The sequence below is a fragment of the Micromys minutus genome, assembly GCF_963924665.1.
Source record: "Micromys minutus genome assembly, chromosome: 13".
NCBI classification, from domain to species: domain Eukaryota; kingdom Metazoa; phylum Chordata; class Mammalia; order Rodentia; family Muridae; genus Micromys; species Micromys minutus.
Window position 1 is genome coordinate 43952827 of NC_137982.1, and position 144179 is coordinate 44097005.

Below are 144179 nucleotides of genomic sequence, written 5' to 3' on the forward strand. Positions count from 1 at the left end.
CAGAATCCAGTCTGGGTTCCAAGTCTATCAGAAAGCCGCTCTGTGCTGCAGCCACAGACACCACACACACATCGTATGTCAACAATTAGACATTCCCCCAGGGTACGGCCCTCTCTTCTGTTACCTTTTAAGAAAGGGTGGGTCTTTCTGAGCATCAGCAGACCTTTCAACTCTGTCTGCCCATTAGTCACCTAAAGAACCTTCTCGATACCATCTTATGAAGATGTTTGGGTTGTTTTTTTTCCACTTGTTTCACATCTGCAGGGGAGGAGGGGAGAGCTGCAACTCCCACTGGGCATTGCTTCCTGTTAGGAGGTGAGTCAGACGATCTGTGCACGGGGGAGGTGACAAAGGCCACAGGACGGGCAGTGTCCGCCAAGGCGCTGCTTAGATCAGTGTGAACACTGCTGATAGTCTAACTTGCTAAGAGTTCCTTTACAGGCCTCGAATATATCAAACCAAACAGAGGTGGCATTGTAGTGAGTTGTCCCATCTCCGGAGTGACAGGCCAGAGAAAGGCAGAGAGGACAGTCTCCCAGGTGCCAGGGAAAAGCGGTTGGAGAGAAAACACCTCTCTCAAGGGCTGATGGTTTAGTCAATACAGTGCCTGCCTTGGGGTAGGGAGGGTTTAGGGTTAGGGTTAGATGCCCCCGAAACCTGAGTACAAAAGAAGTGAATCATAGCCAAGCATGGCGGCACACACTTTTAATTCCAGAGTTCTGGAGGCAGAGGAAAGTGGGTCTCTGCGAGTACGAGAACAGTTTGGTCTACATAGCAAGTTCTAGGGCAACCAGGGCCATGTAGTCAGACTCAGTCTCAAACCATACCCAACCTCCCAAAAGCCATGGTAGCAGGCACTTGTAATCTCAGCACCAGAAAGGCAAAGATGGGTGACAGGTGAGTCCTTGGTGGGCAGCCAGGCTAGCCTACATGGTGATCAATAGAGCACAAAGAAGAGCCAAGGCTATCCCATGGGTTCCATGTGCATGCACGTGGTCACATGAGAACACTTGCACACACAAAAACAAAGGCTCAGGGAAAGCGTCTCCCAAAAGCTCCTAACTTAGGATAACTGGGGTAGGTTATGGGAACGTTTCATTTCTACAACCTGCATGATCAGAATAATTGTTATGGTTGAGACAGTCTCAGGAAACACAGGCTGTGTCAGCATTCTGTCTAAGCTCTGCCCCACGGTTACCTGGCACTATAGAAGGGGCTGCTTACCCCCTCCTCACTCTTGCCTTCTTGATTTTTTTATAGAAGATAAAATATTCTATATATTTTATAGAATAGAGTTTATTCAGTTCATGGGGGGAGTTAAGAGGGTAATAGAGGCAGAGAGAAAAGAGGAGTAGAGAAGTAGAGGCAGGCCATGAGCACGTGGAGGCAGGGGTTGGGGGGGTGGGGAGAGAAGAGGCAAGCACCTTCTTGCTCTCTTACCCTCTTCCCTCTTTGTCCCTTCTCTCTCCACTCCCTTTCCCCTCTCTCCACATGCTCATGGCCAGCCTCTTCCCCTCCATCCCTCCCTCCCTCCTTCCCTCCTACCCTCTCTCTCCTTCCCCCCCTCCTCTACTCTCTCTCTCTCTGCTCCTACTATTCTCTTAACTCCCATCCCCATGCCCTGAAGAAACTCTATTCTATACTATACCGTCATGTGGCTGGGGGAAGGGATGCCAACATGGGCTGGCCAGAGGCACCCCGTTCCCACACACCTCCATGGAACATATCCTCCCCTCTCTTTATCCTTTTATAAACACAACAGGCTGCCATTGAATTTGAGGTGCAGCCAAGGATAATGGTGAATTCTTGATCCTCCTGCCTCCAAATCTGTGGTGCCAACCTTGTTGAGTCAGAGCAGCGGTAGCAGTGTGTGTGTGTGTGTGTGTGTGTGTGTGTGTGTTTAGAGGGCGGATCTTTCACGTGATTGGCAAGTGCTCTATCTACTACTGAGCTATACCTCGTCCTGCCAGAGCTTTTCAACACACACTGGGATTGTTTTCTAGTGTGCACAAGAAGGTTCCAAGCAGGGAAATGGGTTCCTTAAAGTGTGGGAGAGTCGTATTCCATCTTAGCTCCCCAAAGCCTGGGTTTTCTGGAGAGACTGTGGGTGATCACTCTCTGACATCTCAAAGTCTTGTTCTGTGGCTGGTCAGACACAGAGGCAGCTGCGTTTTGAACAAGTCTATACTACTGAGTCTGCATCACTGTGAGGTTTGGGGATCAGCTTGGGTAGGAAGATCCCTGTCTGGTGCTGAGAGTCATGCTGGAGACAGGCCCAGAGAGGAGCACTCGTGGTATACAGTCACGTCTGGGTCTTGTTCTCACAAGGAATACCACTCCGTGTCAGGTATGGTAAGCACGTGTAACATGGCTTTATTTAAATTTGGTAGCTAGTTTCGAGTGCTTCTGTGGCAGGAGAGACTGAACATTCCAGTGAACACTGTCTGCTTGTTAGAGTGCTAAGCTAAAGCAAGAGACCAGCTCCCCTGACCACGCTTGGAGCTTGGTGTGAGTCTAACAGCAGGCGCATCACCTCTGGGCTCTGATGAAGCCGTTTCTCTTTTTTGGAGGGGGTGCCCAAATATTAAAAGGTGTAAAACATGAAATAAGAAGGTTCGTGTTTTCAAATGCATGTCTTTACTAGGTATGTAAAATGGAAGGTAGACGGTGGAGAGGGGAAGAGGGAGAGATAGAGACACATACATAGACAGAGACATAGATACATGAGACCAGCAGACAGAAAGGAAAAGAGGGAGGAAGGGGTGGAGGGAGGGAGAAAGGGAGGGAGAGAGAGTGTGTGTGTGCTTATCAGGTTCTGGCTTTGGACAGGGCTATGGATGCATTACCAACTGTTGTGAATTAAGAAAACTATTTTTTCTAATTTAATACACTATCTTAAATAAATATTGAAAAACAATGATTTTGACTATTTTAGTGAGAAAAAGGATCAATCACATTTTGAGCGATGAGATGAATTTGAGGGCAGTCCACCAAATGCTTTCCTCGGAAATAACAGGCCTTCCTCAGGATCCTCAAACCGAGGCTAGGAAGGCTCCAGTTCATAGTGTAGGGGAACTCTGGGTAGGAGGTTCGAATCCAGATAGATCTGTCCTACCTACCTCAAGCCTCAGGACTCCACGGCGACCCTCAGTGAGCGCTGCGAGCCACCAGGTGGCGCTGCGAACTTGGAAAAGTCGCGACCTGTCGGAGGCCGCGGGGTCTACAGGCCGGCCCTGCAGGGCCCAGGGAGTGGCCAGCGGAGGTGGAAGGCGTGCTCTGGCTTCCAGCACTGTGGTTTGGCTGGCTGGTTGGTGGGTGCAGTGGAGCTCCTGGATACCAGCCCAAAAGGGCCCAGGCTTTGAAGATCGTGGCTGGGACGCAGACTGGTGCAGGATCCCGCCTCACGGCCAGAGCCTGCCTCGGGTGTCCTACCTAGTCGTCGCTGGGACGCCAGGGTATGGCAGGCATCCCGAGCCACGCCAATTAGCATGTGTGCCCAGGTGATGGGTAAGAGACAGATGGTGCAGGCAGTCCCTCCATCTGAGGCATTCTCTAGGGTGCAGATCGTCCTTCAAGACCGGCAGGGAAGTAGCACATGCGGTTTGGGTGACACATGCAGTTTGAGGCAACACAAGAGGGAGGAGCATGGCTGGGTAGCGCTGGGGGTGGAAAGGGGCGGACTACTGTCCTGCAAGACCTTGGGCGTGGGGGTTAAGCTGCTTAGATCATTCAGGTCCTGAGGACCTTGCCCTTTGCAGAGATCAAGGGCTGTTTGGAAAACCTCATTGGCAAGAAAAAGTAGAAGTCTTTTCTGAGCTGAGCTGCCGTGAGTCTGGCAGGAGTCACATCTGGCTTTGTTGGTATCTGTTAGTAAACTGCTGTGAGTGCCACTCTAAGGGGTGAGGGGGCAGAGAGGGTCGGGACCACTCAGGTGTCCTGCAGCACCTCCGCCATGACAGGGGCCATGCAAATTCAGGTGGACCGGCTCTAGACCAATCAGGGGCATGAAAGGGCAAGGGAGGGTGAGGTGCTGCGGTGTCTGTCCTCCCCGTGAGAGTGGCTGCCCAGGTAACTGAGGGGCTGATAGACTAGGGGTACGTCCCAGGCCCAGCTCAGCCCAGCTCCTGCTGCCACACTATGAGCAGACTAGACCTACATCCCTCTCCACCTAAGCCTACAGGATGGGTATGACACTAGATTTCTGTGGTTGAGTCCAGAGCCTCAGATACAGTTAAGAGTTCCGTGTCTTGTGTCCATGAATCTTTTAAGGTCATAGCATAGACTTGGGTGGCAGTTTCAGCTTGTCCCCCCCCCCCCCCCCTTAGGCTCAGGTCTCCAGAAGTTTCCGTCTGGAGTTGGGGGATCTGTTGGGGCCCTGATAGATGGGATGTTATGGAACGTGCTGGACACAATCATGTTCTTTTGTGTGGAAACTGAAAGACAAAGCCCGCCTGAACTGGCTGTCACTGAGGGGTAAGTGGAGAGAGGCAGAAGCCGTACCTCAGAACACAGAAGAGCAATTTTATGTTCACAGCAGGGAGCGGTCCGAGCTCCTAACAGCCCGCTATGCGTTTACAAAGTACTAGAAGTTCTAAGGCCCCAAACAGAAATGGCAAAGGGAAGGAAATGCACCCCAGTTGGACCGTCCTGTCGAGCTACCCCAGTCTACCCTCCTAGTATGTGCGATTACTGTCAGTGGTGACACCAGGGTCCTCTAGGTCAGACGTTTACAGCCGAGCTCTTAGACACCTGCTGTATGTGCCTACCAAATGTGATCCTATCCTATGTGCATGGGAACATGCATGCATTTAAGGCTGCCCTTTCAGAAAGTACAGATTACACACAGAAACAGGTCATTTGTCCAGTTGCTAATGTTGACACACAGTACTATGAAGTTGTTTGAGGCCTCACGACTCTGCTGTAGCTGAGAATATTGACGGTTTGAGGCATGAGACCCCAGACGCCCTCCCTTGCTTCTCCTCTGCAAAAACAGAACCACCCGTGATCAAGTGTGCTCAAGTGTGATAAACCCTCCATCAGTCAAGACCCCATACCAAGGACAGTTGGCTTGGAGAGTTGCCAAGGAGACCTACCAAGCTTGAGTAGACTTTTGCATGAAACGAGAACCAAGCTTTCCTTTCTGGCAGGGTAAGGGGACTTGTAACTCTAGCTTGCCCTATCCAGTAAAGCCATTTTGATTCAATGGGAAGAATAACCACATTATAAAAACGTAAAACTTGATGGGGGAGTGGAATGTACCCCAACACTTGGTGCTACAAGAGAAGTGACAGGCTGATGCCCCAGTTGCTACTGTTTTGATTGAAGTGTACCCTGCGTGTTGCCAAGGAGTCATTCACACAAAGACCAAACCCTGCTTGGCTTTAACTCTTAGTCCTGTGGTGACATACAGCATGTGGAAAAGGGGACCAAACGAACGCCACAATGTTTCCATCGTGGTTCTGCCCAAACTCTCCGAACCAGAAGGAAAAGTTGTAGCGCCAACGTGGCTGGCCTGAGAAACGGCAAGGAAGTCCTGCGGGTTTCATGTTACCCGTTCAAAATGAGATGCTCACAATTCTGTGCCAGGCCGCTAAGCAAATGCAGGCCCGCTTAGCCCCTCTAACCAAGTGTAGAACCAAGAACTTTATATTTTCCAGATTTCATCTCCAAGTATGGCTTCTAGAAATGTGGGAATTAAATGTAGACAATGAACTCCATGGAACAAGAAACTGACAAGCCATTTTGTGGTCACTTAGCATTAGCACGACCAGAAAGCCAGCTATTTTCTCTAAACGATTCTTACAAATCGGCCCATTTAATACTAAAGGTATTAAATTAATTCTCTTAGAATTAAAAAGAAAAGCTAACAAAATAAAGAATGAATTATACTTTAACATAGTTTTCTCCCAAAAGACAAAACCCCTCCAAGAAACAAAAAACATGTACATCGCTGGCAGTAGGCTAGGATTATTTAAAGGTAAATATTCTATTAATCCTATACATACACGAGGTAACCCTGCCCATGCTGTTTAGATTCCTTAACTAATATGGCCACTACTGGGGAATTCTGAATCTTGATGCGTATGATCTGATAATGCTGGGGGGGGGGGGGTCCTTTAAAGACTTGAAACTATGTTTCAGAGCTGAGACTGTGCTGGGTAACCTATGCTTCTGAAAAAGCTTTACAAACTGAAGGGAAAAACCCATTCCTACTGGAGAGTTAAAACTGTCACTGAGAAAAAAAGTTAACAAGCCCTGGGATACATTAGTCCAGAAGCCACCAATGTTAGCGTCCATAGTGGCTTCAGATCCAGAGCACAAAGTGGGGGGAGCAGCAGTGACCCGGGAAAGTCCAACCTACCCAGCTGTACCCCCAGGGAAGGTGAGGGCTCGTGAGAGCCACAGATACGGGTTCTTGGTTCTACCGTTGGTTAGAGGGGCTAAGTGCGCCTGCATTTGCTTAGCCACATCAGAGCCAGGGGCAGACTGCTGCCCAGTCTCTTCCTAGGGCCTCCCAATGGCTTCCAAGGGTGTGGGGGGGGGCGCATCCCTAACCCTCTCTTACACACTCAGGTGTGGTTCCTGTGCTACTTCTGCTAGGTTCCTACCAGGCAGGGGCAGTCAGTGAACAGTTGGCAGATGCAGAAGCCTCCCATAGAAGTTAGTGACTATGTTCACATTAATAAATTAACATGGAAGGCAAAGCCAGAGCTTACTTCCAAACCAGAGACACTAGGTACCTCCACATTATCCTTCTCCTGAATATTTAAAATTTGAAACACCTAAACATACTGCCAAACACATTCTTTTTAAGTAAAATTAGTAAGTTTGATGACTATCCTGTCTTACAGAAGACCTTGGTATCTCCCATTAAGTGAATGAATTAACACACATACAGCAATTAACTCAGATGGGACGGTGAGCTCATGGTGCTTGGCCCAGGGCTTTCCCAACAGTGTAAGCCATGCTGCTTACGTGAATATGAAATGGAGTCGCTCAGTGTTCAGGATTCTGAGTGGAAGGCTGTGTTGAACATGGTGGCCTGTGGGAGGGGCTATGATTATCAGTCCCAAGATTTGGAGGGATGCGTTGACGCTTTCCCAAACATGCAGAACTTTCTTTCGGGTCAGTTCCAAAGCTCTCATTGGGAGCAGTGAGGAGGCACCAACACCCTAGAAGCCTCTCTGAGGAGGGCACAGAGGTCCTACTCATGGGGGGTCTCATCTGACTGCAGAAGGCAAGGGCACACAGCAGGGTCAGGACTGGTTTGCACCCACTCTCACCGTACCAGAAATGAGTTAGACACCAGGGTGCTCTCCGGTCGCTCACCACCACTGTGTGCAGACAGCATCCCAACACTTTTCTTTGGGTTTGCTCTTTTATGATAAAAAGTCACACTTTGCTCTTTGATTTTTGCCACCACTGAAAAGTGACATTTCAGGCTTCCAAAGATAGATAGGTTGGTCTGTCTGTCTACCTAACTACCCTTTATAGGCCTCGGCCAGACTGGCCCAGGTTTCCACTAATGCTCCCACCTCGACACATCCCGAGGTTGCAGGTGTCTAAGCCCAGATTCTCTCCTTCCTTTCTGATGCATCCAGAACATGTGATTCTCTTACATCAGCTTACTCTGTTGAGCACACCCTCCATCCAGCCATCTCCTTTTTTAAAAAACATGAGCACACTGTCGCTGTCTTCAGACACACCAGGAGAGGGCATCAGATCCCATTACAGATGCTTGTGAGCCACCATGTGGTGGCTGGGAATTGAACTCAGGACCTCTGGAAGAGCAGTCAGTGCTCTTAACCACTGAGCCATCTCTCCAGCCCCCCATATTACTTCAGAAGGCCGTTATACCAGCAAACAGCATAACTGGCCTGAGCAGGATCCTTCCAGAGCAGCTCCTTCCTCACCACTTACTCACTCACCTTCCCTCTTCTGGGAACCCAATCATCTCTTCCTTCAAACTGGACTCACACAACTACTTTTTTCTTGAAGGAATTTAAATTCTCACAAGAACCAACATGGACTTCTTTTTGTGCACAACAGCAATGGCCTTGGGGGTTTTGAAAAACAGCCAATGTTGGTGCTCACTAGGTCCTGGGCAGAGGGCGGCGACCTGTGCTCGACGCAGCGATGTTGAAACAGAGACCTAGACAACAGCTGTCAACTGCTTCCTGACTGTGATGACATTTCTGTACCCTGAAGTGTGCTGCCTGTGCAAGTTATCCGCACCCGAGCTGAAGGCAGAGGACTCAGTTGAGAGCCGTACACCCTATTCACTTGGAACCTACCATTTTGTTTCGTTTTTATGAAAACAAATCTTGAATTCAGTTTATACACTCAAATTTTACCTATTGAAAAAGAAATTACAAGGTGTCTTAGCGAGGGAAAGCTCTGCTTAAAAAGGCCAAAGTCCACCATGACCAGAGAGCCTCTGGGCTGAGCACAATATGAGACTCCTTTCTTCGGCAGGGCTTCTTTTCTGGCCTTGTCCAGGGTATTCTATATTTGCCTCTACCTGAGGAATGTCATATCGCCTTAATTAGTTCATAGGATCAAATTCCTTTCTCCTGACAAAACTTATTCAGTCAGCATCTGAGATTACAAAAATGATTCCCCCATGCTAATGAGGCATCCCCAGATACCTTAAAGCCCCCAGCCAATGACCTTTGCTCATTTTGGATGTCCCTGCCCTCAGTCCCCGAAGCCTTCAGTCGCCCTAAGCAAAGCTGATCTGCTATGGACAAGCGGTGCCGGTGTACTCATTCAGTGCTTGTTCACAGGGCTTCCGAACCCCAGCCCCTCAACATCTCTGCTATCTTTGCCCCTCTGGACCAAATTGGCCAAATATCCACAAGGGCAGGGAGACCCACATATTAGAATCATATTGCTGTGAAGAGACACCATGAACAAGGTGACTCTTATAAAGATTTAGCCGGGGCTGGCTTACAGGTTCAGAAAAAGTCCATTATTATCACAGCAGCATGCAGGCATGATGCTGGAGAAAGAGCTGAGAGTTCTACGCCTTGATCTGAAAGCACCCAAATGGAGACTGTTCCGCACTGGGTGGAGCTTAAGCATAAGTATGACCTCAAAGCACACCTTCACAGTGACACACTCCCTTCAACAAGGCCACAGCTACTCCAAGGTCACACCTGCCTCTTAATAAGTGCCACTTCCTACGGGCCAATCACTCAAACACATTAATCTATGGGGACCAAACCTGTTCAAACCACTATACAGAGTGAAGTAGCCCACATATATATATAATTCCAGCATTCAGGAAGCTGAGGCAGGAGGATTACATCAACTTTGAGGCTAGCTTGGACTACATAACCAAACTCTATAAATTAAATAATGGGGGGAAGGAGATAAGGTAACTGGGGATGTACTGTGGGTGGAAAAGCCAATTCAGATACAAATTATCAAGCTAGACATACTCAAAAACCACTACAGAATGAGCCAAAAATCCAAAAATTCAATTTAAAAACTAGCTGCCAAAGCAGTTTTCGAATTAAGCTAAATATTCAAAAGACTGGAATTTAGTATATCCAGAGGAAAAATTATTTAAAAAACATAGAAAAATTTACAGTGAAACTAAAGGACCTGATATGTTTGTTAACATTTAAACTCAAGTTCTTTCGTAGGAAAAGTAGGTAGCCATAAGGAAAACCAACCACACGTCTCCCACCCTCAACACATACATCGTCACGGCAGCTTCTGCTCTTCTTTTTACATTCATGTTTATTAAAGTGCGTCTACTTTCTTGGGGGGCAGTATTCTGGGGATTGAGCCCACACGAGCTAAGAACAGAACTCTCCCGATGAACTACACCCCAACCCGTACAGCCACTTTGAAGGATGAGAACGGTGCACTTTACCTGCAGTCAGTGCTGACTCCAGAAGACAAGCAAACAAATGGGGGAAACTGCCAGAGTAACACGCAAGTTATTTAGCAAAAAGCCTCCGTTCCGCACAAAGGTGACACTGGTTCACTGAGCCCAAGTACCAGTAGGTTATTAAGATCCATGTTTGGAAACCTTTAGAAGACATGGGTAAGTTGATTCATCTCTAAACATTGTTTTTAACTTTAATAGCCGGAAACACTTCATTCTTGTCCTGAGTATGCTTAAGAAACTTATTCATCTGCCTTCTAAGTAAACGGGGCTAGGTCAGTGCCCTAAATCTGAGGGGGGTCTCTGAATGTAATTTTCCACAGGCTTTACATTTTTACTGTCATTGTTTATTACTGTTTGGCTACATTCTCTATAATTCCAGCAGCATCTTAAACAGACAATGTGTCTATGTACAATGAAGACAAACAAACAAAATGGCTTGCAACACCAGGTAAGAGCCACAGTTTAACTGTACATGTTAAGGGGTGTCTGGCAGGGATAGTCTGTTTTCTGCACCATGGACAACTTACATGTAAGTCTCAGTACTATGAATGTGACAATAAAAAAATCCTTACAAGAATGAAATATAGCATCCCCCGAAAATATTGGTTTCTACCACACAAGGCAGTTAGAAAATGTTCACATTTTAACAAATCTGTACAAACCACAAGAAACATTCTATGGGACTATCATCCCACCTTGATGCTAAGAACTTTCTAGAAATGTAGAATAACCATGAACAATGTATAAATCTAGTTTCTATGTGTTCCACAGCTCTAGAACCTAAAAAAAAAAAAAAAAAAAAAAAACGATTTAAAGAACTCAATATGCCCAACATGGATCGTTTTACATGCCTTGATTGTTAATGAATGCCTGCTTTAATATCGATGATGTACAGTCAACTTGTGCCTTCAAGGTCATTCCATTTTTTATAGCAAAAAAGCAATATCATTTAGCAGCAATTAAAGCGCCTTCAAGAAGACTTAAAAAAAATACAATATCCAATTAGAAAAGCCATATTTTTAAACATTTGTACAAGAATAAGCTGCTGAAACTCAGTAATTGTAATCCAACATCTGTACAGTAGTTTACAATAGAGCCAGAAGGGAATTCATCATTATCCTGCATACAACTGGCCTGCTTTTGGTTACACACTGTCTCCTGTTTTAATGAACAAGCCTGGAAACAAAAGAAAAATGTTAATTCTAAAACACTGAAAGCCCTGGAAATACGATAATTTAGTAACTTCAACTGATTTGAAATAGGCAGCTCTTTGTGTTAAAGGTGCAAAGTGTCCGAAATGACAGCTTGCCTTTAACACACCCAGTCAAGAGGGGTTGGGGATAGGGCGGCGGACATGTGGTTTCGAGGTACAACTTGGTAAGAGCCAGAATAGGCAAATGACAAAACACAACTGTCCAAAGACCCTAACTCTCACATTCTGTCAGAAAACACAACGGCCGCTGTCACTCAGTTCTTGCTTTGGTTTCTGTAGACCAGCTGCCGAGTGCTGACGCTGTACCAGGCACTGTAGCTCCCGGGTTACAAATGTCGCATCATTCTTCTGTGTGTTCTTAAATAATGAAAAACTACCCTTCATATTAGAACTCTCTGGTAACAATCAAATATATTTAAGTATTATAAACGTTATTTACAGAGTCCTCCTTGTTCTATTGTAACGTGGTGTTTCTGTTTTATGCTGCTCCAGGGCAGTGAGGAGTGTGTACTTAGTCACTGTCCATGATCCACTCTCACACACAGGACTCCATGGAGAGCTTTAGTTCACAAACACTGCTTAACCATGTCCCATATTAAAAACAAAAATCACAAACACTCAAATGCACTCAAATTCAAGTATGCATCTGGAAGCCAATCAAAGAGAAGAGATCATGCCAATCTTGGAGGAGTCAGTAAGTAATTATGCTTGAAGAAGGAGGAGTGGGAGCTGCTGTCAGCCCAGACATATGTAGGTTGCCTGAAGAATTTGATCTTCTCATATGTGGCAGAAGGTATGGGTCATTTGCCAGCTGGTGCACATCAAATCGATCTTCTTTTCGGTAAGCCAAACAGCGTCTTATAAAGGCCTTTGAAAGAGAGAGAGAGAGCAACACAAATTATCTTCTACCTTCTAAATACCAACCCAGCACTCCTACAGAAGCAAGGACAAAGTTAAGACTATAAACAGACCAGCTTTTATAGGGTGGGGTAGCAGTGACAAGCCCTCCAGGGACACCCCCTTAGCATATCATAGCCACAATCAGTACTGCTGTCCTTGGCCGCAAAGTTTTATTTCTACTTACAAAACTTTTAATTTATTTTTATTTCATGTGCATTGATATTTTGTCTGCAAATCTGTGTGAGATGTCGGGTTCCCTGGAAGTGGAATTATAGTTATCAGCTACCATGTGGTGCTAGAAATTGGACCCAGATCCTTGGAAGAACAGCCAGGGTGCTTAACCACGGAGCCATCTTTCCAGCCCCTACAAACTTCTTAAGGTATCTTTTGTTTATATTTTTTTCTGATTCTAATTACATTTTGTTATCAATTTTGTTTGGCTAAATTGTAAGAAGCCATTCTCAGCCTTACTCTCCTCCCCCTACTCAGCATGGCTGCCTTTAGATGAAGATCATGTTGGCACAGAAGTCCCATTACAGTTTCTGTTTCCTAGGTCAACTCTGCATCTTTATTTAGATTTTGTTTTTGGTTCATTTTTGGTTTGTCTAAAGCTAGTCTACATAGTGAGTTCTACTAGGCCAGCCAGAACTACATAGTAAGTAATTTCAAAACAAACAACAAAACCCTTAAAACTAACCCTGACCCTAAACCAAAACCATGTTAAAAAATATATATTGTTAATTCATTGCTAAATTATTATAGCCACCAAGCACTGTGCCTCATGAATTACTAGCCCTGTAGAGCCGGGAACAGGAGGGTCACTGTGAGGGAGACAGCTATGTTAAATATTTAAGGCTAGCTTGGACTAGAATGAGACCCAATCTCAAAAAAGGAAAACAAAACCAGTCATGGTGACACATACCCTTACTCCTAGCACTTGGGAAGACAGAGGTAGTCAGTTTGAAGTCAAGTCTGTCTACACAGAGAAACCTTGCCTTGATAAACCAAATAAAACCAAAATAAAAGAAAAAATAAAAAGAAACAAAACAACAAAAAACCAATCCAAAGAAGATAATTTCCAGTAACCAAGTTCAGAAAAGCAGCGTTCTGTAAGCATAAAGGCAGCTCTGACTGCAAACAACTTGCAGCTGTGCTTGTTACTATCTGAGAGAACCTCACTATGGAGGCAGGACTGAAACTGCAATGTTCTTAGGAACATGCGGGTCTTCAGTTCACAGAGATCCATTTGTCTTTGATATTAACAGACAGAAAAGTAATCTCCATGGGTGTGCACACATCCATGGGCACTGGAGGCACAGGCACGTCAGGAAAGGCTCTGTGGGGCTCTAGTTCTCACTCACACACACAGACAGGAACAGGTTCCGGAATGGACTCGACTGTATCGACCTCTGACCCACCGCACCACAGCACAGAGAACAAGGTGTCACGTCAGCAGGACACTGCTGAGTCTGGCACAAGACTTTAAGCAAGGTGGTTTTGTACATTGTGGTTGTTTTCTCGATTTATAAGAACAACATTCAGTGTATATAAAAGCACCATAGAAATGATAGCAATTATTACACCTACTCTTCCTAATACTTATTTTTAAAATTAGTGTTTTATTATATCTTATCTGTATGAGTGTTTTGCCTGCATGAATGTTGGTGTGTGTGTCCTGGTGGAGACGAGGGTGTCAGATCCACTGGAACTGGAGTTACAGGAGGTGGTAAGGTGTGTAGTTGCTGGGAATTGATTCGGATACAGCAGCCAGTGCCCGTAACCACTGAGCCATCTCTCCAGCCCCATTTTTTGTATACTTAAGTGTCTTAGTATTACAACAAGCAGACTGAAGAAGACCTAAAAGTAATAAACGGTCCAGATGTTGTGGTTTCTTCCTAATTTTCGAAGAAATACAAGTTGTTGCGCACATAGACTAAGGAAGCATATTGAGTGCTTAAAGATGAAAAGCAGCTCATCCAAGGCCGGCGCAGCCTGTCCCCAGAGCGCAGCAGCAGCTCTGCTGTGGTGGCCATTCCTGCTGATACAGTCACTGAAGCACTGATCACACTGGAACCAAAGCCCAGACAAGTCACAGAACATTATGAGGTTAATACCTTGGCTTCACTGCTTACAACTGGTTTTACAGGGAACTGGACTTCTGTGGCTTTTAGTATTGTGTTTTCCTGTAGAATGTCTTGTTGAGATTGATTGTGACCAAATGGCTTTAAAAAAAAAAAAGAATAAAATATTGAAATAAAATATTTAAAACAAAGAATCACCAGAGCCCACCACAAAAATGATTTGTATTTTAACATCTTGTCCTCAGCTACTTGAAAGTTGGATGTGGTCTCACAGAAACAAAGATTATAGCTGAGAGCAGGCTGAAAAATCTAGTCAGTTTTCAGAAGATAAACTGTGTGTGCCAGAGAAGCAGTGAGGCTGTCACTCTTGTGATCAGAAGGAATGGGTCCAGAGCCAGGACGCCTGGGTTTGGAGTCAGTTTTTAACAACTCAACACAAGGGAGAGGGAACTGAGAACTTGAGCTGAGGCCCTGCCTCTATCAATCTGGCCTGTGGGCAGATCTATGGGAGCGTTCATTTTATTAATTGACTACTGGTGAGGGAGGGCTACTCCTGGACAGGTGGTCCTTAGGCAAACAAACCAGCAAACTGGGCAAGCTAAACAAATCAGTAAGAAGTGCTCCTGTGGTCTCTTGCTTTGCTTCCTGCCTTGGCTTCCTTCGATGGTAGACTGTAATTTGTAAACCAATCTAGAAACTCTTCTCTGCCCAAGTTGGTCATGATGTTATTCTCAGCACGAGAGCAAACAAAAACAGTCTTTCTATGCTGCACATCTAGACAGGTTTCTCTACCTCTCCTCGTAGTGATGGAGATTGGGCAGGGGCCAACTAGACATGACAACTTGCATTCCTGATTCTAATATTAACAGAGGTTTGGCATTCTTTGAGGAGTTTTGGGAGGAAATGGTGCCCAGGCCGGCTGTCTGCAGGAATTGGAGCTGAGAACTGAGGAGTGAATGCCTGCAAAGTGCTCACCTCCAGAGTTGTCAACAGAAAATGTTTGGGAAAGATGGTAAGGAGGAGAGATAACCACATCAACTGCTGAATAACTCTGACCCAAGGAAATAATCAAGAAATGTGCCTTTCCTTGAAAGAAGCTAACTTGATTCTAAGTTAATGAAAAATTACACATTTAAAAAAAATAACAATCACCTTAACTTATCTCTATACAATTGAAGCTGGTGTAACAACTTACTTTTCTACCATAGAGGCACTGGAAGAAGATGACCCCAACTGACCACACGTCAACCTTGTTGGAGATCTTCGGTGGCTCTTTTCCAACTACAAAGCACTCAGGAGGTAAATACCTTTAAGTAACAGGAGGGAAAAGAAAGAACACAATGCTTAGTTTAAATTTTTCTAATCTTAGAGTGCTTAATTTATTTACTTACACACAAACTGTTTCACCAATAAAAGCTAAGAGTCAAAGTTTTAGTTCATTTGAACCAAAAATATAACTTTGTAAGAAAACATATTCATACTAAAAACACTCTCACTGGAGATTGTGACAGTATCATCTAACCTCTAATAACAGAAGAGACACTCTCCGACCCACCTCAACCACTGTCTAATTGTGTGTAGTTCTAAAACACACGCCAGGCCACAGATTCTCTCCTTTAAGCCACCCAAAGCCTTTACTTATTCACATTAGATAGGATCTCATCTCTCTCACTGTAACATAACCTATCCTAATCCACCATATAAATGCCAAAATCTGCAAACACCTTTATCCCCTCTCTTACCCCATGCTGGTTAGTCAAGTTACTCACTCACCTCTGGGCATGAGCTTTCTCTTTACCTGCCAACGCAGAGTATGGCTTCCTTCCCCATGTCAGGGGAAGGGTGTATGGTGCATCTACAAAAGCATCAGCATTCACTGCACTAGACTGTGAGACATGCAGGGAGCTTAGGTTTATTGTGCAGTTTCCAGCACTACCAGTCAGTGTGTGAAATATACTGAGCATTCAAACATTAACTTTTAAAATTTAAAACTGCTTATCCATAAATTCTTATTTTGATATGTCAAAGTTCGTAAAAATAATTTTTATCTTAAGTTATAAGTAAAACAATCTATCAGAGATGTAAGCATCTCAAAACTCAAAAAACTTTTGACAAGTTAAAAATAGTAATCACAGGTAATGTTATTAACTGTGGCTCACTTAAGAATATTCAGTTCTATTCTATCGTGAAAGGAGCCTGGCTCTTGAGCATCTTTCCACACATAAGCAAGTGTAGGAACAATCCTGTAGGTGACAGACCTGGCTGCACTGGACATCAGTAAGAGGAAGAAATGAAGCTGACTTTTCCTAAGTGACAAGTATTTTATACACGTGTCCTCTGAAAGAATCATCCCAGTCCCCAAATGCACAGTTAGTAATGCAGCACTGTGCAGCAGTAAACTGTTAAGGCACAGAGCCCCTGGCAGGCGGTGCACTCGCTGATCTGCATCATGGCAGGGGAGAATTCTCAGCCGTGAGAGAGGCACAGGACGACCATGCTGTGAAGGAGAGGATGGAAAGTAGGTGCAAAGGGAAAGCAGCCCCACGGGAGGAGCTACCCAGAAGAAGCAGGACAGCAAAGATAAAATATATAGATTTAGAAAGTGGTAACTCAGGAATACCAGAGGGGAGTGTGTGCTAGCTAGCCAGGGGAGGTTGGAAAATGCCCAGCCACTGAGCAAGTTAAGGGTTATTAAATGTAAAGGCTGGGTGTGTGTGTCTTTTCATTCACGAGTCCAGAGAGCTCGTGAAAGCAGAGCCGCATGTGCACACACTGGGAGCTCAGTGTTGGTTTAACAATTTACGGCGGCAACACTGAACTCTTTTTTGGGGGGAGGGGGGATCAATTTCTACAGAAAATACATGCTGTTGTTTTTGAGACAGGTCTCACTATGTATCCTTGGCTAAGAACTCACTCTGTAGACCAGGCTGGCCATCAACTACGGAGATCTGCCTCTACCTCCTATGGCTGGGTACCACCACATCTGGCCTGGAAATAAGTCCTATGTCTCTACATAAGAACATCATGACTGTTGTCTTGCACAGTCCCTAAAACAAGATGTCCTGACGCAGGTCCACCTGTAAGAGGGACATTTCCTCCTGGTGTTCAACAAGAGTGAAGACGTAATGACAGGAACAAACAATGGGTGTGCTACAGAAAAGAAAAACTTTTTATGCACTACAAGGCTTTAGGACTTCTGTTGTAAAGAACAGCCTTGTCATAAAAGTGCACAAGACTTCTGACTGAGACTATTAACCTTTAGGAGATTATAAGATTGAGAGACAATCTCTTCACTGTGAAAGCAGTGTCTATTTAGGTGGCACCACAGGCAGATGATATAACTTCCATGTGGCTTACAAATATCCACAAACAGGACGAATTTCTCTTCAGGCAAAGACAACACAACTCAGGGAATGGTTCCACTTGGGCTTCCCTGGGGCCTTCAACAGTCAGTGCACTTGGAATCCTGTTCAGTGAAATTATATGACCTCTCTTCCCTGCAAGGTCTCCCTTCTTGCTAATCTCATTTATTCTGAGAACTAGGTTAGTTTTGAAAATGTTAGTCTATGTTCTCCACTCTGGCAATCTTGAGTAAGTTTGAAAATTCCCACTGTCATGGGTTTAGAAATGAGCAGGGTCCTGGTGAGTGTCATAATAACTGGACGGAAGCTCGAGTCACAGAGTTTGGGATCCTGCCCTGGCTTCTTTCCATGCTGAACAGTGCTGTGCAAGTGTAGGCCAAAATAATCCCTTTCTTCCTGGTTCGTTTGTTTTTTTGTTTTTGGCTGTAATGTTTCATCACAGCAATAGTAACCTTAAGACACCTAGGATGTCATCATTCTATCTAGATTTATAGCTACAATAAAAAAAATTTGAGTCAGGTCTGAAGACTTTGAATATGCTGAATTTATCCACAATCTACAATTAATAAACTGTATATCATATATATGTGTGTGTATACACACACACACACACATACACACACATCACAAAACCTCCACAGAAGACCTGAGGTTCAAAGGCGTTCTTACTTGAAACAGTTGGGATATTATATCAGCAAAAGTACTTATTCAGATCATAAACATCACTCAGCACCACAGAAGAAACTCAGAATTTCTGACTCACACTGGAAGTTCCTGGCTGTTACATATTAAAGTCATATGCAGATGCTAAGCCATTCTTTTTGTAATTTTCAATCTTTGCCATTACGCTTACCAGTAAGTGCCTGCCCCTTGAGAAGTCAGATCCATCCCATCAACACCATAACTATCATCATCCATAATCTTGGACAGACCAAAATCAGTGATTTTAATTTCTCCACACGCCGTTCCATCTACCAGAAGGATATTTCCTAAAAAACAAAGTACAATGTTTTTAGCAATGCACGTGTGCACACACACACACACCATATATATGAATGAAAGGATAATTTTTACAAATAAGAGTATGTTTGGTAAATAAATATATATTTGGGGACTGATTATGGTGATATATGCCTTTAATTTCAACACTCAGGAAGCAGAGAAAGGTGGGTCTCTCTGAGTTCATCTGCCTAGGCTACAGAGTGAAACCCTGTTATAATATACAAGAAAAAAAGCAAACAAAACCCCTACCTCCCACAGTAGCCCCATCCCCCCAAACACCAACCCTGTTAAGACACATTTCCTGAAATACCTGGCTTAAGGTCATAATGTATAATAGGAGGTTTGATTTCATTGAGATATCGTAAGGCATTCACAATCTGCATCACAATAGACCGAGCTTCTTTCTCAGACATCAACTTGTGCTGCTTCAGGTAGAAGTCCAAGTCATTGCCTTCACAGTACTCTAGCACTGTGCAAAACCTACACAATCAACAGAACGACCAGCAGAAAAGGTACAAAATCATTATCCAGTAACTAAGAATGCTGAGAGATGAGAGTGTGTGCACCATCACTGCAGGATCGGAAACAAAAGCAGTGCTCAAGTGCTCTGTATGCGCACAGCTGTCTACTTACGTGTCTGTGTCCAAGGAGAAGTAGTCATAGAGCTTCACTATTCTGGGGTGATCCAGTTCCTTGTGTATCCGATACTCTCTGCAAGCATGTTTGTGGTAGTTCTCCTTTTTCTCATCTCTCCAGCTTTTATTAAGCTGGTGGATCTTCACAGCAGCATATCTTTGCTCATACAAGTCAAAAGCCTACAATTTAAGGCAGAAAACAGTCACATCGCACACCAATCAAACACCTAAACAGATTTTAATTTTGATAATAATTTTTGAAATAACTAGTGATCCTTTCTACTTAAAGAAATAAGACAGAAATGTCATGGCAATGAAAACTAAAGTAAAAACTCAACACAAACTTTTACCTTCAATTTCGTTAAATGCTAATATTTTGAATCACAATAAAACAATGAAGCTAGCATTCTTTTAAATATGGACCCACTCCTTTACATGTGCAGTTTTGTAGGGAGCAACTGGCAACACAAATAGCTATGATGCTTTTCTGCATGACAGAAGACAAAGTATTTTTATCTTTTCTTAGCAACTCCCTGCTTTTAACTTTTTTGAAAATTAATAGGTTCTTTTAATTTTAAAGTTGTTTTTATTTTATGTGTATAGGTATTTTGCCTCTGTTATCTGTGCACTTGTACATGTAGTGCCTGCAGAGACCAGAAGATGGCCTTGGGTCCTCTGAAACAGAAGTTTGCAGATGGTGGTGAGCTGCCCATGTGGGTGTTGGGAATTCAACATCTTTCTCTGAAGGAACAACCACTGCTCTTAACTACAATCTCCAGCCTCAACCAACATGTTCTTAAAACTTTATTATGAAATTATTTAACATGCACTGGAGAAGTAGCATGATGAATGTTTATACACCTACCATCCAGTTAAAAAATGTCATCTATTCCTTCTATCATGTCACCGTCCTTTAAGGTAAGAGTATGTAAATTTAAACCCAGGGTGTTGTGCAGGTTAAGCAAGTGCTCTACCATTAATTAAACACTACCTCCAGTAAACTGACTTATCCCCCTTATAATGTTTAAAAAATAAAGTCTTGGTAATTCTTTAGTATTTATCTCTAAGAGATAAGGCCTTAAAAGATCATATCACCATACCTAAGTATATTAATATTTCCTAATCTAATCTATATTCAAGTTTATCAAATGTCTCCTCCCTCAAAAAACTGTTCCAATTACGCAGCCCACTTCATGAAGAACAAAAATACGGTCAGTACTTTTAAATTTCCCATACTTTATAAGTGTTTTAAACCTTTTATTTTACTTTAGGTGATCACCCTGTGATCTGAACCATGAATATATAAATATTAAATTATTTATATGTACAAAAATGCAGATGCCTGCAGAGGCCAGATGCATCAGAACACCCTGAGCTGGAGTTAATTACAGGCAGATGTGAGCCTTCCAACAAAGGTGTTTGAAACTGAACTTAGGTCCTTTGAGAGAGCAGGACATGCCCTTACTGTGACACCCTGTCCCCCATAAAAGTTTTAAACACCAAATGCTTTTAAAGAAAATAGTTTAAGTTTCATGGTGACTTATATGCAAAGATGCCCCTTTAAAAAGCACCAAATAACTTATAGATTTGTTAAAAGGTCTCCAGAGACTTACTAGCTTAAGCAGAAAACAAAACAACAAAGAAAATCACTTAGCTTATCTGTCAGGTCAACATAGCCCAACGTTATCTAAGGGGCTCTGCTTTGAGAGACTGACTTGATCAGACTGTCCAGTCATCAGTGGCACCCCTGAGCATGTGGTGCTGGACTATGTAAAAAAACACACAAACCAGAGGAACCAAGCCAGTAAACAGTGTTCCTTCACAGCCCTTGCTTCCAGCATCTGCTTTGAGCTCCTGCTATGGCTTTGCTCACTGTAGGACTGTTCCCTTCCCAACTTGTTTTGGTCAAGTGTCTGTCACAGAAAGAGAGAGGCAAACTAGAACAAAGAGTAAATGACCAACACAGAGAGGGACTGAGCAGTTGAGACAGCGAGACTTAGTGCAAGGCTGGATCCTCAGTCTTATGTACATCTCAATGGCTGAGAGAACAAATTAAGACTACGTGTAGATGCAATCAGAGTTCAGACCCTAGAGATACGAAAACAAAATCCACAATAAACTCTTCTTTGTAATGAGACTGAGGATAAAAGCCCATCTAAAACCAGAACACAAAAGCCAAATATTTCCACCTCCCCCCATATCATCATAAAGAACAGGACACACTACCTTATACACCTCACTAAAGCCACCTCTTCCAAGCAGATGAAGTAATAAATATCTTTCATTTAACGTTGGATGATCTTTGAACCTTAAAAGGGCAGGGGAAGAAAACTATTGAGGCACATTAAAAGAATACAAGGAGTTCTGAGCACATTAATGCCCGGTCTTGACTACTCCTAGCCATGTCTGTTTCAGTTTCTCTGCTATTAATTTCCAATACCAGCCAGTAGCTACTATATTCCCAGTCTTTCTACATAATACATCACTTGTGTCCTGCTGTAGCACTTACAAACTGTAACTGTAGCAGCAAGCCTCTAACAGTATTCCCAAAACTATCAATATGCTTGATAGCAAACACTTATTCCTCATAAACCACTTCTATCACAAAAATATTTTTATAATGAGTTACAAGTGATCAAGATTTTATAGTACTGACTTATATTTGAAAAAAATTTATCAACTAGTCTTTGTTCATGGTTATATCTTAGTTTCTTTGAATTTCTATTCATCAATTTTGAAAGTAAACATTAAAAAAAACTTTAATGAACACTTACATAAGCTCATTGTTTTAGTTTTCACCAATCCTATGAAACAAAACCCGCTACTATGTCTCTTTTACAGATAAGGGGTGTGTAAAAGAGAGGGTCAGACTGAGTGGACCACCAGTACAAATTTCACATGGAAGGCTTTGTTGAAAGTTTACAAAATTTACACTCTGACAGCAATGACTTTAAAATAACATTTGTAAATACACATTAGTAGAATTTTACTTTTTTGTATGTATTTTGATACAAGATCAAAATAATGATTTTGCTCAAAAAGCTTACAGGTTATGGGGAGGAAACAAAATAAACTAACTCCAGATTTACTAATTACCATCGAAAATTAAAGAAAAAAATAATGACAGGGGAAATAAGGTAAGATGGCTCTCAGGCAGCTCATCTGTCTTTTGAACATTAGGTGTGAAATAAAGAGAAAGCCACTTCATATATCCAGAAGTGGGTATTTCAGGACAGGACTGGGAGGTACAAAGGGGAAATCACAATATCTCTGCTCTCCCTTGGGCCTTCTGTCATATGTGAATGTACGACTTACTGTGAATTATCCTCATTGTTTATTCTCTTCAGCTCTCGGATGTGAAGATTTCTGACCCTTTCTAAACGCTCCAGTTCCGCCTGGATTTCAGCCTCTTCCTGCAGATGAAAAGGGGAAACCATAACAAACTCTATTTATTTATGATATAAAAGGGTATTTTATCCATGCATCCATTGTCAGTGACAAGAACAATAGTGTATTACAAAGTACCACTGAGTTAGAAGACCAGAGTACTCTCTTAGCACCTCAGAGTCAGACGTGAGCAAAGGCCTACTGTGGCACGCCATCCTCTACCTAAGAGCTGTACATGAATGCTCAAATTTTTCTGTACTCTGAGGAACCTATTTTGATAATGTCTACATTGAGTGACTGACTTCAAGGCAATAGAAAACTGACCCATCCCACAAAATAGGTTACCCAATTTTAATTTAAGAGGAACAAATTTACTAGCACAAAACAAATGAAGGTATTTTATATATATATATATATATATATATATATATATATATATAAAATCAGTAAGGGGGAGAAAGAGAGTAGCTACAACCTAATAAAATCTGGACTACAAATACACTCTTTGGATAACCCCCTATAATCTTAAAGACATAAGAAAACTTATGAACAGCAATGGCAGATCCTCAGTTAGCAGAGCAGATAAAGCCAAGTTCTAAAGATGTACTTCAAAAGTATTCAGTATATACTGATGCATGCATTTTCATATCTTGAAACACATTTTTTTAAAAAATTTAAAGATACCAAAGCATATCAAGAAAATGTATTATCTCCCTCCTCACACACATATGCCTTTGTCAGTGTTAATTTAAGAACATTTACAGATGGATATAAGAGTTTTCTAAAATATTTTGAATAAAAGTATTTGTTAAATAAACAAACATTATGGTAGCCTATTATGTATGTAGTATAATCTACTGTATAGACTAGGTGTTATTTCTCAGTATTTTAGCTCACTCTTATTATATATTTCAGATTTACCTCAAACCCACGAACACCAAGTGGTAAGAGCAATATCATTCATTCAACATCAAAGACTCACTGTACAAACAAGAAATCAATTTAAAAGCTTTAGAACAATACATTTTTTTGTACAGCTAACCTGGTTGTCTTAATAAGGTAGAAAAAAAATAGCCCTTCAGATAGGTAAAAAGTATGATAAAGTTTACATTTTTAGCTCCAGAATCCAGAAGAGGTTGACTGTTCTCTTTACATTACTGGCTTTTGGCAAGCTAGTAAAAGTTCAAAGGGTCTGATAAAATGCACAAAGCCTATAAGAATAGCAACTGGAATATCTGTTACAATTTTACTTGAAATTACCACATGGGGATGCAATTTCAACAGTGTATTTTCAGAAATTTGGCCTTTTTACTTATTTATTTTTAAATTTTACTTTATGTATATGCGTGCTTTGTCTCCATGTTTATCTGTGCCCCACATGCATGCCTGGTACCTGAGGAGGCCAGAAGAAGGCATTTGACCTTGGTACTGGAGTAGCAGACATTTTAAGCTGCCATGTGGGTGCTGGAACTTGAACCCATCAGTCAGGGCTCTCAACTGCTGAGCCATCCCTCCAGCCCCAGAATTTTAATCTTTAACTACAGAATAAAAGATTCAACTAAACTGCTGAACAGAGTAATAGTTTTTATAGTCATCAGGTATTATACAATAGAGGTAACAAACATCTTGAAGTTTCTACAGAAAAGTATGAACTATATCTACACCTCCCATATGAACCTAGTGATTCTTAAACCTTAAAATGCTAGAACATATCCAAGGGGGATACAATTCTGCAACTTTAATAAATTTTTCCCAAGTTTCACAGAGAAAAAGGTTAAAGAGTAAATATGTTTTCCCTTAATTCATATACAAGGACCTTAATTCTGGGTCTTTGGAACATGGAGTTTGTTGGAAGTTATGAAGGTGAGGCTTCGTGACAAGATGTGTTAACAGATGACATTCCTGCCTGAATACACAACCCCAGACCACTTATAAGTCATGAAGAGAGTCTTCACTAAAACCAATCTCTGCTAAAACCTGGTCTAGACTTTGAAACTAAGTAGATAAATTTTTTGTTGCTCAAGCAACCAGTCTGATACTTTACTATGGCAGCCCAATCAAGCGTATACATTCTTTTAAGTCAGTGGTTCTTAACCTTCCTAATGCTGTGACCCTAAAATATAATTCCTTGTGTTGTGGTGACCCCCCAACCACAAAGTTATTTCATTACTTCAAAACTATAACTCTGCTACTATTACAAATCAAAATGTAAGTAATATGCGGAGTATCTGGTTGGGGTTGTAGCCCACAGGTTGAGAAGCACTGTCTAAGCAAATGCTAGAGGCAATACTGTCCAATGACATCTCCTCATAAGAATGGGTATGGCCTAGTTGGAATATAGCTGCATGAGTCAAAACAGCTAAGTTACCTTGCATCAGATAATTTCCAAAGGTCTGTTCTATAGGCTATATTCTTATTGCCAGAGAATGACATTCATCTTTTAAGTGAGAATGGTCTGAGGTCACAACTAATCACAATAGAACCATAGTATGATCCGATCTAAAAAAATAAAGTTCTAATTCCACTAGTTACTTATAGTTATGTAAAGCACAGACAGTCTTAAACAAGGATATTTCTGGAAATGAACTGGTCTCTGTAGGCAGTTACAGAGTACAAGGAACATTAGTAAGAACAGATTAGTGGTAAGCAAGGTGATCAAACACAAAATAAATGGATGTATCCCTTCTCTATTCAAGCCCAAAAATGCAGCAACAGGCAATTTAACAATATGTACCATACCTGAAAACACATTTTTATATTCTGATATACAACACAAAAATCAAGTCATATAAACAGCAGATTTCAATACTGCCTGATTAAATGACCTGCAAATTACTACCTTCCAATACTTTTAAATTCATGAACAGTAAGTCCCATGTCCACTGCACATGAATAATTTATTGACATATTTTCAGCACAAGAATGTGCCTTATTCATAGTCTCTTTTGACAACACAATATGCCCTGATTCATGAGTTACAAAATATCATGTCTACTCCAGCTTCTTGCTCTCTAACTCCGTTTGCCCACCTACTCATTCTCTCTCTCTCTCTCTCTCTCTCTCTCTCTCTCTCTCTCTGTCTCTCTCTCTGTCTCTCACACACACACAGAGAGAGAGAGAGAGAGAGAGAGAGAGAGAGAGAGAGAGAGAGAGAGAGAAGAGAAATCCACCAATTTATCCTTTATCAACTTTATCCTTATTATGTAGATATGAGCCAACAGTGGAACAGTTATTTCCAATACAGAACAGATCTGAATTTATCTCAACTTGCGTGAGACTGTGTAGATGAAAAAGGAAGAGACACAAAACTCTGGAATTCATGTCTACTCTTTTCTACTTATACATATTATCTTTCTATTCTCATTTCCAGTGCAGACATCTGCCATGAGTGAGAAGAACACTTTCTTTCCTACATGAGTTTAAGCAGCTTAGACACCTCCATTCCAAGCTTGTTGCTAATGATCTCCTTCTCTTCCCTCACAGAGTGTTCCTCATTTTCTCCTAAGAGAGAAGTGTTGAGGCTATGTGGCTCGTGTGGCTGTATGTTTCATTCTCCCTTCAAATGCACAGATCTATACACTGAAATGTTTAACTGGGAATGAATGCTAAACAAGACAGGTTTGTTCCTCTACACATTTCTCCATTTTGTGTAAACAAAGCAAAACCCTGTCTAAACAGTTGCAAATAAATGTAAGAATTCCAATGACTGGCAAATTCAAAGTAGAATATTTAGTATTAGTCTGCTAAACTGCTATATTATAGGGGCAGAATCCCTTAAATACTACCTAGGTGCTGACACTGTCTAGCAGGCCATGTACAGCCCATTTCCAAGGTGGTCCTTTCTTCCAGGTTTCTACTTCCTTTGAACCTTTTCAGGATACTGATGGATCACATAGTATACCAAGATTAAACTTTCTACCTGACAATGGGAAAGGATCAGCTTTAACATACTCATTATGTGTGTGCATTTAAATAGCATAGATTTATAGTTTTAAGTAGAAATGGCCAGTAGCCAAGAAATTGGTGTCCTTTTAAATAATTTCTAGATTAAACAACTCAGCATGCTCTAAGTGAAAGAAACCTGACTTGTGCTATTAAAACAGTCACAACAACAAATAACCAAACCTTTTTTTTTAGACCATCACATAGCCTACCTTTGGCTATGTGGCTGTGTAGCTGAGGATGACCTTGGACTCCTGATCTTCCACTAGATACACTGGGGTGTATAGAATCCTAGATTCAGCATGCCAGACAAACACTTTACTAGGTGAGTACATCTCCAGCCCTACAAAAATGTTTAAATCCTACGGCTTAAACATATAAGTTAATATTAAACACTAAAGAATGAAAACTTTACCTCCAAATTTTCATTTTGGTAAGTGACTATCATCTACTGCCAAGTCTGGGTTCTGATTATAAGCCAGACTGCCCCAGACTGTCCCAGGCGTCTGGGGAAGAGGAGGGGCCTATGGCAGCTTCCATCTATAGCTAGTTCCATGCTCTCTCAGCAGTCATCCTTCACATTCCACTCATCTGTGACTAGGAAGCAACAGTAAGACAATGTGTCAACCCAAGAGTTCCAACACATGTCTCAGCACCTTTCCTGCCCACACACAGCAAGAAGTCAGTGTGGGTGTCAGTGTGACTTCTCAAGCACGGGGCACTTCCACCAGCAATACCTGAGAACTATCCCTACTCCTGCCCTCACCAGGTACAGAATGGCCTTATGTGAGGAAATTTAAGGTTTCCTTTGGTTATGGCCACAAACACAGAGGTGAATAAGTAGATCTAAAGAGTAAGCCATCTGATGTTATACTACTCATTATTTTAATTCAAAACTAAATGACAAGAAATGTCACAAACAGAACTTATTTTGTGATCATACTAAGGATTTGATAAGTTGGATGACAGTAAGTATTCTAAAAAGGCCGAGAAAGAGATACCAAAGTTGGTCAGGAATATGGGAAGTCAATTCACCTAAAACCAATGCCCTGTATTCTCCACTGTTCAAAAGGCTTTCGGGCAATCCAGTCTTGTCCGTTTCAACTGGCTGCATGTTCCACTGTGAGGGGTGAGAAAGAGCTGTGGGCTTGTTCTCAGCCTGTAAAGAGGTCACCATGGGGGTGAGCACTGAAGTTGCTGCCTGTCACTGCTTGTCTCTCTTTGCAGGCGCCAATACCGGTCAGAGAACAGGGTGTCAGTGGCAGAGGTGTTGCTACACTGTTATCTCTTCAGAACGAGGCACAAGGAGAGATGAATGCCACATCGCAAGGAGCAGAGGAGAAAGAGAGAAAGAAATGGTGTCAGGTGGCATGCTGGATGTGATTCTGTTTCAGTAGAGACTGAGATGACTGTCAATTGCTTAGCTGATTGCTTCAGGCTGATACCTTTGTGTTTGCTGGTTCTTGCCTATCCCTGTTTCAATTACAAACTGGTTATATCCAGGCCTTATAAATCTGTCTGACACACACACACACACACACACACACACACACACACACACACACACAGAGAGAGAGAGAGAGAGAGAGAGAGAGAGAGAGAGAGAGAGAGAGAGAGAGAGAGAGACAGAAAGAGAGGGGGGGGTTAGTAACACTGGCATCTCTCACAGAGGACCTGGGCTCAATCTCAGCTCCCACACACAGCAGCTCACAAACATCTATAATTCCAGTTCCTGGAGTCAAAACAACCTAAGCCTCCTAGGGCTGTACACACATGGTGTATAAAAAAAAAAATACAGGCAGAACACTCAAATGTATAAAAACAAGCAAATTAATTAAAATTAATTAAAAACAATCTTATTTAAAAGTGTTGTTTTAATGTCCTTTAAAAGTAAATTGAAAAAAATCCATGTATCAATTAATAACAAAAAACATAATTTTAGTGTGAACATAATTTCAAAGGAAGGAAATATGTGAAAGAGAAGAATGTGTGTGAAAAACAACTAAGCTGTGGAATCAAGCACACCCCAGAATGAAGAGAGGCAGACTCTGTCTCCTCTGTTAGAAGACTCGTCTTCCACTTAAGATGATGATTTGTGATGTGATGTCGTCCACATTCTGTCCATGTGCATTTCATACTCCATGGTAACTGAACAGGTAAACAATATGGAGAAGCAAACAAGCTACTTATGAATGTGTGAGCAGTGACTGCATGAATTCCTGACAATTCAATTCATTTCTTTATAAATATTAGGGAACCCAGGCCTCATATACACAGGAGAGTATTCTGTACTTTGGAATTGGGGGGGGTTGTTTTGTGTTGTTGTTTTTGAGACAGTAGTCTCACTGTGTAGAGGGTGTTTGGTGATGACCTGAATTCAGTTGCCCATGTTCTGGGGATACAAGGAGGGTGCCACCAAGCCTGGCTTTCTTAATATACCAAGAGACACCAAAGAGTGACCTTCCTAATCCTAGAAGACGAACACAATACTAAGCACTTAAGTAAGTTTACAATAAAATTTTTGGAAGAAAATTTATTTACTTTAAGTCATATCCTTTTGAAGATTCCTTCGTCATTTTAATCACACTTTAAACCTGTGTTTTCTAAGACTACACAGTAGCATACATAGACATAAACTGAACATTAGGATTCACTTAATAGTACATAAGCTTCTCCATACTGTTTACCTCTTCAGTTACCATGGAGTATGAAATGCACATGGACAGAATGTGAACTATATCACATCACAAATCATCAATTTTAGGTGGAAGATGAATCTTCTAAATTCTCATGGTGTTGTGTTCCTTAACAAGAATATGCTTATAGTTGAAGACTAATCAGCCTACTATACTAATCCTACTTTATGTTAAGAGTTTATTTCAGGGAAAGAGAAGAAAAAGAAGGAAGGGGGGGCATAGAGAGATCTTTGCTAGTCTAACATGTGGGGCTCCAATCTACACCCTTATCTGACCTGTTACTTACTCAGACGGTTCCACAAGCATCAGGTATTCACAGATCAGAAGAGACCCAGCCTATGGCAGAAACTATATACTCACAGCTGAGGTATGCTCTGACAGCTACCAAACCCTGGAGCTTAGGAATGGTAAGACAAAATTTTCTCTTGAATCAAGACTGTCCTTTTTATGCCCCCCCACCCCAGCCCTCCGGCCTTTTAACACAACAGAATGACCTACTTTCTAGCTGCGCTTTAGGAACCTATTTTTAATACAAATTAAGTCGCTGCTTATTACTTTCTAATTGAACAACTAAAACATAAATACCCAGCTGTAAGCAGGCAGTTCCTATTTAGTTGCTCTCTAAGGTGACATTACTTGCTTGGTTTTATTATCTCTGTGCACTTCTAGCAACTTCCTTTATAAACACATTCACTCTTCTCACCCAAAACCCTCCCTGAGCTGTAAGCCTTAAGACTTTTAGCACTGTAAATTGACACTTTGTCCCACAACACTTTATGGCAAAAAACAAAAAGAGTTATGTTGGGAATTGGTTGAATAGATGTTAGAAACCTAAGAAAATTTGATATGTAAACTAGGAAAAAATGCAATGCAGAGAAAACAATATGGTAGTAATGAGATATGGAGACTTGAGAAAAATTAAAAAATACATAGCTGACAACTACTATAAAATTTTGGTTTCATCTAACAAAATAAGGAAGATATAAGAATGCTATTAGAAAGAGAAATGAAAATGTGCTATCACATGCATGAATGGTGACCTCCAGACAAAGCTTAGCACACTATTAGTAGCACAGCAACCAAGGATTCACTTAACAATAGTGTAACTAGTACACAGCCTCAATAGTACTATAACTAAGGATTTCCTCACTCACAGTATAAATAAGCACTCAAACAGTATACCTCTACTATCAAGGTCTCACCTGAAAACACATGCTAAATTTTACTGTGTTCAACTAAAGCACTAAAATGCTCTAGAAATTTTATTTTTTATTTGTGTGTTCAAATGTGTATATACCACACATGCCACAGAACAAGTGTGGGCATTAAGAGACAGACGACCAGGATAATCTCGTTTCTTCCACTGTGTAGATTTTGAGTTGCCAAGTTGCACCTTTACTTGCCCTTGGTGAATTTTTATATGGGGCATCAAACAAATCTCCTTTTTGTAAAAATAGCTTAGGTGGGACACTCAATACTGTGACTCATCTGTACTAAAGGTCCTCTCTTACCTCACAGTTCATTAACAGTTGTATTATTGCTACAATTCTATCTACAGTTCTGTCTGCTAAAGAGAATTGGCTTCGTGTGTGTGTGTGTGTGTGTGTGTGTGTGTGTGTGTGTATCTCAAAGAGCTTGAGAAAACTGAACAATCACACCAGAACAGAACAGATTGTTGGGGAAACAAAAGACAGTCAAAATAAACCATTTTTTGATTTATTGTTCAGGCAATTTAGACTGATGCTTTCTGAGCAGTGATGTGATAGTTTAAATATGCTTAGCCCAGGGAGTGGCACTGTTAGGGGGCATGGCCTTGTTGGAAGAAATGTGTCACTGTGTGGGTGGGCAAAGAGAACTCCCTCCTAACCATGTGGGAGTGAGTCTTCTCCTAGCAGCCATCAGATGAGTTGTAGAACTCTCAGCTCCTCCTGCACCATGCCTTCCTGGATGCTGCCATGCTCCCTCCTTGGTGATGATAGTGGACTGAACCTCTGAACCTGTAAGCCAGCCCTAATTAAATGTCTTTCTAGGAGCTGCCTAGGTCATGGTGTCTGTCCACAGCAGTAAAACTCTAATTAAGACAAGTGGCATATGCAAATGTGGCATGGTGACAGTAGAGTTTTCTGCATACTCTATGACCAACATCTCAAACAGCGTTCATTATGTAATTCAGGAGCAACTGCATGGAGAAGATGGTGCTCTTGGTCCCAGCCCTCTCTACTCCTCAGAAGAGCCTCACAGACACTGTCTTTACTTAGTTCAATCGGATCTAGACATCATCCTATTATCAGATCAGATAACTGATAAGCAGGAAGTAGAATAAAAGACTGAGTAGAAGAAAAATTTTGGTCTGTTCAAAACTTCATTTTGAAGGGGAAAAAATCTCTACTAGTATTTGGAAATGAGTTGCATCAAAACTAGACCTATAAAAACAAAGGACTGATTACAGCTGCAAACAAGTATAGTGATACAGGAGCAGAAACTTAACTCACAGCAACTATTTTTCTCAATTGTATCACTTCCAACTGGATTAACTGTTCATAGGTTATAAAATTTTTCTGGGTATGCATTTTAATAAAAACATTTCAACACTTAGTACTGAATAAATTAAGAATTGAGCCAAAGAAATGAATGCAGTTCTTCACATTCTTGATAACAGACTAGAAACCCAGTACGGGCTGCACATACCTTTTTGAGATGTCCTAGTCTAAGTTTAAAAATTTCCTCTTGTTCATGATATTCTGCCAGAGTCAGCCTGTCAAAAGTGAAATTTTAATTCTACATTGAGATTAATGCTTAGTACCTTTTTAAAATTAAAAAACTAACAAAACATGATAAATAAAAAATGACTGCATATGCAAGTTAAAATACTGGTAAATTGAAGCCTAAAATACAGAAGCCGGAAAACATTTTTATGATACTCTTCAGAATAATTTAATATTTCTGGCTAGAGTAATTAACTATTATGCAATGGGTATCATGTATCAAGTGATGTTACAGAATTCAAAATATAAAGGCTAATGTGTGGAAAGAAAGACAGTTCTTACACTATTTTGAGATTACAATCGACAGTAAGGATACAGAGGTAGAAAAATAAGGGGAAAAAATAGAGCATGTGCTATAAAGAGAAAAACAAAAGGTGGCGTAAGAGTGACTATTTAATTCACTCTGGCTATTAGCCATGGGGAGAAGGGTAGGGTGGGCATCTCTGACACTGGCTACAGTAAGTGCTAAGATCCTTAGAACATGGCTGGTATATGACGGGGGGAGGGGGGGGGATCCTGTATTTGAGAAGGAAAAAAAAAAAACGTCACAAAGTGTTCATGCTGTAGCTTAACTCTGAAAGGATGGCTTTCATCCCTCACACCCAGGTCCTGTTTGAAGCCCATATGTGTGGTTCTGAGGGAGACATAGAGCTGCTTCTATTCCAGTGTCCTTCAGATCCTTCAGTATAAATTCTATTTTCCTTTAAGTTCATTACTTCCAAAACAATGGCATTCAAAAGAAACAAAACAAAGAATCTAGGTAGTATTCCACTAAAAAAATTTTAAGAGCAAAACAGTAAAACCTTCTGATTAAGTTTCCCTATTTTCAGAGTAACACAATTACAGGGTTATACTGAGAACAGCAACTGTTGTCAGCTACTAAAGCCTGATAGAACAAATTTGAAGATGATTTTTGTAGCTGGTGTGAAAGCACACTCCCTAAAACTGAAAAACCTCCATAATCCCATCGCTCATGAGGGTCTCAGCCACAGCAAGGAGATGGGGAGTTCTAGACCAATGTGGGCTAAAAGCTAGATCCGGTCACAAAACAAACAGTAGAATGAACTACTTCATTCTATGTAATGTATACAGCAACTACTGCAATGTACATATGGATGAGGAGAAAGAAGCAGGAAGAAAAATGAGGTAAAAAAGTCAGTTAAATCACAGCAAATAGCTTCTATACACATATGCCACCTGTTCAAGTTTTCCTACTAACATTGTTTTCTGGTCTTTAAAAGTATGACTTTGGGCCCATCAACAGATCACAGAATGGTTCAGAATTTTGACAAACTACGTAAATTTTTTTAGTTGGTCATTTATAGGATTGCATTGAATTTTAAAGCCTTAATTTTAAAAATGTAGGTAAAATCTCGTATTTAAAAAATCAAAGTTAAAGCATGATTTTTGAAGCAAGAACGTACCATGAAAAATTCCAAGTCATACAGATTGCTGGAGTTCCTTCAGTCTGTAGGCTTCTATCTTTCTTAACATCTTATGATTACAGATGTTAGAAATGACAAAAGCTGTAAATAGTCTCTCCAAGAAAGTTTGCATACGAATAGTTTGAGATGACCACATATGCCAGTTTCAAGGTTCCCAGTCCCAGGGCATGTCTTGTAACTATAATGTCAGCCTCAACATGGCCAAAAGAAGAATCCGACACATAGTAGCTTTTTAGATTTTCTGCTATCCATGTGCATTAATGAAATTTTTTTTTTTTTTTTAAAAAAAAAAAATCTATGGGGCTATAGAGACAGATCAATGATTGGGAGAATATTTATTGCTCTTCCAGAAGACCTGAGTTCAGTTCCCAACACCATGCCAGGACTGGGTGTTAAAGGACTAGGTGTTATTAGGGGTAGAGTTTAAACCTAACACTTTCAAGATAGCTACTGTGTTGCTAAATATAGAACCTTAGTGCTTTTTAAACCAACAGTTGGGTGTTCTAATTGGAATTAGAACAAAATTAGGAATGACTTGAAGAAGTAATTCGAGATAGATTTTAAAAAAGTGGCTGTGTTGGTCTGTTCATGTAGTGTTAGATTTTGGAAGGCAGGAGTGCTTGAGCCCAAAAATTAAAGATTACCCCAGCAACACAGAGAGATAAAGAGGAAAGCAAAGAACTTGATAAAAATAGAACCGAGGGGAGAGAGAATAAAAACGAAGATTAATGAATAAATATTATGCAAGGGAACAGGGTACAACCAGTGCAGACAAAAGACCTGGACAGTATATGTGTAGAGGGACCAAATGAAGCAGGTGTGTTTGTAATGAGAGCTTTGCTTGTTGCTTTAAAGTCCCTGACATGGCAGAAATGAGGGTCAAAGCACCTTTTTTCAACAGGAGACACAAATGTATCTCTACACAGAACATCCAAGAGTATCTACATCTTCACTCACATAAATTTTTGTACAGCTTCCCAAATCTTCTATAAATATAAAACTATTATTTAAGCATGTTTGTTCTTTAAATTACAAAGAGCAATTGACGTAGGAAATTTAGGAAATAAAACAGAAAAGAAACAAATGTCTGAAACTAACTGTGAACTGCATTTATACATTCAGAAAATAAACACCAAAAGGTGCATTAATTTGAACACTAGATTGATATAGCCAACTGATGCAGATACACAAGAAGGGTAAATCCTACTCCCCACTAAAAAATTCAGGCTTGGAGATTTATGTCAGAGACAACTGTAGAATGCTGTCTGTAAGCAGAAGGCAGGTATAGAGCCTGTGACTGGAAAGTAAAAAAAGGAGGTGAGCTGAGAGTTTTTGAGAGGCAAGAGAGGAAGAGACGGAAGATGGAGGAAGAGAAGGACACCCAGATCCATGTGGCTTTAAATAGCTGCGGGTAGCTATGAATATCTTATAAGAGATAAATTATTACAGGACAATTCGTCTTATCTAGGTGGGCAGCTTGTATCGATATCAACTGGCTCTGAGTTTACTGTGTGGACATTTTGTAGGATGAGAATTTACTAATATAGATCTGATTGATAAATTGCTAGCCTCTAGAGTTTTGATTTTACCGGGTAACTGGGAATTGTAACTATAACTACAGGGGTCAGATGCTGGGAATGTGAGCAGAGTTCACAGCACGAGAGCCACAAGATGGGCAGTCTCTGCATGGGGCTAGCCATGGAGGCAGCGAGACCACAGGGACCAGAAAGTAGCCAGTACTAGCATGGCATGGTGCTATTTCCTTTTTAAAATGTTTTACACAACAGATAACTTTTCAGTTAATATCTTCCCTGGCTGTAACTTTTGTTTTTGCAATATTAATTATGAACAATAACATTATTAGCATTCTTGCTCACTACTAACAATGTAAGTGAAAAATTTTAAAGAAGCTTACAGTTGTGGTAAATTTGGCCTAACAAAGGGATCATTTTCTGCTCCATTGACTGCTTTGTTTTTTCTTTGTTTTGGTTCAGAATTGGTCGCAGGTGCCTGAGAATTATTAGCGGTGGGAGGTTTTCGTTTGGCTAGAAGTTTTCTTTGTCGTTCAATATCTTCTCTTTGTTGATTCACCCATTCTTGCTGCCTGTGTAAAAATAACAAAGCTACATTAATCACCCATTATTTTCCAAAATTAAAAAAAATCACATAATATAAATCTTTATTCTGTTGGTTCTACTCTTTTAAAAATATTAAAATATATACTTAATTGTTTTGTGTATGTAAGTGGTTTATTCATTTGCTTTTTAGACAGGACCACACTGTGCAGCCTTGACTGACCTGGAACTCACAGTGATCCATCTGCTTCTGCATCTGAATGATGGGATTAAAGATATGTGCAAATACAACCAATTGTGTGTGCTGCCTGTATGTACTTATGTATTCATGTGCATCACAAGTGTGTCTGGTACCTCTAGAGGCCAGATGAGGGTAACTCCACCTAGAACTGGAGTTCAGGAATTCAAGACCAACTTGAGCAACACAGCAAGGTCCATTAAAAATAAATTCTAAGAGACAGGGACACAGGCTTTCCAGTCAATACACAAACCACTACCACCACCAAAAGTTAGGGGACTAGTTTTTATTCTTCTAGAATATTCTTTCCAAGTCAAGTATGGGAAAAAATGAGGGTTGAGTAAGATTACTTGGTGTTGAAGGGCTTGCTGATGAGAAACACTGAGTCTCACTGAGAATCTTTAACTCAAAATACAAGGCGAAGCGTAACTAAGGAAGACACCTGTAGACCTCTGGCCTATACACACAAGATGTTTAAAAAGCCCTTTCTTTAAAAAAAAGAAAGTATCTTGTACTCTTTAGATGAATGCTAAATATATAAAAATTCTGTTAAATTCTGTAGCTGTATTATCTGTTTGCTATTCTTTTCATATGTGCTATGCTTTAGTAATTCAAATAGTAAACAGATATTGAACCCGATTTCAAATTTATAATCCTTTAATGAAAATCCAAACTACTAATTTGAAAAAGTGTAACAATGAGGCTGGAGAGGTAGATCAGAGCTTAAGAACACACATTACTCTTCAAAAGGACCAGCACCCACATCTGATGGCTCAGAGTTGCCTATTACTTCAGGTCTGATGCCTCTGAGTGTGCAAGTGCGCATGCCCACACACACACACACACACACACACACACACACACAGAGAGAGAGAGAGAGAGAGAGAGAGAGAGAGAGAGAGAGAGAGAGAAATCAAATTTTAAAAAATGTGAACATTACTAACTTCACAAGATTTTGAAATGCAAAGCCATCTGTCCATTGTTCTGTAAAAGAAGCGCCATGTCTAACTGTTGTAAAGTGTCCAAGGCGCAACCGATCTTGCATACTTTTCTCTCTGCTTGACAATTTTTCTTGTGTACTCTGAAAATGAAGGAGAAAAAAATCAATTATATTCATTCAAACTTTCTATCCATCCATTCATTTATGAGACAGGGTTTCTCTGTGTAGCCCTGGCTGGCCTGGAATTTACTCTGTAGACCAGGCTGGCAAGAGATTCATCTGCCTCCCCAGTGCTGGGATTAAAGACATGAGCTACTACTGCCAGGTTATCCATCCAAATTCTAAAAGCATGCAAGGAAAAGCAAGCTACTGAGGGAAAAGAAAATTTAGTAAGGACTCACCTTTTCAATAAGCAGTTTCTTGCTCATAGATATGCACTTATTTAATCGTTCTTTATATTTTTCAAGTAATTTCTGTTGATCATCTATTTGCCGCCTGAGATCACAGTTGGCCTATAACATGAATAGAAAATGAAAGGCCTAGAATCAGTGTGTATGAAAATCTTAAGTGATTGTTTTGAATAAATTAAATAGATAAGATAAATACCAAAAGTCTATTTACTACCAAACATTAATTTAACTGCATTGTAGAAAGCACCAAAAATTTATATACATATTCTGGACATTTATGTGTATATTCCAAGGTATAAATGTTGGCTGTATAATCTGGATCTAAATTCAATTCCCTTACTTGTAAATGGAAGAAATATAATCCTCCTCAGCTAAAAAGTCAAGTGTGATATATATCATTTATGTAACACATTTAAGAGGAAACGTGAATTTCTTCTTTCATACCACCAGATCTTCTCAAGACACTTTCTCTTCTAAATTTAACAACACTGTCATTTGCTGACCCAATTAATTACTTTCACCCTTCTCCCTTGAACAGGATACTGATTCTGTTCACTCTGCAGGTAGCTATATACTCGAAGAGGAAAGTCTGACTAGCCTACCACTACAGAAGAGAATTACTTCTGTGGCCTGCTGACATACCCCAGCCCCAAATATTCTGAATTAGGTCTGAAGGAGAGCCTAGAAATTTCACTTCCTCCATCAATGCTACCACTAAGTACTAAGATCCCCAAGTATAGTCCCATCTTGCAGAAGCCAAACTGTGTCAATGCTTTTAAAATGTTGGGAGAAAGTAACTGCCAATCTAAAACTACACACTCAATAAAACTGTACATCAAAAGCAACAAAATGAGATCCTCACTTTAAAACGGTTCAAACAAAGCTTCAACCTAGTTTGAGAATCAATACAGATATTTAACTTGAACTGACTTCAAATTTTCATTAAGATTCCAGATGGCCAAAACAAGGGGTGTTTGTTGAACCACACATCAAGGGTGTGTTCCCTCTCCCCTCTCTCTGTGTAGTGCAGCTCAGGCTGGTTTTAACTTATAATCCTGCTGTCCTCCTGTCCCCAGTGTGCTGGGTTTATGGGCACATACTGTGTGTACAATGTGACAAGTTTTAATATAAAGCCATGGCAATTACAATCACTCTAATTTTCTTTTTGCATAAAATGGAAAAGATTTAATTCTAGACTAATATGTACCTAGCCAAAGAATAGTTCCCAGCTTCTCTTACAAAGAACTTTAAGTAAATTCAGGAGAATATTCAAGAAGGATACACACAGAACTGTACCTTTTGTGGTTCTTTTCCCTGGTCCCTGCTAAGAACACAGACACTGTGACTGTGACTATTTTATTTTGGACCCAGAGGTGACCACCAAGATGGGAGCCATACACTGAAGACAGGAAACAAGCTGCTGAAGGAGCAGAGGTCTTGTCAAACTTCCTGGCAATTGTACTAAGTTTCTCTTAGAACACACTGCATCTCATGTGAAGTACCGTTGCTTCACTTTTACTAACAAAGACAACTGCAAAATGCTAAACTAGTGTTCCAGGACTGGTCCAGTAATACACAAAACAACACGAACATAGGAGAGAAGCAGGTATAGTGCACAGGAAATAAGAGTTAATGGTAGCGCCGTAAGTATAAAAATGAATTTTCATTCAACTGGGTAACTGATTATATATGAAGAAATTAAAATGAACCCTTTTCCACACTATGCCACAAATCAGATCTAGTGAGATCACGAAATTGTACAAGATCAAAAAAGCTTTTTTCCTTTTTTTTTTTTTTTTTTTATTTTTGAGATTTCTAATTGCATCTCTCCCTTCCCTTCACCTACTTCCTCCACTCTCCCACATATCCCCCTCGCTCTATTTCAAATTCAGGGCCTCATTTTTTATTGAAGAACATCTTTAGGCTTTTACAGTAAGTTCTTTTGGTATCTTTGATAGTAATTTGGTATATAAAAAGTATAAAGTATAAACTTAAGATAATTAGTGTGTAAAACAAAAGACAGCATGATGTAATGAAGACATTTCACAAAGTAGAAGAAACCAACATTAAAAAAAAAAAAAAAAGCAACCTGAAAACTAAAGACCATCCAGTTTAATAAAAAGTGAAAAGGAGGCTAAGGATACAGTTCAGACGCACAGCACTTGCCTGGTCATGGGTTTGATTACCAGCACCAACATGCACATACACACACCAAAATACACACATGCATGGACACACAACTATAAGGAAACAAAATGAATGGTAAATACATATGTCACTGATGCCAAAAGAGTGGTTAGCAGTAAGGGGTGTGACGGAGCAGTGTCCCAAGGTTACAATGGCATCACAGGTGTTGGTTATTAAGCTGTGTGGTACTACTGGTTCTTAGTGCTGGTTTGAATAACAATGGTCCGTAGAGGTTTTTAAATGATCACATCTAAGCTATATCACATCAATTTAATCACAACTCCATGGGGGGAGAATTCAAAACCAGTACTTCCATTAGATGATCCTAATAACTTGCAAGGGAAAAAAAATCCTGTTTTATGTCTTATTCACATTCTAATAAGTATACCTCTGGGTGATGGTGATTTTAAATTTATTGTGTATGTGCATGATGTATGTGTGTCTGAGGGTGTGAATGAACATGCCAAGGTATTTGTGTACAAGCCGAAACTTTGTTCTCTCCTACTTTTATGTAGGTTCTGGAGATCAAACTTAGGTCTCCAGGCTTGATGGCAAACACCTTTATCTGCTAAGCCACTCGCCAAATACCTTAGATTTATTTATTTACACGAATTCAGATTTACTTTATATGTATAGGAGTGCCTTCCTGGCACTGTGCACCACATGTATGAAGTGTCCAAACAAGCCAGAAGAGCACTTCAGATCCCCTGTAATTCAAGTTACAGAGGGCTGTCAACCATCATGTTGGTCTATGCAAAAGCAGCAAGTGCACCTAACCATTGAGCAATCTTACCAATCCTGAATTTAGTTTTAAACATAAAGCTTCCACTAAAAATCTCACAGGACTATAGCAGTAATCCCATCCTTAATGGTATCTGATGTCAGGCAGAGAACAATAATTTAACAGGAAATGGATTATCTAACTGGGGTTAGAATGATCAAATAAAAAATTATAAACCTACTTCTTCAACAGTTTCTCAATTCATACTCAGAGAGCCAATCAACTATTCTGATGTTAGAGTGGGCATTTTAAACATTGGTCTTTTATTTTAATTAGAAATGTGTGCATATCTGTAGACAGGTGTGCTCGTGTTTGTAGAGGCTGACAGTTATGCCATCTCAAGCCCCTAAAGTGGATTTTCAATCATACACAAGAACTAGGAAAGGCTTACTGTTTTTAAATACAGAACACTGTCATATTTAGTAATTGCTCAATAGTTTAACGCTGCCAAATTAAGTCACATAGTTCCTTCTCCATGACATATTACTCACCCTGAGCAAATCATCTATCCGACCTTCCTTCTTTTCCAGGTCCTGATTTTTAGTACTTTCTAATGCTGCCAATTTCAGCATTGTAAGATCAGTCTAAATGAAATAAAGATATTTTTATTATCTCTACTGTATGCATTATATAGAAATGTGAAGACAGATTTTACCAATTTCAAACAGCCAAGAACAATAGTTTGTGGTATGTAAAAAGACATCCCCAGACATCATAGTGTAATTTTAATTTTAAGTCTGAAGTATAAATGCTGAAAACCTTGTATACAATTTATTAAAGCTCATACACAAATGTTAGCACTATAAATTGTAGAGTGTTATCTTTAGTTTTGTAAAACCAGTTTTTAAAATGTTTATAACTGACAAGTAAAAACTACTTCCATTTATATGACGGATATGTTTTGATCATGCTGACTCTGAACTTAGAGATCTGCCTGCCTCTGCCTCCAGAGTGCTGGAATTAAAGGCATGTGCCATTACACCCAGCTCATGCTCAACAGTTTGGACATGACTCAGGAGGACTAAAGAAAATATGCTGCTGTGGAGCTAAGGTGCTCCATCAACATATCAACTCTCCAAGTCTGAAAAAGTGCAAACTAGAAACAGACGCATATAAAATGAATGAATGAATGAATGGCGGTATAAACTAGGTATACAGTTTAGTGGCAGAGCATCTGCCTGTTACTTGCACTGATTCCAAATTCAATCCTCAGCACCAAAAAGCAAAGCAGAAACAAAAAACCTTCAAAAACATGTGATCTATGTTCAAAATTCATAAAACTGAGTATTAATAGTAATAATAATGACATTAATATATCTAAGTAACTTGAAATAAACTATTTTTCTAAGTAGTATAAACATATAGACATGACTTTAGTCATGAAATGACTTTAATATTCACTTATAACCAACACAGCAGCATCATGACAATACTGACTATATATGTGTACTTAGATGCAGGTTCAAAACCATTCAGTGAGCAAGACTGACTGTGCTGGTTGTTTTACTGCTGGAGATATTTGCTCAAATTTGTAACAAAGGGCAAGCTGGTGGTAAGATTGATGTTCCAGTTCCTCCTGTCCTACAAATGTTTTACTTTAGTAAGTCAGCTCTTATGTTTAAATTTACTTTACAATTATATCCAGACAAACAAAAAACATTTTAATTGTTAATACAATTGGTTAGAATTTTCCTAAAAGTCATAGCACAATGTAAAACTATTACTTACTTGAGTGATCTTAAAGGATAACTGCTTTGGTTGTACAACAGGGTGGTCCCCAAAAGCTAATGCAGTAGGAGAAGGGCTATTCGGTCGAACCTGAAAATGAGGGTAAAATTTCTACCTCAGGTTAAGAAAAAAAGTTGTTTTTACTCAGCAACAATGACTTAACATTTTTGAATTTTTCTTTATCTTTTTTTATCTTTTAAAACACTTTTAACCATCATTAATTCGTTCAACAGGCATTCTTGAGTACCTCCTGCATGAGACCCAGTATAAACGACCATTCACTCCTTGACCTAAAGAGGTTTATACTCAGATCCACAAAAGCTTAATGCTTTATAAATAAAATATGGCCTGGAACAAAAATATTAAATAGATTATCCTGACTAAAAGATCACCGAACATGGTAGCTCATGTTTTTAATCCCATTAATTAGGAGGAGGAAGCAGGTAGATCTTTGCAAGTCCCAGGCTAAACATACAAAGACCCTGGAACAGGGGGAGCAGGGAGAAGGGAGAAACAAACAAAAATCATAAAAGTCTAGACTTTTTAGTACTAGAATAAGGCATGGTCATAAGTACTCAAAAATTTACAACAAATTAATAAGTTTTATGGTTTAAATCTGTAAACAGGGATGGCAACACTGTATCAATGCTACATTAGCTTTCGAATTTGAGTCAAGCCTCCCTTCATAAATGGCCATGCGTGGTATCCCCAGGAACAGAATGTGTAAGACTGAACTAAGTATGTCTACAGACAACAAGTAAAAGAGAATATAATGGGAGGTGCTTGAATAAGTAAGAGAAAGTCTAGTTTTGTACCAATTTAAAATTCATATTCAAATTACATAAAGCCAACATTATTTTACTGGTTAAATAGTCAATTTCCAAGTAAATAAAAAATAAAATTTAAGATGCAAAACAACTCACATAGAAACTGTCTTAAAATGTTAGAAACAAAAATGTTACATGCTAATTCTAATAACTTTTTTCTATGCTGAACTGAACAGCCCATTGTTTTCTTAAAAATTTCTTTAAATGATTATTTCCATGTTAAAAATTTAATCAATAACAAAGTTAAAAATGATAAATTAGTAACTGAATATAGAGAAATGCTACAGTATTGATCATCACCCACAAGCTCTGCTGATTTTGTTGGGTAGCAAAATAATACCATCAATGAAGAAAAACTGCAGTTTAAAGACTCACTTAAAAAAAAAAAGTTAAGGAGCTCAGGACAGCCCTCAACTCTCTCAGTACTTGATGACTCTAAATTCCTTGGAATTTAAACTTTATTTATTTTATGTGTATGGGTGGTTTGCCTGCATGTGTGTCTGTGTACCACATGCATGTCTGGTACCTGTGGAGGCCAGAAAGTATTTCAAATGCCCTGGAACTGGAGTTAGAGATGTTTGCGAGCCATCATTTTGAGTGTGAGGAATAGAATCTGGGTCTTTTGGAAGAGCAGCCAAAGTTCTCTTAAACACTGAGGCATTTCTCCAACCTCAATCTTGGATTCCCAATTCTCTTGCTTTCATCTTTTTTAAGTGCTGGGATTACAGGCATACAACACAATGCCTGGCTAAGAAACCCATGTTCAAAAATAAAAGTTCCGGAAGAATCAGATCATTAAAGATGATTCAACTGTCACTGAAGTGATTTCCCTTTTAAAACAAACACGACTATATAAAAGTATATGCAAAACAAAGCCAACACATTATGTTATTCAATATATATCATCTCTAAGGCAAAAACAATGCATTAAAACCTTGAATAGTAACAGCTTACAGATGAGGAAGGAGTGGAATGTGAGTGTGAGTTTTGTGGAGAGCGGATCGCTGGAGGTATGCCTCTTACTGGACTCGAGCCATTTCCACCTTGGTACTGAAAAAAAGAAATGGGAAAGCAGAGCTGCTATTTCAGACTTGGCATTAAGAAATTAATTCAAGTATATCTGATTCCTAGTGCAGGGGAGTGAACCCATGGCCTCACACAGATGTTCTACATCCCAGGCCTATTTATACTTTGCTTCAGATAAAAACCAACCAGTAATTTAAATGGAAGAAAAGCAAGAACGAGATCAGCTATATATATATAAAGTCTAAGGCTAGATCACATAACAAACGATGCCTACTTTTTTCTGATTATAATTTGTTATACTGTGATTTACTCAAAGACAAATAAATCATCCCCAAAATGAACATACTTGTTTCCTACAAAGTTTAGCAATGTCCCTATAAATTTTTCTTTTTAGGAAACCAGTCTCTAATCTCAAAAAAATTTAAATATTTACATATGATTTTAGTAAATATATCTATCGTATAATCATTATTCAGAAGATCTGTTATGATATCCACATATTCAGTGCATCATATAAAATAATTATACAGGACAAACTTTTTCCCTGTAACAAAAACAATCTTTACAAATCCCATTCTCATAGAATATATGCCTTCCAACTGCATACAGAAGCCAACAACTGGCCCCACCGTGATTTCTTAGCTCATGGTTCTGTGCCAAGAACAAAAGAAAATGGTTGGCTGATGCTTGGTTCCTCTAGGAGCACAGTTTAGTGTCTACTTCACCACTTATTAATTTTTAACCTAAGCTTGGTATGAATGGCAGAGATGGAAAATGGCTAGTATATTCACCAACCAACTTCCTGCAACCGAAAAGTTTTTCTTTATTCACTTTATCTAGGCCTTAGTTTATCATGTGGCACATAGTAGGCATTCAAGACACTATGATTATTTGAATTTATCCCTACCCAGAGCACAAGTTCTTAATTATATTAACCTTGAGTGGCTTAACTCAACTAAAGGGCAGTGGATAGTTTCAGGTTAGAAACAGTTTTACAAAGAGCACTCTCACCAGAAAGAAAGAAAGGAAGAAAGGAAGAAAGGAAAGAAAGGAAAGAAAGGAAAGAAGGAAGGAAGGAAGGAAGGAAGGAAGGAAGGAAGGAAAGAAGGAAGGAAGGAAGAAAGAAAGAAAGAAAGAAAGAAAGAAAGAAAGAAAGAAAGAAAGAAAGAAAGAAAGAAAGAAAGAAAGAAAGAAAGAAAGAAAGCGAGCTTTGGAGATTTTTTCTTGTGTGTGTGTGTGTGTGTTGTCTGAACTTTAGCTCTTGTCTTAATCAGCCAATTCTGCTCTTACAAAGTGAAGACATCTTTTTCTACATTTGTTGTCTTAACAAGCAATCCATATTTTCAAACAGAAACTGCAAACCAGAAGCATGCAGAAGCAAGTAAACAGTCTAGATTAAGAAAGACTAAAAGCATATTTTTTTCAAGGTTTCTTAAGAGTCACATCTCTATCATTTATTTATCTCCATCCATAGGGCTCAATGTTGGGACAGCTTCTACCGTTACTCCAACTAAGTCTGTCTTCCGGGTAGCTACTTTACTTCCTTCATCTGCAAAAAGAACACTATTAGCTAACTTTACCTATGATATGGGTTGCTTAACCAAGAATGTGAGTAAGTACTCTGAAAGGTTTTCATGATCCTAGGAAAGAAATATCACACAATGTTAAAATTATTCTCAAAAGCTGACCTTGTGCTTCAAAGAAATGATTTTCAACGTGCAGAAGAATTACACTGAATTAGGAACTAGAAATAATTCTTAATAAACTTACTTCAAAATAGTCGCTAATCTTGTGGCCACGTCCCCCAATACTTTTTCCTAAAATATAAAAAGTAAAAATTTTATAGATTTAAGGGCCAGTCATGATTATCTACCACTAATTACATCAAAAAGAAAAGTACCAAATAAAATATAGCTTCTTTAATTAAAAGCATAGAAAACCACTTATCTAAGTGTAGCATTTTATTTAATAAGGTAATGATGAATACTCTGTAAACATTTATAAAATCTAAGCAAATCACATTCAATAGAAATGCCAATTTATGGAAGAACTAGTTGTTGGACTGTTTCTCCCCCACCCCTCTCTTTCTCTACCACTGCACTCGCCTTCCTCTTTGTGGGATCTAACGTGCTGGGCAGACAACAGCATGCTTATTGTCAATGTCATTTTGTAAAATACGTTTGATTTTTGTCTTCTTTCTTTTCTTTATGTTTTCTAAAATGTATTTGCTGCAAAGTAACAGGATGTATGTTTTAAAAGTCTACATTTTAAAAACTTTGTAAGACCAGATTGATAAGGAGGCTTATGGCAGGCCCCACCATCCTTCACATGTTCTGTCCTAAAATGCAGTCCCTATAAGTTTTAAAGAACCTTTTTTCCCCTAAAATAAGGACTTGGAGACAACTAATGCTATTTCTGAATAACAGTTTTATACCAATTTATTTAGGACAGACTAGATTACAGAGACTTATCCCAAAGAAATGTTCTTTCTGTCTCTGATAAGATCCCGAAAAATCTGAAGAGATACCACCAACTACTAAAGACAGAGAGTTGCCTACCTAGATGTTATTTCCCTAATTCTTTTCCTCTAATTGAATTTAAAATTGTATCTGCTATATCCTTTCCCATGTTTGTGACATCTAATTTCAGGATATAGCCCCACTCCCATTTCGTCTTTCCCTCATTAGAAATTGAATTGCAACCAAGAACCACTCCACCAAGGTCCATTATTGTTAAGAAGGAAGTTATTCCACGGTTGTTAGGTTCAGAGATGAACCTGATTTCCAAGAAGCAAGAATACTTCTATTACATATTACTGATTATGGAGTAAAAATAAGACTTAAAATAGTCATGAGGTGACAAGGGGTAGGGGCTTACTTCTGGGCTTGAAGCTCACTTTAAGGAAAGGCAGGATGGGAAACACAATTTATCACTCTAAAGCAAAGGTTCAGTGAGGAAGAAATGAGGAGATCCAATTTAGCAACCATTCTCATCCAGGTCAGGCATTTCTCTGGGCTGCAGACCAGACAGAAAAAAAGGCCTGGGTTCATTTTTATTAAATGTATTAGTGTCTGGGAGTCCATGGGTAGCAGGCACAGACTATATGTGAAGGTCAGAGGTCAACTTGCAGATGTTAGCTCTCTTGTTCTACCATGTAAGCCCAAGGATTGAACTCAAGTTGTCAGGCTTGGTGTCATGTGCCTTTAACTGCAAAGCCATCTCAATAGAAACTAGTTCTTAAGGACAAGTTAGCCAAACCAGTTTAGAAGATCTACTACAGTTTAGATTTCCCAAGTTTGTTGCTGAAATGAATTTGTATACTGTTACAATGAACTTACACATCCACAACCACAGGTTGCAGAGCCAAGACAGAAGGACGCAACTGTAACGTGAGATCAAACATACTACACATCTTTAAAAGGCCCTCGACAAATCTGTTCTGTTTCCGAGACAACTACTTTGATTCCAGTGCTGTATGTAAGTGGTAAGGCAGTTCGTAAGCCTAAAGACTGGCTCCAAACATTCAACCCCTAGGTGTACATGACTGAGGAACCCAAGTTAACATACATCTTTCCAGGGCCCAAAGTAAACAGTACCAGTTTGTTATAAGAAACCATGCCTTCCGTGCTGCAGAGCTGACTCAGTAGCTACAAGTGCTTAGTGTGTGATTATGTGGATTAAAATTCAGATCCCAGAACTGACGAATCCCAGCACCCACACAACAAGCTGGGCATCTTAATACACCTGTAACTCCAGCTCCAAGCAGGATGGGTGGGGATAGGAGGATTACTAGGGCTTGCTGGCTTCCAGCCAAAGCAAGAAAAAAATGAGCCCTAGGCTCAAGGACAGACCCTACCTCAAAGAAAGAGGCAGAAAGTGACAGAGGAATACTGGCACACACACTCTTTCTGGCCTGTGTACACAAGCACAGATACATTCATTTGCAAGAACATATGTACAAGCATCATACATACACACACACACACAATTTTTTTACCAACATGTATAATATAATGAAAATACCTTTTAAGTTTATGTCACAAAAAGTAGATATATATATAAAAAAAAAGAATAAAAATGAGTGTACCCAAAAACAGGTACTTTAATGAGAATCTAATTATTCCTATAATCTTTTTAAATTAAAAAAAAAAAAAAGAGAGAGAGAATGGGTTGCCAGTTTTAAAGTAGAAAACTGAAAGGAGATTTTTTAAAAAAGGCCTATCAGATTCTTTTTTTTTTTTTTAACTTTATTTTAAAAAGCAAAGATAAAAGAAAAAAATTTTAAATATTTTTGCATAAATGTATACAAATACAATTGTGTCAGTGCTTGGCTTTTTTTTTCTTTTTGTTAAGGTTTGATACTCTGCATTAAGGTCTTACTAGTTACAATGAGCAAAAAGTACATGTAAAATAGGAGGTAACCCGGAATTAGTCAACTTTTTCTTGGTGTGTAAGGATTGAGCATTTTTTTTTGTTTTGTTTTGTTTTGTTGGCCTACCAGATTCTAAACCCAAATAAACAATATGGAAATGTCAAAGTCCCCAAACAGTAATCATGAGCTAACTACCTATAGTGCAGCATAGTACAGTCCTAAGCTATAAATGCAATTATAAATGCAATTAGAATACATACTAGATATAAAATTTCCAAACCACAAATCCACAAATTTGACAGTCATCACCCTAATTAGTTAAAAATAAGAGTACAGAGTTGTTAAGTGTGCACAGTCTCTGAAGGAAGACGCGTCTGCTTACCCTGACTACTTTCATTCTGACTTTCTGCTTTTCTCTTTCTTCCCCTGGATGACTCAGATTGTTTCTTCTCTGGTGTCTAAGGAAAATAAGTTAAGAACATTTTAAATTACAGTCTTAATATATAAAATTATTACTATCAATATAAAAATCACCTTACTTTTGAGGCCATATAAAAGCATTCAATGGTGCCTACAGGATGCAAATTCAATCACTGACATGCAATTTATTTAGAAGATATAACTGAAATTTACATTTATAGAATTTGGCTTAAAGAAAAATGAGAAATCTAAGAATCAGACCTTAATATTCTTAAGTCGGAAGAAAGGAAAATTAACTTTTCCCTGTTTTCTATAAAAAGTAAATTTCAATGAAAAAATAAGGACAGACAAAAACTGACATATTTAACCCAAACTAAGAGACCATTGACCTGAATGTCTGGCAATTACTATTCAAGAACAATTATAGTAAAGTCGCAGATTACATTTGGGGGTGGAGGACAGTCTTGCTATGTAATGTAACCCAGGTAGATAGCTACTGGTTTCTCTATCTCTCGAGTGCTGAGATTAAAGACCTGCATTACCTTACAGATTAAAAGACTAACAACTGGTTCATGGTTTGTACTACTAGTGCTATACAGCAAGACCCAAAGGAAATTTAGTTTTGTACAACCCCAAACCCCCAATGTTCTTTAAATTCTCTCTATTTAACATGCTACATGCCTTGGATCAATATCTAAATGAATGTTGATTAACTACAGGTATTTCAAAACATCACTGTGTATTTAACCATCATACATTGCTTGTTAAGTTTTTCATTTTATGAACCATAGATTTTTTTTAAGGAAATCCTGTCAATCTACTTGTAAAATATTACAACAAACTAAACATTTTGTTAACATTTTTATGAAGAGTCCTAATCATGTATTAAAATAAAAAGTCCCTCAGTAATAATTCATTCATATTCCAACAAATGTATATATAACCTTAGTTAGCCTGGAACTTGCTATGTAGGTAGACCAGGCTGGCATTGAACTTACAACCCACAGCTGCCTCTGTCTTCATGAGTGTTGGGATGAAAGGTGTGTTCTACCTCACCCAGCCTAACAACAAATAAATCCACCACCCAAGAAATAACAATTTTTCAAACCCCACACTAAGTTTAAAGCACACCAAGGTCCTATTTGAATTCTATCTTTAAATTTTGACTAAACCATAGCAACAAAAATCATAAAAAGCAATAGTAGAATCAGCAGTTTTTATTTAGAAGAAACCATGTTCTAAATGCTTCACCCCAAGGAATGCCCATTTGGATAGGCTGAGAATGCTACATTTCATTGGGAGAAAACAGATATTTTAGTGCAAACCATTAAAATGCTAACATTCTGGCTATCACAAGAGGGCTGGAGTGAGACTATGGTATATTGTGTACAAATTTGCAACCATATTTGGGAAAAAATTCATTACACACTTTACTTGATAAGCATCTTAGAATACTCAATGTCTTTTTTAAAAAACATAAAGTAGTACTTAGTGAAGGTTTTTTTTCTTCCAACCAACACAATTTCTCAGTAGGGAAATGAACTACACCTTTGAGGAAAGGGTCAGCTCACCTACAGGAGGCAGAATAGGGATGTATGTCTTCATTACAGTAAGGTAGGAAAGCAAGAGGTTTATCTTAAATGAGCTGCCAGTTTGAAAAATGGCAAGGATGAAAAAACCAAGTCTAAATAATTTTAAACTATAAAGTACAAGAGACGGAAACAAGTGGAGTCCAGAAGGACTGTATAAAGTGAGTGAAAGACAGACCGTGAAGCCACAATACACATAGGTTAGCTTGTCAAGTTGAATGTTGCTACTGAAGCCAGATCTGCTCTCCTGGGATGTCCTAACATGTTTCCTTTGTGAGAACCTTTCACTTTGTGTACATACTTGGAGTCATATGAAATGTAGTATTTTAATAAGGCAGGTACCATGAATTTCTGAACAGACTAATAAACCCTTGATCCACTATGTACTGAGAGTATAATCACTGTTGTGTTATATCAGAAATCCATTTACTGTCAGCACTGTAGGAATGTGGGGACTGGATAAGGAACACACTTGGGACACAGCACCTGCAGTATACTTTGCACACAATGATATCAGTACACATCAGTCAATTGTTTTATGTCAACAACTTCACTATTAATTTATCTCATATGTCCATGCACTTTGTTTCAAATCTTTAGTTATGTGTCACAATGTAAAAGAATCAGTAGCTTCTCAATAGTAACCCTCATAAGCTTACAAGTAATTTACAGGATGTGTAAAATATTTTCTTTTTATGGACACACTTAACATATACTCTCTCCCTCCTACAGAACCCAGTTTAGGCCAACAGCAACCTAATGCAAATGTACATAGAACAACTGGGTTTAAATAATCTGAGCAACATTAATATTAAACAAAATAAAAATCCTCAATGAGGGCTACCACTGCCAATTCTGAGTCATTCATTTGTACACAGGACTGTTGGAGGATTTAGAATTTGGGAGGAAAATGAACAGAAACTCACAACATATTTAATCACTGTAGTGGCTCACCACTGCCAAAGTTCAGAATACTACCTGCAATTTTCCAACTGTTCCACAAATGCCTGAGGAAGAAGAGGACTTGGAAATGGTTGAAGGAGAAGATAGCTAAGCTAAAGTTCTAGCTACAGAGGTACATCTTATGCCACTGCTACCCACACCTGCAAACACAGCATCTTATTTTAATGTGCTGGCTCTATTAGTGCTCCTTTGAAGAAGCATATTATGATATAAAAACTACTCATCACACTCAATGGTTTCCTTGAAGCAATCCAAAGACATCAATGACACAGCCTGTATATTTATATAACATGTAAATTTTTCATAGATCAAACACTTTCTATACAACTTTTCAAGTTTATTATTGCCTTTGCTTAACAGACTGCTATTTCTCTTTCCTTCTCTGCCTTTTTCAACTAACCCACTATAGCTAATCTCAGTAAGGATTGACAGAAGGTAGAGTTAAAGTTGTTTTAGAGTGAGGTATTTACATGAGTATTAAAAGCCCAAGAATTCCAACCTACAGTAGAACAGTGGCTAGGAGAAAATGAAGGAAATACTAGTACACATGAAACAATTTAGCTTTACAAATGCCTGGTTTGAAACATGCCACTCTGACATTTAATGTTCTAAGACATTTATTTGACTTGATAGAGTACAAACTTACATAGTATTTTCTAGCACTTGAAGATTTGTTTGAAAAACAAAGGCAAATTTTAAAGCACTCTAGAGGTGATACAATTAATAAATGCTATACTTTCATTTGAGACTTAGGTTAGTGTTTACCAAACTAAGGTTTTATAAGCTAATCATGTGCTTCTTGGCTTATAATAAAGGTGAAATTGCCTTTCTTTAGTGCAAATCAGTTTAAGGTAAGAAAAAGAATGCCAGTGCTGTGGCAAAATTAAGGGCACAAATCATATGGATCTTATCTCTATAAGCCTCAGATGAGAGACCCTAAAAATTACCAACACAAATACACTAAACAAGAAATTACAGAGTATGAAGACACAGCACATCAACAGAAAGGAGGTTGACAATACAGTTCGCTCTTTTAGCGAAGCCTAACTAAACAGGCGGCACACATCAGATAAAATCTTAACAAAGTCACTATAGCTAACAAAGCAACATTAATTTCTCTCCAATTAAATTTTTTAAAGACCTTAACACTTTAAAACACACAAAAGTTATACTAATATTGATTATCTTGGTAAAATAATTCATCAAGTCAATGACTGACTTGAAAAGTACAATTCATTGCCTGTCTGAAAGTTTCATATCCACACACCAGATTCAAGAGGGTTATTATAATGTGAACTGATGTCAGGACTTTTGCCTACAACTGTTAAGAATAGTATTTCATATTTTATTTTTATATTTTAATAGTGTTTTAAATATTAGTTTTATGTATATGGGTATTTGGGTTGCATGTATGTATGTGTAGCATGTACATACCTGTTACCTTCAGAAGTCACAGAATTAAATTAGATTCCCTAGAACTTGAATTTTAGATCATTGTAAACTACTGCACATATACTAGAAACTAAACGTGGGTCCTCTATGAGAGCAAAAAGGGCTCTTAATCACTAAAGTCATCCAGCCTATCCCACTGTTCAATGACTAACCACATTTTTGGACAGAATTTGTTAAACTCCATTGAGACAGCATAATAACCAAGAAATATCTTTGTTACTTAATGGCATATATCAACACATGGATCCTAATGCTGCCTCACCCTAGAATGTCAAACATGTAAGATGGTTCTCAGTTTTCAGGATAGAAATGGCTAAGTTGTTAAGAGCTCTGGCTGCTCTCTCAGAGGACCAGGGTTCAATTCCTGGTATCTCCAAAGAGGTTCACAACTATCTGTAACTCCAGGTCCAGGACATCTTATAAGCTCTTCAAACCTTTGCAGGCATCAGGTTCACATGTCTGTGGTGTACAGACAGACATACATGCAAACAAAATATACATACATGCTAAATAATAAAATTAAAAAGCTATCCTGTTTTCTCTAAACTTTTAAGAACTAGATTAGAATATAGCAAATCCTGTTGTGAACTTTTTTCTTGCTTTCTTGTATTTTATTTATTATACATTTGTAAAAACTTATTATGAAAATATGAACATTCTAATTCAGCTACTAACGACTTGGAATTTGAATAGCCCATCCCTGAAGGAGACAAAACTTTAATATGAACTATTATCCAGAAATCTTTGCATGAAACTTTGACCCCCCTCAAAGGAAATCTGTTATACTGCTAACTCCAAAATCTACTGTAGAAGTTTATATATGGAATTATCTTGAAATCTAATCAAATAAGCTTTTCTTGCTGTTCTAAATAAACACACACACTAGCAACTTGGAGTGTGTTTTTATGATGTACTGCTCTTTTTACACGCTAGTATCATATTAAAGTGGAGAGCAGCAGGAAGAAGTGGGCAACCACTCACCTCAAATACAGATAGTTCCTTTTCGTTAAAGCCTGCCCATTTCACTGTCATCATACATGCCCAGCACCCACAGCCACTGAAACAAAGTCTAATACTGAAATGTCACATGCCATCCTCCATTCTAAATTCTAACCTAAGCTTTTTACTTGGATCACTTAATACTGAATCTCCATATGTTAAAAAGAACATACTAAGTTCTCAATTTAGTGAAGAGTAATTTGATAATTTAGTGTGCCATTTTCTTTTTGTTATGCATCATAACTGTTTATTCACGTTATCTTTTCTCGGCTTTCCTTTTAAAACTGCTAAGTAGAATGCACTATGAAATTAGAATCTTGTTGAACTTTCTCCTTACTCAAATTATCTTAACAGCTATCAAGCCACAAAAATCAAAACCAAACAGACATAAAGGGCAGTTGTGATAAATGGGTTGGGTGGGGTTTGGGAAGCAATAACTTGAGTTAATTTACCCTGCAGTCTTGGCATTATTAAAATAATTACAAAAGCAAAATTTAGAATAGTGGTTTCAATTTATATCCCATTGTGATACACAGGAAATGTTAACTGTCTTGTATACACACACTACAGTCAATACCTCAAACACAAATTCCTAGTTCTACATACACATATTATGACACATTATTTCTCTAGAAAGGTTTTTGGTTTGTTTGCTTGCTTTATATATTTACTTTCTGAATGATTTCATGCATGCATCATGCATGTGCATGTAGAGGCAAGAAGAAAGGGTTAGATCCTTGGGAACTGGAGTTACTGATGATGTGAGCTACCATATGGGTACTGGGAACTGAACCTGGAACCTCTTCTTAATCAGTGAACCATCCAACTGTCTCTAGTAATTTTAGGTGTAAACGTGGTGTCAAGGAATATGAATTGCTTCTCAGCATTTGACAGAGACCAAATGTAGAATATTTACATTCCAAAATTTAACTTTAATGGCTATCAGTCTATACTTAATATTAATATATGAAAATACCACATTTCAAGATTCAAGATCTATACACAATAATTAGCACTATTGTAGAATAAGTGTATAGCTCAGTAGTAAAGAATCCTCCCCCTTACACACACACACACACACACACACACTCTTTATAACAGTACGTTTTATTTCTCACATGTGCACAAGCATGTGTATGTGTGTGTGTGTAAAGATTAGTTTAACAGTTCTATCATATCTATTGGCAATGATTTTCAATAATTTAAAGTTTTTATTTCTAAATAGTCTACTTTTCAAATATAACTAATGCCTTAAAAACTCTAGAAGTGGTTTTGATGTATCATTGGAACAAGCCTATCTATCTAAAGTAATAATAAATTATGAATTTCCAGTGTAATACGCATTTCATAGTCTCTAAAATTAAGATTATTCCTAGGCTAAAGAAATGGTTTAACAATTAAAAGTATGAGCTGCTCTTGTAGAGAACACAACAGTCACACGGTGGCTAACAACCATCAGGAATTCCAGTTTCGTGGTATCCAATACCCTCTTTCTTCTGGCCTCTCCCAGTAGCATGCACGCCTTTAGTGCACAGAATACATCCCGGCAAAGCACCCATACACATAAAATAATACTACTACTTCTTATAATCTTCTAGTACAATTAAGACCCAAAATTGTGCCATATAGCGGAAAACTAATTGGCTATACAAGTTCACTGGGCAGTAGGTTGTCATGGTTACTTGGTTATTTTAGAACATTAGAAATAAAGGACCACTAGTAAAATATTTCCCATATTTTGTTGCCATAAAATGCATCATTTTAGTATCTTTTAAACTCTGCTAAAGAAGAAAACACTGAAAACAAAATTCTCAGCAAATATTAGCTTGAGCACAGAGACCTTACAATCTAAGCATCATGTGTGAAATTAACACCTGTGAGTGCTATTACTGCAGACCTTCCATGGGCTGGCATAACTGACAACTGCTATAAGTCATCGTCAACCTAAAGACTCTGTACTCCAAATTAATTTTCAGAAGACTAATTAGGGTGATTATCTAGTAAGCTTCATACTACCTTAATTATCAAGATAGAGCTCCCCACACTACTATAGTTGAGACATCATTTTACAATGAGACAGGCTTTTGAATTAGAATTTCTACCATTAACTTACCATGTGTGTGACTATAGTCAAGTGGCATTTTGTGAGCATGTTTGTACATTTTGTGATTTAAATTTTAGATAGTTATAATTCACCTCCATGGTTAATATACTTTAAATTTTCTCTGCTCTTTTAGTGAAAGGCATTTCCTTCATACTATCAGACAGCATTTGGCAATACTTGAAGGCAATCTGGCTACCACAGTGCAAAAGAGCTGGAGACTTTATTAAATACCCTCACTGATTATATAGGACAGTCTCCTCTGCCTCCCCCACATTATCCAGTGTAAAATTAAGCCTCACAAGCCCTGCTCTGGTCTAAGCGTGTAAGAACTATTTTATTTGCCAGCATACTAAGCTTTCACTCACTCACTGATTTTTTTACAAGGAACACTTCAGAGGCTGTGTAAAGACAGGATGATTTTTTTTTTTTACTGATGATTTATAGGTTATGTATTTAAACCTACATTTAATTTAAATGGTTCTACATTTTATTTTAAATTTCTAAAGTGGTAAATACTGGTAAACAGCATTTAAAAAGTTTGTTGGAGTTCTTAACAATACAGAAGAGCTGTAGAAGTCAATCTTGAGCTCCAAGTCTGAAAATGAACTGTTTAGATAAACTTAACACACTGCATCTGAGTGAGCAGCTGAGATGAAAGGCATGGATTTGTTGACAAAGAGGGATAAAGTTTCTTCATGGAGGAGATGGGTTGGCAGGGACGTTTACTTCAAGAAACTTCTACTGATCATCTACTAGAATATATCATTCATTATACTAAAATGAACTTTCAATTAAAACAATCTCACTTTTTTGTATTCAGTCAGCTTGGAAGATTTTTCTGCCTGAGAACAGAACAGTAAACCAATCATCCCCCCATATATATATGGTAGTATTTAACAACTTTTTGTTTAGTTGCTAAATAAATGCCTAGAACACAATTATTTCCAAGCTTTTAGAACGTGAAGAAATCAATCAGAACTTTCAAAAATTACTCCAAGGGGAATCTGGGGAGAAGGTTCAGGGGTCGGGGGAGAAGATCACCATCCTAGGAGATTACTGAGCATGCCCCTCCCACCTTTACGGAAATGAATACAGATAACCAAGGACAGCCCCACATTTGAATAATGTGTGCTGTTGACATGAGCACAGCCATGCCCTGATCCATGTGCAGATGCTGATGGTATGTGCACAAGAGATGTGATACAGCTTGAGCCTAAGACCCCTGCCAAGATTAGCTAAATTTGCCTCTTTAGGTGTATACAATAGCTCCACCTTCTCTCTGGTCATAAACAATAGACCGACCTCTTCCACTCAGATGTATAAAACAAATGCACTGAGTTTCTTGGCTGATGCTGGTACATTTTCATTGAAGCACACAGCCCACCCAATCCCAATGTTATCATTTTCTTCATCCCCCAGGACCCTGACAGGTCAAACCCTAAGATGTGGAGGTGGAGGCAAAACCCTTCTTTCTTTAAGCTCTTTTTGTCAGGTATTCTACCACAGTAATAAGACAACAGCTAATGAAACCCAAACCCATTTGGGTGAGTTACAAATATCAGTAATTATTACTTCAAGATCTTTGTCACACGACGACATACAAGTATATAAATCACCAGTGTGACAGCACCATGTGTCAAAGTCTGGAAATTCTCTAAATAGGAAAAAGAAAGGAATGTGATAGCAAAAATATAAAAACTCCCTGAAGCATGTTTCAGGAACCACAGGAGCCCTAAGACTGCACTTTAAGATGTGGTTATCTTTATTAACACCCATGCCAGAGACTTCTGGGTCTAGTCTTCTATTACCTGCAGTACCATCTCACTTGTCCACCCCTGACAAACTCAAGATTGCCCAGACAGAATTCAACTTATCACCATCTATTTGCTTCCTTCTGCCTTGCCTATCTGAAAGGTAAGATACTTTAAATCATCCCAGACTCCTTCACTTTCCTTCTTTTTCTTTTTTAAAAAGATTTATTATATTAATAAGTACATTGTAGCTGTCTTAAGACACACCAGAAGAAGGCATCAGATCTTATTTACAGATGGTTGTAAGCTACCATGTGGTTGCTGGGATTTGAACTCAGGACCTCTGGAAGAGCAGTCAGTGATCTTAATCACTGAGCCATCTCTACAGCTCCTCTTCTTTTTCTTAATAACATCAAATTCTATTAATTCTTCTTTTTGAGTCTAGTGGGATGTAGAGCTTAAAAAACAAAACCCAAATGCTACCGAACTACTGCCGGGATTCACTGCACATTGGAGTTTGAAAAGCACGCCCTGAAAAGTGACAGTCACAGTAGCTGCTAGTAACTGCTAAGGCTCTGGAAAAAGAAGGGGGTACAAGGATGTAGACAGTTCAGAAGTCATGTCAGCTGTCTTCCTTATTCTTGAAATAGTCTCTCACTGAACCTGGAAGCCACTGCTTGGTCAACAAACTCCAGTGATCATCTCTCTATTCCCTTGAGCACACTCAGTTTTTTCTGTGGGAACTAAGAATTCAAATTCCTTGTTTTTGCACAGTGCATTTTACCGATGTGACAACTTTCCAACCCTCACAAAAGGTTTTTATTCTGTAATCCTGTATCTAAAACTAACTCATATTATACAGATGAACTAAAATAAAAGTATAAATTAAATTCATTTAACTGAATACTGAATATAAGGTACTTTTCAGTTTTAATAGTAAGAATATAGAAGAAATTATGATTCTGAGTATGTGAACAGAAAACTACCGGGAAAAGAATGAGTGAAAACTCTAAGTACTAAAGAGCACATAGATAATGCTCAAGTGAACCAAAGATGGTATGCACATATTTCTACTCTAATTTGTAAGTAAATGCCAAGAAGAAAAGCTAAAATGATTGAGGTTAGGGTGTGGGTAGGTGAAGGCAGCTAATGAAAAGACATAAACAAACCTTTCAGTACTGCCTGCTTACAGAAACAAAACACCATTATTTTTAAAATGGATTAGGGTGCTAGAATTTTCAAGGCTGTTTCAATCCCAAAAATAACTCAGGAAACAGATTGCAAAAAAAAAAAAAAAAAAAAAAAAAAAAAAAAACAGAATTTAAGTCATGTCAGGAAACAATGAATACTACCTAGATTATACACCTCAGTGTATTTAGTGCCAGAGATACTTCTACCTCACAACCACTTACTCCCCAATGCCCTAAGTCATAATCTAGAAACATTCATATCCGGTATGTATAAAATTATTTTCTCAAAGAAACTCATTAATTAAGGTTTCTACTACAGAGATAAAACCTAAGATTCATTTTCCAGATAAGCAACTTCTGACACAAAATAATGAAAGTCACTTCTTTGAATATTAGGAAATATGTATAATTTGAAAAAATGTCAAAATACTGTTCCACTCGGCTTAACTAACAATTTGTAAAAATCCTACATACTGAATACAGGACAGCAAAAGCCAAATGATTTTTTTTCAGGATTTCCTAATACTGCCCCAAGTGTCAAAAATGTCTATACAAATCAATCTATGTACAAGTAATATGGCTAGTTAAAATCCATCTAAAAATATGTCATGGATGGTTGTTCATTTGTTTATTTGTTTATTTTTGTCTTCCTGAGACAGGGTTTCTCTGTGTAGCTCTGGCTATCCTGGAACTCTCTCTATAGACCACACTGGCTTCACACTCACGGAGACCCACCTGCCTATGGTCACGGGCACTAAGATTAAAGGGTGTGCATCACCACTGCCTGGCAGCCATAGAGTTCTTTAAAGGAATTTTTTATTATTAGATTGATTCCTCTAAAAGAATCCAAATATTTGATCTACAACCTACATTGTGAATATTGGTAACTAAGAAAACATACATTTTATCCCCTATGAAGATCTTATGTAGGGAACCTAACTTTTACTATACTTTGCTGTTTAAAAAAACAACATGTAACAGAAAGAAAAACATCTAACGTTACTTTATTGCTCTTCATAACACAAGATTATGAAAGAACATGTGAAATTGCTGAGTATACTCATCTATGAAAAACATCAAGAATATTCCAAAGTCCAGAAGAAATAAACTAAAAATATTCTTGATAAGTTGTTTTGTTTTTAACTCCACTTGGTTGAAAACTAAGCTGTTTTAAAGGTCTCAGTACACAGGTGCTCATCTGCAAACCTCACTGTGAGCTGATGCTACAGGGCAGCTACCGCTTACCTCAAGGGAACCTACTGCAGATAAAGTCCCGTCACTTGCACAGTCCTTTCAGCTGCCTGCCAGTTGTCTCTGCGGAAGGGAAAGCCTGATGAGTGAGAACCTAGGCCACACTCCTCTGGAGTGGAGGGAGCCTGCATCTGCACAGAGCTGCCTGCCTACAGGTCTCTAACTCTCAACACACAGCTCAAAACAAGCCGCCTTTGAGTTTCTCTCTCCATTCAACAGGAAGCCAAATGCAGTAAGAATTCCTAAATGTTAACAATCTATTGGCAGAAAAAGACTAAAGGAACCCAGTACAAACTTGTTACCTTGACAGGGAAAACACAAACATATACATGCACGCATACATACACACATAAATTGGTTAAAATTAATGGACAGAACCCGAGGAGAGAAAAGGCTAGACTGACAAAAAGTCACTTTATCAAAACAAGAATGCTGAACCCAAATACATTTGTGTCCACCGCTTTCAGAAGACGCCATCAAGTATATATCATGCACGGAATGAACCATTCTATGGACCCAAATGTCCACTTACAAATACCACCTATTTTCTTGGTGAGGTCAGTAAATGGGTGCTAGCAAGAGGAATTTATCACATTTTTTAAAAAAATATGCAAAACGAAAACCACCAGCTTGATTCCACAAGAAATTTTACAAAGAAGAAAGATTTTTATAACTAGCAAAGTACACAAATCCTTATAAAGATCAAACTAAGATGGGAAATACTAAATAATTTAAAAACTATGAAATGCAGCACACTTCAAAACCCACATTCATCTTATAAAACCATAAATGGCTGGCTGTTCTTCCATTGATAACACCTTTATATTATTATTCACATGTAAATTAAGCTATAAAATTTAAAAAAACTATATTCTAATGGCAAATATAATCCTTAATTCCAATGTTGTGCTTCATTAAGGCCACCTCCACTCCCTACCACCACCACCCCAGAGGGGGAAAAACACTACATAAAAAATACTAAAAGAAAACTTGAAAACAATAACCTTCGGTACCAAGGTTGGGAGGGGGGAGGGAAGAGACAGTCTGAGCTCTCACTTTCCCAGCATCACATGTAAACTGAAATTACTTACCTCTGATTCTTTGTCACTTAGAGATCCTAAGCTTCCAAAACTGTGATTAGAACTTTCATTATTTGTTGAAGCCTGTGAAAGATTTTTAAAGGTGAAAATTAGGAGTGGTTTTCAAGAAACGTAAAACAAGATATAAAACCAATCTTTACTTTTATGAAAATCAAGTATGATTTCTTTAATTGAGGAAGCTAAGCAAGCAAGGTAACAGGTTCTCAATCTACAAATGATTTGTCAAGCTACCAAAATCCAGAATCTTACTTGTATTGATGATTTCAAAAAAAAAAAAATCAATTTAAAAGCAAAAGAACTGAGCTATGGCTGGGCAACAGGATCACTAAAGTTCCCAGCCAATGTAAGGAGAGCATCACCATGTGCCTCAATCGTAATCACATTCTGTGTCTCTCTCACACCAGCCAATGTAGGGCATCATCCATGTGCCTCCGTCATCCTAAGAATCATATTCCGTGTCTCATTCTTTCTTTCCTTGTAAAAACAAACTGCCTTTGGGGGGAGGTATTTTGACTTAATTAAGAAACTCTTGACTACTTTGACAACCTTAACTGCTATTCTCAAAGTTTCTCCAAAGTCTGGACAATGTATTTTTGAGCAGTAACAAACAGACACAAGCTCTGCTAGGAGGCTGGTGTCTCTTCTCCTTCCAATCAGCAACACTGAGAATTTTGTGACTCGTACAGCAGTATCAGCTTCTTGGATTCATCCTTACAGGAATGAATGTTTGACCAGCTGACGATAAGTTGCTGCACAAACCCAAACCAAATAATATCTCCAGATTCCTCCATCATTTGTAAGAGTGGCTACAATTCCTACTGTCAAGTTACAAACTGGCCAATTGTTTGTAGATACATGTGTGGTAACAACTGTGAGCCACTGCATTTTATGAACACGGTAAGACTATACACCGTATGACTATCAACATGAACCAGCAGCTGACATAATTACAACTCAAGGAGTATTGAGACAAAGTTAAAATTGAGCAAATTTGTCAAACTAGAAATTCTGATTCTGGAGTAATGCAGACGGTGGAGAAGTTTTGGACCATCTATAAAGTCCCATGAAGACATGAACAAAACTAAACAAATATCTGCAGACAAATAAAATTAAGCCAGGTGACAGGAATTTCCACAAATTTTCCCCCAAAACAGCAGGAAGGGACAATATACAAACAAGCAACCACAAGGCCTGTAGAGAACACAACAGGAAAAAAATGGCCGTTTACAGAATGAAAACAGGATACCAAACCCCAAAACTCACTCATTAAACAAGCAGACTATTTAAGGACAAAGTCATAGCCCAGAGACTTTTTTTTGCCTCCCTTGAAATAATCATTAAGTACAAGAAGTGCATCCAAAATAAAGGCTAATAGGTTGGGACAGTCATCTTATAGGAAGACCTGTCCACAACAGAGAAAGTATACTACCAGGTGTGAAATTAAAAGGAGCACAATAGTAATTAGTAATAAAGAAAAAGAAATATCTAGATAAAAGGTTAGAAGAGGGCTGGAGACATGGCTTGGTTGGTAAACTACTTGCTGTGCATGGGAACCTGAGTTCAAACCCCAACACCTACATAAAATACAGACACAGTGGCACCATATATCCATAGTCTCAACACTCCCGAGACAGAAACAAGAGCAGCCCTTGCAAGGCCAACCAGTCTATCCAAACAAAGGAGCTCCAGTGAGACCCGGTCTGAAAACATAGGTGGGCTGAAGAGATGATTCAGCCATTAAGAGCACAGGCTGCTCATCCAGAAGACCCAGGTTTAATTTCCAACATCCATATAGTAACTGAAAACCATCTGTAAATCTAGAATCTGACTCATTTTCCAGTCCTTTCGGGAACTAGACATGCAAGTGGTGAGCAGACATACATGCAGGCAAAACACCCAGACATATACTCAAATAAAAATGTTCAAAGGTGTGTAGCAATGGAGGAAGACATCATTCTCTGGCCTCCACAAACATGAACACACATGTATAAACACACACAATGTTCTGAAGGCACAACTTACAAATCTCAAAAAGAAATGAAAAACACCTCAGTTTTGATGTGGATCTAAAACCAACAGCCAAGGGGAAAAACTGTGGAAAAGGCCACGCTGAACCTCCTTACTGATTCAGCCATCTGATTTCTCAAAAAACAAACAAAATGGTCCAAATTTACAAAGTTACTACAAGAACAACAAAAGTACAATAAAAGCCCAAGCTAACAAAAGTGCCAGAAATACCCTGAAAAAAGGTGACAACTGTAACCTACTATTTCAAATTGAGACACAGCATTACAAAAATGGTTTATAATAAGAAAGAACACTACAATAAGATTTCTAAACATGAAAACATGGTAGAACCCAGGGAAGCTTAAGAAATAGTGTCAGTAAGGAACAAAGAATATATACAGCCAATGGTGCTCTAAGAGAGCCCTAAGGTCACAAGGACATTTTGAAATCACAAGGAACACAATAAAAATGTATTTATTAATTTTATTTGTTTTGTTTGTGTGTCTGTGTGTGCCAGTTCATGTATGGAGGTCAGGGACAACCTGCAGGAGTCAGTTCTCTCTGTACATCACGTGGGTTCCAGGAACTGAACCCCAGTTGTTGGGCTTGGCAACAAGCACCTCTACTACCCACTGAGCTACCTCAGGAGCTGAATAAAAATGAAAGGTTTAACAAGCTGGAGATTTAACAGAGTAAAAAGAATTACTTAAAGACTACTCAAAGGAGAAAATTAAAAAATTAACGAGTATTCCCTGAAAATATTTTAATGTACAGCTGACTGGAAAAACATACCACATACCTATCTACGAATATCAACTGAGAACATGACGTTTTCCAGAGCTTTATGTGCTTTATGCCAAAAGAAAACATGTAAGGAAAGCTATGATGAACACACCATTTTACATCCAGTCAACGTGATTTTCAGACATGACTGTTGACTGAACACTCAGGAACTACTTGCCAGAAGATTTGTTTACTGATAAGGACTAAATAAACAACTGTGGGATATTCTAGCTTTACTATGTGCATTGTCCTCAAGAGCGATAAGTCTCAGTTCTCAGATTCAAATAAAAATTAATATGGTCCTGAAGTTGAATTAGACCTAAGAACTGCCCAGACCAACTACAAGTTGGATCAAAACCTGCCGTTTTACTGCATAGAAAACATAATTTCTAGATACCACAGCAGCTATAAAGAGAACTATGTTGAAAATAAAGAACCACAAAGAAACACTTCAGAATTTTGCATGTCAGTTGTACCCGTGCCTCTGTCTAGTACCTGATCTGTGTTAAGAGCCAACTCTTAGTGTCTAAGGCAAGTCTACAAGTCCAGACGGTGATGCCAGTGGCCGGGCACCAGTGATGACAGTTATGCTGTCTGATAAGTCAACTAGCTGCAATAAAACCATTTTTTAAAAAAAGTCAACACTCTTCAGAACACACCCCTTCTTCTGATGGAGATACTGTAATCAACAAGTAAGATACCAAAGTAGCTACAGTCCTGTTTTGAAATACACTTGTAAGAAATGGCCAAACTGGAATTTCAGCAGAGAAATAAAAACTAGACAAGAGAAAATTTGAACTCCAGAACTCGAAAGTTCCACTCTACAGGCATAACCAGAGGGTGCAGAGGGCTAGTAAGCATCCAACTCACATGCAATTAGTTACAAGAGAGACAAGGAGCAGGAGGTACAAAAGAAGGAATATCCCAGTCTTATAGGCTAATCTTTCTCCTCAAGCAAGGAACAAAAAAAAAAAAAAAAAAAAAAAAAATTACACCTAGGCACAAAGTAAAATATCTGAGACCAAGAAGAAAGAAGAAAATCTTGAGAGCTGGAGAGGTCTCTCAGTGAGCAAAGACACCGGCCACTAAGCCTGACAACCTGGGTTCAATCTTCTGACCTCTACAAGTGTTGTCAGTCTCTCAATCAGTAATAGTTCATCCAGGCAAGGATGGAAAGTATAAAAAGAAGGAGGAAGACTACACTGCAGCTCTCAGTGACGCAGGCAGTTTTTGATTCCTCTTTTCTGCACTTTACAGTCCTTGGTGAAATTGTCAAGTATCTTGTCAGATTTACTCTGAGTATCTTATAATTTTGTACAGAGTATCTTTTCAAAATTTTACTTTTCATTTGTTAAGTAAAAATATTACTAATTTTGGAATGACATATACAGAGGCATGACCAAGTGTATCTTCATTTGTCAATTCTTTGTGATTTCCATCTGTAACAATCATGAGTATAATCTTTATTCCAATACGAGTGGTAGAAATATGGCTGTGTTGAGTCATGTAACCAAGTAAGCTGTGTAAGCAAACATAATGGATCATTCTCTCTATGTACTGGGAGGACAACTTTTGAGCCCTGCTATTTATTTCAATGGCTCCTCACCACTATATTGATTATAATGGAGAGTTACCTGGATAACAGATATAAACCCCAGCATCTGGCTTTAGGCATTCCTATTTAAGGTCAATTATTTGAATGTCAACAGTCTTAATAGAGATTCCTTGGATAGTAAAACTAGCAGTTTCTTCATAAATATTCTTAACTTTACCTCCTGTGTCAGAATTAATACATATTTTTTCCATATGATAACAGTACCCTGTGCCATGAAATGGTTTACTTAATACTTTCGTTCTTTGGTTTTAAAAACTAAGATTGCAGCTACGTCTTAAAAAAGATTTTATTAAATAACCATACATCTGCTACTAAATAGAAGAATGTTTATTTATGTTATGTTTATATTATGTTATTCTCTATACAGAATATTTAAAATAATATGATAGTTTAAGTACATTATTGTTCCATAATTGATCTTAATAAAAATATACTTGGGTACACTGTTTAAAAAAATTACTTTTCCTAACCCCAATGAAACTTCTTTCTGTAAGAGACTTTTTAAAATTACTTGCTGTACTGGTTAGTTTTGTATCAACTTGACACAAGCTGGATTTACCAGAGAGAAAGGAGCCTCTCTTGAGGAAATCCTATCATGAGATCCAGCTGTGAGGTATTTTCTCACTTAGTGATCAAGGGGAGAGGGCCCAGCCCACTGTAGGTGGTGCCATCCCTGGGCTGGTAGACCTGGGTTCTATAAGAAAGCAGGCTGAGCAAGCCAGGGGAAGGAAGCCAGTAAGTGACATCCCTCCATGGCCTCTGCATCAGCTCCTGCTTCCTGACCTGCTTGAGCTCCAGTCCTGACTTCCTTTGGTGATAAACAGCAATGTGGAAGTGTAAATTGAATAAACCATTTTCTCCTCAACTTGCTTCTTGGTCATGGTTTTAGTGCGAATATAATCCCTAAGACACTTACATTTTTGTTTTTACTTAACGTAACATATTTATATGCACAATGCAATAACTCAACACATGCCAGTCAAATCAGGGTAGTTGTTACTTCCAGCTCCTTTCTCATAGTTCCATACAAAGTACAAAAGAGATGACTGCAAGTCCTTCCCAGAACGTCATTCTCTCTTCCCTCTCGCCTTCCTTCCTTTAGTAATCCTCTTTTGAGATACTGCAGTAGCTCTTGCTTCCACATAGCAGAGGGTACAGAATACTTGTTCTGTATCTGGCTTAGTTCACCCAACAGTGTCCTCTAGTTCTGCCAGTTTTAACACAAATGACCAATGTTTATCTTTTAAAATGCCTACTTATTTTTTTTATGTATATATGTGTGCCAGCTTATTGTATGTCCACCAAAATGTCCAGAAGGAAGCATCATATTCTCTGACACTAGAGTTACAGGCAGCTGTGAGCCACCATGTGTGTGCTGGGAGCCCAACCCAGGTACTTTGGAAAAGCAGCTAGTTCTCTTAACCACTGTCATTTCTTTTTAAGTTTTATTTATTTTCATTTTAAGTGGATGAGTAGTGAATGTACATCTTTGTTTTGTACCGTGTGTGCAGTCCCCATGGAAGCCAGAAGCTGGTGTCAGATCTTTTTGAACTAGAATTACGCATGATTGTGAACTGCCATGCCCAAGCTAGAAACTGAACCTGGGTCCTCTGGAAGAGTAGCTAAGGTTCTTAACCACTGAGCAATCTTTCCAGCCTTGAGATTTCAAGTTTATCTTTGAAAAATACTTTGTATTTTTCTTTATCTCTGATACACTGACTCAATTTCCTTTGGGTATATTCTAGAAGCAAGACAGCTCCATCCTATAGACTTAGTTTTTCTTAAGACTCTCCTATGATTCTACATAATGGCCATCCTAATTTGCAGTCCCACAGGCAGTGACTAAGACTTTTTTTTTGTTCCCATCACTGCCTGCATGTTGTTTTTGCTATTTTGCCAATAGCCATTCTGATGAGGGTAAGATAATATCCCATCACAGTTCTGATTTGCATTTCCATGACAGCTACAGATGCATAATTCTGTAAGGCTTTCACTGGTAATTTTGTCAAGACTTGGAAGAATAATAACTAGCAGGTACAGTTTTTTAAAGCTGAAACTACTAGAACTAAATTTTAAGAATTAGCTTCCTCATTTAAACACCTCCACATTTTAAGTCCTGTTAGACAAAAAGAGAGATCAACTCCCAAAGTTGTCCTCTGGCTTTCCCACATGCATGCCACAGCACAGTTATGCACACACTCATACTGAAGATTTTAAAAAATCAAAAAGCTAGTAAGCATAAATCAGGTCATAAGACATTAAAGAGGACCACCATCCTATTCCATAAAATCCTATTGGGAATATCTGCAGGAGACTAAAACATCAACTCTAACCCCACCTATGTTAACAAAGTCTCACTGGAATGTAACCAGCCATCCACTGAATGACATTTGGTCTATGGCTACCTGAGTGCCATGGCAGAGTTAAGTAAAGCATTTATGGAAGAATTCATATGACATTAACTACTTGGCCCTGTACAAAAGTTACCCTAATGCAGCTAGAGATCCTATGAAAATGCAGGAGTGGAGGAGGAACTGAATGCAGTGCTGTACGTCACCAATAGAGGCCCCCATCTAACCATGCTAATCTAAACTGACTCCTAAAAAGCACTGTCCCAAATTTTAACTCAAAACGTAAGTCTTACATAAAGCACAATTAACACTTCCTATCTTAGGTACTCAACCTCCACTCTGATAGTCAAGCACCAGAGGTTATTTTGTTTTGTGCTACCTTACATTTTTGGTGGGAATATAAGTTAACCTGCCTATGTACTAGACAATCTAAAGAAGTTCCTTCTTATACACACTCCTGACCCACGCCTATAGTTAAAAACACAAGAGAAAACACAACAAAGGTTTGCCATGGGATGATCCACAGATTGAGACCTGCTGCCTTAGTGCTTAGGCTCTGAGTGGCATAACATAAGCACAGGGTGGAGGTGAAAGGTTTTGCTTCATGGGCTGTGTTCCCTTAAGAACACCACAACCAGAGGGGAAACAGTTCTGTCGGCCAAGGTAGCCAGTTGCCCTGACTTCTCATCTTCTCAGCCTCAGAACCAATCTGTGAATTGTCCCATAGTTTACAAAACCTTTTCCCTTCCATAAGACAGCTAAAACTGGCCTCTTTTTCTGTAAGTAAAATCTAGTAACTGGTATAAAATGTAAACCACTTCAAAATGTTTAGCCAAAAAAAAAAAGGGGAGTGGATAAAAAAAAAAAAAAAAGAAATCACCAATTCAAACAAGCTGCCTTTTTCATCTTAGCATTTAACCAGCATTTTGACTAGTACTAGTTCTGGACAAAATTGTAAAATGGACTGGCTTTGGTTCCCACCCTCGGTCTCAACAGGCATTGATATACTGTTCTTAGCTCTGCCGGCTACATCTATTATTGCTCTCAGTTTTCAATTAATTCCAAACAGTAAATCCAGCAGCTTAGATTTCAATTTGCACCTACAAAAATAAGGAGAGCCTGCTATATGCTCCCATTTCCTTAGATGTCAGTTCACTGACATACTACCTCAAAATATCCATCAACTGCTGCCCAAAGAGGTACAGGTCTTTAATCCCAGCACTCAGGAGGCAGAGGCAGGTAGATCTCCAAATTCAAGATCAGCCTGGTCTATAGAGCTAGTTCTAAGACAACCAAGGCTACACAGAAAAACCCTATCTCAAAACAACAACAAAAGAAAAGAAAGGAAGAGAAAAGGTATCCATCAGGCTAATGGATTTAGTTAAAACATTTCATATTTTAACAGAATTTTTTGAAATGAGGGTTTAATTTACAAAATATTCCAAAGCCCTATTAACTCCCACGAACTAGATGATAAATGGGTAAAACCAAATATGCCTATGTACAAGTCGGCAGCTATGCCTATTCTGCTCTGGCTGTTATTAGAATGATTAGAAGATATCTGAGGCAGGTATTTAATTCTGTCTGCAAACCAGAAATATTAAATGAAACCTTACACAGAGTACTTTAAAATGTATGCTGAGGATGCTGGGCAGACAGCTTAAATGTAGATAGTGTGACTACCATGGAAAAGTCCCTGGATTCCCTACATACATACACATATAAAATATACAGCTTTGGCTTTTATTCTCATCTAATATCATCAGCTTGAAGGTAAAGAATATTAGTAAATCAAACACGAGCACTATTTTTGTTTCCAGACACCTTGCTAGCTCTGGCCACCAAGAATAGAATACATGAGCAGGGTTAGAAGGCTGTATGATTCTGTGCTAACTCCAGATGCAATTCAAATATTTTCCCTAATACTTTCTAGGATAAATTCAAGTCTCAAACAATTTTGGGGGGCTGGGCATACAGTTCAAGGACAGAGTGTTTGCCTAGCATGTATAAGGCCCTAGGCTTTAACATTCAGTAGAAAGGAAGGAAAAGAAAACCACAAAATAAAATTATCATAAATAAACTTAATTTCCACTTTCCCCCAAACCAGATTAAAATCAGGCATATTATTTTGATTTCTATTTTTTATAATATGTAAATGTGTTTTGACTGCATGTATGTCTGTGCAGCACTTGCATGCCTGCCCACAGAAGATAGAAGAGGGCATCAGAGCCCTTAGTACTAAAATTACAGACTGTTGTGTGTTAGGAGTCAAACCCAGGCCCTTTGGAGAGGGCCAGCGCTTTTAACCAAGGAGTAATCTCCAGCCCTATTCTGAACTCTTAAGTTATTTCATCCCCCAAATCAAAATATGCAAGTCTTTTAGTCCTCAACATTTCAGTAGTCTAGTAGAACGTAAATAACCAGAATGTGACATAATAAAGTATGCTCGGGTACACCAACGTTGTATCTGGGCAATCACATACTCAGAAACACTCTCAAGATGCTGTCTCGTCTAAAACTGCACTGCCTGAGTCTAATGACAGAAGGGTCATGGGACGAAACAAGGTCAATTTCATGTTTAAAAGAAAAGACAGGAACCCTGCCTGCTTAAGAAACCAGCTTGTGAGACTAGAGGAAAGTGTAAGTGTGATGGAAAATGGAGGGAGAAGCATAAAATTGGGCCACAAGAAAAGGCAGCAATCAAAACTTGGGAACTATGTGAAACCATTGAAGAGTTTCTAAGAAGGGCAGTATACAATCAGATAAACTAGGAAAATGGCATCCTACTCGCACACATTGCACACTCTCCAGGTCTTTGGGGATAATTCAACAGTAAAATGAAGCAGCAGCTGTGATGATGTGATATAGCTCACTCCTCTTCCGTTCCTTAAGAGGGTAGCTATGGGGTAGAGGTAATGCTTAATCAAGGAAACTAGGGGCAGAACGACACTGAGCAATAAAAGTGACTCAACTCACAACTGACAACTGAGCCTGTTCCTATAGGCCGAACCCATGGTAAAGAATGTCAATCCCAGGAAGGAGATTTGACAACACTTAGTAAAATTAGCAGAGCTAATAAGTAAGTTCAACTAGGTTGTACTTCAAGTTCAACAAGAGCCACACACAAAACTCCTTTGTACTTTTTATTCAACAGCAATGAACACCTGAAATGAGTGAAGAGGAAAATTCTATTAAAAGAGAAAATAAACAAAACAAAACTCAGTATCTTTATACTATTTTGAGAAAGAAAACCTCAGAAGTTCAAACAAATGAAAGAGTTATACACCAAAAGCTAAAAAAAATTATTAAAAGAAAAAAAAAGACCTAAACAGATGTAAAAATATTTGTCCCATAGACTAGACAACTTACCAAGGTTCAATTATTTACACTAAACATTTACCTAAGACTTGTACTAAAACTCTGGCTGTTTCCTGTTTGTTTGGTTTTGTTTCTTTTAGAAGGTGACCCACTAGTTCTAAAAGTCAGACTGAAATAAAGAGACTCTGGATAGCCAAAATAATCTTAAACAAGAACTGAGTTGGCAAAAGCACACTTCCAGTTTTAAAATGTATCACAAACTACACTCAAGTGTGGTATTGTGTTGAGGACAAAAATATAGCTCAGCAAAGAACTAAGTGTACAGAGACAAACCCACACATTTATGACCAGTGAATAAACAACTAGATAAGCACAGAAGGAAATTCATGATGGGATAGCATGGGATAGTAAGATTTAAAATGTATATATACATGCAGATTGAGAGATACATAGACAAATGATAGACAAATACCTAACCAAGGAAATGAAAAAAAATTACAATAAAAACCTTAGAACATTATAGACAAATTGGAGTCACAATAGAAGATGTCCAAGGACTAGTATAATATTGTAAAAACGCTGTATTAAAACACAACCTATAGATTTAACACAATCCTCTATCAAAAGCCAAGTACATCAAGTACATTCTTCACAGAGAAAAGGAAATGTTACAATAGCCAAAGACTCCCTGGGGAGGGTGGAGGGGGGAGCAAGGCTGGAGGTGTCACAGTATCTGATTTGGAATATATACCACAGACCTGTAACAGATAACAGTATGCTACTAACACACACAGATCAACACAACAGAACACACAGAAACCCACATGGGTCCAGCCAAGTGATCTTCAATCTATTCAAACTTGGTGGGAAACTAGGCCCCCCTCTCTCTCTGTTCAAAACTCAGTTCAAAACAAAGAATTCCATGTAGGACCTCACATTTGGAAACTGCTACAGGTAGAGCAGGGCACACTTCTTTCCATATGTACAGGCATAGGCAAGGACCTTTTGGTCATGTAATAATATCTATCACCAAACACAACTGTTAACATAGAGATCTGCAGAGCAAATAAAAAGAAATCAGGTTTCTAAATACTAACTTCTATACAATACAAAAATCATGAAAGTAATAGTTTTCCATTAAGCACGTATATAGGGCTCCTGCACAAGAGATACTTTGTAGTTTTAGTGTTTTGTGTTGTGGGGCAGACCCACATATTAATGGTAGTCAGTAGACAATCTATAAGACTTGGTTCTCTCCTTCCAACATGAGCCCTGGGGCTTGAACTCTGGTGGCCAAACCATCTCAATAGCCCAATCAAATATGTTCTAGACCACTCAACACAAAGAAAGGACTTTAAGTGAGAATCAAATTTTACTCACTTTCGCTCCAACACTGCAACTCCCAGTACTCCCGGTACTCCCAGTAGCAACTCCAGTAAATCTCGCTTCCAATAATTCTTGCCTTCTTGGATCCAGACTGTGAAGCTCATCCATTGCACCTATTAACAGGAAAAACAAACAAACCACATACACATGTGTATGTGCACACACATACACGTATGTGTATATATACATATATATATAACATATAGTGAGACTATAATACAAAATTTACTAGTGAACACTCTAAAAAGACTAAGAAACTATAACTCTTTAAAATGTGCACCCCATTTAATATCTTATAGTAGATTTATACTTTTAAACACAGCCCAAGGTACACTCAGTCCAGTACACATACACACAAGCAAGCATGCACAGTAACACATACATAAGAGATGTTCGACAAAACACTTGGCTACTGTAGAACTAACAGAAGTCCTATACAAGCCAGCTGTGTAGCACATACTTACAAACCTAACTCTAAGGAGGTGAAGGCAGGAAGATCGTGAGTTCAAGAGTAGCCCAGGCTACACAAAGAGCTCTAGCCAGCATGGGTTACTTACATGTAGAGGAATTTTAATCCAGCAACATGGCTGTTCTGGCAAGGGATCACATTCAAAGACCTTCTAGGTCTATGTGATCTAGCTGGAATACAGACACGCCCTTAGTACACACCTTTATTCCCAAACAATGAAGGCAAAGTTAGTTTGTGGAAAGAAGCAGCATATTTAAAAGTGACATCTAATTGAGGGGCAGACAAAATGACAAATCAGAGAAAGATTTGATAGAATGAGTCAGAGATAGAATACACCTGACTCTCATAAAAGCAGCACAAGAAAAGAGGTGGCTTAAGAGAGCAGCAGGAAAGGGGTGAAGGGAGAGGGCGCAGTTTTACCACACAGACTTAGAGACAGGTTACAGGTAAAGACAAAAGAAGTCAGAGAAAAAACCAGATTAGAACAAACTGCATCAAATTAGAAACAGAGTAATTCAGTCAGAAACAAAAAAAAAAAACAAAAAACAAAAAAAAAAAAAAAAGCCAGTTTGAATCAGTCAGCATGGAGAGGTGTTTGGGCCAGAACAGCTGAGTTGAATCAGCCAACCAGAGTGCAGAAAGAAAAAGAGTGAACTTATTCTCAGCAGTATGTCTCCAAGACAACAATTACATCTGGAGACTATTATAGTTACATACCCCGTCGTCTCAAAAACGTAAGAAAAATAAAGAGTCCTATGCGATGTCAACTCTGTTCTAATGCATTAAGGGGTGGGAAGAACACATTTAATTTTGAGCCTAAGTGAACTATAAGGGAGCACTCTCCTAGCATTCATAGGCCTTAGGGTCAATCCTCAGTGAAAAAAGGGAGAAATTCATATTATATAGTTTACAGTAAAATATATTAATTTTAATTAATGAATTGGGTTTCATCAAAATTTTAAAGATTAGTGCAAAAGACATTTCAAATGAAAAGAGAAGCAAAAGACTAGAAGAAAATGTCTCTAAAGCAATCTGAGTGTTCCACACCTCTCTTCTGGTCTAACAATGTACACGGCACTTAGGAAGATAAGACAACAGGTCCTACTCGGTCCAGGACCAGATGCAATAACAAGGTGCTTTAGTTCCTGCTGATCTTGCATATGCATAGTTTCTTCTAGGACATAAACTTTCCCATATATATGCATCTGAAGGGAATATTCAACTAAAAAATGTCTCGTTTTAACATTTCTAACACTTTCAAAGACTTTTTAAAGGAACTTATGTGAGTGCCCCAGCACAGGTCCAGGCACAGAACAGTTGATTTAAGAATACACTGGCAGTGCCTGGAAAATCTACCTACAGCACTAGAGATTTGTTAGCTCCCTCAAAACCTTGCCAGCTAAGAGCATTCAATCGGTACAAACTCTCATGTCCCTCTGCAACTCAGGCCAGTCCTGTAAGCACTCTGTACATGAGAAGCTCTGTTAAAAATTTGACAACTTTTAAAAAAAAAAAAAAAAACAAAAAAATCCTAAGTATTTCAATTTCTGTAGGCCAGCAGGCAAAATCTTGTATACATTTATATAACAAGAGAAAAGGTTTCCACAAACTTCATGGACAGAACTCAAATAATGGCCACTGAGAAAAGTGTTTTAGTACAAGTCTGCTGATTAAATGAATGGATTCTTTGGGGGACAGATTATCTCACTTATCACTAGGGCTTCCTATTCCTAAAATATTTTTTTTGTATACTCACTCATAAATACACATCTGAAATGAGTCTCTTTGTTTTAAGCTTTTGAGTAAAAATATGATCCAGCTAGTTTAGTCCACTCAAACACTCATCCAGATCCTATCTATACTATCGGATAGTATAGATAGGAGTAATAAGCTCCTACAGTTAGAATGGCCATGTTGAAGCCCACGAGCTTCACTGGGATTTTACATTTCCATTATTAATTATACTTTTGGATCTTATTTATTTTTACTTCATGTGTGCACTGAGCATACGCATGTGTGCCACATGCATGAAGATGCCTATGGAAGCAAGAAGAGTGTCTCATATCTCCAGGAAGTAGAGTTACAGATGTATCTAAGTTATCATGTAGGTTCTGGGAACTGAACCCAGGTCCTCTGCAAGAGCAGCCAGTGCTCCTGACCCTGATATACTTTCACTGACATACACAGAGCTAACTATCAATAACAAATCCATCATGCAACTTTAGCTGAAGATCATTCATTACTTGGTGTAGCATTCTACTGGGTGGCACTTTAGAAGGTTTGCAATGTGTTACTACAGTACAGAATCAATCAAAAGGTCAGTAGAAGCTCTTCAGCTGTATAACTAAGGAGATTCTGAAACATGAGTTTCCTTTGAGCTTGCTACACTATCTGAAAAACGCCTCTGCAATTACAGGTAGAGCTAAGAACTATACCCATACAGATGTGTGCAGGACTGAACAGCTGCTTTCTTGATGGCACTCAGGTACCAGGAGGGTGCATGTATATTATATATTTTCATCTGTTTGTTTGTTTGTTTGTTTATTTATTTGAGACAAGGTTTCTTTATGTAGCCTTATCTGTCCTGGAATTTACTCTGTAGACCAGGCTGGCCTTGAACTCAGAGATCCTCCAGCCTCTGCCTCTTGAGTGCTAAAATTAAAAGCATGAGCCACCATGCCTGGCATGTGCACATTATTTTATCTTCTAGATTTATGTTATATTCATTTTTTTTAAATAAGTGTGAATCTGAAGAAAAAATAATTTTCAAAAGTATTTGGTAATAGTAACTGATAATATTTGGTCCTCTTTGACCATAAAATTTTCAATCTTGGCCTTTAACCAACTGTTAAAGTAAACAAGACACTTTACCAACACTAAGCCAGTCAGGATATTCAGCTTTTGTCTTTAACAAATATCTGTGGAAGCAATGCTATCTTAATCCATGAGAGGGAACAGTAGTCACAAGAGTGATTCGAATATTCTCTGCAAATGACTTGCTGAGGAATAACACATTAACAACATAGGCTTTGAACATCTGATTTTTTTGAGTCAGTTTTGAGAATCTGCACAACTTATCACTCCCCACGGTAGCACTGAGTTCCCCTTCTGTTTGTATGTAGATGTTCCCTCAAAACTTTGAAAATTCTTGCCTGTAAGTGTTCCACAATGAACATTCACAAGGTTAATTTTTCTGCCACTTTAAATGTGACAGTGAGTTTTCCAGTAAATAACAACTGAGTAGCATCAATAACATCTGTTAACTTCTCTAGAGCCAGAAGAATGACTATAAACCATGTGCCTAGTTTTTAATTGACTATCAAAGCTACCCCAGATGTCCTTAAGTGTTAAAGTCAATTATTCTTGCCAAAAAGCTAAGAGTTTTAAACAAGTCTCTGGACATAACTTTTCTGACTTCTATGATCCAACAACTTAATTAACTCACCATCAGTAAATGACTCGACTTAGGTAGCAAATGAGTCCATTGGAAATTTATTTTGATAGTAACTTTGAATTTTTTTTTCATTTAGGGAAAAAAATTATACCATGATGAGATACTTAATTTCAAACTTTCCAATTATAATCCCCAAAATTGGGAATGGTGCAGTATGTTTACTCTGGTGATGTCAACATATATACTTCTATCCCAATAATAAAAACAATTTTGTTTGTTATTTAAATCAACAAAGTAATCCAAACTCCAGTTAAGGGCTGAGGATGTAGTTCTATCATAGAGTGTTGACTTGGCATGTACAACACTTGAATTTTAGCACAACACATCACTCAAAGTCCATTTTCTCTTGTTTTGACAGACAGGAACTACTAATAAAGAAAACAGGGAACAGAGAGCAACAAGAGCCATGACACTCAGCATACTGTCACATTGTAACTCTATCACTAAATACTACAAACTAAGAGCAGCATAAAGTGATGAAAATTACACTGTATGGTCTCTGTCACAACTACTCAGCTCTGTCACTGTAATACAAAAACAAAGTCATAAATTTTAGAAAAATTTAACTATTTTTGGACAATGAAGTTTTCATATTATTCTTTTTCCTTTGATCTTTTAAGACATATTAAAAATGCAGAAGTACACATGCTATCATCTGAGCACATTTCAGAGATTTCAATCTAATCTAAGCTCTCGTTTAACCCTTAAGTGTTCAGTACTAAATTACAAGGGGTGAACCTAAGAAAAAGTAACACTACTACGTTATTATATAGTTTATATTTTGTAAAAAGTTATAGAACATACTAAAGACATTAACATTCTTAAGGAATATCCTACCATAGTATCTGACAATGATCCTAGAATTCTAGAGATCAAGGCAAGAGAATCCCAAGTTCAAAGCTAGCCTGAGCTACTTAGTAAGTTCAAGGCTATGCTGAGCTATATGGCAACTCTGTCTCAAAAAGCCAACATCAACAAAAAGAACATTCTCTATGCTACCCTGCATTCCATTATTTTTACTTAACTAATTGTCAGATTTATGGCTGTAAACTCCAAATTTCAAATAAAAACAAGAACTTAGACTACCCAAATTAGATATCAACAGCATTCTTTATGATCAAAACACTCTCAGAGAACAAAAATGAAGCACATGACTTGAACCCATTAGAGCTCTGTGCTATGTCCTACTCTCCTCTGTGTCTTTCATGAGTGACCAACAGCTGTCATAAAGCATGACTTCCCAGAATGGTGTAGAGGGTGTACTAATTCTGCTCAGTCAGCGGTGCTTATAATTATACCACCTTGCTTTTAACAAGACTTTTTATTGTAGAATTTTTAGTTGCCTAAGTCTTCATCTTTGACAGTCAAAATAAAATAAAGATAATCAGAATGCATGTTTTTAAATTTTACTGTTATCAAAGAGCAAAGAAATTAAGTCTGTTCATTAAAAAACTCTCTAACAGATTCTGCTGCTGCTGAAACAGCACCATAAAATTTTTAAAAACTTGAAATTTCCCGAAGCACAAAAATTAAATTCATTTGAGATTGTTACCTTTCTGTGTTACATTTGAAATGATATGATGGCTTATGTGTAACAGTTTAAGTTTTTCTTCTGTTAATATTTTTTCATTTTCATTTTATCATATCTGATAAGTCTGAGGACATTAACCAAGATCTCTTTACTCTAGCTTCAGGCTTACAATTTTAATTTCCCCCCTCATGCACTCATACATGAATATACAGATACATACTTTATACTAGATCTCATTCCTATATTAACATATAGTCCCATTCTAAAAATAAGCAAATTTTAAAAAGAGGTCAAGTTACATGGTTATTTGCTAAAGGTTAAACTCCATTGAGAACACTTTTATTCCAAAAGAAGGTTCTAGAAGTCTGTATGTATGACAGATAAAGAGTGGAGAAAGGGAAGTGAGTGTTATGCTAGGAGAAAGAATATTCCCCAGTGAAGTGTCAACACAGTCAGTTTTCTAACTGAGCTTATGTCCTCTCCTCCAAGTACTCACTGTTCACTCACCTTTTCTGCTTTTGTGTGCTTCCTTACTCTTAAAATAACAGCTACTTTTTAAACAATAAAAATATATAATGCCCCCCCACTCCTACCACCTAAACCCTTCCTCAGAAATATAGGCATACCTATACAATCACTTAAAAATATTTTTCTTTCAACTGTCATAATTCACTGACAAAATTTATTCCATGTTGCCAATTGTTTGCCATGAGCAAAGAGTATATATTTTTTATTTTAAAAAAAAAGCAATTGCATTTTGTTCTCTTTGGGCCCTTAACAAAGAACACAAAACTGAGCCAGGCATAATGGTGCATGCCTTTAATCCCAGCACTCAGGAGGAAGAGGATCTCTGAGTTTAAGGCCTACCTGGTCAACAGAGAGAGTTCCAGATGGTTATACAGAGAAATCCTGTCTTGAACAAACAAACAAAAACAACAACAAAACACAAACTGCTGACAATAAGGAAACTGCAAAAACGCACATTATTAAATTTAAACCCCACTTGTCAATGAAAACCTAAGTGAGCATTCTGCTTATTTTTCTCTCAGACACCCCTTTTTCCCCCATCTTTGTAGCTGTAAAAGTAACTTTTATTTACCTGATATAATTGCTGTCTCTGATCATCAGCTAACACAGCCTAGTCCTGGAAGCTTCTAGCCTCCACACAATCTAATCTAGACCTAAAATGTTTTCAAGACTTACTGCTGAATAAGCTCACGGGGTGCCTTCCTAGTTCTTTCTAGTCTCTCTGGCTGGTTGGTTCAACTCAGCTGTTCTGGCTCAAACTCCTCTAAAGTAACTGATTCAATCTGACTTCTCTCTCTTGACCTCTCCTGGCCTGCTCTGCTTAACCTCATACTAACTTTGACAATCTGTTCTAATTTTTTGGTTCATTTTCAATCTCTGGCTCATTCTGTCTTCACCTGTGTCTAGCTTGTTTTCTCTTCAACCTGTCTCTGTAAAGCTTTCCTAGTAAACTGCCTCCTCCTCTTTTCTTCCCTCTCTTCCCCTGAGAGGTGGGCATATTCTATTCTGTCAAATCATTCTGATTCATCACTTTTTCTGCCACTCAATTAGACATTACTTTCAAACACAAGTGTCTCCTACAAACTAATTTTACCTTCACTGTTTGGGATTAAAGGTGTGTGCTTAAAGGTTTCCCCCACCAGTAAATAACAATCTCCGGGTTCACAGTGGGATCAAATAACCCTGCAACAAGTGGCTCCTGATATTTACAACTTAAAAGTGAAAAAAAAAAAAATCATGATGCAATAAATTTTGTGTATGTTAACATACTGCTACATCAAAGAACATGCATAAAAATTCTCATAAATCCAATCCTCATTGAGTTTATTTTTCATAACAATCACATGTTCAGAAACTCAAATACCCCCACCCCCCCAAAAAAAAAACACACACACACACTAAAACCAAAAACCACCACCAACAAAAACCCAAGCTTTACATTTTCGAAAAATAAAACCTGAATGTTTTAGAGGAAAAAAAAATAGTAAATTGTTCACCAAAACTGGAAGCCACAAGTAATGTAATAAACTTATTAATCTGTGTACTTCCAAACACATAACAAACTCAGCATCCCTGCTCTCACTATGTGGGGCTGGAGGAATAGGATCTCTCAGTGAATGTGGAGCTGACTGACTGATCCAGAGTGGTTGCCAAGAATCTTCCTGTGTCCAGCTCCCCAGTCCTGGATTACATGAGGACTCGGCTGTGCCCGTGCTTATCCAGCAGTAAGGACAGACACTCAGAGCTCTGTACTGAGGCAACAGCAAAGAGCATGAGATGACAAGGAGGAAAGGCACGAAGACAGCACAGCACACAGAACTCAGAGTAGTAGGACTGAAAACTGCTGCTTTGCTGCCATCTACATACAGAAACTATCTACACGTGGGATCTTTTAAATGATGGATGCTACTACACATAAGACAAAAGGACAAAACACTGGTTCGACTTGCTACATGAATAATAAAAAGAACTTGAAATTATTCTGTCTGGATACATCATAAAATTTATCACCACCTTAGTTGACTATACTACACAGACAAGGTGTGACTGAATAATTCTCAGACATAGAGAAAATTAATCCTGAGTATATTTTTATAATACTAGAAAAGCTCCTCATTCCAGGTTATTTGGTTTACAGTATAACTCACTGCTGGCACACTCCTATAATACCCAGAACTCAAGGGACTGAAAGCAGGTGAATCCTAGGTTCCCTGTCAGCTTGGACTACAAAATGAGACACTCTCAAAACACAAAAGTTGGGATATAGTTCAGTGATAAAACATTTGCTAGCATGTATAAGCCTGAATGACACTCAGCACTGAAAATAACAGTAACTAAAAATAATAAGATTTTGAAATGCTGAGCACCTCTACTGGTATTTACAACAAATCAACCCTGCTTCATGTTCTTTCCAACTCTACTTTGTCAGCACGTTGAAAAAAGGAAAAGACAAAGTGTATGTTTAAAATGCTGACTGCTTAAAACAAACAACAGCTTCAATATAAAAACTAATAACATACATGTGCGTGACACACACACACCATCCACACACAATAATAATTTTTTAAGTCTAAAAAAATAGTTGGCTAATAATTAAAAAAAAAAAAAAAAAAAAAAAAAAAAAAAAAAAAACAGGCCACAATCTTAAACAGACATTTCCTTAGAGATGAGTATACATGGTTAAAAGTATATAAAGATATTCTGGTCCAGCAATTCTACACGCATATACGCAGAGAACTGGAAAAACCAATGTCAGGCCCATTTGTATCCCCATATTTACTGCAACATTGTCCATAACAGCCAAGACAGAATCAACCAAAGTGTCACCGAACAGATAGTACATTTTTAAAAGTTGGCATGAATTTTAGCCTTTCAGAAACACCCTCCCCAACAAGCATGAACAAACCTACATAAGACATTTGCTAAGTGCTCAAGCCAGGCAAAAAAAAATACCTTGTACATGTGGAGTCAAACAATTTTAACTCACAAGAAAGAACAGACTGGGATCGTTTGGGGTGTGGATTGAGGAAGTAAATGCTAGTGAGAGCATACAAAAATTCTGTTAAATACCACCTCACAATAGCCTTACTATAAGAGGTGGAAGCATTGTAAATGTCATTGGTAGATCAGTGAATAAACATACTGTAGGGCTTTACTAAGCCTAACAAAAGAGAAATTCTGACACCTGCTAAATATGGTAAACCTTTGAAGATATTACACTAAGTAAAATAAGCCCTAACAAGAAGGATAATAGTGTATAGTGTATTACTCCACTCCAATAGGAGTAGTCAAACTCAGAGACAGAAAGTGCACTGTGGTACTGGGAGCTAGGGACAGAGAGAATGAGCAGTCATTCTCATTCTCATATGTTTAACAGCAGAGTTATAGTTTCACAAGATAAAAACAATCTGGAAATATCTGTTCAACAATAAAACTACATATACTTATCAGTACTAAACTTAGAAATGATTAAGACAGTTAACTGTATGTCATGTATTTCTCACCACAATTAAATGTTTCAGTACAATTAACATACCTGCATTGCTACACCAAAAAGAGGGTAACACTTCTGGTTCTTGACTTTTATCCATTAAAAGACAAACAAGAGGAACAACCAATTTGTTTCATGGATAAAAATCAAATTTCCATGTCCATAGAAAAGATTTCATTTTTATACATGGCCGACCCACTGGTCTTTGATCTATGGCTGCACTCACACTGCAACGAAAAGAGCAGTTGCACTAATTCTTTCCAAGAAAGGGTTTGGGCTGGGGATGTGCTCACTTGGTTGAGTGTTTGCCTAATGTGCATGAGTCCCTGGGTTCTATCCCCAACATCACATAAATGGCCAAGTGGTGCATAGGTGTAAGGGTCAGAAGTTCAAAGTCATCCTGGGATACTTATAGAGTTTGAGACCACAATGGCTGATTTAATGGAGAACTTGTGTCAAAAAAAAAAAAAAAAAAAAAAAAAAAAAAAAAGAAAGAAAGAAAATGAAACAAAAGGCTATGGCTATGATTCTCACCTTCTCTATCCCACAAAGGTTTGACAACTCACATCTAAATCCAAAGTAAGGGATAAGATGAACAGAAATAAATTAACTATCAAAAAGACTGATTCAATACAGCACCTTTTTGAAAAATAAAGTCAGTTTTAGTTTTTATGTGGCTTTTTATTTTACTTTAATCACCAAGATGTAGGCACAAGTTAGCATACCAAAAATGTTGCACTATGAAATTCCCATACATTTTTGTCATATATTTGGTTTATAAAACATTCTATATCCTTTTACTATCCCAATCTACTCCCCAAAAGTACTCTATTTACATGTGTCTTATTTAGATTTGTTTGTAGGTATTCTAATCTGGAATTTATGCATTAAAAAAAAGTGGTATTTGAACTTTGCTCATTTTTCTTCATATGATGCTACCCAGATCCATCTATTTCTTCAATTAAAAAAAAAAACATAACCTCATTCATTATGGTGGAATTAAAGTCTACTTTGTGTATACAGTAGACCTTTATCCATTGGCTGATAGATTATTCAGGCTGGTCCTATGTACCCTGTTATGAATACTGTCACTGATAAAGCTGAATGTGTAGGTATCTATTCCGTGCTCACTTCTATTCCTTCAAGTGTATGATCAAATGCTAGAAAAGGCAGTTCTAGTTAAGGAAATTCCACTGTTTTCCACAACAGCTGTACTATTTAGATTCCTATATACAGTGTCTAAGGGGTTATTTATTCCCTCAAATTCTATAGTATTTCCTTTTCTTCTGCTAGGCTGAGGTAGTAACCTGGGTCCCAAATGATGGGCAAGAGCCCCACACTAGGCTAAACCTCTGGCTCTTTTACTTTTTAAGTCAGGGTCTCTCAAAGTTGCTCAGGCTGGCCTTGACTTCACTGAATAGCTGGGATTACAGACCTCTGCCACTAGACCCAGCTGATTTCTCCTGATGCTGGGCCACTCTGATTAGGGTGAAAGCAGAGGTATACAGAGGGCTTCTGTTGTTATCCTTTTCTGTTTAAGACAGAGTCCTGCTGTGGAGCTGGCTGGCCTGGAATTTGCTATGTAGGCCAAGTAGGCCTTAAATTTGTAGCAATCTTTCTGCCACTGCCTCAACAGTGCTGGAATTCCAGGTACATTTACCACCAAGTCCTAATAGCTAAGAATGCTCCATGTGTGCATTTTTATAAAGTTCACCTGGTATCTATACAGGCAGTAACATTCTCCAGAAAGTCAAGGTTTGCCTAAGGTCAAGTACAGGATAGCATCTCTCAAACTATTGTTCAGGGACATCAAAATACAACTTTCTGAATAGATTTAATGTGTACTCCAGAAGAGAAAACACATTCCTGGTACTGTAAATCTAGCTAAGAACCCATACTTGGAGACCTCACTGGCCCCAAAAGTGAACCTCTAGTATTACTCTGCTAAATGAACATGATAACAAGTTCCACTCTAAACTATATCTCTACACTCACCCATCAGTACAGCTCTCAGACCTTATCAGAGAAGCTTCTCTGTGCAGTGGAGTGCAGTGTGAGGAATGCAAGAGACTCAAACTGGTCAAAGTACAAAGTGCAGTGTCTCTGCAATGCTCATTACAAATGAGACAATTAATACCCCACACACCCAAAAAGCAAAATCAAAACAAAACTCTGCCCCTGATGAAGTAATACTCTTAAGACCCTGAGGTTTGGGAATGCCCAAGCAAAACTTCTGGACATGACAGGACCACTGCACCCATCAACTCACAGTAGCTGCTGCTACCTGCACTAGAGCAGCACATGCTCAAGCTAGTCAATGTCTGCCATGGAAGAAAGAGGAGCTCAGAAGCCCCACCCTTAACTGGATAGCTATGGACACTCAACGGCTTCTAGAGAAGGGCCACATTTCAGTGGATGGCCCTACACCATTAGTTGACAAGTCATCTAAACAACAATAAAAGATAATATGAAAAGTGGGAAGTTACAGCAGAATTGAGGGAACTAAAGAGAAAAAGAGAAAATTAAGAAAAATATTTTTCCAGCACTTGGGAAGCAGAGGAAGGTAGATCTCTATGAGTTTTAGGCCAGCCTAAGATCCAGGTCAGAAACTTGTATCTCCCAGTCTCAAGATCAGGATCACAGGTGAGCCTTCCAATTCTGGATTATGGTTCATTCCAGGTAATAGTCAAGTTGATAACCAGGAACAGCCACTACACCCTTCCCCATCCCCTAAATAATACATAAATTACAAAATGCTTTTAACTGAATAAAATGCAATACCCACAGAAACAAAAAACAAAAACCAACCCATCAGCACAATAAAGACACACCCAGCACAACATCTAAATCTGGGAAAGAACAGCACTGAACTACAAAGCTTAAAGGTTAACTGTGTTTTGAGGGAGGCATTAACCCTATATATACTTCAAGAACTCCATAAACCCCAATTACATGAGAGGAAGAATTCAGAAAACCAAGAGCTGAACATTTACCTCAGCTTTTAAAAAGAACAACAAATTAAGCCCAAAGAGCTTCAAAGAAGGGAAAGGACAAAACCCAGAACTAGTTCATTTAGGTCCTGGCTTCCAAGATGACCAAGAAGAGAAGGAATACGGGTTCAACCATGGACTGTACACAGCATGTGCTCCAGGACAAAGCCATGAACAAGTTCATCACCCTGAACGGAGCAAAGCCTGCCGCTGTGAGGAAGACTCCTGAGGCATGGCCAATGCTTCTGTATCTATGTGAATGTGAAATACTGTGTGAAGCTGCCCTTCCCAGCAGGAAGAGCAGGAATCAAGCATTTGAAGCTGGGAAAGACCCTGACTTGGACCCTGATTTGTATTTGCGGATTCTGCCCCATGACTCCAGCCAAAGCCCATGTGAAGAACAATATTGTTTCTAAAACTTTTTACATTTCTTTATTTGGCGAAGCACAAAGTGTACCACACCAAGAATGTGGAAGTCACAGGACAATTTGCAGAAAGTGGTTCTTTACTAGGTCTCAGGGATCAAACTCAGGTGGCAAGGCTTCGTGGGTCATCTTGTGGGGCCACCAAGAACTAGACTCTTAAAAATGGAAGAAAAACAATCTTCTGGGGGGAAAAAAACAGAATGAATCACACACCACTGCAAGAGACAGCGCTGTATTAAAGACAAAAGCATAAGAAACAACTAAAACTTGAATTTTCTTTAAAAGGGGTGGGAGAAATTAAGTTTCTAAAAATATGCTTTTGTGTGTCAAAACTGACACAAAAATGAGAACCTCAAAGAAGTCTAAACAGATCAACAGAAAATGACACCACTACTGTAAAACATATCTCCAGAAAATGTCCAGACCTGGAGGGCTTGACCAATAAACTATCAAAAGTAAAGGAAAATGTAACACTGTTCTTAGACTCCTAGCAATAATGGTAAATGCAAAAGTCACTTCTCAATTAATTTTTATGGAAGAAGTGTTACTATAACACAAAATCTGACAAAGGAATTTATATAAAGGAAAAGTTGTAAATCTAATTCATGAATATAGGTACAAAAATATCTAATAAAACTATTCAGCAATTTGCATATAAGTAGTAGTAATTTCAAAACTAAGCTGGTGTCAGAAAGGCAAGGCTGGTTCAATAAAGACTGGTAGCAATCCCATATTGTAGGAGTTAACCATTTGAGTAGGTTGAGAACTGCTGCAAGCTAAGGAAAACATCCCTATCCTGAAAGTACTCAGTGCCTGATACTGAACACCAAGAGGACCAACTCAGGAAGACCCACCTCAATATTGGTGGCATCATCCTAGAGGCCGGAGCCTGGGAGAGACATGAAAAAAAGCAAAGTTCAGCATCTGTTGATTCTCTCAATACACCACACCTGGGCTCCAAGCTCTACAACCATGAGCCCAAACAAATCTTTAGAATGTTCTTCTTTTAGGTATCTGTCACAACGGCAAAATAAAACAAAAAACACAAAACACACTAACATGACCTCATTTAAAAGACTTGGAAATTTTATTTATCTAAATAGATACAGAAGCTTTTAATGAAAACACTTTAACTCATTATTTAAACAAGAGCCATTAATTAAGAACACAAAGAAATTTCCTTCAACTAAAGGTGACAGATCAAAAATGCCAAAACACCAAATTGCGAAACACTAAAAGATTGTGAAATACAAGACAATGAGGCCATTATAACACTTAATTGGCCAATGCAGTAAATTGATAACAAAAACTACAAACTACAGAAGATGAAACAATCACCCTTCATCACCCATATATGCTGACAGAAATGTAGATGAGTTTGAGAGTAAAAAATTATAAGCAAGGTTATCAAGTCAACGTAAAATATTAACTGTTTCTACATTATCAGCAATAAAACAAAAATAATGCCTAAGACATAATTTATAATCACATTGAAAGGCATAAAGCACCTAAAAGCCTAACAATTAATTATGTGATCATTATGGAGAAATTATAAATTACTAACAGAAATGGGATACTGCATATATGATTTGGAATACTCATTTTTAATGGTCTATAAATTTAATGTGTAATCTCAAATAGGTTGATTTTGTTTTGGTTTGTTTTTACTTTTTTGTAGAATTTGCAAGAACTAATATTAACCAAGAACAATCCCGAAGAAAATCAGAAGTCCATACAAATTTTCTATTGCACACTTACAAATTAACAAAAGGGTCTCTGCTCAGAGGTTCATAAATATGAAAACAATGGTAAGTAGGCTGTATCTCTGTCAAGCTGCCACAAGAGATGTTACAAGGTGAATCAGAAATATCCCCTAATGTCTGTGCACTCAGACTCCAGCTGAAGGCTACGGAGTCTTTAAGCCAACCTGGTGGGAACAGCTGTTACCACACTCTTTCTTACCAGCACATGCACAGCCACCTTGCCATAACAGACTATAATCTTCTGAAACCTGCCTACCAAAAGCAGGCAAGGCTGTTTTGGTAACCATCAAGTTTATTATGATGCTGCATTAAGGAATATGGTACTCACAAAAGAACAAATGACAGTCCACAGCAACAGCTGGGTCCCAACATTCCATGTATAAAACCAGTAGCACAATGAAACCAGCAGGGGAAAAATGAAGCTGGTACAGCAGGTCAGCCTTACAGACATAACACCTACTCTGACATCGCAGCACACAAAAATCAATCAACAACATAGCTGAACACACAGGGACGGGACTTCAGAAACTCAGTAAATCAACTCTCCCCAAAGTGTCATACAATTGTGACAAAATTCTGTTTGATAAGGTGACATGAAAAGGCATCTGTGACACAATATAAACCACCTTTATTCCTGTCCTTAGTGAAGTCCTACACTAGGAAGTTCTGAAGTTCCTGTCTAGTGGTACAGTTCCCCTGTAGGAAGGGATGGCTGCTAGCATCTCTTACCACCATGCCCCTGGCCAGCAAGGATCTTCTAGAAGGCAGGCAAAGGATCTGAAGAGGGGGGCGGGCTCCTTTTTCCAGCCAATTCTACTAGGAAGGCAGAAATCCTACTTCAGGTATAGCAGAGCACAGAGCAACAACCCTGGGCTCAACTTTCTGGCAGGGCAGAGGTTTGTTTTGTCTATGAGAAGTAGGATGAGAACAGAGGTTACCATACCCATCCATGCCCTGCTCCTAAATGAGGAGTGGCACTTCAGCTGCTTCCACTCCTGGCTCACTAAAGGTAGGCACAGGCTTGAGGTGATGATGCACAAAACCAAAAGGGGAAATTCATTCCTAAAGGAATTATGAAAAACAATCTTTAGAGAACTTCAGAGAGAAGAGGTCAACTGGCCATTCAATGACAGTAGCAGCAAAATGCAAAATTCAAGAGCAGCTGACAGTTTAGCAATAGAACTGCAATAAGTCTCTGCAAAGAGAGGTAGTAAAGAGTCCTCTTGGGGTAAGCCCAGCTATAAAATAAAAGCCTGGCAGTGCTTGGCTTCTTCCAAAAGGCCTGACTTTAATTAGGTCAGAGTGTGGAGCAATTTGAGCCCTAAGACGTTGAAGAAAATAGAGTAATTAGTAGAAGCTGACAGCTGAGCAACAAAAAGTAACAGCCAGCAACAAAAGGAACCTAGCTAAAAACCAAATGAAGAGATCAAGAGATGCTCAAGCAGAGAAAGGCCAGCACAGCAGCCATCTCTCTGTTACCGAGACTACTGCAGCCAAGCCCCCAACAGATGAACAGGTAAACAGCAACAGTTCCCAGCCTAAGTTTTCAAAACTCATAGTGTTTCATTTTCAGTACAATCACTGTGGGGCATTCAAAGAAATGGAGAAGTGTCAGTCCTACTCAACGGTGAGATGGCCCAAGTATTGGATTAAACAAAGAGACACACTATTCAAAAAGAAACCATGCTTTAAAGGAAGGTTTTCTAACATTGCTTCTTCACATAAAAAACAGCAACGAAGAAAAAAATATTTAGAAACTAGAATTCTGAAGTTTAACTACAAAATGACTGGAATTTAAGCTTCCTAGAGTGTGAGCAGTCAGCTGGAGCTGGCAGAGGAAAGAGCGTCTGCTGTGGCTCCACCGAGGGTAACAAACTGCCAATGGTAGAGCATGAGTGTCAGAAGAGGTTAATTACACAGACCACGGGAGAAGTGTGACTTCATCATCTGCACTGAAGAGCAAATGTGTGCGTGTACAGACACACACACCCGTTAGGTCTATCACATATAAAAACACAGTAAGCCAAGCATGGTGGCACATGCTTGTAATTCTATCACTTAGAAGATACAGAGGCAGGAAAATCAGCTCAATATTTTCTTAGTTACACCATGAGTTCAAGACAGCCTGAACCTCATATGTGGCAGAAACACGAGAGCAAACGAAAGTAGTATAGGTTCAAACTTCAATTAAGTATAGAAATGACACAGAATAAGCTGAATATATTCAAAAAAATGAACATAAGTAAACATTAATAAATGTAGTTAAATAATAAGTATGTGTATTCTTTTTATCTTGATTTCTTCAAGAAGCACTTAGACTACATAAATTATTGTAGCCATGTACATTAAGGTTAATATGTATAACAAATATGAGAAAAATGGATATATTTAAAGGTTCTGATACACTACAATATACAATATAAATCCTAGTGAGACCACTAAAGAATATCTTTAAATTATTAACACATTCATTTAACGCTAAACCAGTAAAGAATTAGGAACAAAAGACGCCATAAACCAAAGCATGTACCCTGAATGATACATAGTGAGACCCCGTCTGTGTATGTGAAAGGGGGCGGGATAATGATTTATTTTGGCTAATGGTTTGAAAGTAGTCCATCATGACAGACAAGGTATGGTGAAGTTCACAGTGGTGAGAGTTTGTGGCTGGGACTCCTCACAAATTGGCAGACCAGAAAGAAAGAAATTGTATAGCCTTTGTTGTGTTAAGTTGACAAGACAACCAGGACCAACACTCCCAACAAACCATGTATCCTATAAACAAACATCGACACAGTGAAAATTACTGAAAGTATACAAAAAAATGTTCTACAAGCACAGTGGAATTAAATTAGAAATGAATTACAGAAAGCACTTTGGGGAATTCACAATCATCTAGTAATTAGCATACTCTTAAATAACGAATGGGTCAAAAAAATCAGAAAGCAAAGATGACTAAGAACAAAAAGAGACCATACCAAAATTTGTTACATGAATCAAATCAATACACTGAAGAAATTTTATAGCCTCAAATGGCTACATTAAAAAGATAAAATTTTAAACACCATAAAGAGAAAAAGAAACCCACAAGGCATAAATTGAGAAAAAAGTCTTCATGGTTCAGCAGATTAAGGTCCTTTGCCACCAAGCCTGATGACCTGATTTAACCAAGGAACCACACAGGTAGAAAGAAGATCTATTCCTACAAGCTGCCTGTCCTCTGACCTTCACAAATGTGCTGTATGTATGTACAGACAAGTATTTAAACATACATAATAAATATAATTAGTTCTTAGACTGAGTGGAAAGGACAAGAGAGGGGGTTAGGAGGATATAATCCAAATACATGTATGAAAGTGTCAAAAAACAAATTTCTTAAAAGAGTTCTCTGAAATATAAGCATGCACACACAAAATCAAATGCAGGGCCTCCAACAAACATGCTAGATGAGTGCCTACCACTGAAGCTACAAACCATTCAAATACCCTTTTACAAGAATACAGGGGAAGAGGGGTGGCCCCATGATTAAAGTGATGTGGGACTTGAGTTAGATCCTGGTGGCTAATCTGTAAGTCCAGTTTTGGAAGACTTCTACAGACAGGGGATTCCAAGAACAAGCTGGCTAGTAAGACCAGCTATACTGGAGAGCTCTAGGTTTTATTGAGAAACGTTACAATGGCTAAGGTGGAAGAGGATGATTCCCAACAACTTCAGCCTTGACATACACCCCCATATACATGCAAGAATACATAAATACATACATGTACACCATATGCAATCAAAGTAGAAAAAGAAACCACAATAAAATGACAAGTTTACACTCCATAAGAGATATCCTAGAGGCCATTATGCTTTATGAAAAAGCAGCACCCTTCCACATCTAAGAAAATTAAATGTACTGTAAGCAGTAATTATGAGCCAGTGGAGGTTTAACAGTTGCAAAAACATATTGCCCTGATGTGAGTTGGGACAATGAGAGGCTATGCATGTGGAGGAAGCAGGTGTATGGGACATCTCTGTACCTATGCTCAATTTTCTTGTGTATCTCAAACTGCTATAAAAAGGAAGTCTGTTTAACAATGAAAATATTTTAAATAAAAATTAAAACCACAAAGAAATACTACTCTAAATCTTGATGGATAGTTAAAGTAAACCAAACTGGCAATCCCAGTTGTTGGTGGGGATGCTGAGCAGCAGGAAATCTCATATACTATTCATGGGAATGTGAAACAGTACAACCACTTTAGAAAACTAGCAGGATCTCCTAAAGGCAAACAGTCTATAATCCAGTAACTTTGCTGGTAGGTATATATTAAGCTGGTAGGAATAAATCAATCGTACATGAAGAGGACAGTATATACACATTCTTAAGAACACTGCTAAGAGCAAGGCAGTGTGGCGAACGCCTTTAAAGGAAGCAGAGGCAAATGGATCTTTTTGAGTTTGTCTGATCTACAGAACTAGTCCTAAGACAGCCAGGGCTACAGAGAAACACTTGTCTTTAAAAAGAATTTGCTTAGCATGTGTATTTGCCCACCAGTACGTCAAAAAAGGAACATTATTAATAATCAATTATTCTTAATTATAAATTAGTATATATTAAATTATATATAGATTTTTCATTTTATAACTTTTTATTTACATATTTATATAGTAAATATAAAAATTATATACTCTATAGAATATACAAAACCATAATTTTTATGAAAGTACTTGAAATGAATGTGAACTAGTATCAGAAAATTTACACAGATAAATCTTATAAATACTTGTGGGAACCAACTAAAAATGAACTGTATATTATGTGAGCTTATTTGTATGAAGTTGATACAAAAATGAACCTAACTGTATCAGAAAAATGCAGAGAACAATGGAGAGAAGGCTGTACCTAGTGGAAGGTGAGCTTTTCTGTCTTCTGTGAGTAGCAGTTACACAGGTCAGGGTCTACAATGATTCACTGAACATTACTTTGTGAGCATTTCTGTACATAATGCTTTAACTGAAAGGTAACACACTACACAACTTTAAAAACAAAATGAACTCAATTACAATAAAAATATTTGAACCTTAGAGACTCTTAAGGGCTAAAACACTTTAAAATGTCACAAAGAAAAATTGGAGCTGAATTCAATAAAGGTGGAAAAAAAATAAAAGTATATAAAAGGAAAAATATGAAGGAACTGTTTCCATCTGATGTAGCAAGGGGTGACATCAATACCATTTATTCCAATGTCTGAGATACAGATAAGAAAAACTGATAATAGGATTTTGATAGAAATATCAATTAAGCCCAATCTCAATAGTGATCTGAGGCAAGATAACATTTAGTAACATTAAATCTCCCTTCTCTAGAGGGCATTTTGTTCAGACCTCTGCAAAGTAAGTTCAATGACCTTCCTCCCCACTGTTGTAAAGCAGTGAACTTGCCTCACTAGACAGGGGCTGTGCCTCAGTCCCCAGCTGTCCTAACTGAACTCTAACCCTAGCCAGCCCTACATCCTACTCATCTTTTTTGCTTAAGTTTATTTTCAGCAACCAAATAAGCGATGAATGTTAACAGCTTGCTGTAACATATACCATTATTACATATTAATTCATGTTTACAACAGAAGTCAACATTGGTAACTGAAGAGATTATCCAGCCCACCTTTGCAAGTCAGTCATTAGATGCAGCCAAGTTCCTCAAGGACAGGACTGACTCTGATTTATCTCTATTTCTCAGAATTAGGCTCCAGTTTGAAAACTACTTGCCAATAAATGTATGTGTGTGTGTGTGTGTGTGTGTGTATTTTTTTCTTCAGATAAAACTGCTTATTATATAAGCCTAATGACCTATGTTCAAGCTCTGGAACCTACATAAAAAGTCAAGATTCAATGATACATGTTACATATCTGTAATATCAGCATTACAGGAGCCCCCCCCCAACTCTTTGGGATTTTCTAATCTCCAGAGGTAGAATTCATCTTAGCATCAAATCAGGAAAGCAATAGAGACTCAAAGACTATAAGGTACCTCCAGGCTGGCTGTGCAGTATGAAGTCTGCAGGATTCACATAGACCAGCTTGGTCACAGAGGCCAGATGAGAGAGGAAAAGGGCCAAGTGAGTTAGAATTAATACAAGATGTCTGATTAAAAAAAGAGAAATAAACAAAAATGTATACAGATACTGGGTTCAAGTATTTTCACGTGTCTAAATTCTAATCTGCTTTAAAGTGCCAATTCTGAGAAAGTACTTGCCTATCTATATATACCTAGTAAAAGGTACAGTTAATTCTAGACAGGCAGACAATGCAGACAATACACACACACACACACACACACACACAAAATGTTTAAAAGGAAAAAAATCAACATTCACACCAATAGTATAATATTATACCTAAGGTCACACAGGTAAGAAGAACTGATAGGAAAACAAACCCAGGTATATAATCTAACCCTGCCATCTACAAAACTAGGATCTAATGCACAGCAGGCATTTGGTGGTACAAATATAATAAAAGAGGCAGCACAAAGGCAGTGGTAGTGCACTCAAAGGCAAAGGCAGGTGGATCTCGGAGTTCCAGGACAGCTTAGTCTACAGAGTGAGTTCCAACAGCCAGAGCTAGCTAGAGAAACCCTGTCTGGAAAAACCAAATGGGGAGGGAGGGAGAGGGAGAGGGAGGAAGAGGGTAAAAGAGAGAAAGAGATCAAAGTCCTTATGCTTTAAGGTTACTGCTCTAAAGCTTAGTAATGAATGGCATAACCATGTTTCAAATGTGATCTAGTCTCACACCATTAAAAAATAAAAAAGGCTACATGAACTGCTAGCCATCGTTGGTACATATCTATAATCTCAATACTTGAGAGGTTGAGGCATGAGGACCATGAACTTGAGGCCAGACAGGACTACTAAGCAATACCCTATCTAGAGGCAAGGGAAGAAATTTACAGATTAAATTAATAATCTACAGTAAGTGCTAAAAGATTAACGGGTACCCAGCTACAATACAAAGTATACTTTATAAACATCTTATATTAATTTTCTACATGAAAATACTTTTTACTCATAGTATCAATGTTCATAAAGTAGACATAGTCTTACACTACTTATTATAGGGTATGTACTAAGAAATGTACTCCTTGAGTCATCTGAGTCCCATACAAACATCAGAGCAGTTACATGGACGAAGAGGACCACGAAACACAATCTTAAGGGATTGTAAGCACATGTCTTAGGTCAACTCATTATGTGGTCCATGACTATGATGCTGTCAAGTAGGAATACTGGGAAGAGGCTGACAGTTTGTGTTATGTTGCCATTTATTAGCCTTTAAAATTATAAAATTGAGTCTAAAACAGAGTAAGAAATACCTGAAACAACTCTAATAACAAAGCACTGATAAATTGGATCATATACTTGTACAGTCTTAAGTGGGCAACCCTGGTTTAAGTGCAAGATATATATATATGCTAATAATACTTAAGCCTGGTATTCTAGAATACCTAAACCCTACCCTAGCTCATAAACACAGGTCCATCTCCTACGCTGTTGGCACAGGAGCAAAAAGACAAAAAAAAAAAAAAAAAAAAAAAAAAAAAGACAACAATTTCTATATCTTCCTTCCTAGGCCCTTAAGAGGGTTAAGGAACTGGCAATTCAAATAGAGCAGTAACCAAAATTTGACACTAGGACATTAAAAAGGAAAAGCTGTCTTTCATTTGTGGTTGCTAAGCTACAGGTAAATGCCTGGGATTCCAGAAACAAGAAGCTAGAAAAATCCTGAAATGGAAACTAAGAGACCCACAGATAGTATCTGAGATCTTGGATCTAGATGCTTCCAAAGTCAATCCACACTCCTCCATACAATTCCCAGTTGTATGAATAAGAATGTTACACTATGAACACAAGTAACTAAAAAAAATCATGACTAAGCTGGGAAAATGGCATATGCCTATAATCCTAGTACTTAAATACTAAAGCACAAAGGATCTCAAAATCAAAACCAGCCTCTAATTGAAATAAAAACTACAAAGCACACACCTTTAGTTCCAGAGCTCTGGAGGCAGAGACAGGCAGACCTTTGAGATCAAGGCCAGAGGCATCTACATAGCAAATTCCAGGCTAGTCAAGAGCTACATGGTGAGACTATGTCTCAAAAGTAGTCACTGAAAAGCTTCAGGACTAACACAATAGATTGGGAATAACATCTATTAAATGAAGCAGCACTGTCACATAGGCAAACAGTAGGACCATGTACTTCAGTGTCGTCCAGACTGGGTCTTCGCTCTGCCTAACCTCTCTATGTACTAGGACATCCCTTCATTTCTCTGAACCTCTGCACAGATCTTCTCATCTGTAAATAGGGATATTAACAGTACTCACTTCTTATGGCTGTCAGAAGTAAATGAGCTATGACTCACCAAGAACCCAGAACACTGAGAAGCATTAATATTTTTAAGTAAATTAAGTCATTTTTAAAAGTATTCAAACTTGACTAATTATAGTGATGTTTGCCAAAATACTCTTTTACAGAAAAAAAAGTATGTTAAGGGATAAACACTATTTATGAAAATAAAACAAAACAAGACAGCCCACATGCCTTTGGTCTAAGACAGGATGGTTATTATTAGCTTCACACAAGCCTCTCTGACCTTCCCCGGTGGCACTACATTTATCATCAAAAGGGAAGTACACACACTGTGAGTAGGAAACCATGAAATTGCACTTAATACCAGCACTTCTCAGACAAGGCTTCAGAAATTTAAAACTAAAGGCAGCTTGCTGTTCTCTCCAGCTAATTCGTTTCTAAGGCAAGGTATAGATTTATTATACACAGAAATCTGTATATAACCACATGAGATGAAAAAAAACAAACATTACACGTCATTTAAGAAAACTATTTGTCCTTGTAATGAATCTAAAGAATAGAACATTTCTTTAAGTACAAGAATAATTTGCCTTCTTGGAAGTCACCCAATATCAGACCTAATGATAGAACTACTCTGGGAAGACTGAATTAAAAGTAACCTACCACCTGGATTTGCCAACAGACCCTTCTAACCCAGGCTTTCTATGCCTATCAACCATTCAACCTCTCTCTCCCTCTCATTAGATTAGCCAAAGAGTTTTTAAAGCAATATCAGAATTAAAATTTCATTTAAAAAAATACTGCATAGATAGCCTGCATGTCAAGCTTTTCTCTGCCCATATTTAATATTAATAAAAGTCAAAGATCTGCCACAAAGCATTACAGCTTTGTCCAGAGACTCAGCCACCAGATAACACAGCCTTTACAAAAGGGATTGCTCCTCTTCCCTTTACAAGGAAAAGGCTTTGTTCAAGTGTTCATGTGCTACAGCCAAAGAGGGTTATAAGGCCAAAAAATTAAGATAAATTGAACTTCAAATTAGATTACCAAACATGAAGATATTTTTCCATTACTATATCTCTAACACTTTCCATGAGTGTTCCAAATGTATCTTTTTTTAAAAAGTAACATGTACAAGTAGTACAGCTGGTCCAGCTTTCTAAACTAGGGAGAGGGGGTAGGCTGATTATATCTTCATGCACATATAAGTCATGCCAAAAAATTAACAAAAGTTTACTTGTTAACTTAATGAATCTTAAAAAGATGGCTTTGTATTTAAAAATAGGGAAGGGGAAGGAATCCATGAAATTACTCAAAACCAAATTTCCACCTTTTAGGCACTGTGTTAGTGATTATATCCAAAGCCTCATTTCCATGGATTACCAGGTCAGACTGGGCATATGCCTTTATTTTTTCTGCTTCAGTGTTCTTACCTGTAAATGAGAATAATTGAGCAGAACTCTGTATTATGAGATTAAATGAATTACTACAGGCAGACTCGAAATCTAATTACTTTATTATTATTCATGCCACTCTCTAGCCTAGAGCCAAACCAAGGGTACAGGCTGAGATACACCCCAGAAATACTTTCTGAATGCAACCAGCTCACTGTCTTCCTTACATGTTTACTTACATAACTTTTAGCATACTCCCAAGTGTTTTGATATATAAATCATTTTTTAAAACAAGACTATCTAACATAATCCTTGCAGTGCCCATAAACTTAAACAGAAAGGACTTGTTAATTACAATACCCCTACCATGCACAAGCTAAGGTTCTCACTGCATGGCCAGTCCAAGAATTCTCATCCCACTACCTCAGCCTTTCAAGAATTTTGTTTTTACTTGATAGGGACCCACTACGTAACCCATGTGCATACTACATTTGTTCTTCACTAGAATTTTTGAGCTGGAAGAGACATATCAATGCCTCTAATTACCCCCAACTGTGAAGAACCCCAGATATATTTTATATTTAAAATACGGTTGCAAAGTGTAAGAGAACAAAACCACAAGCCTAAAAGTAAGAAATCTGAATTCTGTTCTCAACTCTCTTACAGTGGGAGCCTAGGCAAATGATGTGTATTCCCTCAACTGAAAAATGGAAGATAGGTACTAGATTGCTTCCACAGTACCTTGCAGCTCTGTGATCCTCATCTGATGAAACTGAAGCACAGAGTCGATCACCAGTCACCTCATATACACCACACTGCTTCTCCCTCTCAACACTATCATCTCAGCCTGGGAAGGCACATATCTCAAACCAAATCAAAAACCACAAATGAACAAACATAAAAATATACTACTACTCTAAGTGTTCATGTTATAAATCAAAAGTATTTAGTCAGTGAGTTATGTATTTTTTAAAATGGACTTTAAGTGAAGTCTCAAGCTGGAGGTGTGATTACATTTACTAAATTCACCTCAGCAAAGTTAGGAGAGGGGCTGAAGAGATAGCTTATAGGTTAACAGCACTTGCTATGCAATTAGGACCAGAGTTTAGCTCCCAGGAACCACGTAACAGGCTAAGTAAAAGACAGTAACTCTCACTCAGACAAACCAGCTTCAGTACACATGCATAAGTGTATGTGTACTGCCCATCAACTCTTCAATGAGCAAACATTCACATAGACAACTACACATATAAATAACTCTTTTTTAAAATGTTAAGAGAATGTATGCCTAACTTCCAACACCTAAAAACCCAACATACAGCAGAGATTAGTTCCATATAAAATAAAAAAAAAAAGAATCGTTGTAAGTAATATTACAAGTACAACCCTTGGAATACAAAATTAAAATCCTTTATTTTATATCCAGGTTATTATTTAATGTACATTGTTTAATTCAAGAGAGATCCATTTAAACGTTTTTTCCTCCGTGTTTCCTCATTTCTGACTATATCTTCAAAAACATTAAACAGCTTAAGCGAATTACTTCTAAAATCATATAAGCTATTATAAACAAAAGACTAGCCTATATTGGGAATTTCTCCTTCAAAATTGCAAACCAGCCCCCAAAGCATTCTAAAACCCAGCGCTCAGTGGATTCTGCTCTACCAACTGTCCCATTAGCAGCACTCAGTTCTCTACATGCCTTCAAAGCTTATTATATCTCACGGGGAACTTAGCAACATTTCAACAAGACTGATCCTGTTGACTCCAGAAAATCCTCAGAGGAAAATCACAACAAAATGCAGAAGAATAAAGCCAACAGTGTCATATTACTGACTTGAGACCATCTGAAACATTCAGAGGATATGAGTACAGTTTAACTATAATTAGGGATTCCTAAAGAAAAGATGCCAGGATGTTTATATTTTTTAAATAGATGGAACCATAACTTGTTAAATCCAAGACACCCAATCTAATCTACATTCCCCCACAAAAATGTCTTTGTAGTCTGCACTGCATTCTTCAAAGTTAAATACTTCTTCCCACTGTTGGACAAGCTTGGCGGCTTAACAGATACATGGTTCTTATGTTCTTGTTCAAAATTTACTCTTTTTTCACCCTGCTGAATTAGCTCTGCTCTTTCTAGACTAGGAGAATGACTCTATTTTCCATTAATGGTTTTAAATTTGCGTCTCCCTTGTGTCTCTCTCTCCAGTCTTCACTAGGCTGAATATATGGCCCACTGACTTTCTGGGGAGTACTTTTGGAGTACAAAGTACTTCCACATTTCCAGTAACCTTTTAAAAAATTCTGCCACTTGTAGTTTTTGGTGTCATATCAGGGAACAGTCATTCTGAAAAGGCTAAGTACTTCATACATCTCAATCAAAACATACCACAACAGAAACAATGCAGGAGCAAAGCAGGAGTAAAATCCAGCCGTGCTTCCAATAAGCCAAAAAAAAATATGTGTAAAAACATAAAATACCACTAGCTATACTATTTTTTCATTTTAGAATGTATTTTTTACAAAAAAAACTCAATTAACATGTGACTTATTATATTTTAAATTAAAATTTTTGAAATTCTCAGTTTCAGTACAGCAAGCATTAAAAAAATAACTCACATAAAAATGATCTTCTTGGGATCCTTAGTAATGTTAAGTAGAATAAAGGGGTGCTAAGACAAAGTTTATAAAAGCACAGACCCTGATGCTAGGTTTTCTTTTCTCTTGCTCTGCTAATATGTACTGATTCTTAAGCTAGAACCCTAAAAGATATACAACCCTGACCTCCACTAGCTTGTGATTTCAGGGAATTGCAAGCCCACATCTTACTCTTAACATCTCCCTAGAAGAATTCTTCTAAGGACCACAGTATTCAAGCACAGAAACTTGTCTAAAACCAGACTCAGCTACTCTGTGATGCTGCCCATTGCTAATACTCTCATTACTCACAAAAAAAGTACTTACTCATAACTAGCAAGACTGAGGAGAAAAGGATACTTTTGAATAATCAATCATTTGATTTATAGCAATAATGAATTCAAAAAGTAGCCATATGTTAAGATGCAAAAGGCAAAGAATAAAACTAAAGGCTGTTTATCTAGCCAGTAACCACTAGCTTACTAGATTTTAATAGATCTTTCCTTGAAATGTGTCCCTTTTTTTCCTTTTGTTGTAGTTCTTTGAAGCAGGGTCTCTCTATGTAGCTCTGGCTGTCCTAGACTATGTAGACTCAGAGTTCTGCCTCCACCAACAGGGTGCTGGGAATAAAGGTGTATACCACCATGCCCAATTGAAATCTTAAATTTCCTAACTCTCCATCCCTTAATAACAGTATTATAAGTGACAAAATGGGTTGGAAATTACAGGTTCAAAAGACCCAAAAGAAACCCTGCTGAGCACTTATGGGAAATCTTTCAAATTAATAAAACAAACAAAACAAAATATTCAGGACTCAGAGCAAAGAAAACAGCCCATTCACATGCATCTTAAAAATCCTGAAGATTAGCGCACACCTTTAGTCTTCAAGATAACTTTTACAGACATGTATGGCATATCTTTAACCTCTTTCAAAGTTTAATTTAAAGTTCACCAAGGGCTCAGGATATGGCTCGGCATATCCTTGCTGCTCTTGCAGAGCACTCACATGGTAACTTACAACCTTCTGTAAGACCAGTTCCGGGGATCCAAAACATCCTCTTCTGAGCTCCTCAGCACTAAGCATGCATATGGTATAGATATAAATTCAGTCAAAACACTCATATACATGAAATAAAAATTTCACAATAACTGAGAAAGAGTTCACAAACATACATGTATCTAAACATCTTTTGAACTTATTTTTTTATTTTCTGCGATTACAAATTAATTTGGTTCAGGTTTTCAAGAAACAAAGCTTAGACTCTTCTTGATACAGTCATTCAATGTTTCCAATCACATCCCATCAGCATTTCTTACATTTCTTACTACTCCTCCCTTAAAGTCAAAAAGTTCTTACTTAAACTTAATCTCCTCTTATTTAGCATATTAACATATGTACCTGCAAAAGGTACTAAACGCCTGTAACAAAAACTGGGACTCCACCCATTTTGATAATGATAAACATCTCCATTTTGATCCTTGGGGACTTCCAATAGATAATTCCTGTAGACAATGGTAAAATTTAACAACAGGGCGTCAAGCCTCAAAATTAATGGGGATGGGGGTTGGTTAGCAGGTTTAATTTACATGGTTAGTAAAGAAGAAATGGCCTGTAATTATGAGGGCTGGGGTATAACCCTGTAGTACAGCACTGGCCCACTTTAAGGTTCTACTTGAAATGATAAAAGAAAGGAAAAGTTGGTGTCAAGTGTAACTTTCACAAAACTATATCCCATGATTTCAAGTATTAACTAAGACTCATATTTTAGGTTAACAACAAAAAACAAAACCTGTTCGGTTTTGTTGTTGTTTTTAACAAAACCAAAAATTGCTAAAGGAGAGGAGGTAGATTTCTTGTTATTTAGAAGTTTGATTTAAATTATCATAACCACTCAGAATTTTTCATCATCAGGAAGGGTACAGAACAACACACCTAAGACAGTAAATTTAGCTAGGGCTGACCTTCCTTAGAAACTCCATCTGAATTTGGTGGCTGCCAAATTCCTAGGACTGATAACAGAAGTCAACTGTTAAACCAACACCATGCACTCAGCAGATTATCACATACGGGTCCTGTCTCATAGTAATGGCTCAATAAACACTTGAGAAATCAATGAGGAATTATTTCTCAAAGGTACAGTACTCTAGAAGCCAAGACAGTCTTTCAAAACTCACACTATCACCAGGCATCTTAATGAAACTACAAAGTGGAAACAGGCTACAAGCACCAACTGCCCTATTTACCAAACGCACTTTAAACCATTTCCTTACAATTTTTTAAGTTTATATATGTACATAAACATAAATTTTCAAGTACAGAAGGGAAACTCAGATTATTAATTTAAATCATTCAATAAATAAGCTCTTATCTTCTATTAATGAAAAATCAGTGTCAGGGTGAGATGAAAGGGGAAAATGTCTGTCAATGTATTCGGCATGTCTAATGGATGCCATAAATCAAATCTTCCCATGAATTTTCTAGAGCATATTCACGTCAATCTTTGAGCCTATTGTCACTTTCACACATGCTCACGGGAACGAAATGACAAAGAATGCTATGCCTCAACCACTGGATCTGGGTAAGAAATATTTGATTAGTAATTATCAAGGCTATAGATAATAAATATAGATATATTTTCAAAATACAATAATCCTAACAATTCGTAAGTCGAAGCTTTGAATTTCTTAACGAGATTTACTAGACTGCAGGACTTCCAAACGTTTTCTTCTTTTTTTTTTAAAGGTGCTGATAATCTCCTTGTGCGAAACAACCAGGAGCGAACAACCCATTTACCGACTGCTAACGAATAAGGCTACGCATTTTCCAGACAAAAGCGCGTTAAAGAAGATCCGATGCAAATTTATTCTTCCCTGGTAGACGAGTGTTCTCCCAAATTCCATTTTATGGAGTAGACTTAAAGTTAAATGCAGCGAGTTCATTTTTTAGTCAAAAGCACTAGGTGCCTTACTAGCTGTGTGACTGCTACATCTGGTGGCAGAACACTTGCATGCAAGGAGCCAGAAAACTTAGAAAACAATTGTAACCGATCTCGGTGCGTGTTTTGCAGGAACCTTCAAGCAGGAATTTCCACAAAACCCCACCACCCCTGGCAGAGAGCAACACGAGCCTACTTGCACCCACGAGCACAACGTACAAACACACGCAGGAGCCGATGGCGAAGGAAAGTTGCAACCATCTGGAGGGGTGGCACGAGCAGCCTTGCCCACGAGTCGGTCTGCCGTTGGGATCGCTCTTGGGGCCGCGCTGGGGATCCGAGTCGGACCCGAGGCAGCCCAGAGAACATGCCGGCGGCGGGCGAGGGGCATCCTACCGGTCCTGGCCGCCCGGCTTGCGGCGCGGGGACCGCCTCAATGGGAGGAGTGCGGGCTAGGGGAGGGGGCTCGCGCGCCAAGGCTGCACAGCGAGGGGAAACCCACCCGAGCACCGAGGCCGGGAGGCTCAGGGAGCAAGGGCAGGCCTCCCGCCCGCGAACCGCCACCCCCCACCCCAGCCCCGGGGTCCGCGCGGGCCGAGGGAACCCGCGGGAGGGCGCGGCGGCGCTTACCTTCCCTGGGCCTCCCGGATGGCGGCGTGTGATTCAGCAGGGACCTGGCCGCCGCCGCCGAGCCCGGGGTTGGAGACGTGGAGAGCCGGGACCAAGATGGCGGCCCCTCCAAACTTCCACTGCTACTTTGGACACTCATCAAGCTACTTTCTGGGAGCCCGACTCCCCCCCTGCGACGGCGGAGGCACCGGCACCCGCCTCCGTCATGGCGGGGGCCGCGCTGAGGGCGAGCGCGGGCGCGAGGGCTGGGAGGGGAGCGCCGCGCCGCCGAGGGAGCGCGCGGGGCGGAGGGCGGGCGGGGAGGGCAGCGCTGAGGGGAGGCAAGTGGCCGGGGCCGCGGGGCCGGGGCCGGAGCGCGGGCGGAGCGCGGACCGCGCCGACCGAGGCCACTTCCGCGGGCGGAACCTGCCGGCACCTCTGCAGTGCGTCGGGCCCCGGCGTCGCCCGGGCGGCGGCGGGCGGTGGGTGGCGGCTGAGGCGGCGGGGTAACCTCTGCATCAGTTACGGGCGGCGGCGGTGGCGGCGTCACGCGCCGCCAAGGCAAACACTATCGCGAGGCTCCTGCGCCTCCGGTAGCGGCGGCGGCGGTGGCGGCCGCGGGGCCGGCGGGGGGGGAGGGGGAGGGCCCTGCCCGGGCGGGGCGAGGGCGGGGAGGGCGCGAGCGCGCAGGGAGGCGCGGGGCCCGCGGCGCGGGGAGGCGAGTCGCGTGCGCGGGGCCGGCCGGAGGGAGGCGCGCCCCCGCTGCCACCTGCCTCCCCCTCGCCGCGGCGCGCCTGCTCCGAAGCGCGCCCCACACCCAGCCTGCCCGAGACGCCTCTGCTCTCGCCCGGCTCCGGAGTCTCAAAATGGAACTGAAAAGTTGAGAGTTGCCCATCAGGAAGGAGAAAAAAAAAAAAAAAAAAAAGCCAGTGTGCGCTTTTTTTTCCCCGACTGCAAAACAGGAGTCTTCACGGAATTTAAAAAAAAAAAAAAAAAAAAAAAAAACTAAAAAATAAAACTTTCCTTAAAAACAATCTACCAAAGGAATTGAGAGATCCTACCGGTAAGGGTAGCCTATGTGTGTGTGGCAGATTTGTTCTTCGTTTTCACAGAAGTGGAAAATCTAAATAGGAGATATTGACATTAAAAAAAAAAAACAACTATAGTGTTCATCTTGAAGAAGGTACGGTTTCTAGAAATTTCCAGGTTCTGGTGCCGCTGTTGAGTATTGACGACGAATTCCCAAAACAAATTACAGTATTTGCTAAAATTTATAGGTAGAGTGTAGCTTTCTGCACACCCACGTACACACACCAGCGACTGGCCATCTTGTTCATAAAAGAACAGTCTAGTAGTCCAGGAAAAATACGACGAGGTTATTGCTCTCTTTAAACAACCAAATTGAATAGAGCACTAAAAAGATTATGCTATAGAGCAACTGTGCGGGCATAAGGAAATTACATGATTACCGGGGGACAAAAATGTCATTTCTATTTTTTATTTTTATGACTTTGCATTTCTCATAGTAATGTTTTTTTCAGATAAACTGTCATCCCAGAATAGAGCCTTGGTTGTCAGCTATGGCAGAAGTCACTGGAGTGTTCCTGTGTTTCAGATTCTCCTGGTTTCAGTCACACTCTGCTTTTGAAACCTAAGAACTGTCACAAATGGAACGTTACTCTATTTGTTGACATAGAATGGACTCGCTGTGACGTGGGTGGCTTTGATTCACACTGTAGGTTGTGTGTACAGCTCTGAAGCCCCCTGTACAATCAGCCGGGAACATCTATGGCCCACCCAGCTCACCTCTACCTACACAGGCTCCACTTCTACCCCCCCCCCTCAGAAGCATATATCCACTTTCTGAGCTACAGAGTAATTTGGATTTTCCTGAATTTTAGATGAAGCGTTCAGCGTTTATTCTGGACATAAAATGGTTTCTCTGGACGTCGTTATTTTAATAGCCACATGGTTGCATTTTCTTGTATGAATATATCACACCTTATCCCTTGAACTGTCAATGGACATTTGCACCACCACCCCCCCCCCTTTGCTATAATACTTTCATGAACACTGGTGTGCAAGCCTTCATGTGAAGGATATATACCATCCATTTCATGGTGGCTTCCCTATGTATGACCTTATATGATATGTATGCATACTCTGTTTGCTTGGTCTTCTGTATGCTGAGGATCAAGCCTCATGCTTCACACATGCTAGGCAAGAACTCTACCCTGGCCCTTCTTTCAAGAGTAAGCTTAGTTTGCACATTGTATCATAAAGAGCACAGGACAGGAAGGAAGTTAAGAGAACAGCCATTAGTGTCAACAACTATTAAAAGAAATCCTTATTTCGACTTTCCCGTCTATAACAGAGAGGTTAGACTCATCCGGTGACTCCTATAGTTTCTAGGACTGTAAATGAGCTCAGTTCCTCATAAACTGTATATAAGCCCCAAGGCAGACAAGTGTTAAATCCCAGCACTTGGATGGCTGAGGCAAGAGGATTGCCTTGAGTACCAGGGTAGACTGAACTACAGGTACCTTCCTGACAACGTTTCATGCAGTCTGAGCTTTTTGTTGTTTTGTCTTTTTTAATGACAAGAGGCACATGGCACATGCATAATCGAGTTTCTTCAGTTGTCCTTTGCTTACGGCTGCTGCCTCAGAAGGACGGTGACACATTCTGCTCTTGCCTTCTTGTAGCTTATGATGACAACAGCACTTCCCCACTTTCTGAAGAAGCCTCGTCCAGTTATAAGGAGCTAAGCAGAAAGCCGGGCTTAGCTTAAAAATGGAATACCGTGCATCATCTAAACTCACACCTTCAAAAAGATACCAAAGGGCAGTGATGTTATAGTATGTAAAATACAGGTAGGATTGCCATTTGTAAGTTTATACAAAAATAAATGACTAGAAGGATATACCACAAAAAGTAAATGACTAATCTAGGTTGTGAGACTTTACAGTTACTGTTTCTACCTCTGTCCTTCTCCAACTTGTGACAGCAAATCGAATGTTTTTTATATTCAAGAAAAGCTAATTAAATAACTTTTAAAACATTTAAGCATAAAATATCTCTTGACAAAAATTATATAAATAGATAATTTTATAAGCTGTATGCAGTAATACCCCAGCTCCTTGGTAGCTTGAAGTAGGAAGACCATGAGTCCAAAACCAACTGGGTCATACATTGTGATAGGTTGTATATGCTTGGCCTAGGGCGTGGCACCGTTAGGAGGTGTGGCCTCATGGGAGTAGGTATATCACTGTGGGTGTGAGCTTTAATACCTTCTGCTGTCTGGACATAGACATACCCTCTCTGTTATAGACGGGAAAGTCGAAATAAGGATTTCTTTTAATAGTTGTTGACACTAATGGCTGTTCTCTTAACTTCCTTCCTGTCCTGTGCTCTTTATGATACAATGTGCAAACTAAGCTTCTTCTCCTAGCAGTCTTCAGATGAAGATGTAGACTGTCAGCTCCTCCTGCCCAATGCCTGTCTGGATGCTGCCATGTTCCTGCCTTGATGATAATGGACTCAACCTCTGAACCTGTGAACCAGCTCCAATTACATATTGTCCTTCTAAGAGTTGCCTTGATCATGGTGTCTGTTCACAGCAGCAGAACCTAAGACATATATCAAAATTCTGTCTTGAAAAATGTATCTGTGTTTATGTGCATATAGTCACTTAAGTGTTAGAGTAATAGATTGATTGAATAGACAGGGAAAATATGGAAATGTCAGAAGAATCCAAATTCAGTCTGAAGGGGACATCTGCTACTGAGGGCTGAAAGGGAGCCCTCAAGAGCAAGAACACATCACAGGGAGAGGGTCTTCAGGCAATCTTCCTGGCTGAAACATTCCAGAAGGAAAGCTGAACACGGAAGTCAGCGTGGCAAGGAAGCGATGGCAGGAACCCTTCCTAGAAACAACAGGGAAGAGACAGAAAAAAGTCCTGAGCCCTGGGTTCTTCGTTCTGAGCCTCTGGAGGAGTATCTGGCCCAGGCCAAGTGCTCTGTCAGTTTTGTGGAAAGAACGGGTTTATGAGACTCAATAAAGAGGAGAGGGAGCAAAGCCGAAGTCTCTAAAGGTCTCCTGAAGCAAGGTCACATACAGCAGGTAAAGACCTAAGCCCTCATCTGGAGAGTGACTTTAATTTACAGCTATTGCGGTTAGATTCCATTTGTCTTTGGAAGTAACAATATAAAATGTGGGCTGGAGAGATGGCTCAGTGGTTAAGAACACTAACTGCTCTTCCAAAGGTCCTGAGTTCAACTCCCACCATGTGGTGGCTCACAACCAGCTGCAATGGGATCTGATACCCTCTTCTGGTGTGTCTGACTGAAGACAGCAACATTGTACTCACATACATAAAAGAAATAAGTTTTAAAAAGTGCATTTTGCCAGGTGATGATGATGGCAGAGGCAGGCAGCCACCCTGTTCTACAGCGTGAGTTTCAGGACAGCCAAGGTTACACAGACAAACTGTGTCTCGAAAAACCAAAATAATAACTATAATAATTATAATAATACCTCCTTTTATACCTCCTAATAATTGGTTCCTTCTCAATTCAGATTAAAAAAAAAATCAATTCCTTTACCTTCTAAATCCTTTTCACCAGCCCACAACTGAGCTTGAAATGAGACTGAATGAAGAAGTCCTACATAAGTAGTTTATGCAGTGGGATGCTGGAGCCAGTTCCTGTCACCCTGAACACTGGCTGTTTCCTTCTATGTGTTCAGTGGTGTCAGAACCACAGCTTTCAGCGATGGCAAGAGATTCCCACCATCCAAGTAAGCAAAAACCACAAACCAGCTTTCTCTCCCCATCAGCCAACAGAGCACTGATCCTTTAGAATATTCTTCAGGGTCTTCTGCTTTCTGTTCCTTCTCTGAGCCTAAAGCTGGTCTGTCATGTTTACAATTATACTTCCAGTATCTGGCACCAGCCTGACCTACACTTAGTAGTGGGTGTACATACTGTTGAGACAATGTGTTATATACATAACTAGCCAGCATGCCCTTGAGCCCTCTGGGCTAACCTCAGAATCAATCATCTGGGTTGTCCTCCATTTGGCAGGGAAAGGAAGATATATGTTTTGCCACCCCTCCCCTTCCCTAACACCCTCCCCCTTGTTCTCTCTTCACTAAGTTTTGTGTTTGGTAAAGTTCACTGACCTTCTTGAGGTTGCCAAGCACTTGGGAGGCAGAAGCAGGCAAACCTCTGTAAGTTGGAGTTAGCCTGATCTACATGACAGTTCCAGGTTAGCCAGAGCTATGTAGCAAGAAGCTGTCTCAAAACAAAAGAAAGAAAAGAAAAACCAAAAGAAAGAAAAGAAAGCCGTTCTGGAATAAAGTCAATGTGGTTTTGTTTATAAAATATAAATTTTGCATGAAATATCCTTACATTGAGAATTATATTTGATGTTTGAATTTAACTGAGCATTCTGGGCTTTCATTGGCTAAATCTGGCAGTACCAGCCCTTTTGAATTCATAGGTTAATACCTAGTGAAGTTGAAGATAGAATGACTTAGCAATTCCATTCCAAGGAGATACTGCAGGAATCGTGGCTCCTGTGGGCCAGGAGATAAGAGCATGTTCGGCATTGTGTGCAGCAGCCTCACACCGAAACCACCCAAATGTCCATCAACAAGAGAATGGATAAACACAGTGGGACACCACCCAAAGAATGCTCAGAACAGCACTGTTAAAAACAGTGACTTAGAAGGCTGGTACAGAAGGCTCAGTATTACAAAGCTAGCCTGGGCAACAGGCAACATGGAATCAGCTGAAGAAAGGAAAACGGGCTAGAGAGATGGCTCTGTGGTTAAGAGAATGTGCCTGCCTTCCAGATGATCCAAGTTCAGTTCCCAGAACTCACGCCAGATAGCTTGTGATTGCCTGTAACTTCAGCTTCTGATGCCCTCTTCTCTCTCTCTCTGTCTCTCTCTGTCTCTCTGTCTCTGTCTCTCTCTCTCTCTGTGTCTGTCTGTCTGTCTCTGTCTCTCTCTCTCTCTCTCTCTCTCTCTCTCTCTCACACACACACACACACACACGGATATTTACATTTATTTAAAAAAAAGAAGAACTTAGAGAAAAGAGCTCAACTATATACGCAGATTGGAGCTCTCGGGATGCCGGTTCTCCTGTCTCAATCTGCTGCTTCCCTTGAATAAATGGCTATCACATTGAATTCTGACGGACACCCATTTCAAATTCGAATGGATTTGTTCTATATGCACTATGCACTTCACAAAGCCACTGCTTGAAGGCTTGGGCTTCCATGTCCTTTATAAAGATTGTCTAGAAAATGATGAAGAGATGTCTCCATGGTTAACAGCATTGGCTGTTCTTCAAAAAGGACCTGGGTTTGACTCCCAGGACCTACATGGCAGCTCATAACTATCTGTAACTTCAACACAGGGGATTTGACATCCTCTGTTTGCCTCCACAGATACCAAGCACACACATGGTGCACAACTGCCATACAGGCAAAATATCCATACATATATAATGACAATAATAATAATAATTCACAAAAAGATTATCCCTGGGTGTATGAGGAGGTTGGGTTAGTGGCTAGGATGTGGCTCAGTGGCAAAGCACTTGCCTAGCATGCTGAAGACACTAGTTTGGTACTGGGTCACACATTCTCTGACCTCTCTAGCAATAGAAACGCTTTTCCCAGTTTGTCAGAACACTGGAGTAGAGAAAAACCTCAATTCATACACAGCAAAGAACTAGAAGAACAAGATTATCAAAATGGATGCATTTTGTCTGACATTAAAAGATCATAACCAACTTTAGAACAGTGTGTTCCCCTCCCAGAAAGTGCACTGCCAGCCGCCTTCCAAGGACATGAGGATTATACAATGTTTGCAGATACAAAGTGCAACAGATTGACATGGCACAGTTTAACAATCTAAAAAGTAAAGGGAGGAATAGATTAGACTCCTGCATGCCAGTGTTATCACAGTTCCTCATACTCCCCCTAAATTTTGTTGATTAAACCAAAATACAAATGTATTCCATTAAGAAGAGGTGGGGGACAAAAGTCCCTCAAATGTTATACTAGCTCATCCTTGTTCAAGGTCCCGAGTTCAATCTCCAGAAAAAGAGGTCTTTTTTTTTTTTTATGCTATCTTTCCCTACCTGGCCTTGAACACACATTCTACCTTCCCTGTGCAGGACTGAATCAAGACTCAATCCTCCTGATTCAGCCTAAAATAGCTGAGACTACATCTGCATACCACGGGGCCTTCTTCAACAAATCTGTCTTAATATAGAGCAAAAATAACAGCATACCATCAAAGTCAGTTCTTTGTCAACTTTACACAGACCTTGAGAAGAGGGAATCCCAACAGAATCCTCGCCTCCATCAGATTTGACCTGTGGACATGTCTATAGGGGTCATTCTCTTCATTACCGATGGATGAGGGAGGGTCCAGCTCAGTACTGTCAGCGCCTCTTGGGGTGTGTAAGGAAGGTATCTAAGCAAGCTAAGGAAGCAAGCCAGCAAGCAGGATTACTCCACGGGTTTCTGCCTTGAGTTCCTACTCTACTATCCTTTGATGAGGGACTCTAACCTCTAAGAGGAACTAAATTCTTCACTCTCGGGGTTGCCTTTGGTCATGGTGTTCATCACAGCAACAGAAACCAAAGGGAGACATATGTCTAACCATAAATACATTTAGAAACTTTGAAACAATGCAGGAATGTCAAACATATCTAGAATCTCTCCCCACCACTGCTACCTCATCCTCTTCTTGATCCTTCTCCCTCTCTCAGGAAAGCAGTGCAAATACCAGAGTAAGAGAGACCTATCTGGCTGCAAGTGAGACTTTGTTTTTGATACAGTTAGAAGTGTAAGGTCACTTTGGAGAAGTCATCTAAAGGTGCATTTAAAAGGAGAAAGAGAAAGAGAGAGAAGATAACCTGACACCATGGTTCTAAGTGTTTTCCTCTACACCCAGGAAACCTAACTTGTTACAAGTATCCAATTTAAAACAATGGAAAGAAACTGTTAAGAACAGTCAAACAAACCATCTTGTTAATGCAAGAGGAAAGAGTAGCACTTTCTTCTGGACAGGAAAGTAAGAAATGCAAAGTGAATTTCCTAAAGGCGCCGCCATGCCAGAGAGTCCTCAAGCTGATGTGTGTCTACTGAATTTAAATCCACTTTGGGCACTTCGTGAATGCAGTTGTTGGCAATTTTGCAAATGGCTATAAACTAATAAACACGTGCCAGGCACCTGCTAGAAGCAGAATATTTTCTCTAGCGCCAGGGGGATGCAAAGATGGGTCACATGGAACTTGAAAGTGGGGGCAGGGAAAGCGGAAAACCACTCATATCAAATGTGGGATGCCGAGAGGTGACTGGGAGAATTCAGAGGCTCATACCTGAATCTGCCTAAATGAGGGACAATTTCAGCTGCGCCTTTAAATATATCAGTGCAGTGTAGATCCTTTCTTTTTCAGAATCCAACACTTCTTACTGATCTACTGGGTCTATTCCATTCACTAACTGAAGGGCTTTTGTTTTCCATTACAGTTTTTGGTTATTTGTAGTCTTAAAATCTTCAATTTTTGTAACTTTTTATTTATTTATTTTTTTACCTTGTACAGAGGCCTCAACACGCTTTCAGGTCTCCTCTAGAAACATATCTTTAAAATATCTGCTGCCCTTTCCTCTGTCTAATGAAACCAAAAACGAGGTAGATAGGAAGAACAAAAGAACAGGATTGGTGAGATATAATTTCCTTCCACGAAACTAAGTCACTGAGCTACTCAAAATACAGAAAAGAAACCTTCTAATTAAGTTAAACAAAGCATTAGTTTTATTAGTGATTAAAAAAAAGCGTATCAGGAACATTCTCCCATGGGTTTGACATAATGTGATGAATCACAACAGCATGACTCACTGAGTCAGAAAAAGAACTCATGATTTGGAAGATTGGAGTTGGAAAGAGTTGATCGAGGTGTCTAAGACACTGATAATGAGAAGTGACTTGATGGTGTTGAGCCTAAAATGTTAATAAACAATACAGTCACAATGAAGTGGTACAGCACAGTATTTACACAATATACTAAATATCATACTATATTATATATTGTTTATTGTTTTATTTTGTATTTGCATTTTATGTATATGGCTATTTGCCTGCGTATATGTCGGTGCACCATTTGTGTGCCTGGTCTCTCAGAGGCCAAAAATGGATGTCAGATCCCCTGAATGAGAATGACAGGTGGTTGGTTATAAGTCACTGTGTGGGTGTTGAGACTTGATCCCGGGTTCCCTAGAAGAGAACGGCTGAGAAATTCTGTTCTTTCAGACCCTTAGATTGTATTTATAATGGTGGGGTTCTTTTTAGAAGCAATTTAGCAATATGGACCAAGAATTCTTTTAAAAAGCTGGGCATAGTGGTGTGTGCCTTCAATCTTAGCACTGTGGAGGCAAAGACAGGTGGGTCTCTCTGAGCTCGAGACTACATAGAGAGTTCCAAGTAATCCAAGGTTATATAGTGTGAATGTCTTATGTGTAAGACTCTGTCTCAAGAATAAACAAAGAGCACAACCAAAAACAAGTAAATAAAAACCTTTTGTTGAAAACTGCTTGGGTTTAAAGACTGGCCTAGGCACCATAGCAAATAAGATGTGTGTGTGTGTGTGTGTGTGTGTGTGTGTGTGTGCGCGTGTGTGTGCATGTGGGTGCATGTGGTATGTGTGTGTGTGTGTATGTGTGTGGTGTGTGCGTGCTCGAATGTGTATATGTTTGTGTGTGTTATTGGCGAAGGGGGTTTGCAACATCTATCTATCATAGGCTCTAATTTTTTTTAGATTTATTTTATATGTATGAATGCTTAGCTGCATTTATGTGAATGCACCACATGTATGCCACGTACCCAAGGAGATCAGAAAAAAAGCATTGTATGCCCTGAAACTGAAGTTATTGCTGGTTATGAACCACCATGTGGTTTCTGGGAATAGAACCTGGGTCCTCTGCAATGGGAACAAGTGTCTGTCAAGGTCTTGATCTATAACACTTATATGTAATGAAAGGACAGAAAGGTAATATACTCAACAGAGTTCTTTATATACTGTGGCACACTCATGGTAGGCTTTTATTGCTGGCTTTTGTATTTTTCAGCATTTTACAAATTAGAATAGCAGTTACATTGTGAAGAAAAATAAAACCTGTGATTTTTTTCCCCCAAAATGTTTGGGTTTGCAAGCCCAGACTAATTAATAAAGAATAGCAAAAAGAGGGGTTAACAGAGGCTAATGGAAAAAACAAACAAACAAACAAACAAAATCATGGTGTTTCCTCTTCTGCAATGAGGTAGAAGTCATTTGGGGTTTTTTATATTGGGTATGATTAAGCAAAGAAAGAAAGTCTCTGTGAAAAGCTCCCAGGAACTTGCTAGCAGAATCAGAGGGAAGTCCAGCTTCCCAACTCACAGTAGAAGCTAAGAGCAAATAAAGTCAATGTCTGTAGAGCAAGCAGCAACCAGGAAAAAAGACAGCAGGCACACACGAAAACAGACAAAACCAGCAGCAGCTACACCAAGCATGATAAATTTAGTTATTAAATTTAGATTCCCTATTAATAGAAAAGGCCTCTTGGATTGTGTTAAAAATTAAATCCAATACTTTGCTGCTTATAAAAAAATGCATCCAAATAAAACAACACAGAAACACTGCCACGGTAATAGGTAAAAATGTAGTAAGAAAGCAAGCTCTCAAGGGGTTAAAGATAGCACCGTTAGATCGAAAGAAGATTTAAAGCAAGAAACCTTGAAAAACCATCTTCATTTATAAACACACACACACACACAACAAATGACAACTGATACAACTCACAAAATGGAAAATACAGCTAGCTGGTAGTGAGGGTGTGTTTGTGTGAGTTCGTTCTGTGAGAGAGCTAGGGCCTGCTATCGGAGACAATTGAACGTAAGAGGATAAAGCTGTGTCCCTCAGGCCAAGGACCATCATCATCTTCTGTTAGAAGGAGAGTCCACACACTCCGATGAGGTTAAAAAAGGATGAAATAGCCAGCATCTCTCCATCACTGCACACACAGCATTTCCTGTTACAGCGTCGCACACTCACACTGACTTCAGCCCCAACACTTTGTCCCTCATTTGCCATTGTGACATAGCGCCATCCTACCTTGAATCTTACTGCCCAAAAACATCAAGAAAAAAAAATGGACAATGAACTACTGTGCTCCATTTGATGAACTGGAAAAACTTAAAATATTACTGTGTGTGGCAGAATACATGGACGGGAGAGAGAATTATCATTTCAGCTTCAATAAGGTGTGACATGGACAGCCACATGAGAAGACATTCTCCAGGTGGATTGTGGGCAGCTCTGAATGTTTAAATATGAATTCAAGGCCAGCCTACTCTGCATAGCAAATTCCAGGACAGCCAGGGCTACATAGAGAACCCATGTCTAAAAATTAAATAAATAAAATTAATAACGATGATAAATATGCATTTTTAAAAAGAAAATATAGTGGAAATCTTTTCATGACCACGACTGAGCTACGTAAGGATTTCTTTCTGTGTTTTGTTTTGTTTTAGAAAGACTAACAGATTATTATATTGTCCTGTCAGCCCTACAACAGAGTTTGCAGACCAGACTGGTCTTGGATTCCTAGACTAGGAAACCTTCCTGCCTTGGACTCACAAGGGCTGGGATTATAAATGTGAGTTTATACCTCATTTATTAAACCAAGCACTGACTAGACAAACCTGAGAGAACAACCTAACTGAATTATTTAAGGCCAAGAATCATCGATCCATAAACATCACTCTAAGCCTGTAAAAGCAAAGAGTAGAAACAGATATCTGCAGAACATATAGTAGACAAAGGACCTTTATTCAGGATATAGAATGGTTCCTCATTAAAGAGAATACTCAAATTATATATAAAGATACCAGCTTTAGTTAACAGGCAAAATGTAAATTAAGGCCAAATGTGATTATGACTCACTGGAAAGCTTACAATGAAAAAGGTAAAAGGTTGGGCTGGAGAGGTGGCTCAGTGGTTAAGAGCATTGACTGCTCTTCCAGAGGTCCTGAGTTCAAATCCCAGCAACCACATGGTGGCTCACAACCATCTGAAATGAGATCTGATGCCCTCTTCTGGTGTGTCTGAAGACAGCTACAGTGTACTCACATATAATAAGTAAATAAATCTTGAAAGAAAGAAAGAAAGAGAAAAAGAAAGAAAGGTGAACTGTGTCATATTTTGAGTATGGGGTGGGAGTGGAGTTGGACACCCTAATGGGTGGCTGTAATGGGGGCAGCTAAACATAAACATATTTGTGACCTATCTAGGTAGACACTGAACAGACATACATGTGTTATTCAGAGGACGTATACGAGAATATTCCTAAGCAGCACTGCCCATACTAACCCTAACCCCCAACGCCCAAGAGCAGATGCTCTGTGGAACAGTCATACAAAGGAATACCATACAGAAAAGAAAAATCTGAAAAACAGAAACATCTGGCAGTTGTTCTGTCCCCGAAGCCAGGTGTCTCTCTCTCTGTGTGCTCCCATTCTGGGTGCTGGAGTCCGGAAGCAGTTCTGGAGAGTTCTTGGTGTTCAGTCTACACTGGAACCCTGAAGGAGTTTGATTTAATACAGGCCACAGGAACAGGAGAGGCGAACTTAACCAGTGAGACTGAGGCCAAAAGGCAAGAAAGCAAGCTTCCTTCTTCCCGGTCCTTTAATAAGGACCTCGACAGAAGGTGTGCACCTGGATTTCGGGTATGTCTTCCTGCTTCAAAATCTGATTAAGAAAACTCAAGAAAAGTGCAGAGTTCAAAGCCAGCCAGAAGTCCACATCCAGAAAGAAAGGAAAAAAGAGGAAGAGCTGGAGGGAGGGCTGGAGGGAGCGGAGGGAGGGAGAGAGGGAGGGCTGGAGGGGTGAAGGAGGGAGGGAGGGAGGGAAAGACAGAGGCAGGGAGCCAGAGAGACAAAGAGAGCAAGGGAGGCTTAGGTTTTAGTTGATTCCAGATGTAATTAGGTTGACAAGCAAGATTAGCCATCCCGTGGGGCCAGAAGTAGGAGTGGAGATAGGAACCCAGAGACCCAAACCAGAGGCCCGGAAGCCCGGGATGTTTTTCTCGCTACTCATTTCCCTACCCAGGTGCCTCACTGGCTTATACATTCACACTTCCTACTAAAGAGCCTTTTGAATTTAACCCCGCCCACCCGGCCATCCGGTCTTCTGCTACTGTCTTAGTCCGAGTTTTCATTGTCTCCCGAATAGATTATTGCAACAGCTTTATGACATTTATTTCCAGCTCTTTCAGCACAGATGCCGTGGCCACACTAGTGGCTCCAGATGCCAGCATGCTTTTCTACTTCAAAATCCTCCCGGGGGCCTCTCTGAACAAAGGGCTAAAGTTCACACTCCTTAGCGCTCTGTGATTTCCCTTATCTTCTTTATCTTATCCTCACTTGCCTGTCTTTCCAGTTTTACCTTTGGCTCACGGAAATCCCTCACTCCTGCCACACCAGAGTCACCACAACTGCCAAACAGGTTAGATGTGATTTCGGTTCCCTCATGGTCTCTGTTTCCCAGCTCCTTTCCTTGACAAACCCATTATCCAAAATTCACTTCAAGTCTTCTTGGCCTTGGAAATCTTTTGGGAGTTCCCTTGTTTGTTTTTTTGTTTTCTGATCGTTTGGTTGGTTGGCTTATGGGGTTATCCTGGAACAGACTACCCTGGAACAAACCAGGCTGGCCTCAAACTCACAGAGATCTGCTGGCCTCTGCCTCCCAAGTGCTAGGATTAAAGGTGTGAGCTGATATACCTGGCTGAAATGTTAATTTACATGGTATAAGCCACCAATTTTCCATCTTGTTTTTATCACTCGCATTAAAGCATGAGCAATTTTCCTGTTGGCCAAGGTGCTTCTCATAATTATCATTTAGTACGAGTTATTAAATCCTCTCTCTCCTCGGCTAGCACAGAATGCCGCCTATAACTCTTCCTACACCACTTACCACTCCATTTTATAGTTGGTTTTTTTTATATATCCACCTTCCCTATTTGGCCCTGAGTCCCTTGAGGAAAGAGACTTTGGCTAAATTTATTTCCATATCCAGCACACAGCGTGGAAATTCACTAAATGAGAATGAAAAATGGCGGTTGTGTTAGTGCAATAGAATTATGGGTAGTTTTTTCCTGTTTTAAATTGCTCAAATATCCTGTGCTTATGGCTTATTGTTTAGATTTTTTGTTCTCTCTCTCTCTCTCTCTCTCTCTCTCTCTCTCTCTCTCTCTCTCAACAGAGTTTCACTACGTAGTTGTGATCCCTAGAAGTCACTATGTATAGGAGACTGTCCCCTGCTTCCCAAATCCTGGGATTAAGTGTGGACCAGCCTGACTGTGGTGGCACAGGCTTTATTCCCAGCACTTGGGAGGCAGAGGCAGGTGGAAGACCTCTGAATTCCAGAACAGCCTGGTCTACAGAGTGAGTTCCCAATCTTAGAAACTGTCTTCTAGTCTCAACATCCATTGCTTTCCACAGCTACAACGTTACAGCCAGAGCTACATGGAGAAACTCTATCTCCAAAAGGGGGGAAAAAGTGTGTACCACCACACCCAACTTTGACAGTTGCTTGTTTATTTATGTTGGGCTTTTGCTTTTCCCTTTTTTTTAAAGAAGAGGATTTTTAATGCACCCTTTTGGTGGTATTATATTGCCTTTATTATTTTAGATGACTTTTCTTGTAAAATATCTCGACTCCCAATTTTGTGGCATGCACAGACACACAGTGAAAAGACCAGAGAAGCTTTTCCCTTGGGCTTTTCCTAACATACATTGTCAAGCTTAGTTAAAAGTTAACTCAGTCCCTGACTTACAAGTCCTCCGGGGAGTGTTGTGGTGGCTGCTCCCAGCTTTTTAACCCACTGCCTGTATCTGGCTCTGGAACTTAGTGTTCTATGGCCTTCATACCTCATCAACTGTCCTAGCTCTGTCCTGTCACCTCCTCTTCGGAGTCTTTAAACAGTGACACTATTCCGTTCCCTTCTATCATGTTTCTCATCCTCGGCTGCACATTAGAATTTCCCAAGAAGCTTTGAAAGTGGACCACTACCAAAGCTGGGTCTAGAGACTCAGGCTTGGAAACCCCACTTCTTCAGAGGTCACAAATTCAAGGAAGGCCTGCCTGATCTACAAAATGAATTCAGAACCAGACTGGCAACTTAGTGAGACCTTGTGTCAAAGTCAAAAGTAAAAAGAGGGTTGTGGGTACATTCAGTGAAGAGCATTACACACTGAGTTCAGTCCTTAGCATCACACCTAAAACAAGCAAACACATGGGACAGAACTGAGAAGTATACTGAGGTTTGACTATACCTCTGCAGAAATTAGTTCAAGATACCTGTCTCTAGCCCGGAACTCTTTGTAGGATTCAACCTCAAATATCTACCTGCTCCTCATCAGCTTCTTTTGGTTCCACTAATCAATGCTATATCTGAAACTCAACACCCCCACCCCCCGTCACTGTAGGTGTGCTCATCACTTAGTATCTGCTTACACTGGGATCTTAGAAACTGTCTTTGATTCTCAACATCCATTGCTTTCCACTGTTACATCTTTATCTGTTCTGTTCTTTTTTGAAACAGAGTCTGGCTATATAGTTCTTGCTGGTTTGAACTTGCTAGGTAGTCCAGGTTGGTCCTAGGGCAATCCTCTTATCTTAAACTCCTAAATTATGGTGAAAGTAAATCTTCTGCTTCCTATAATGGAAAGTACCTTCTAGTTTCGGCTACTTTGGAATCTGAGGCAAGAGGATCTCTTGATCCTACCAGTTTGAGAGCACCATCAGCAAAGTGGTGAGACCCTGCCACAAAACTAAATCTAACACGAACTATGTTTCTGCTAGGGTGTGTAGATCAGTGAAAGATACAACCCCTAGTGTTTGTAAGAGGCTCAGTGGATAAAGGGGGCATAAAAGGACCAGAGTTCAGATTCCCAGAATTCGTGTAAAGCTGAGTGTGGGTGCATGCACCTGCTATCCCAGCTTACTCATTGTGAGATAGGAGACAAAGTCAGAAGGCTCTCCCAGAGGTCATGGGCCAGCTAGCATGGCACACGCAATGGTGAACAAGAGACAGAGCCCCAAACAAGGTGGAAAGTGAACACAGACAGCCAAGGTTGTCCTCTGACCTCTACATGTGTGCTGTGTCAAATGAGTGTCCCCCATTACATACACACATAAAAATAAATAAGAGAAAGGAGAGAGCAAGAGAGGGATGAAGAAAGAAATAATAAAATAAGAGAGGAGGGGGGGAATAGAGAAAGGAAGAGGTGGATAGAAAGAACACAGAGATGGAGACAAAGAGAAAGAGGGACCAAATTCGAATCAGCTCTGGTCATCAAAGACAGACATTACCATTTTGTCTAAAACATGACTCTTCTTCTCTTACAAGAGCAGCTGCCAACACAGCTTATTTAGGGTCAAGGTTGTTACTGAATAATGAATGTGGAAGCATTCATTACTAAAGCTACATTGTGTTTTTCTTTTTTTTTTTTTTTTAAGCAAACACATTTTTATATTGATAGCATCAATGATTTATTATGGGCTAGTTTTCTGAATGGTCACATTCTGTGGTATGTTTGCATATATTCTCTAGTGTGACTTAGTAACTCTAGAGGGTGGTACCTTTGTTATCCCCATTTGGGGGGGGGAGAAAGAGAGAGAGTGGGGGGAGGGGGATGCCAACACTAAGCAGGATTGGGGAGCTCATCCAAAGTCCACCAGAAGTGAAATCCAAGGCCTCTAAAGGTCAAAGTGCATGCTCCCAACGGCTCTGCAACCGCCTTTTCCTTTCCACTTTCACAGATCTGTCTTTTGGTGACTGGAAGGATGCCACAGCCTTTCAGTTGTCACCAAAGGAGCCGACCAAGTGTCTAGCTTCTCATGTTCATCCTGGCTCTCTTTCCTCTTCACTGCTTCAGCAAGAGACGAAAGCCTTGGCTGAAGATACACCCGAGGCATCAGTACCAGTGGAGGCTCAAGAGGAGAAAAAAAAAAAAAAAAAAAACAGAGGTCAAATAGTGGGTGAGACAGCAGGGACCTGAGCTCTTATTTGCCTAAATGCAGTCAAACAAAGTCACTGTGATGGCTAATGCTTATTCTCACTGTTAAACATTTACAGACTTACTAAACAGAAGAATCATAAGTGCGGATTTAGGCTTTGGGCCACTTTCCTGGCTTGGCTTATCAATTTAACTTAATTATCAGCACAGTCTTACTTTTCAAGTCTTATGGCCCTTTCTACTGATAACTATTAAGTTTTATATATGCTTCTTTATTACATCTGATAAGTCAGTGCGTTTTCAGTAGAGTAACTTTGAATAGATCTTTTCAGGGCTTTGGGAGAGTCTGCACCTACTTTAGTTATTGCTTTTTATAGACCTGTCATCAGCAGATTTGAAAAAAAAAACATTCTAATATTTATCGTTACACATGAAAGGGTTCATATAAAAAGATAGGACAGCAGGTATCATCTGGACTGGAAAACGGGCAACGATGCTGTGACTACAAACACAGACAGACTAATGGTGTGATCAACTTGTTCCTTGCTAACTTCCATTGTCATGACAAGGCATCCATTTCCCTAATTCTAAATTATGGGGAGTTGTTTTATTCCCAAACAAAGAAGACTTTCATTTAGTTATTTCAAAGATCTAGTTTTTCATAATCTAGTAGTTGAGAGAATTAGACAGGCATGAGTTGGGATCTTGGTGTGGAGGCAAAAACCGGATGGAGAAGCTACAGAAGCTACAGGTTCACCCTACCTCAAGAGCCCTTGTCTGTCTAAGCCTTTAAAACAAACAGACTCTTTATTGCTGTGTTTCTCAACCGCGGGCTTGAAGTGGAAATTTCTGACTTTTTGGAGACTCTTGTGTGTCATGTGATGTTTTTGTCTCGTGAGAGGATGTTTTGCCGAAGCAGACACGTGAAAGGACACGTGATGTTTTGTTGAAGCGGATGCTGGCGAGGGTGCGTGATGTTTGGAAAGAGTATAAATGGAACCCCACAGACAGTGGGAGGTCGCTCTTGCATTGTGATGCCATGCAGCTCTTCGCTGGTCTTCACTTATGGAGTAAGAACTCGCCAAAGAACTTCTTGTGGTATTATGGCTGATTCTTGCTGCTTCCGCTGAATTGGTGGAGCCTTGCGGTTTCTGCTGGCTTGAGCCGCTGCTACTGATTTGTGTTTGGTGTTTGCTATTGGACTGAAGTGTGCTGGTATCCTGACAATGAACAGTGAAGTTACCCCCCCCCCACAAAAAAAATACTTCTAAACAAGAGTACAACCCCACCTTTTCCTATAAACCTTCTTTTCCTCTACTTCTGGTTGGTGGACTAGAAGGGAGGTTGAAGCCTTCAAGAACCCTAAATATAGTAGGTTCAGATAAAAATCTAATCCTACAGTGGATTGTGTCCCCTTTGGGAATACATCATCAGCTATCTACATTATGATTCATAACAGTAGCAATATTACAGCTATGAAGTAGCAACAAAATCATTTTATGAATGGGGGTCTCCACAGCATGAGGAACTGTATTAGGAAGGTTGAGAAACAAGCATCTAACACTTCCATTTCATTTGATAAAGAAAGGAGGGCAAGAAAGAGGATACAAACAAGCCAATTTTGTTATTCACAGGTAAGGAATTCTTAGAGGAGCTGCTACCCAGGAAGAAACATGTCTGCCTTCTGGGTACCAGTGTGAGAGGTAGTTTTTGTCATGGAAACTCGGATGCTGAGATGATGGGACCATTCACAGAGTTGTTTTATCCATGCAATTCTTTCTCCTTGGGTATGAGGTATCATGTTAAAAAAAAAAAATCATGTGATGAGTGCTTAAAACCCCAGTGCCGGGGAGGGGTGACAGGGAGATCCTGAGGTGGGGGATTGTCTGTGACTAGCCAGCCTTTCTGAGTGGGAGGGCTCTAGGCCAGTGAGAGACCTTGTCTCAGAAACAAAACAACCAACCAAACAATAAACTGGGTGATACCTGAGGAATGACACCTGAGGTTGTCCTCTGTCCTCTGTATACCTGTGCACACGTATACACACATGTGCACATACACAAACTCACACACACAAACCTGTAGACACAGACATAGAAAAAGGAGACATAGAATGAACCACTATGTGGACAATGATTTGAAACTAAATTTTTAGTAATGTAAATTCTACAAATGAGTCACCCGTCATGTTAGAGGGAGTGTGTGGGCCCTGAAAAGCTGGTAGGAGGCAGCAATTTTGGCTTTAACATAAAGTTCAAAGTTGGAGGAGACAGAATTCATGAGCCACGACGCTGTAAGCCTAACGAAAACGTCTGCAAAGTTCAGAGTTCAGGCCTTGCAAACATGATTAGCTCTGATATGGACGAGTGAGGACTTAAAGGAAGGGTGAATTCAGTCTGTGTGAAACCTCAGGCATAAGGGCCTTCCTGTTTGGACTAGAACCGAAACAAGAAAGGCTTGCCGCTGCTTCTGTTGTTTTCACAGAAACTGGAAGGATTAATGTCTGCAGCGAAACATGCTGCTGCTTTCATAATCTTGAAACAAGACTTCAAAGTCGGTGATGTATAAAAAACCTTGCCACCGAGATTCTGAAATGATCGGAATCGAAAGGGAAAGTAGCATCAATCTAAGTGTGGTGATTTTGACAGGCGTGAATCCCCCTGAGCACGGAATTTGGGCAAGGCGGTGGAAATGTTAAGTCCCTGAGCATTTGGTGGCATCTGTGAAACCTAAAATGAAGAACACTGAACCAGGCCTTGAACCTTAACATCATGGGAGGTAATGTCCCTGGTCCTCAAGCAGAGTGCTGATCCTTGAGCTTGGTGGGTGGCATCATCACCGGACTGGGTCATCCTCTCTACTTCCCCATGTCCTTCAGGCTTTCCTCCCTTTATATGTGTGTGTGTGTGTGTGTGTGTGTGTGTGTGTGTGTGTGTGTGTGTGATTCCTCCCTCGCCCTCTTGTCAAGCCAGTTTATCGCCTTACATCCTTGAAAGCTTACTCTCTGGTCCAGTGAAGCTAGCTCCTGACTTCTCACACAAGCTGAGCCTCTAGAGAAAACTCCCTCTAGTCTTAACAAACTCAAAGCTAGAACTTGACAGTCAAAGGGGTTAGAAGAATAAAACACCTAGGTATCACACATGAGCCAGCAATGGATTCCCCCACAAAAGACTATCATTATACAGTTAAATCTCAGGACCAAAGGTGTATGGGATTTCTTTTTTTTTTTTTTTTTATCCTTTGGCAACTTTTCTGTATGCTTAAATTGTTTTTTATTGAGTAGTTTCAAAGTAAGTTTAAACACCTGCTTTCCCATTCAGAAACTTTGAATACACAAAGAAAAATAAGTGGGACATTTTTATTGTCTTTTTTTTTCATTTGTTTTGTTTTTATTTAAAAGCATACTTTATTTTTATAATCCAATTTTTACATTAAATAACACTATATAGAATGATTCGATATAATTTTAAGAAGAATAAGGAAGGGAAAAACTTAAGGTTTCTTTTCTTTTTTTGCACTTATTTTATTATTTTTTGAGAATTCCATTCATGAGTACTATGTTTTTATCATCTCTCCTATGCCCAGCTCCTCCATCTCAGCCTTACGAGTTGTGTCATTTAGTGTTGCTCATATGCATACATGGAGAAGGCTGGTCCTCCGTCTCCTAATAGCTGTTTATCACCTGGAGATCTTCCCGTGGACGTGGACATGTGGGGCCTGGTAAGAGTCCCCCACCATGTTGGTGTCAACTGGTTGTTGTCATTGTGCAGGTCTTCCTGAGGTAACCATATTGTTGAGATCTCAAGGGTGCAGCTTCCTTGTCATAGACAAAGGACCCGGTTTCATAGCAGACGCCATGAGCTTTCATCCTTTCTGCCCCCACTTCCACAATGTTCTCTTTTGTCATTTGATGTAGGGGTTGTATTGTCGATGTAGATTAGAGACTCTGCGTTTTGACCAGTTGTGGCTTTCTGTGACAGTCCCCACCGTTTCACAAGTTTAGCCCATTATCCTCATAGCAGGAAGCACAGGAGCATGCGGGCAGATGTGGCGCTGGAGAAGGAGCTGAGAATTCTGCATCTTGATCTGAAGCAGACAGGAGAGGACGGTCTGCCAGGCTGCTAGGAGAAGGCTCTTTTAGATCGTCTTAGTTCCTTTTCCTGTTACTGTGATAAAATCCGCTGACGAAAGCAACTTAAGGGAAGAAGCAAGAATTCAGTACCGGAAGTCAAGGTGGTAGGAAGTTATAAGGGAAGGCAGAGGGATGGGGCCTGGAAGCAGCTAGTTACAGTACATCCGCGGTTAAGCACAGGGAATAGTGAGTTCATGCATGTATGCATGCTAGAGCTGAATTTACTTCTCTGTTGCTATACAGTCCAGGATCCCCTGCCTGCTGAATCGTGTTGCCCACAGTGAGCAGGAGTCACATTAATGTAAGCAGAATAAGCCAGCACACTTAGACGTGTCTACAGTTCAGCCTGATGCAGACATCTCTCATTGAGACCTTCTCTCCAGGTGATTATAGATTGTGTCAAGTTGACAAAGTAACCACATCATAAGTTAATGCCATTTAAAATTAAAATGGGCATCTCCGAGTTTATCACTCCATAAGAAACAAAGTTATCTATCAGTAATATTAATGCTTCCAATTAAAGTTTCTCTCTACCTCATCTCCAAAGAAACTATTATTCTGAATATATTTCATGAACCTCTTGTTTTTATTTAAAGATCTACTGTATCTGTATGAATTCTTAATTTCATTCCATGATAGCTAGAATTTAATTTCCTTCTCTGTTTATTGGTTACTTTTATTTCTTCTCTAAATCATCTGTCTTATTTTTTGCCCATTTTTCTAACTATGTTTTTTTTGTCTTATTGATTTATAGATGTTTTTATATCTAAGGACATTTTAGACATTATGTAGGTATTATCGCTGCCTGTTATATAAAATATTTTCAGTATTTTTTTCTTGTCTTGGTAGTTTTGTTAGTGTCTGCGTAAAAAAGAAACTTGATTCATTATCAATTTATTCTTTATAACGTGAGGAAGGGCTCTAAACTGGTTTGTTTGTTTTAATTTTTTTGTGGGCAAATTAACAGTTCTACTAAGATATGAATGCCTGAAATCCCAGGTCTACGGATTTGTACCTTACTCGACATGAGAAATTTTCTAGATGTGGTTAAAGTTACAGAATTTAAGATTAAATTTTTCAGAATGACCTGGGGAGGGGCAGTCTAACTATGAGTTCAAAGAAGCAGAGCTCCTTTACTGGCTCCAGTCCCAGAAAGAATAGTGGGCGCTGTCAGCGCTGGAGCTGGAAGGAGGGCCAAGCCCCAGGGATGATGGAAGCCTTCAGAAACGAGGAAAGTCGCGGAAACAGATGTTTACCCGGAGAATCCAATGAGGAGCGAGCTGCTAACTCCTTGAACAGATTCTCTGGTCAGATTTTCTGGCCTAGAGCACTATAAATAGATGTTAATAGCTCACACTGCAAGTTTGTTAGCATTGTTAGTCAGAAAACAACATACACTTCCAAATGGCGCCTTTTTTAAAGCATCCCATACATTTTCTACTAAATTAAAACATGATCTTAGAATATGTAAAATCGATGAGCTCATGCTGGGTTTTCAAATGCTCCGTGCTGGTCCTGAGGAGAGTGGATTTGTTCTCCTGATTCATAACTCTGCTTTAATTGTTATTAAATTGATAAAGCCTTCAGTGCTCCACTTAGTCTCCACTCCAGCCTCAGAGCCTCACCATCCCCCATCTCCCCTAGCTTCTGAACTGCAGGTCCTCTTCCTGCAGGTCACTTTGCATTCTATTTCTAGAATCACTTAAAATGGAAGCATCATTTCTACTCTTTAAATCCATCCTTGCCATCCATCCTTCGTCTCCAAATTCCTTGATATGGCCTATAAAACTGCTGTGACAAATGATCCTGCCTGTTTTTTTTCCCTGACAGACACTATGTGTTCCAGACATCAACCTAAAACTCATGAAAAATACTATGCTTTCAATTCTTTCAATCTCTGGGTATTCTAGGCGTCTGCTTCTGCCTAGAATATCATCCATTCCTTTCAAAGTCAATTAAAACTGTACATTCAAGACTTAGATTATTATAACAACTTCCATCAGTAAGCTCCGCCCCCAGCCCCCCACGGTCAGTCTGGGCTGCTGTCTTTCCTCATTGTATCTACAAGAAAACAATAGTATCCCTTTGCTTGCACTTAAAGGTCTTTGTTACAATTTGTTTCCTTACCCAGCTTCCTCACCAGATAATAGACTCCTTAAAGCCTGGAACTGTAGTTTATTCCTGTATCCACAGCGCCTCACAAAACACTAACAACTCTGTGATTCCGAGAATGTCAGGGATAATTACCTGACAGTTCTTATTAAAACCTGAACCAAGTGTTTTCCCATAATCCCCAAACTGCTAGGTGTCAGTTCCTAAGTTTGTGCTCTGTAAAAGTGCTTTCAGCTAAAAATAGCATCATCTGTCCTTCTCAGTCATCTTATGCACAAGGTTTGGCTACAAGTGACTCCAGAATTGTCCCAAAGGAAGAATGTTCCCTCTGTTGAACAAATTCAAAGGAGCACGACTCAGGTTTTACAAGTAAACCCAGAGGAGAGCGTGCTCAGATGTTCTCAGCAGGAATGGCACTGTTGGAATATTTTTATTGGAAAACCCCACTCAGATACCTGTGGGAGCCATCAGTTTTGGGGAGGGACCCCTCTGTGCTTCCAGAGCACTGGCAACAAACACGGTGCAGTCAGATCACGTCACGTGCAAAGGATGTGGAAGACATTTGTCTCTCCCATTACCCATGATTAGTATCAAGCGGTTATGATTCCTTCCCCATTTCTGGTAGGGATGCTTCTGGAAATTTCTTACTATCATAACGGCGTGGGAGAATCGTCCTGTTCACGTGTAGGAGCCAGAGATGCTGTAAGTGTCCTAGTGTGTAGGACTAGGTATCACACTAGTGATAGCCCAGTGCAGCACAAGAATATCCTGACCAAGTGCATACAGTGACCTCCTTAGAAATCAGGCTCACTCTCTCTTTGATTTCCCCTGGGCTGAGAGAAGCCCAGGACTATAAGAAAAGTCACTTTGAAGAAACTGCAAGAAGTGTGAGCAGGAATACTTAGCCATTGTAAGTCATGGGGCTTAAAGAATCAATTACCCTGAAATCACTTTTCATCGCTCGCAATGGCCATGCCGCTCTCTTAAACAATTGATGAAATATGAATAATGAAAGAATGGAGTTATTAAATCCAGATATTTCTTTGTTGAGTTGGTCCGGGAAAGGTTAATTCCAACAGAATAGCCAACAAGCTATTTCGTTTGCTCCCTCCTCTTCCAGCCCACCCACTGCTGTATATGTCTTATACTCTCCTGTCTGCAGCCCTCAACTGCCTCTATCTGTACCATCTTAGGGATGGACATCCTTGCCTGGGCATCTAAGGAGCCATACTTTCCGAGGCTGAGGTCTTAAATGTTGGATCTAGTAATCCAGGTGGCTTCTAGGTAAGATTTCTAAATCTTCTTCCTTCCAAATTCAACACCCTAAACCTGTGCCATTAAAAGCATATAGTCTTTTCTAAACATATTCACAACTGTAAGCCATTTGTGAGTAATTATAGCTTTTTTTAGGGGGGTTCTTTTTCTTTTTTCTTCTTCTTTTCTTGAGATGGGGTCTCACTATGTAGCTGTCCTGGAACTCATTGTGTAGACGAGGCTAGCCTTGAACTCACACGACTCTGCCTGCCTCCGCCTCTGGGGGGGGGGGGGCTGGGATCAAAGGCATGCAACACTGCATCTGCCACAACTGCCTCTTTTAAAATCACTGTATTAGGCTGAGTGTGGGGGTGTATGGTATTAATCCCAGCCCTTGGGAGGCAGAGGCAGAGATATTTCTATGCCTAGTTCTCACAGTGAGGGTCCAGTTAAGCAAGGACTAAATAGTCTACAAAATAATATTGTTTCAAAGGCTGGGGGAGAGGAGAAGCAAACAAATATAGTTTTAATATCATGAATTGAAGCACAAAAATTTTAGGGAAGGGTGCCCAAGACCACTTCATTTAAGTGAGGAGTGGTTTTTTTTTTTTTTTTTTTTTTTTTTTTTTTTTGACTTCTTAGCCTCCGAATTACTCAAATCATGACTTTTAGGTCAGCTCTCTGCCACTCTCTAAATCCCTTCCTGGTTTAGATTTTAAAAAAGCATCATTTATTGTGTCTGCTTCTGATACAATGACACCTCCATGAGAACAGGAAGCCTGCTCCTTTATTTAAACTGTATATCTTCAGTGCTGGGAACTGTGCCTGCTATGTAGAGGTGCATGTTAAAAATGAATGAATGAATAAATGAGTGTATGAATAAGTAATTTACTGTAGGTAGACATTTTTTACTTTGTTTATTTTATTTGTGTGTTTGCCAAAATGTGTGCACGCGTGAGCATCGAGTGTATGCCCGGTGCCTTCAGGGATCAAAAACAGTCCCCTCGAACTGGAGTCACAGATGGTCATGAGCCACCATGTGAGTGCTAGAGCAGCAAGTGACCATCTGAGCCGTCTTCCCAGTATTTGGTTTTCTGTAGGGTTTTGCTGTTGCGGTTAGTTTGTTTGTTTAGACAGGGACTCACTGTGTAGCCCAGAACTGCTGTGTGGACCAGCCTGGTCTCCCACTTGCAATGTTCCTCCTGCCTGTCCCTCTCAGATGCAGGAGTCACAGGCACATGCCACCATGTCTGGTCTAAGATTGAATTATTTAGGATGAAACGGTGTTTTCTACAACCAGAGGGCATTATGTGTTAAGAAAAGGAGAATGGAAGACGCCATGAACATTAGACTAAATCATTAGACTAAAGTCATGACCGGGCCACTGAACAGGGACCCAGAAGCATACCATGAAAGAGAAAATAAAAATAACTTAGCAGTTAAAGGTGCTTACTACCAAGCCTGACAACCGAGCTCAGTCCTAAGATCTCATACGATACAAGGAAAGAGCCAACTCTTTTTTTTTTTTTTTAAAGAGTTATTTATTTATTTATTTTATATGAGTACACTGTAGCTGTCTTCAGACACACAAGGGGAGGGCATCTGATTCTGTTACAGATGGTTGTGAGCCACCATGTGGTCGCTGAGATTTGAACTCAGCACCTTTGGTAGAGCAGTCAGTGCTCTTAACCACTGAGCCATCTCTCCAGTCCCAAGACCCAACTCTTAAAGGTTGCCTAACTTCCACATATGTGTTGTGGTACATGAATATACAATAGTCATACACACACTGATTACATACAAGTTTAGAAAAATCATTGACGTTTAAGGGTACCTGAGAGCAGTGAAAAGCCAGGTGAAATTCATATATCTGATCTATGCCGTTGACACAGGAGAACTCTCTGGTAGGCCCTTGGTAAGACCACGGTAAGTTCTGAAACATCATTCTGAGAACCCCAAAGCACAGTGGTTTACACAGTGACTGGACAGACTTAAATTTTTATTTTATAAAGTTCTACTATGCACATGAAGGCCCACTAATATACCTTATTGAAACACAATGTAAGAAGACATTATTCATGACATATAAAGAAATCGCAACAAACTCATCTATATCATTTTTGTCTCATAATAAATTCTGGTTTACAAGAAGGAAAATGAAGATATGTGAGCTTAAAAGCTATTGTAAAAATGATCTTAAGCCAACCAGTATCACACCCTAAGTGAGATTTCCACATAACCAGACTTGAAAGCCTTCAGCATTCAGAACCAAAGCTGGGACTTTGTGTGCCCTAGATGAATGCTCTGAGCTACATTCCCAATCCTATGCAACCAGATAGTTGCAATGAAATTTAAATTTAATTTAAAATTAGCTCCACTAGTAGATTTTAAGATTTCAAACATTTCTTCACTGCAAGATGTCAATGGGAGATAGATTGACATACGGGGACAATGCTTATTTATTTCATAAACCAATTCCTTTATTTAAACATCAGAGATCCCATAGATGGACACTAAAGACACTCTGTCCCTGGATCCTTAGTCCAAAACCTCTGTCACGAGAATTGCTTCCATTGGAGGTGGCACTCATTACCAAATAACAGGAGATGTGTCTGTTTTTTGTCTTTTGTTTTTTCTCTCATCCCAAGAAGTCAGAAGGTAGACGACAATGACATAGGCCACAGGTTTCCTGTGGCTCTGTCTTAGCTTGTGACTTTGACCCTCATACTGTCATTCTGTGGTCACAAGATGGGTGTCTCATCTTTAGAATGACACAGAAATTTCCAAACAAAAAGAAAACAACACAGTGGGGGGGGGGGGAAGTATGTGCCAGCTACAAATGGGAAAGAGACATATATCAGAAGCCTCCATTAAACCAGATGCAGTGGTGTACAACAGTACAGCCTTCCAGCCCTTGAGAGGTAGAGGCAGGAGACAAGTATGTGTGTGTGTAGAGGGAGGGAGGGAGGGAGAGAGGGACGGAGGCAGGGAGGGAGAGAGAGTGAGAGATTCCCAAGTTTGCCAAGTCTACATCATAAGAGCCCCCCCCAAAAAAAGCCTCCACTTAGTGAGGAAAAGATTCTGGTAATATATTCACAGGTCATATGTTCCTGTCAGATTAACACAATGAAGACATCTGCCAGTAATGCTCTGCTTTTCCACAGAAGCCTCTGCTACCATCCTAAGGCAAGGCTACTTGGGAGCTCAGCTTATGGGGAAGTTAAACTGAGGATACATTCAGATACATTGAATTCAAGCTGGATATATTTAGGAGGTTCACAGTCACTTCTGCGCACACTTGAGTTGGTGCCAGCCATGGAAGCGCAGGGATCTTTTTCAGGAAAATCCCTGCTGCCCACTGGGATAACTCATCTGGCCCCGTGGAAGGAAGGTATAAGGCTCAGGATAAGCTCCTTCCCAAGCTGTAGCAAGAGCACAGTGACAGCAACTGTTAAGTGAGTGTCTTCATTCATGGAGGATTCCGTTAGTCACTGACAAGGGTGTTCAAAATGCTCTGAAACCTGACAAAGGAGAGAAACTTGATACGGGTTTCCCGCGTCTGACATTAATCGGAAAATTTTACATGGCATTTCCATTAACTTAGGATGTTGCCATGATTCGTGCATGATTTACCCACACTGAAAAGCTTACATGGAAATTGGGTTCTCAATGTAAGGATGTAAAGAGAGAATTAGGTCCAGGGGCTGAACCCTCATGGTTGGAAGAGTGGACTCTCCACACTAGGGGGCCAAACACCAGGCCAGGTGACCTGGGAGTGAGGTGGTCTTCTTAGGACTGGATGAGTTTTCTCAGGAGCAGACTATTTTAAACCAAGGTGATCTTTTGGCCTCTCCCACAAACACTCCCTACTCTCAAAAGCATTCCTGCCATCTGCAACAAGGCCCAGACCAGAAAGAAGCCAGGCAGATGTTGTAATCCGCCCCAGGATATGAGAACTGAGCTAAACAAGTCTATCATCTTTAGTCATTATCCAGCCTCAGGGATTTTGTTACAGCAACCTAAAGGAACTAAAATAGAAAGACTTAGAAGATGCTTTAAGATTATCATCCATAATAAAGCAAATCCACTCAAGAAAATCTGGGTTATCTGTATTTTTCTTTAGAGAGTTTATGTAAAATACTCTCTAAAATGTGAACGTTTAGTTGTGCCTGGTAGTTTATGCACACACTTCCGGCTGACAAGAGGAGAGCTGCTGCAAACTTGAGGTCAGTTTGGACTATGGGATATGATATTGTCTTAACAACAATCAAACCAATAAAGGAAAATGTACAGTGTTGGGATTGCAGATGGTGCCGCCTTACCTAGCAAAGAACAACATTTGTTTCTATTTTTTTTTCTTTTTTTCTCTTTTGTTTCCAATGAATTCCCTTGACCTCTTTGCCTGTAAACTCGGTAGCTTTCATACCACTGCTTTTGTGCCTCAAAAGCCCCAGTAGTCCCCTTAGAGCCGTCTCAGAGTTCCTTTGGGTTGCTTTCACTTTCTTGAGACTGTGAAAACTGTTAGTGTCCTTTCAAGAATTAGAGCTGGCCCCAATAGTTTCTGAAGTGCTTCTCCCCCTGAACCATACCCTCAGTGCATTTGGTATTCCTAAGGAAGGCTTTAGACTTCTCACCCAAAGATAGGCAGAGGCTGCAGCAGCAAAAGGAACAGTTTGAAACCCTCTTCCTTCTTCCACTGATAATTAAAACTCTTGGCCTCACTGTCCCTTTAGAGTCCCATCTTATTTCTGACCCACATAATGGTCATTCTACCTGGGCACAAGAAGGGACTTACACAGCAAGGCCCAAACCACTTGTCAAACATCAGTATCACGCATCTCTGAATTCTCATTCTGTGACACAGGGGAAATGCTGCATACTGCAATTGTTTAAAGATTCCCAGTACATGGTGGTTAGGTAAAGGTTTTGGGAAGCCCAGGAGCAGGTTAACTGACTCAGCATTTCCCATATAATTTCACCATGGAATCTTCTCTTCACCAAGATGCATTTTAAGACATTTTTCTCTAAACAGATGGACAAACCATTATTATTATTTCCCATGTAAATGGAAAGCCCAAAGACTTAGATTTAGCAAACTCTAGGTCATTAGAGAACCTAACTTTTAGCACTGAATTATAAGCAGTTGTGAAGCGCCTGATGTGGGGTCTACGAAATTGAATGGTTCTACCTACAAGAATTATACCTACTTTTGTTTTTTCTTTCTTTCTTTTAGATTTATTTATTTTGTTTATATGAGTACACAGTAGCTAGTATGTCTGGCACACCAGAGGGGACATTAGATCTCTTTGCAGATGGTTGTTAGCCACCATGTGGTTGCTGGGAATTGAACTCAGGACCTCTGGAAGAGCAGTCAGTGCTCTTAACTGCTGAGCCATCTCTCCAGCCCCTACTTTTGTGTTTCAAGACATGGTTTCTTTGTGTAGCCCTGGCTGTTCTGGAACTCACTCTATAGACCAGGCTAGCCTCTAACCCAGAGATCTGCCTGTCTCTGCTTCCAGAGTACTGGAACAAAAGGCATGCACCACCACTGCCCAGTGAACAGTACCCACTTTTAGCCGCTGAGTGCCCACCTCGAGCCTCTCTAGAAAAAGTCTAACATCTTTCCCACTGTTCTTCTGGCTTCTTTAAAGAGAGAGGGTGTCCTGTAGTAGGCTGGCCTCCAACTTGCTAGGTAGTTGTGACTAGCCTTAAATTCCTGATCCATCTGCCTTTATCCTGCAAATGTTGGGATTCCAGGTTTGTGTTTCTATGCGATTGTAGTGTGATTTGGAATTAGCAGCCCAATGGATCCATAAACATTTACATACATACTTAATTTTCAGGCGTGGAGTCTGTCGAATGATCAACATGTTGCTCATTTCCCTTCGCTAATAATGGGTTTCTTTAAATAAAAGAAATGGTGTGGAAATTAGCTCTGACAGCCTTTCTGCTCAGGTATAAGCTTGTATCATACCGGTAACCACACATTTGGCTACGGCAAGGCAACCCGAGAGCACAGCCATATGCTGATATAAATTACATACTTGAGGCCCGCAGCCACACTTAGAAATATCAGCACCATGAGAGAATAAAAGGCCCTCTTTAGGAGTGCAATGAATCCCACTAGGACCTTATAAGCCTCAAAATCCTGTGCCTCAGATCAAATAAAATAAATCAAATATGTCTCCGTGGTCTGCCCATCACCCTTTTTCCCCCCACTCTTTTCTTTCTAGGCTGGAGATAAGCAAGGCCTCATGGATGTCACTAAAAAACTGTCACTGAGGTACATTTCCAACCTTTGGGGGGGTTGTTTTATTTTGCTTTGTTTTGGGAAATGAGGTCTCATGTAGCTGATCCAATCTGAACTGAACTCACTGTGTCGCTGACACTGGTGCTGGGGTCACAGCTCTGTGTCACGCCACTCCTGGTTTTGTTTATAGCTTTAATAAAGTAAGTACTGTGGTCATCACATGTGGGGATTCCCCCTTCGGTTCAAAAAAAAGTCTTAGCCATCAGTTTATGAAGGCATAGGCCAGGCTTCCCATTGCATTTCTGAGTGAAGCAGGGGCTCCTGAGCATCATGGCAAAGTCCAGCCGTGGCTGTAAAGTCAACCAGGCCCCTGTGAGGGTCTTATAGACCAGTGCCCCTGGTTGGTGAGGTTAAGATAAAAGGTATCAGCTGCAGGGGCATTCACCCAAGAAAATATTTCCATACCTTACGGAGGGCTTGGAGAGAGCGTTTGATAGCAAAGTTGTTACGTTGCATTTCTCCCATGGACTCACAGAAGCATGAAACGCTGGGAGTTTTCTTGTCTTTTGTTTTGCTTTTCAAGACAGGGTTTCTCTGCGTAGCGCTAGCTGTCCAAAAACCAACTCTGTAGACCAGGCTGGCCTCAGATTTATAGTGATCCATTAGCCTCATTTCTAAGTAGTGGAACAAGGTGGGGTGTGTCTGGGCTAAGGGTATGGCAGGCTGCTGTAAAACTGGGGTTTGCAGATGGATGAATTTGTTCAGGACCCTTTGCACGGGGAGGTTCGTTTAAAGGCTATTCTGAGAAGGAAGTAACTGGACCATGACACCTTTGAGACCTCATCATTGATTAGACACAGTACTGGAGTGGACATGCTTGACTCCAAAGATGGACTTTTCTCTATATATTGTCAGGGGCCTTGAATGCAAAGCTGGGGCTGGAGGCAGGAGTGGGGGACCAAATAGACCAGCATCCAGACCCACTCTCGGCAGAGGTTCCGCTAGAGAAACAGAGTCTGGTAATAGTCTTCTGTTGGAAGCTGAGTTCTAGAGCCAGTGCCAGGACCCTATGTTTTTGGAGGCTCGCAGGGCAGTGTTGAGTGTTTACAACTCTGATGACTGAGATGTGACAGTGATTTCCCTGTGACCACATGGGCTTTGTCTTTGTGGACAGGTCTGCACACACCCACGGGGTACACTGAATAGACAGCCAAGACAGACTTGGAGAAGAACAGAGTCAAGTCCTTCTTAGACAGCTGAAGGCTGTCTTCCGATGTGCAGACAAGTAGATCAACGTGCGGCCAAGTGGTAAATCACCTGTGAGGCTTCGACTGTTTGTCTCTGAGGCTCAGCCTGCAGCCAAAACTTCATTTTTGATGGCAAATACACTGTAGTTCCAGAGATGGCCTTTGCTCGCTTTTGTCATTTCTGATATTCTCAGGATCATCTATCACACGAGACGGCAGACTTGGCCTTGCTGGGCTTTGGAAAAACCTTCTATTTGTCAATCACTCTTGCTGTATTATGGGCTTGGAGACAGAGAGATTGATACATAATGGCCTCTGCCACAGTACAGGACAGTGAAGAGGGGCTCTAGCCCATGGCACATGAGGCGCCTTGGCTGAACACAATGACACAGGCTTGGTCATTTGCCAGCAGCATGCCTGACCACAGCATTTACTTGGAAGGAGCCTGGTTGATGTCTCCAGGCACCACCTTGGTGCCAGAGCTGTGGGTTTTGGATGTAACTTCAAGGGCAGCTGACTGTATGAGCCAAAAATCTCACCTCATTTCTCTTTTTGCTAGGGTCATGAGTGTGTGTGTGTGTGCATGCATGTGTGTATGTGTGCATATGTATGTGTGTGTATGGGTATATTTTTATTTGTGCTTAGTTATGTTGTCGAAAATAAGAAGATGTGCTTCAAGGGTCATTTTTTTTCCTCTCTCTTTTAAATAAAATATTGGTTTTAAATAAATAAAGTTAAATGACCTGTGAATCTGCTAACCAAGTCAAAAAATGTGCATTTAAAAAAAAGACCTTATTCATATTGATATGTAAATGTGTAGGCAACAGTTAAGGCTCCTACATATGGTTGTACTGGTTATGGACTATGCAGCTCACACAACTATACATAGCAGCCCTATGCCATACTCTTCACTGGGGCTCAACCTCCTGTATGTGCAGAAATAAATAGGCTGAGGAAGAGGCACGTGTGAGTAAGGCTGACTGGGTGGGACATACAGTTCCACCCTCCACCAGGGGCTGAAGTAGGTTTATTAATGAACAAGAGGTCAGTGGCATTTAAGTTCAATAAAAATTAGTGCTGAAAGCCATCGAAATCATTTTCCATCAAGGTAAAAAAAATCCATTTTGTTAGATTAGGAAAAAGGAGGAAGGGAAGCTTGAAGCACAGCGCTCTTGGCAACCATGAGCTCAGCCCGTTCTCTAGCACAGCTCTTTTCTGAATCCATTCAAAACGCAGAGCGTCGGTGGCTGACAAGCTATAGTCAGCCCCAAGTCTTCCCCGGGATGCGAGCTCTTATAGCTGCTGACAGGAGAGCTGGAACTAGTGAGATTCTTCTGTGCCTTGACATCGAAGACACGAAACACTCTTCCCAACCAAATCATGTCAGGCTCTGGGAGAACATACTTCCGTATAATGAATAATGCAGTAGGAGCTAGTTCTCAACCTAAATAGTTCTCATTTTCCAACGACCATGAAGTCCATCTTTGTCTTTTGCTCCTGAAATGGTGCGTGCTGTTCCCTGCATAATCATTGTTCGTTTTGTGAGATATTGTTGTTTTAGACTTGTTTGTTTGCTCCTGTGAATAAAAACCTCGGAGTGATTTTCATTAAGATCCCAATGAACTGAGAGGCACTGGAGCTGCCTCATTTTAGCTGTGGTGGATGGGTTTCATTTTAAATGCAACATGGGAAAATGTCTTCCACGAATCACAAAACACAGAACATACAAAGTTTTCTTTCTTTTTAATTGCTAAGCAAAACAAAACCAAACAAATTGAAAACTTGTGCTGGCTTCTTGGGTTGTTAGCCAAGACACTTGGTTCCTCCCCGCAAATTTCCCCATGTCACAGCCCTCCCACCCCATTTTGAATTTCAGGAATAAGAGGCTGTAGTGAAGGTAGAGCAGGAAAAAGGAAAACAGAGTTCTTCTCTGTAGGGTGAATAAGGACATCCCTTTAATCAGCTCTGAAGGCTAAGCTAGAATAACTTTCAAAAGCATAGTGTCTAATAGTAATCTGGAAGCCACTGGCGATAGAAGAGACTTCCCAACTCATGGGAAAGACTTTACCATAGGGTTAGAGGGGTTTGTATTATCAAACTTGAAGTAGGGAAATCACCAAATGGAGCCACTTGTCCTAGCCCCTTAGGACTCTGAGGAGAGCAGGCCACTTGAGCTCAGGACCATCCTCAGCAACATAACAATACCCTGTCTCTTTAAAAGCGAAATGGATCAGGGCTGGAGAGACAGTTCAGCAGTTAAGAGCACTGGCTGCTCTTCCAGAGGACCTGAGTTCAATTCCCAGCAACCACATGGTGACTCACAACCATCTGTAGTTCTAGTTCCTACTGATCCAACTCCCTCTTCTAGCTCCTGAGGGTACTGCATGCACATAGTGCACACACATACACATAGGTAAACACTCAGGCACAAGATAAAAATAAATCCCTTTTAAAAACTAAAATTAAAAACAAGAAACATCAGTGAATCATATGTGTAATAGTAACATGAGCTTGGTTCTGGAAGTTTACTTAGAGAGGTTATTTCACGATTTTTTTCTCCATTAAAACTTGTTTTCAGGGCTGTGGGTATAGCTCATTGATAGAGTACATACCTGGTGTGCTTGAGGCCTTAGGTTGAAGTCCCAGTACCACAGAGCAGAGCACAGAACAGAATGACCCTCTTTATTCTCAGTATTTTTCAAAGTGGCAGGCATCTTGCTAAATGCTCACATCACATGTAAGTCAGAATTCAGGCCTTTAGTTGGACTAGAAAGGCTAAATGTTTCTTTTTTGCTGAAAGCAAGAGCCCTAAAGTGTGAGGGAAGAACCAGTTCAGAGTCATAAACCTGGGCATCTGAGCTTCTGAGACGCGGTAACGTTCCTGTCGTATAGTGTTAAAGAGGATTTCACCACATGGTTCGATGGCGGTGGGAGAATAGGGAAAATAATATAATAAATGTGTAGGTTTTAGTTAAGCAGTTGTGGTTTAATCTTTATCGAACAGGTAATCTCTGAATAGGAGATTTCTTATCTTAAAAAATGAGAGGCTGAGACCGAAGGATTCAAGTCAGTTGGGAGGGTGTGTGCCGTGTACACACAACGCTCTGGGTTCAGTATCCAGCCTGCACAGAACCAGGCACAGTGGTGTCTGGAACACTGGCAATTCTGTTTGAAAACAAAACGACTGAATAAACCAATTAAAATGGGGGATCAGAGGTAAGATTGAATGAAAGCACACGCATGAGGCCTAGGGTTCAATCCTTAGCATAAAAAAGTAAAAAAACAATTTTGGGGGGAAAAGCCCAGAAAATATATTTTTTTAAGCCCAGAGAATAGCACAAACAAACAGAAAACATTCAGCGTGTTTAATGAGGTGTTTGCCAAGAGCTGTGGATGGACAGACACTTCTATCACAAACACTTGGGAGTTAGCCAGAACACTCAGGGATGAGAGGCACCAGACATTTCTCTTGGGTATGCAATGTGTCCATGTTAGCATCTTTACCTTCTCATCCACAGCCTGGCGCAGAACAAATGTCCCATAATGGTTACATGGGCAACTAATTCAAATGGTGGAAGTGATTTTTCTATAGGGTAAAAATTAAGGAATAAAATGTTCAGTGTTTTTGCTTCTTTACCTTCTACAGTACTAGCTAAATCCAAGCATTGACCTATGGAAAAATATATTATTGTTGTATAGTAAGCAGGGAAAAATAATCCAGAGGGGGTAAAAAAAGAGAGGGCCAGGTGGGACTATATAGTAGGGGCATTTGATGCATACAGTTAGTGTATAATATAAGTGTATAGGTGTTAACAGCATGTCCGCTCAACTAATTAGCACATCAGCCCTTCTGATGACAAGTGTCACATAAGAATTAGCAGTGGATCTGGGCTGGGAAAGGTGGTTCAGAGGGTAAAGTACTTGCAGTAAAATCCTGGAGACCTGAATTCAACTCTCCAGAGGTCATGTGTCTTAGGGTCTTATGCTATGAAGGGACACCATGACAATGGCAACTCTTATAAAGGACAACATTTAATTGGGGCTGGCTCACAGATCAGAGGTTTAGTCCATTGTCATCGTGGCAGGAAGCCTGGTGACACACAGACAGACATGGTACAGGACAGGGAGCTGAGAGTTCTACACCTTGACCTGAAGGCAGCAGAGGTGACCATGAGCCACCAGACAGGCTTGAGCTTCGGAAACCTCAAAGCCCACATCCTAGTGATACACTTCTTCCAACAAAGCCACACCTACTTCAACAAGACCACACCTCCTAATAGTACCACCCACTATGGGCCTATGGGGGCCAATTTTATTCAAACCACCACATTACGTAAAACTAGGCTTGGTAGTATTCACTTGTAATCCCAGTGCCTGGGCAAGACAGGAGACAGAGACAGGAGTTTCAGAAGCTCGAATGCTGGTTAATGTACAATTAAAGGCTAGGCCTGACTCAAACAAGGTGGAAGGCAAGGACCAACGCCTGAGGCTGTCTTCTTAACTCCTCCACACATGCATCACAGCACCTCCATAGCTATACTCATGAACATGCCACACTTGCATGTGCACATACACAATACAGAAACATAGGAACACCTGTGGATCAACATAGTCCTAACACTTCTATTGCAAAAAAAATATGTAAAATATTTTATTTAATAGGTGAGCAGAATGATTTTCAATACCAAAAAAAAAAAAAAAAATGAGTACATTTGCAAGTGTAGTGAGAAAATCCTGCAATGAATGCCCAGAGTAGTAGGTAGAGTGGGCAGTCCTGATGTAACTAATATTAAATATTCAGTCACCAGGTCGTCGTATAGAGTTAGTGCTTGGGTTGGCCGTGGTGAGATGGGGAAGTTAGACCAGCATCCAAGGCGATCAGATTTTCCCATCTGAGATACAGAGATGGACACATTCCCAATACTGCTTTAGCTGACACAAAGCCTGTTTCACTGCAGCCAGAATGTACATTAGTTCACTTTAATTATCCTCACAATGTTAAGTTGTACTGTTGAAAGGGGTTTGTAATTTCGGTCTGTGTTTTGATGGTGTTTGCAATGGCTTCTAGTGTGTGGCCTGGAAGCTCGGCTTCATTCTCTGCATTGTTAGGATGACTTGCATAGAGCACAGTTTACAGTCTGGGTCCAGTGACCTGGGGGGTGCATAAAAGTAGGCTTGGCCTTAGAAATATACATTCAGGCAAGCTTACTGAAACTGACAGAATCATTTAAATTATTATAATTAAAAATTATTTGTGATGTTTATACGAGGTCTTTTAAAGTCATCATCAACATATGAGGCTTTGAATTTGTGTTTTCTTACTTTTTAAATTTTATTTATTTGTTTATCCATTTATTTAAAGACAAAAATCTCACTATGCAGTAATCCTTGTCAGTCTGGAATTCTCTCTGTAGGTCAGGCTGGTTTCAAACTCATAGAAATCAACCTGCCTCGGCCTCTTAAGTACTGGGCTCAAAGGTGGGGGTCACCATACGTAATCTGTGGGGTTTCTAACTTTTAAATTACTATTATTATTTTATTTTATGTGTATGGATGCTTTGCCTGCATGTATGTCTGCGCAACATGTGTGTGACTGGTACCTACTAAGACCATAAGAAGGTGTCAGATTCCCTAGAACATGGATGATTGTGAGTTATCCATCAGGTGTTGGAAACCTAAACTGGATTCTCTGAAAGAGCAGCAGGTGCTCTTAACTGCAGAGGTATCTCCCCAGATCCTGGTTTGTATTGTTTTTAATCTATATAAGTAATTCTTAATAAGTCAAGTTGGGTTCTTAAATTAAACTTTATTTTTCAGTGCAAGGATGAGACCCAAGACTTCATGACTGTCAAGCAACTCTCCTTCAGTCTCAGCCCTGAACCCCATCTAAATATTAGTATCTGTCTGTCTTTCTGTCTATCTATCTATCTATCTATCTATCTATCTATCTATCTATCTATCTATCTATCTATCTACCTACCTACCTACCTACCTACCTACCTACCTACCTACCTATCTATCTATCTATTTATCTACCTACCTACCTACCTGTCTGTCTATCTATCTATCTACCTACCTACCTACCTACCTATCTATCCATCCATCCATCCATCTATCATCTACCTACCTATCAATCTCTTTACCTCTCATCTACCTATTCATCTATTTTTCTATCTTTTGTGTGTGTGGATGTCTTTATGTACACAGTACACAGAAATCAGAGGATGACTTACAGGAGTCAATTCTCCTATCATGTGGGTTTCAGAAATCAAACTCAGGTCCTCAGGCTTGGCAGCAGCATCCCCTTGTTACTGGGCCATCTCATCAGACCCTTAAACACCATTTTGTTTTTTTACATTATCTGTCCTTTTCACTCCGATTCATCACTGTAAGTTCTTGTATACTTTCAGTTTGTGATTCGTCCTGAATTCACTTCACCAGGGCTTGTGAATTAATTATTGATTGAATGTGATTTCATTGTTAACTAGTTTGCAGTTAATATTCACCATCCATCAATCATTATCAGACATTCCTTGAAATCATCAGTTGAAGAACCACTCTAATAAAAGCCACTGACTTATCCCAATGTCACCTCACAGCATCTGAGATGAGAGCTGGGTCACATGTAACCATTTGGTTAGAAAAAACCCTTCATGAAATATTTGACAGGTGACTGTCCAACCTACCACCTAGGCTCGGCTCTCAGGATCTGTCAGCTGATCCAAGCATTAAGAATTCTGCTCATAGTGTGCTGAAGTTTGTTCCCAAGACACCTTCCCACCTTCCTTCTAACCCTAAACACTCATGGAGCTCAGAAGAAATCTCAGTGATGATGGCTTGCGCTTTGTCTTTAGTCTTGAAGAATTCTCCACCATCCTGAAGTCTCACTTTTTTTTTCTGCTCAGATCATGCCATAGTATGTGATCACAGAAGAGGACAGTAAGACCTTCAGCATCTTTAGACACAACTAAGACACCCATTTGTCTGTCTGTGTGTCTGTCTGCCTGCTTACCTACCTGCCTACCTACTTATCACCTCTCTAAACAATTTACCTCATACTGAGGCTCACATAGAAACTGGAGTTTGGGCTTATTACATGGTTTTGTTAATCTTTACTGAGCTCTTCTGTACCCAAGGCAGATAAAATATTGGAGCCAGTGAGACAGTTAAGTGGATAAAGGTGTGTACCACCAAAGCTGGCCATCTGAGTTTGATTCCTGGAACCCATATGGTAGGAAGAGAGAACTGATTCCTGTACGTTGTCTTCTAACCTCGAGTGTATTTCTGGCGTAAGTTACTTGGGCCATGTGTTTTGTTTTTGTTGGTTTGCTTTTGAGACTAGACTTTACTATGTAGGTCTTGAACTTGCTGTGTAAGACCAAGCTGGCCTTGAACTCATGGAGATCTATCTGTTCCTGCCTCCTGAGAGTTAGGGATTAAAGGTATGTGCTATCATGTCTAGCACTGGGCACTGTGTTTTGAAACCAGCTTGGTAAGTCCTTCATTAAGTAGCTCCCAGGAGGCTTCCCTGGCCAAGGAATGGGGACCCTTCCTTTTCTCAGGGTCCACAGCTGGAGATTACGGTTGGGAACCTCCCTATAATTGTAAGTAGATTTGTCAGACACTAGATTGTTAAGTGAGCCCTGAACTTTGCCTTTGGACCACTTCTTTTTGGCCTTGCCCCAAGATTTATTGACTGGGTCTTTGCCTTTCTTGACCGATTTCTGTTTTCTCAAGACAGGGTTTCTCTGTGCAGCCCTGGCTGTCCTCAAACTCACTTTGTAGACCAGGCTGGCCGCAAACTCAGAGATTTGCCTGCCTCTGCCTCCTGAGTTCTGGAATTAAAGGTGCACTACCAGGCAGGATGGCATTGCTCAGAGAAGCAACAACCCCTGAAGCCTTGCTAATATGTCAAATTAAAAACAACAACCCACCTCTTGTGTTTTGAGACAGGCTAGCCTTGAACTTGTGGCTCTCCTTCTGCTTCCCGGGTGCTGATACTACAAGTACCGTCATCATACCTAGCTTCTTATTTCTCCAAGTGGTTTTGCAATAGGTGTAATTAAGCCAATATTGTATTAAGGGTATTCACTTCTTAAATATAAATATAAAACCAAATTTTATATTTATCTGATAAAACTTGGCCTATTATAAATTTTGTTCTTGTGCTTTTATTGTGCCAAAATATTTATTCAATAGCTAAAGTGACTTTTGAAGACTGCTGTTTCTGGTCACTGTGATGGGAAAGTGGACTGACAAACATCCCCTTAATCATTGCTAACACCACAGTTCTTCTTGTCCTGCAGAAATGAAACTCTATACCTGCCAGGCGATAACTTTCCATTTACATCCCGTTAGCAGCCACTGCTGGATTTTGTTCTGTGTTTTTCTGTTTGAATTTGACTACTCTAAGTACTTCATGTAAATGGAAGGTGACATCATCAGCCTCTATGACTGACTCATTACCTCATAGGCTCACTTGCATTGTAGTATGGGGCATAGGACCGTGCCAGGAGGGTGTAGCCAATAAGCTTCCTTTCTTAGACATTCCTTCCTGCAAAAAGTATTTCATCTCTGGTCCACGATGAGGAAGTCGTATGCACCCATTTCCCATGGTGAACAATCGATAAACAATATGGACAAGCATGGATTGTCTCTCTCATCAAGAACTGCTGTGGAGGGGGCGCTGAAGGGAGGAAGCCTTGGTCTACAAAGCTGAGCCTTCCAAGTCTCCCCCTGGGAGTCAGGGAACCCCAGCTTCGTTTGGCCTCGGTTTCTCACTCAGGCTGAGGCCCCCATCCTAGGCTGCATCCTCCCATCCCCTGAGTTGTGCTTTCGAGCTTCCCTCAAGCCCATCACCGATGGCGACGGTGTCTGAAGAAATGAAGACTAGTGTTGAGCATTTGGTCTGCCCGGCTCACTTCCCACACCCTGCTGCAAGGCAGACCACAGAACCATACTGTAGCATGTCAGAATTTCCTTTAAGGTTAAATGATGTTCTATTGCATGCTTTACTCATTGCTTATCCATCCACCTGCTGCTGGATACTTAATTTACTTCTGCATTTAAGCTGTTGTGAAATCTGTTGCTATAAACATGAGTGTGAGCTTATTCTAAACCTCGTGGAGGAAATTTGACAGGGTTGATAAAAATCACTACAGGTCAGTGACCGGCGAAAAGAGGGTCATAAAAGCAAAGATAGTTATAAGTAAATACTTACAAGCAGAAAAAAAATCAAAACTCGTTTATTAGAGCAGAGAGGTTTAGAATTAGATTGGAATATCAGTTACATGTGGAAAAACCAATGCTTAGGATTTTCAGGAAAG

At 39.7% G+C, this 144179-nt stretch overlaps 1 protein-coding gene across 1 annotated transcript; it reads right to left on the reverse strand.

The window, feature by feature from the left end:
- Positions 1 to 9876: 9876 nt before the first annotated feature.
- TLK1 (tousled like kinase 1) lies at positions 9877 to 103363 on the reverse strand. Its single transcript, XM_080927146.1, has 20 exons — positions 102798 to 103363; positions 72187 to 72305; positions 60724 to 60795; positions 48296 to 48371; positions 45312 to 45358; positions 43470 to 43565; positions 41689 to 41778; positions 40452 to 40544; positions 36984 to 37094; positions 36587 to 36723; positions 35245 to 35433; positions 31808 to 31874; positions 22410 to 22507; positions 21321 to 21402; positions 19093 to 19274; positions 18770 to 18939; positions 18311 to 18446; positions 15291 to 15402; positions 14129 to 14236; positions 9877 to 11982 (listed from the first exon to the last, which is right to left on the reverse strand). Exons 1-20 carry the CDS (start codon positions 102934 to 102936, stop codon positions 11806 to 11808), a joined length of 2301 nt encoding a protein of 766 aa, XP_080783272.1. The 5' UTR covers positions 102937 to 103363; the 3' UTR covers positions 9877 to 11805.
- Between the last annotated feature and the right edge of the window lie 40816 nt (positions 103364 to 144179).

Excerpts from the sequence above, each read along its gene's own strand:
- TLK1 (XM_080927146.1), bottom strand. The coding sequence starts at position 102,936 with ATGAGTGTCCAAAGTAGCAGTGGAAGTTTGGAGGGGCCGCCATCTTGG. Across the intron at positions 43,566-45,311 it reads AGATTAGCGACTATTTTGAA|TACCAAGGTGGAAATGGCTC; the intron begins GTAAGTTTATTA and ends TCTTTTTTTCAG. Across the intron at positions 19,275-21,320 it reads GCTTTAGTGAGGTGTATAAG|GCTTTTGACTTGTATGAGCA; the intron begins GTAGTGTGTCCT and ends CTTAAATTGTAG.